This window comes from Eubalaena glacialis, chromosome 1, assembly GCF_028564815.1.
Source record: "Eubalaena glacialis isolate mEubGla1 chromosome 1, mEubGla1.1.hap2.+ XY, whole genome shotgun sequence".
In the NCBI taxonomy this organism is placed as follows: Eukaryota; Metazoa; Chordata; class Mammalia; order Artiodactyla; family Balaenidae; genus Eubalaena; species Eubalaena glacialis.
In genome coordinates this window covers 176,852,433-176,989,636 of record NC_083716.1, presented here as the reverse complement: position 1 = coordinate 176,989,636, position 137,204 = coordinate 176,852,433, and the positions used below count along the sequence as shown (strand labels likewise).

The 137,204-nt window shown below is 39.7% G+C and overlaps 2 protein-coding genes and 1 pseudogene across 4 annotated transcripts; 1 reads left to right on the top strand and 2 right to left on the bottom strand.

Annotated features, from left to right (window-relative positions):
- Positions 1-1,125: 1,125 nt before the first annotated feature.
- DHRS9 (dehydrogenase/reductase 9) lies at positions 1,126-19,574 on the bottom strand. Its single transcript, XM_061201448.1, has 5 exons — positions 19,446-19,574; positions 11,070-11,440; positions 9,608-9,866; positions 5,059-5,222; positions 1,126-1,980 (listed from the first exon to the last, which is right to left on the bottom strand). The coding sequence occupies exons 2-5, from the start codon at positions 11,380-11,382 to the stop codon at positions 1,757-1,759; spliced, it is 960 nt and encodes a 319-aa protein (XP_061057431.1). The 5' UTR covers positions 11,383-11,440; positions 19,446-19,574; the 3' UTR covers positions 1,126-1,756.
- A 16,079-nt stretch (positions 19,575-35,653) lies between these two features.
- Positions 35,654-35,987, bottom strand: LOC133091526 (ATP synthase subunit g, mitochondrial-like; annotated as a pseudogene).
- A 16,563-nt stretch (positions 35,988-52,550) lies between these two features.
- Positions 52,551-135,281, top strand: ABCB11 (ATP binding cassette subfamily B member 11). Of its 3 annotated transcripts, none has more exons than XM_061201425.1 (27): positions 52,551-52,626; positions 53,904-53,925; positions 57,146-57,200; positions 57,974-58,212; positions 65,878-65,965; positions 67,093-67,226; positions 75,897-76,068; positions 79,099-79,223; positions 80,455-80,629; positions 87,086-87,199; positions 89,134-89,244; positions 91,449-91,574; positions 92,971-93,174; positions 94,758-94,928; positions 95,436-95,637; positions 96,560-96,629; positions 100,732-100,834; positions 114,645-114,809; positions 119,571-119,675; positions 119,763-119,924; positions 122,153-122,356; positions 123,623-123,864; positions 126,600-126,756; positions 127,909-128,106; positions 132,453-132,659; positions 134,010-134,156; positions 135,006-135,281. In XM_061201425.1, the coding sequence occupies exons 1-27, from the start codon at positions 52,551-52,553 to the stop codon at positions 135,204-135,206; spliced, it is 3,975 nt and encodes a 1,324-aa protein (XP_061057408.1). In that variant the 3' UTR covers positions 135,207-135,281. The 3 variants fall into 3 exon arrangements, with proteins under 3 accessions (XP_061057408.1, XP_061057418.1, XP_061057399.1); XM_061201435.1 differs by having other exon boundaries at positions 132,453-132,663; positions 134,011-134,156; XM_061201416.1 differs by having other exon boundaries at positions 96,554-96,629.
- Positions 135,282-137,204: the final 1,923 nt, after the last annotated feature.

Sequence of the window (137,204 nt, the reverse complement as noted above, 5' to 3'; positions counted from 1 at the left end):
AAAGATGAGTGTATCTTCTCTCAAAATAATGAAATATATGTTCAGGTGGACCTGACACCATTGGAGATTTGATTTTTCAAAGTCATCAGTATGTTGCAAATGTGAAAGGAGGAAACTACCTCATAGGCAGATGTTTCCTGAAAGGTGAGTGTAAATGAATTGAATTACTGATATCTTCTAAGTGACATGGTTTCAAGCAGCAGACATTAAATAGTTTCTTCACAGTCAGTTCAGTGTGTGTGTGGGCGTACACACAAATATGCACACTAGATAATTTTTTCCGCTGTTTCACCCTACATTAATCTGCAACAAATGTTAAATTTTGACAATTCGGGCTTTTCGTGTAAATAGTCAGCCAACCTCCGTGAGTGATACTGGGCTGGGCGCTGGGGTTTGGGCAAGCATCCGTTTAGGTAGCTGTTTGTTTTGGATGGGGGGTGGGTCCAGAGTCAACCCAATTTAGAACCATGATATGAGCCAGGAGCAGACCTGCTCTCACCGTAACTGTAGGTGAAAGAGAGTATTTGAATTTAGCTCTGTATTTTCATGGGGCTTCAGAGACCCCTCAAATATTGGATTTCCAGCCATCTCAGATGTAATTGTATCAGATAGTCTATGTCTTGTTATATTTACAATAAACCAGAATAAACACACATGCTCTACATTTTTTCTTCTTTTGGAATGACTGGTTCCTCTGTTGTTACCATCTTTCCACAGAGAGCTGTATGGGCATCAATGTTCACAGTGGCCTTGAAGAAGCTGTCCGTCCTCTGTAGTTCCCTCTAGGATAGGCAGGCTTGTCTTGGAATCTCCCTACCTCTACTTTTACACTTGTTTCTTTTTTACAGTCCTCCTATTCCTTTTCTCCTTTTCCTTCCCTCCTACTTGTAGTCTTACCTAGTATTTTTCTGCTGCCCTTTAGCTTATACCAGTTCCATAATGCTTCATTACCCTTCCTTTTCTTGCCCCCATCAAAGCTCACAGAACTGAGTTCTAATCCTTATTCTCAATCTTACTCTCAGCAAGATAACACACCTAATCCACTTATGAAAGTATTCTACTTATCTCTCAATGTTTTGGTAAGGGACAAATATTTAACATTCAGGAGTTACTTTTTTTTTATTTTTTTCCCTTTTTTAAAAAATTATTTATTTATTTATTTATTTATTTATTTATGGCTGTGTTGGGTCTTCGTTTCTGTGCGAGGGCTTTCTCTAGTTGGCGGCGAGCGGGGGCCACTCCTCATCGCTATTGCGGCCTCTCTTGTTGCGGAGCACAGGCTCCAGACGCGCAGGCTCAGTAATTGTGGCTCACGGGCCCAGTTGCTCCGCGGCATGTGGGATCTTCCCAGACCAGGGCTCGAACCCGTGTCCCCTGCATTGGCAGGCAGATTCTCAACCACTGCGCCACCAGGGAAGCCCCAGGAGTTACTTTTAAGTGCTGTGGACCAGAAGCATGGGGCAGGCAAGGGGTGGAGATCATTTTGGATGGGAAAGCCTTCCCATTTTCCTTACATCATACCAAGCAGGCAAAGCCTAAATGTTGGGCAGGTGTCATACCTGCCCATCTTTTCAAATAAAGTTTGAGAAGGGACCCTGGGACATCATCAGTGACGGTGGGATCTCTTCTTTTACCAAAAGAAGCATCATCTTAATGAGTCCAGGTTGGATTAGGTAAAGAATGAGATGGAGAAGGAGATGTGTCCTTGGAATCAGCCAATCTCATAGCCTGGGGCAGGCGTTTGTGGTCAGCTGAGTCACGCTGCCTTGGGGTTAGCCAACTCTACTTTCTGTTTCAACAATAAAAAGTCTTGCAAAACTGCTGGCATGTGAGACAGAGGAATCCAGAAAGTTTTGGCATCTTTTCCCGCAGCATAATGGGTTTTAGGGAAGAGACTTGTGAGAGCGTGGTCCATGCATTCCACCACCAGGGAAAGGTCCATGTTCACAAAAGATGTAGTGCCTTTCAGCTTGTCTAGACCTGTAAAAAGAGACAAAAGCACATTTGCTCTGTGGAAGAAGGGGAATAGGGGAGTGTGAGGCTAGGCTGCAAAGGGGAGGATGCAGTGAGGGAATTTATTGTGAATTTGCCATTATAACTGGGTCCCCTTGTGATGGGTTTCTATCTATTCCTCAGAAAAGGATGCAACAGTGATTTCTTTAGACCGCTGGCTCTCACACTTGAGTGAGCAGCAGAATCTCCTAGAGGGCTTGTTAAAAACCAGATCCCACCTCTAGTTTCTGACTCAATGAGTGTGAAGTGGAGCCCAAGAATTTGCACTTCTATCAAGTTTCCAGGTGATGCTGATGGCGCTGGTCCACGGACCAAACTTTGAGAAGCGCTACTTTAAACCAATGTAGGAAAGATACTTCAGAAAGTCTCTGAGGCTCCTGAACCCAGGAAGTTAGTAGTTTGATTCCGAATTTGTTTTAAGGGAGTACTAAGTTTATAGGAAATGTGAGTGTGCACATGTGCTTGTGCCTGTGTGTGCGTACACTCGTATAACATGTGCCTCTATAAGTCAGTGAATAAAGAGAGAATTATCTCCCAAAGCCCTGACTCAGGAAGCTAAAGGTATCCTGGTTCTCAGGTAAATGAAGTGTTTGTGTAATGAGCTAAGGTACTTTTTTTTTCTTTCTTTAATAAATTTATTTATTTATTTATTTTTGGCTGCATTGGGTCTTCGTTGCTGTGCACGGGCTTTCTCTATTTGCGGTGAGCGGGGGCTACTCTTTGTTGTGGTGCACGTGCTCTCATTGCGGTGGCTTCTCTTATTGTGGAGCATGGGCTCTAGGGTCGTGAGCTTCAGTAGTTGCAGCATGCGGGCTCAGTAGCTGTGGCACACGGGCTCAGTAGTTGTGGCTTGCAGCTCTAGAGCACAGCCTCGGTAGTTGTGGCTCACGGGCCTAGTTGCTCCGCGGCATGTGGGATCTTCCCAGGCCAGGGCTCAAGCCCATGTCCCCTGCACTGGCAGGCAGATTCTTAACCACTGCGCCACCAGGGAAGTCCCGAGCTAAGATACCTTTAAAGAGGCAGGTATTTTATCAAGGGAGTGGTGATGGCTTGGAGCATTCCTCCTAAGCTCTTAAAATATACCTTGAGCTGTGTCTTCTCAAGGGAAAATCTATTGTGTTAAATCTTTCTTTCTACTTCAGGGCCAGTAGCCAAAAGTTGTTCAAAGAGTCTAATTGAGGCTAGCTCGTAAGTCTTAGTCAATTTTAAACTCCTACTACTCCACCTTGCGAAATGAAGCAAGGTGAGCTTAAATTTGTGGTCTACTTTGGAACTATGAGTCTGGCTGATCTTGAGGTCCTGGCTCAGAAAACTCTAATGAGCACCCAGGACAAAATAGGGCTCTAAGCCTTTGGGAATTCTGAGAAAGGACACCTGACCCAGGGGCCAAGTCAAAAATAATTTTGAGATGGAAGTTGATGATATATTCACAGGCACTTAGAAAGTATCAACGTCAACATCAAACAGGGAAAGCTCTTTTCAATGAGGGATTTTGTTTCGGAACTTACTTAGAACCTTCAGAGGCGGTACGTGAGTGAGAAACAGAGCATTTAATGGCAGTGGTTGTAACCCTACACATAGTGACATATCAGCACTGGGAGGCTTATCAAACCAGATGTTCTAGTTGACCTATATGTATCTCTGTGTGTGTGTGTGTGTGTGTGTGTGTGTGTGTGTGTGTGTGTGTGTGTGTGTGTAGTGAGGTGGTTGGGGAAGTCAGTCAGTCTAAAAACCTCCCCAGGTGGGTCTGACTGGGCTCTTGGCTCCGCCTTGAAAACTCCTGGCCTTGAACCTTGCCACAGTCGGCTGTCTTACCAAGCCTGCTGATGAGGAGGTAAGATCACAGTTGGGGTTAGAGTGACACAAAATTAGGTGGGGCCCTGTTTGGCTCAAAGCAGGAGCTTAGTAAGTGTTCGAGGAATAGCAAGTAAACAAACAGGGCCAGGAGGTTTGACGTGGAGGTGGGCCCCGGATACAGGAAGTTCCAGCAGTTCCTCAATGCCTCATCCCTGTTGCAGTGCACGGCCCGAGAATAGATGGCGAAGTCAGGCTGTCTGGGTTTAGATCTAGCTCTTCCACTTACTAGCTGTGCCACTTTGGGCAAGTTACATCCCTGTGCCTCTGTTTCTATAAAATTCAGAGGGTTTGTATGGGCATTTTAAATGAAAGAGTTTGTGTAAAGCACTTAAAATGGTGACAAGTACATAGTAAATGTTCACTATGTGTTAGTCATCATTATCTAATCTTTATGATTATTCCTCTATCCCTGACTCAGTCTGACTTATGTTACTTTTCCTTCCGTCTCCATCTCCCATGCATTCCTGCTCCAGAAGACTTCCACCCAAATAATTTCTTCCTGTTTAGGCCTTATTCAAACCTGACCTTTCCTATAAAGGCTTCTTAACCAGCAGTACTTTTTTATCCTGTGCTGAATTTCTTGGCAATTAGAGAGCATACTATCTAGCACCCTTCTGGTCTGTTGGGTTGTGTCTCAGAAGTGAAGGATCAAGTTTCTTGCATGTTGTACAGTCTCATTGTTCAGTCTCATCTGCTTACATTTTGTTGTCAACTAGATTGTAAGCTAGTTAAGGGTCAGAGTCTGAGTCTTTATGTGTTGTAACCTCTATAAATCCTTGAACAATGTTGAATGAGTGGTCGGTGATTACCAAAAAGAGGAGGTTTGGGTAGAGGTGATGACCATGGGCTCCAGTCCAGACACGGCCTGGGGGAATTGTATAAACTTGGGTAGGACATTTCCCCTTTCCAAGCCTCTGCTCACTACTATAGTTCTTTTGAGGAATAAATGATATAATTTATAAGGCACTTAGTATAGAACTTGGCACTTAGTAAATGCTCAGTAAGTGTTTATAAACATTTGGAGGAGCAAGAGATGACACTGGAATTAATAAGGATCCCTGATCCATATTTGAGATCTCTAGTGGTGTATTACCATGAGAACCTTATTTTTTCAATTATGTTTGAGTCTCCTTCAAGCTGTCTAGGACAATGAATACCAGAGGACCCTGGGTCCACCCAGAAACTCACTTTTTTCGATGTAGCCTTCTCCGTATTGTTGTTTGATGTCTGGAGACAGATGCTTCCAAATGGTGAGTTTTCTTTCGATGGTCTTTACTGGATCTGACAAATCTGTTTTGAACAATCCTGGTTCAATGCACGCGACGTGCACATCAAAAGCTTTCATGTCCCGCCTGTGAAAAGAGCCCATAGAAGATGTTTAATCCAGGCTTACTTGGAGAATGTTTGCTTATGAATCTTTTCATGGGATCATGGAATGGGGTGCATGGGAAAGAGCATCTTGTTCTACCCTCTCAGTTTGCAGATGAGGAAACTGAAGTTCAGGGTGGCGAAGTGAGGGCTGGTTTAGTGGCAGAACAGGAAAGGGATCTGGGTAGACCCACCCCCAGTGCAGTGTTCCCCCAAAAGATAGTGTCTCATTAAGTTGACAAGCATTTGGGTTAGGGACAAGGTTCTTCTCAGTACTCAAACTACCTGATGGTGAAATCGACTAATGGCTGGCCTGGATGGTCAAGTTTACCTCTCCTCCAGGAATGTGAGGAGATTACAGCACAAATGAGGGGTGCTGAGGGATACAATATGACAATCCCTGACCTGAATAACCTGCTCCCTGTGCTGCTTGGCAAGCTCTTTCATCATGTTGCCTTGGAAAACCAATAGTTTACTGGTTTACTGGGAGACATGGTTTTAAGGGAATATGGTGCCCCTTTCTTTAAAGCAAACCAAAGTATTACAAATGGTTTATGAATAATCGTTCCCTAAATTTAATTTCTATTTCCACCAGGAATATATAAGGAAGTAGTTATTCATTTCACAGAAGTCTTCACCATAACATTTTTCAAAGAACTCTACCAGTGGACTTAAAATGTGGTTTATCTTAGGTTCTGCTTTCTAGAAACATACCTATTGTCTAGTTTGAAGTATATTTTACTAAAAATGCAAGTTAGCTTGACCTTGAAAGATTTTGAAATGTATATTGCTTGCATTAAATTAAAAAGATTTTTTTCCAACTTAATTGTATTTTTCTCACCTATCTTCTGATCCCCTTTGGATTTTGGAAAGTAGCAGTGCCAAGGGGGTATTTGGGAAGCCTTGTCTCTCCACGTGCTCACGAAAATAACAGATAATCTAGGGACAAATGACTTTAAGCCCACAACTAAGCCTACCAGGTAAGTAAAACCAGTATGAAGCCAGTATGCTTGCTGGGCAAATATAGCTTTAAAGAGCCCCAGACTTCTCCCAATTGGACTGCTGCTCCTAATCCTCTTATAATATAGAAATTCTGTAGCTGCCACTGGAGTGTGGCCTGAATACACAGTAGCATCTCTAATACCAGCTCCAAGCCTTAGAAAGAAATAAACACCCTTATTGGTTAATCTCAAGCATGGTATAGTTACATTGTAATCCTACAAGCCCATCAGTTGAAATCTCTTTTCAAAAGTGAGTAAATCCCTAAGTATACTAAAATTTTATTAGGATACTGTTGCTGAAATCACGGAACTAAAGGGCAACCAAAGAGACTAATGGAGGTTCCCCATGACCTTGCCAATCAAAGTGCGATCCCTGAATCATGGGCAGTACTTGGGTACTTCTTAGAAATGCAGAAACTCAGGACCCACCTGAGACCCACTGAATCAGAATCTGCATTTTGACAAAATCCTCTGGCGATTTACTGTTTGAGAAGTGTTGTTCTAATGCTATTGTGTTTATTTCCTGGGAGAATCAAACCAGGCAACCAGATTAAATGGCAAAATGGAGTTGCTCTGTCTTTATTAGTCTCCATGGAATAATCTGACCTTTTACTGGTAAGCTAAGCCTAGATCCATGGTTTAGATTACAAACTCTAACGTGCTTTCAGCACATGCTGGTTGAATAAATAAATGTATAACTCGAAGAAAAGGCTATATCTAATTTGTCTTCTCTCTTCCCTAAGGCACACTCTGCTGGATACCCTCCTCTAGTCCCCTCCACCCTTCTTCCTGCACTACATTCTGGGATTTTGCCTTCTGTTGGGTACAGTCAGTTGGGAGTACTGGTGGCAGATCAGAGGGAGCGATGAGAAGAGGGTGAGCTAGTTATTCCTCCTGCGGTGTGGACACTGGTTGGTTTCATCCCTCACCTGAAGGTGATAGCCTCTATGTATCCAGGTTCTGGAGACAGCCCTGTCTCCTTGTCCCTTCAGTCCTGTGGACAGATATACTCCTGGTGGCATTAACTCCTAGAAACTACACTACCTTTTGAGATTTCCCTACACGGCTCCCATGTCTGCAAACAGTCCTTTCAGTAAATCTGCTCCATTGACCCGATTTTAACGTGCCTCCATTTCCCGTGAGAACCTTAACTGATATAATCATTTGCAGTTTAGAGGCTTTGAACTGACAGTCACAGGTTCTGGTTTCAGGTAAGATGGATTAAGCACACACACTCCTGTCTCTCCCATTGAAAGCAGCTACAATACCTGGACAGAATGCATGGAGCAGCTATTTAAAAACTCTGAAAAGCAAATGCTAGTAGGCAAAGTAGGGAAGAAGGGTAGATTTTGAAATACCACTGAACCAAACGTGGGTTTCCTGTATTTCCGCTGCTCTAGATCCCTGGTCTGGACTCAAATCAACCTCAAAACTCAGAAGTAGAAGGAAAGAATTCCAGGAGAGACCCAATTCATAAACAGAGAGAACTCCAGGAGAAGCCCATTGTTCTGGCTTGAGGAGTTGGCGTTGGGGATCCTAATGCTCAGAGAGAGTGGGGAATCCTCTTCCTTCCTTCTTTCCTTCTTTCCTCCCTCTCTCTTTCTTCTTCTTTCCCTCCTTCCCTTCCATCCTTCCTCCCTCCCTTGCTCTTTCTTCCTTTCTTTCCTCCTTCTTTCCTTTCATTCCTCTCTTCCTTCCTTCCCTTTCTTTATTTCTCTTTCTTTCTTCCTTCCTTCTTTCCTTTCTTTCTTCCCTCCCTCTTTCTTCTTCTTTCCCTCCTTCCCTTCCACCCTTCCTCTTTCTTTCTTTCTTTCCTTCCTTCCTTCTTTCTTTCTTTCTCTTCATTTCTTTCTTTCCTCCTTCCCTCCCTCTTTCTTCTTCTTTCCCTCCTTCCCTTCCATCCTTCCTCCCTCCCTTGCTCTTTCTTCCTTTCTTTCTTTCCTTCCTTCCCTCCTTCTTCTTTCTTTCTTCCTTCCTTTCTTTTTCTTTCTTTCTCTCTCTCTGCCTCCCTCCCTCCCTTCCTTCCTTCTTTCCCTTCCTCCCTCTTTCTCTCTCTCTCTCTTTCTCTCTCCCTCCCTTCCTTCCTTCCTTCCTTCCTTCCTTCCTTCCTTCCTTCCTTCCTTCCTTCCTTCCTTCCTTTCTTTCTTTCTTTCTTTCTTTCTTTCTTTCTTTCTTTCTTTCTTTCTTTCTTTCTTTCTTTCTTTCTTTCTTTCTCTTCCTTTCTGAAGAAAGGAAGAGGGAGGGAGGGAGAGAGAGAGAGAGAGAAAGAAAGAAAGCTTTCAGAAAAGAAAGAAAAGAAAAAGAAGAACCAAATGAAAATTTTACCCTTGAAAAATACAATAAACAAAATAAAATATTTACTGGCTGGACTCATTAGTAAAATGGAGAAGATGAAGGAAAAGCAATGAATTTGAAGACATTACCTAATCTGAACAGCAAAGAGAAAAATAATTGAAAAAGTGAACAGAAACATAGGGATCTGTGGGACAAAACCAGAAGGTCTAACATTTGTGTTAGAATCCTAGGAGGAGGAATAGTGGATTGTAGGGGAAAAAAAAGTTTGGAGAAACAATGGCTGAAAACTCCCCAAATCTGTCAAAAGGTATAAACCTAGAGAGTCAAGAAGCCCAGTGAACCTCAGACATCATAAACCCAAAGAAATTCATGTCTGCGCACACTGAGTTGGGGGACTTTGTTTGTTAAATTGGTCATCTTATGGTTTTATGCTCTGGGATTCTCTGATAGCACACAGCAAAAAGATGTGGTCAATGCTTTCTGGTGGTAGCAGAATCCTCACCTCTGATTAGCAAGCTCCTAGTCTGAGTTTCGTTTGGAAATGGAAGCATCAGAGGAAAGCTGTCTTTCTTGTCCTTGGGGTGGGGGTGGGGAGGTTACCATCCATTCAGATATAGTGTGTGAAGTTTGAGTCCAGAACTTGCAACAAGAGGAAATAAAATGCTGCATAACTGAGTCATTATTTACCAGATAATTTTCTACCGAGGGTTTAAATAAAATGCTACTGTTGTGTCTGCAGCTGTCAGTAACACCAACAGAGAGACCTGATTTAGCTTTTCTCTGTGATTCCCTGTTAAATAAGCTGATCTGTTGAATATAAATTTGCCACCACGATCCACATCATGCACTAATGCAAAAAGGATTAAAGACTTTGGCAGAATTATGTTCAAATCTCAATTCTACCACTTGACAGCTGGGTGACCTTGGGCAAGTCACTTCATCTCTCTTAGTTACAGTGGTATCATCTATAAATTGGGAATAGCATACAGCACCAAATATAGTGTCTGGTACATAATAAATGTTCAGTGAATGTTAGCACCTATTATTTTCTAATATGCCCAACTTTGCTTTACCTTAAGCTGTCATTGAAGGCTTCTACTGCATATTTGGATGGAGCGTAGCCCCCTCCACTGAATGCAAGCCGACCCCCAATGCTGGAGACGTTGATAACCCTCCCTCGAGCTTTTTTGACCAAGGGAAGCATGTTTAACGTGACACTGATGAGTCCAAACAGGTTCACTTCAATAGGTTCTCTGTAGTCCTCCACTGTCAGCCAGTCGGTGGGCGCCAGCACGCCGAGAACGCCAGCGTTGTTGATCAGACCCCAGAGGCCTAGAACAGAGAGGAAGGGAAGGAGGTGTGGTAGAAGGTGGCATCATATGGGCATCCTTGATGGAAATACAGCCCTTGCTTTACCTGATGGTGCCATTTCCTGCTTCTAGACATACTCCTTCCTGCTTTGAAATACTTTGCAGTCTTGGGAAGTGAGAGCACAGAGGGTGGGAGGCTAAACTGAAATGGCTGAAGTTCTGTGACTGGAAGCCAATCTCACAATTCTTCTGTTTCTGCTTCTGAATGTCAAACACTGATACTGTCTGAGTGAGACTTTTTGCTTTTTAATCTCAGATGTGAGTAAATTGGTCTATTTTTCCTACCGTGCTAGATGGCAAAGCCAGAGAATATTTATAAACAGTTCTTTATAGACAAAGAACAACATTGATCTATTTCACAGATATTTTTGGTAAAAATCCAGTCACTCACTTGGCTTATTTTATGGTGGGGAACATTTAATATTGTTAAAAGTGTTTGGAATTCAAGCATTACAAAATAACTGGAGGCTCATCAAACCATTGTTTTTGAAAGTTTCAGAGTCTCAACTGTATGATGAAGATGTGATAGAGAAAAATCACATACATTTGTTTTTTCCTTTGTGGACTCAAATATCTTCATTCATGAGAATATTTCAAACTTGATCCAAGCCAATAAAAGTATTCTAGTTCAGAATGCTGTCATCTTTGCAGAATCTAAGGCAGAATGAGGTCCAGTGACTCACTACTCTATCATGACTATCTAAGGCACCTTTGCTCAGATCCTCAGACCATTTTCTTCCTTTCCCAGTGAAAATGTGTGAGCTCTGGAACCATTTTGTAGTGAGAAGTGGGTCCCAATCCAGATGACAATTTGGAGATTGCCCCCATGATCTCCTGTAGCTTTTAGCCCCTAGTTCTTTGCTGTGCAGGGGGCTAGAGTAGCACTTCACAGGAAAAGACCAGGAAAAGTCAATACCTCTATCTCAGTTCTAAATTCACCCACTGGGACTTAGGATAACGTGGGCTGTGTCTCTCATGCACATAGAGAGCTTGCAACTTAGAACTACTCAGGGGTTATTCTAAAATTTCTCCAATCTTCTCCAGTACACAGCTGTTATTTAGGAAACATTTTTTTGGAGAAACTATTTAAAATCAGAACACATTTTATTTAGCTTTGGTAACTTCTCAACACCCCCTCCATTCTTTCCATCCCCACATCACTCACCTTTCTTCCCCGTTTGGTTTTTCACCCACTGGGCTGTCCTCTTGACACTTTCTGGGTCAGTTACATCCAGAAGCACAGTATGAAGCCTCTCTGAGGTTTCTTCCTTTAAAGCTGTTGATCCTGATTCAGTCAGACAGGCAGCAATTACACGAAATCCTTTTTTATCAAAAGTTCTGGCTGCCAAGTTTCCAAAGCCAGTGTCACACCCAGTGATGAAAATGTACTTATCAGTGATGTCTGTGATCTTTAGCTGTCCTTTATAATTCCATAGAAAACCACAAAGTATCAGGAGGACTAACACCCAAAAGAGCATTTCCCCCCTGTGTATGACAGAGACACTTCTTTCTTGAACAGTAAAAGAAGATAGCGTCCTGAGTGTTCAAAATTAGAAAGAAAATTCAGATTAGAACCATTAAGGCATTATAACCCAGGAGTGATGAACTTAAGATATCTTAATGCATTTGAGTGGATAAATAGATAGTTAAAAATACAATAACTCTTATTTGGTTGGGAAGATGGTCATTTAAGTGCTAAAACACTCCTCTAAAGTAATGCAAAAACTAACCAAGTAGTAGAAAAAGTAATGGCAAAGTTGACACAGGTCATTGGGTTGATAAGACATTTTCCTGCATATATATACAAATATTTCTTTCCTTAATAAGGAATACAAACATACATACAGATAGAATGGTACACACACACACTCATGTGCACACATACACACAATTTTATTTCTATTGCTTTACAAGGAACAGATTATTTCAGATAAAAAATAGTGTAATATATCTTCACTTATCATGGAAAATTTGGGCTCTGCTTTCATCTTTTTTTCCTACCAAAAGATCTATAGCTAAAGAAAGAAAAAAAGAGTAAAAGAATTATTAACTGATAAACATAAGTCAGAGGTAAATGGTAGGTTTGTGCAAACTAGTTGATTCTTGTGATATAGCTGTGACTATTTCTAAAGCAGTCAGGTTTTTAGACTATCGTGGTGTAAAAATTTGGTATAGTTTCTCCAAATCTTCCCTCTGTAGGAGTTATTCATTTGTTGCAAATCATGTCCATGTAGCAGGATTTCCCTTTCTCAAATATATAAATACATTAAAAATATATAATTTTGAGGGGTGGGGTGGTGTAACCAACTCTTGCAAAATTTCATATTTAGACATTTTAAGGAAATTTCATGTTTATACATTCAATTAGGATAGTGTTTTGTTCAAGTCCTGGTCTTGATAAATAATTGTCAAATAACTAAACGTTGACTATATTCCCTGAATGGATTCTGTAGCCTTTATTGCAATCTGAACTCCCAAGGGAATTATGTGAAAAATGCAAATACTCATGGGGTTTAATATGCCCTAGAGCAGAGAGTGGAAATTTTCTGTGTTGTTGTGTTTGGCCAATGGCAGGCATAAGGTGAGCAATAGTAAAACAATAGCTTACATTTATGAAGCATTATGCACTGCACTTTTACATGTAGGTCTCATTTGATCCTCTTAACAGCCTTCTCGGTTAGAGAGGGCACATTACCTGCCTCATTTTATAGGAGAATTAATATGCCAGTTAATATGTGTAAAAGGAATGATGAAATTAGCAAATCATCATTTGGCAACTGACATAGTGACAATTGTTCCAGGCAATTTTACACTAGTGGGTGAAATTCTGACGAGAAACAATAACCATAGAATCTCAAAGAATCTCTGCATAAGATTTGCACTAATTAAAAAGAGAGCAATAGTAATTTCACAGTGGAGAAATCTGACAGATACCACTTTAACCAAGTGATAAAAATGAACACTACTAGTTATGGGACAAACCAACATCATGTCCCTCCTGGTATAGCCACTGAGAAGGACACAGCAGCACTTCTGTGCATAACTGAAAGCTAATCATGCATAAGGCACATCTTTCAATTCTACACAATGTATGGCTCTTCAAAAATGTCAAAGGCATGAATGAAGGAAAAGAAGGACTGAAGACTGTTCCTGATTAATGGAGACTAAATAGAAGTGACAACCCCATGCAACTTGTGATCCTGCACCAGAAAATCATTTTTTTCTTTTGTCAAAAAGAACATTTTTAGGTTGACAAGTGAAATTTGAGTAAGCTCTGTAGATCTGATAAATAATACTGCATGAATATCAATTTCTCAATTTTGATAATTTACTATGATCATGTAGAAAATGTCCTGCTTTTTAGGAAATACACACAGAAGTATTTAAAGATTAAGTAGCACCATGTCTTCAACTTACTCTCAAACAGTTTAGGAAATAATATGTATATAAACAAATATATTAAGAACACGTATGTTCTCTAAGGAGAGAATAAGAGTGTAAATGTGGTACAATGTCAATATCTGGGGATTCTGGGTTGTACTATTCTTTCAACTTTTCCATAAGTTTGAAATTAATTCAAAACAAAAAAGTTAAAAATTTGGCAAAGGAAAAGAAAACTTTTTTTTTTTTTTCTGAGAAAAGTGTTCAACGGCTTTGAGTTCCATGCACAGAATAGGTAAGAACTATTTCATACCCAGGACTTCAGAATCTAGTGACCTTGGACACTGAGTTTTCTGCGTTCTACTCTTTGGCAAGTTCACCTTCATAACCACTGGAGAAAAACAAAAACTCAAACCAAAGCAGTCAGACTCCCTCTTCTCTCCTCATCTTCTCTACTCCCCGCTCAACCTCCTCCTTCCCTAGCCAAACCAATTCTTCCTTGATAACAAGCAAACAGAGAGGAGGTTTAGTTGTTAGGAATGGGCTCACGTTCAAATGTGTTGTCCTCACTAGTTACCCCTCTGGGCTGAGGGTCATTTCAGATGCTGGTGTCCCAGCCTGCAGCCCGAATCTGAGGACAGCAAACCTTGACCTAGAGTTTTGCAAAGCCTGTCCTTTCCCCAAAGATTATCATCCAAAAGTACTGGTCTTTTTCAGTTCCTAAGGTTCACATTCCTCTAGGTCATTGGACCAAGTCAGCCACAAACCAACACATACCTTTGTCCTCTAATAGTATTTTAGCCAAGATGCCACCTCTGAGTAACAGCCTGGGTTGGTCAGAGTCGTAGGGAACATGACCTGTACACAGAAGCTGATTGATGGCAGATTGGTTCATTGACCACCGAGAAGTAAATGAGTAACAGCAACTAATAGGTCTGCTTTAACCTTAGTCTGCCAGGTGTGGTCACCTCCACATAGTTCTCTGGTGACAGCAATTCAGTGACTCAGGACACTGACTTTAGTTGCTTGGGTTGTTTGCTTATCTGTTGTGTTTTCCAATTTATCTCACACAAACTGCTTGGTAGGGGTACAAATCCCTTGGCAAGAAGCACCTAGGTCTGCAATAGTCCTTCTAGCACCCAGGGGCTATGAGCCTCTTGACTCATCAAGGACAAGAACCAAGTAAGAGAAAGCAGATCTGCAGCCCCTTCAGTGCAGTGCAAAAGGATGGGTGCAATTCTGAATATAAGTCCTCTGAACTGGTCATGGAAATTTTTGTTAAGCCAAGATAAAATTTGGAAAAGCAAGGACCAAGGTCACATACACACACACATGCACACACACACACACACACACACACACACACACACGACAATTAGAGCAGGGCTTAGGAGCCTAGGCCTCGGAATCAGGCCGGTGAAGTTTCAGTCTCAGTTCCTCTACCATCAGAAGGCCTTTGGGTAAATTACTTTTATTATCTTCACCTCCATTTTTCTATCTGTAATATGGAGATAATAACTTCTACCTTGAACAGTACTTGGTGAAATAAAGTGACTAGGCGTGCTACACAGGAAGAACCTTGTCGTATGGCAGGATCAATCACTTTCACTTTGTGAGGGGGCTGCTGTATGCATTGCCCATATCTTGGATTGGGTTCTCAACCTCAGTACTTCTGCAATTTTGGGTCAGATAATTCTTTGTTGTGGGTTTGTCCTGTGTATTACAGGATGTTTAGCAGCAACCCTGGCCTCTATCGTCTAGATGCCAGTAGACGCCCTCCCCAGTTGTGACAACCAAAAGTGTCTCCAGACATTGCCAGATGGCCCCTGGGGATAAAAGCACTCCCATTTGAGAACCACTGGTCTAGCACTGCCTTGTCTTGGGGGCGCAGAACTGTACAGCATCAGAACTACTTTTCTGGAAACTCAGTCGTTGGTTCCTCAGTAATGCCACATTGATAAGAGTTCATATTTTTTTATGGTCTTACCAGAAAAGTTTTGTTATTTATAAATATTATTCATACCCTGCTGCTGTAAGCATCAATTTCTATGTTTTAAAAAAAATAATTGCCTTTTTGTCATCAGGAGGATAGGAGGCAGTGAACGAAGCCAAATTTATGTGTGATACAATTTGTGAATTTAGAAATTACCAAATGAGCACTCACAGCTTTTATGAGGCCTAAATTCTGGCTGAGCCTTTTGAGTTTGGACCTCTCGGGACTCCTCTGGGGCACCTTTCAGATGGGTGGCCTGCTGACTACAGAATTCAGAGGATGCTCCTAGAAAGCCATGGTCCTTGGGATTCCCAGTTGACCAAGTCAGGTAGAAATGATAATAACTCTATGATTTATTGAGTATTACCACATTTTAGGTGCTCTGCTAGGATCTAGAAATATTTTTCTCATTCAAACCTTACAGTAAAATTATCTGTATTTTATAGATGAGGAAACAAATTCAGAAATGCATGTTAATTGGCTCAAGATAGAATTGTGCTGTTCTGGGGATTGCTATGCAGGCCACTCAATCCCAGCACCCATGCTTTAATCCTCTGCTCCACTGCTACCTGGATTCCCACGCAACTCTGGGCTATGTGTACACTTCTCTACACCACCTGTGCGTTGTGTGATAGTTGGTATTAAGTAAGTAAATGTAGAAGGAAAGGAGGAGAGGGAGAGAAGGAAGTTTCCACTTGAACACCAGGGTTCTAGTGATAATTGGATTAGTCTTTGAGCCCTCTAAATCATCAGGGCATCATCAACATCATCATCATTATGATCGTCTTATAGTCACACTTCCAATTTAGATAACTTTAAACATTTTTGAAAAGTGTTCAAATAAAATTTATCTCATTAAATTGTCAAAATAGGGGCTCCCCTGGTGGTGCAGTGGTTGAGAGTCCGCCTGCCAATGCAGGGGACACGGGTTCAAGCCCTGGTCTGGGAAGATCCCACATGCTGCGGAGCAACTGGGCCCGTGAGCCACAACTACTGAGCCTGCGCGTCTGGAGCCTGTGCTCTGCAACAAGAGAGGCCGCGATAGTGAGAGGCCCGCGCACCGTGATGAAGAGTGGCCCCCGCTTGCCGCAACTAGAGAAAGCCCTCGCGCAGAAACGAAGACCCAACACAGCCAAAAATAAAGAAAGAAAGAAAGAAAGAAAGAAAGAAAGAAAGAAAAAGAAAAGATGACTACTATCTTAAAAAAAAAAAAATTGTCAAAATACTTCTGTGAGCTAAGTAGGGTAGATGTCATACATAAGGTCATTTGCCAGAGAGTGGCTAGATCTAAAATTTTGATCTCAATACCTAACCTGTGTAAAAAGAGAAGTAGAAATAGAAAGAGATGAATACATTATCAGTCAATAGGAAAAATGAAAATACATTATCAGAATTCTCCATCATGCCACAAAGACTCAAAAGGAACCAAGAAAGGAGAACTAATTTTCTCTTTCATCTGCATGCGAAGGGCTGAAGAGTAACTGCTTGGCTGCAGCTATAAGAAAATATTGCAACTCGATTGCTGACCTTGCCCACTTCTGCTTCTTTTAATTTTCTCTTTCTGGGTTTCTTTTCCTAGTAAAATATCTAAAATAAGATCCTTTGATTTCACTTCTCTTAGTCATCTTCCTCTGCCCTTTAAAAATAAACGACAGTTTAAAAGAAACAAAACGGAAAATAATGTCCTAACGTTTCAATGTCATTGCAAGGTATACTTTTTATAACAAATGTAGAATTCTTTCCATACAACTTGGTTTTATTTCCACAGAACTTCACAAAAGACCTTGTTTTAGAAAGCAATACTGAGACTAGTCAATCACACTGATTGTTAAGGGATTTGTAGAATCTTTATTTTTTTTCAATTTGTTGCAATCATGGCCTGAGTTGAATCAACAACTAAGTTTTTATCAAAATACATCAAAGCGAGAACATTTAGCAATTGTTTTCTAAAATATTTTCTTTCGGAGGTTCTCTTGCACAAGCTTTCTTAGTGTTGTCAGCAGTCTGACTGGACGTGTATGTCCTTTGTACGTTTAAATATTGTAAACCTGGTTAACTGACACCAAATTCCTTTTTATTTTTACCTTTTCATTGAATCAAGAAATTCTGTCACTATTTAACCTAACTGGCCTTTCTGAGATTTCTGTGGCACTTTTCTTTAAGAAAAATGATACTTGCGCCTAATGACACAAACTAATTCATATGACTAATGAATGATGTTCCTGTGAAAAAAATGTTCAAGTTGGGCAGCCAGAAATCTAAAAAAATTTTTTAAATGAAGGTGAGGGACCTTACCTGAAATAGCCTTACATTAGGCAACTAACGCTCCGTTGAGGGTCTGATTAAAATGATAATGATTATGATGTCCCTGGTAATACGGTTGAGATGGTATTCATCCTTGTAAGTTCCCTCACTCAGTGGGATGAAGAAGCTCCTCCACCAGTTATGTACCCCTTGAATCCTGCTTCCTGCAGGAGGGAGGCGGCCCACAGTACCCAGTGTGCCTTGTGGAGTCGGACATTGAGGTATGGAGAGGGCTGTGCCTCTTCGCAGACTCATTCAGTCTCCTGGCAGAGGTGTGCCAGCCCCCTCTTTTGTAGGGAAGACCAGATGAATTTACGTTTTGCATTCTTTCGTTCTAAGGAAAAAAGTGTCTCTTTCTTTTGCTTTCTCTCAAAACTTTTAAATTATAATTGATAAAAACATTCATAATAATAAATTAATTAATTAATATTTCCAGTTTATTTCCTAGGTTTATTATTTTGCCTGACAGTATGCTTCCTGACAGTACTGGCAGGTTAAGAATTGTTGTTAAAGCCATGGTTACCTTATTTATGTTGCTGAATAAAAGTTGCTAATTGGAAGACATTGTATATTGTATTTTATTATAGCTTAGTTACAAAGCTTCAAGGAAAGCTTAGAATACAGAGAGAATGTTATGTAGAGATGCAGAAAGTGTGTTCAGATCTTCAGTATATTTCTTTTAGTCTCAGTTATCTTTGAGCAGAAGCAGCGCTTTTAAAGACAGTACCTTGAGAAAGTGACATACCTTATAAGGGTTTTAAAACCAATTCCCATTTTCTCCATTTGATATGTATGAGATAATAATTTTTTCCTTGCATTTAAATATTGAGCTTTGTCCTAAAAATTGGACACACTTTTCGAATGTCTAAAGTACAACAAAGATGATACAACATTTAATTTGCATTTTATGCAGTATCTAGCCAAGGATTTTTTTTAGAGCACTTACTAAGCTAAATAAAACATAATCCTTACCCTGGAGCTAATAGTGTAGCAGGACATTTCAGAACTCTTTGTACAATCCTGAATAGAATTTTAATTTAAAAGTGTGTTTTCTTTAAACTTTTTCCCCAGCTGCTAAAAATCAACCCGCTGAGAGAGAGAGAGAGAGAGAGAGAGAGAGAGAGAGAGAGACACCACACTACCGTTTGCATCATAAAGCCTTTAACAAGGGCTGTCCTTGAAGCCACTAAACTTACTTTCTCCCTTTCTCATTGTAGGTTGGGAGTTTCAGGTAAAATCCCAACCTGAATCATAAAATGGAGAGTAAATATACGAAGTAGGTTTATTATTGTCATCCCAGTGTCCAGGAATCAAATGTGCGTTGAGGAATTTCCCTGCTTCCTTCTGGACTGGACAACATCTTTCTCACTCAGCTACTGTGTGTGTGTATATTTGCCTAAATTGACATCTGAAAATATTGGTAAAGCAGGTAGACAAACAGACCTGACCTGCAATTAGTAGCAAATCTGTTGTTCCAATCAGAAACTCAGCTAAGATTCCCACTCTTTTTGGAGCCTCTTCCCACTCCAGTTTGCAATTAATTATAAGATTCACAGGTGGTGTCAAATAGGCACAGAGAGATGAACTAGATGTAAATGTAATTGTAACTCTAGGGTGCTAAAGAACATTCAAAGAGAAACCTGGGGAAGTTCAAGGCAAGGTCTCGAGGGACACTGAGATCATTTCTGTGGTGAGATGGACCCAGTGCCCGTTACAGCCTCCTAACATATCATTTTTTTTTTTTTTTATAGCAAGCGTTGACTGCAGCATGAAAGACAACTTGATTCATTTTGTAAGACAAAACAGTTTGAAGACTGACATGAGAAATGAAGGAATAAATGACAGAACTCCATCATCGGTTACCTTGTTTAAGATGAACGGGGACACAGAAGCTGGTGTGGACTGCTTGTGATCTGCCCGATCTGCCCGCTGTGCTGGGGAAAGAAGGGTTGTGTCACCCTGACGTCGAAGATCCTATTAAGGTGGAGGTGCCTGGGCTCCTGTCAAACTCAAAGTACTTAAATGTGTGAGGAGTCCTCAGGTTCCCTCCTCGCTCTGTGAGTCACCCTCGCTGTGACTCGGGGTGATGACTAAATCTCTCTTCTGCAGTTGAAGGAAGCCAAGAAGTTGTGGGTCATGTGTTTCCAAAGGAATCAGCAGTATTTTTAGTAAATGAAAGGTAGTTACTTTTAGAAGGGACTTACAAATGATCAATAACACCACTTTCACTGTGAGTACTGAAATAATTAACATGGAGACATTCTGTAAATTGCCCAGTGCATTGTTTTAATTATTTAATTTTTGAATTATGATTATTGTTCATGATCTCTAGTTATTTTTTTCCTCCCTGTTAACACGCCTTTGCTAATTTAGTACTCCTTCCCTCCTAAGAGTGTAGGTAGGGGAAATCAGTCTCTGATGATTCGTTTTTACCACTTTTTTTTTTGTTGTTGTTGTTATACATTGGAGAGCAAGGCGATGAAAACATTTTAAGGAAACGAGAGGGTGGACTTATTTATAAGTCTTAATTTGTGTTTTAAGGTATGACAAGGAGATATTATTGAAGTGGTCTCTAGAACTGAGACCACTGGGAAGAGGAAAGGACGCTCCCTCCCTGCCCAGAGTTGGTCTGTTTTAGGGTCATCACAATTGACCTGGCATATCCTGGGATGCAACGGGAAGTACCGAGGCTGCAGGTGCTAATATATACACCAGCCCCACCCCTCCCCAAGCCTGTCACCTTTGCCCTAGGTACTCAAGCTGGTACAAACGCCACTGATTGTTTAGTTTCAGTCTCCTTATATACTGATTTATTGCTATACGTCTCAGATTTCCCAGGCTTCTGTGTCCCTTCTTTGAAAAACACAGTTTCTTATGGTTGAGCTGAGGTGAGTGGATGAATGAACATATCTGTCTAGGTAGAGTCTAGACAACTGCCATCACTCTTTAAATTACACAGGGATCTTTTTTTCTCCAAAAGAACAAAACACCAAAACTGAAATTTACTCAGGTAAAGATATAGTGTGTCCAAAATGTCCAAATATAGTTTTTCCCCTTTGACATTTCACATGTCAGAGTAAGGCTTAAATAGAAATCTTCTTTGAGAGATAATACATTGACTTACATCCTCATGAAGACAGGTATAAATGTTTACTGTCTGACCCTTCCCGCAAGCAAATTACTGTCACTGAGAGGTGGAGAGAGCCACAGACACCTGGGTGGTCATGGGGTAGAGATGGGAAAAGGGCCAAGAAAAGGCTGTAACGTCAGTAGGTTTTGCTGACTCAGCAATCGTGTTTGGTGCCGTTTTAAAATTTTCCCAAATAGACTTTTAAAAAAATCAGATGTTTTGACTGATCTGCATGTTGAGAACCAGAATTCTTGCCATGTGTCTGGATCCCTCAATTCCAGTGGACCCAGTTTAGGAGTTCAGCTTCAGTAGCCCTGACACCAGGGTTGGAACACTTGCTTCCTTTGCCAAATGATCCCATCTAGGTGTTCAGTTAATGAAATCATTTGTCAGCAGCGCCTTATCTGGACTGTTAACATATCTGCATTCAAATTCACTTCTTAAGTGCTAAACTTTCTTTCATTCCCATTCCTTAATAAGGCAACATATGAAAGTGTTTCTTTGTTCAGAACTCTCCCTACATTAGACTTCTGGTCATCAAAGGTGATGTAAAAAATCCAGAATGAAATTGCCATTCCGTTTTCTTTCTAGTTCCCTTTTAAAACAGAGATTGTATTGTGAATTTCATTCAAATGTAAATTTCGATGTTGATACTTGGGCTGTAATTATATAGGGGTAAGTCTAGATACTGCCATAGAAAAAACACTAAACATATGACTCTCCTTTTTCTTCTAAGTGTGTATGTCCGCCATATTTTCCTCTGATTTCTGCCCAAGGATGCCTTCTCCACTCTTTTCCAGACACCAAAACACAAGGAGAATATCCAGATCCAACACTGTCTCAGAGGACATACATCAGGTTCCTCGTCATGGCATTGTGCTGGGGTGGTCCAAGCCACAGGTATTCCTAAAATGGGAGTCAAATGGAAAAAAGCACGTACCCCAGCACTGCAGGCTGTAGGGGATCCAATTCCTGGAGTATGGCTGGTGTCACTCTTGTAAGGGTTGCCAGAGAGAAAAGACTGTTTATGGAGTTTGCGCGTTGACTTCCTCCTTCCTGGCATAATAATATAGTCCTCTCTCCAAGGTCGCTCTCAGTGGAGCGCGTTTCTCTGAATAACCATGAATTGGATTTATGGCTTCCTAGTAAAAACAGTACAGGTTGTAATTTCTACCTCCTTCCTTTGTCAACAGGCAGCTCTCTTACTTCCACTATAAAGGTTCCCCTGACTACACCAACAATGCCTCTGACATGCGAGGAGCTGCATTGCAAATGCTGTTCATAAATGCATAGCTAGGCTTGGTCAAAACCAGGAGCTTTGTTATTCATTTGGCATTTCCTGACTGTCCCAACTGTAAGATGAAGCTGGGCTAATGTTTTGTTCCCCTACACTGTAAGATCTTTAGGTATAATAATAAGGGACTGAGTCATGGGAGCATTTGGTAGATTATTTGAGGAAAGATTCTTCTTATTTGCAGAACACACATCGTTTTAACTTACTCAAACAAGAGGTCTTGGTTTGAAAGGTGGGGTATTGTATCGGTGAACATTGTCCCGTCAAGGCACATGGAGCAAGAGAAGATGGGTGAGAATGGAGGGAAAAGATCAGAAACACTGCGGATTCTCAGCAACAGGGAGACTTGCGAGAAATAAGGGTGGAGGTTTAGTGAGAAAAATGTGACTCTCGCACAGGGAAGGAGGTGGTTACTCCTTCTGGTGTCACCAACACACGTAGAGCATTAAACGTTTTTTTTATCCCCTGGCTTAAGAATGATCCTCTTGCTAAGTTTACTGGTTTCTTCCTTTCCAAGACAACTTCCTTTTCCCAGAATCTTAACTGAGATGATAAACAATCAAAGGAAATTATGAGCAGATGCTTGATGATATACAAGTGCCATTGCATGATATACAAGTGCCATCCAGTAGGAAATAACTCACTGGGATCCAGGAAATGGAGAGGAGTTAAAAAACAACATTTGGCAGTTAGCGATAACTGTCTTCAGACCCTGTTTTAAGGTCTTCTGAACTGTTTGTTCTGTGCCAGCCTGTGTTAAACTCATGAGATGCAAGGATAAATAAGTAGGGCCTTTCCTATTGAGGAATCACTCACCATTGGCTCATTAATTGTTGATGAAGGAAGCCCATAGAGCTTTTTTTCCTCTCCTTGAATGACCCCCGCCCCTTGCTGGCTCCCAACATGTGACTCTCATCTGTGACTATTTTTTGCTCCTTGAGACTGTTTTATATTGTCAGAGAAAGGGTGATCTCATCCCTGGCTGGTGGATATGTGAACCGCTACAGCCTTTTTTGAAAGCTATCTGGAAACATCTATTAAAATAAAAAATACATATTACTTTTTGACCCAGCAGTCCCACTGCTGGGAATCCATTTTATAAAAACAAAGCCAGTGTACATGTACATATGAACAAGAGGTGGCAACAAGATCCAGGAGCAAAGTGATTGCCACCAAAAGTGGGATGGCTGAGTAAATCATGGTAGATGTGTACATGGAATATTATTTTGAAGCCATTGAATAGAACAAATTACAGCTCTACCACCTGGCTTGGAAGGCTTTCCATGACCTCACTTTTGTAAAGTAGACAGGGAATCTCTATGTGCACGTGTGTAAAGATATTTAAGTGAACAGGGAGAACGTATGGAGGGATATGCCCTGGGTTGTTAATATGGGTCACTTGTAGATGGGTGGCATAGGTGAAACAAAGAGAGGATGAAACAAGAGAAAAAGGAAAAGATACATATATATGTGTATATATATATGTGTGTGTGTGTATATATATATATATATATATATATATATATATATATATATATTTGGCTGTGCTGTGCGGCTTGCAGGAGTTCCCTGACCAGGGAATGAACCCAGGCCCTCAAAAGCACAGAGTACAAACCAGTTGACTGCCAGGGAATTCCTGGAAAAGATATTTTTAAAAGACTGCACTGGGGACTTCCCTGGTGGCAAAGTGGTTAAGAATCCCTGCCAGTGCAGGGAACACAGGTTCGAGCCCTGGTCCAGGAAGATCAACTGTGCAACTAAGCCCGTGCACCACAACTACTGAGCCTGCGCTCTAGAGCCCGCGAGCCACAACTACTGAGCCCACGTGCCACAACTACTGAAGCCTGCATGCCTACAGCCCACGCTCCGCAACAAAAGAAACCACTGCAACAAGAAGCCCGTGCACCGCAACGAAGAGTAGCCCCTGCTCGCCGCAACTGGAGAAAGCCCGCACGCAGCAACAAAGACCCAACGCAGCCAAAAATAAATAAATTAAAAAAAAAAAAAAAAAGACTGCACTGAAAATGATATGATCCAACACAATGCCAGCTAGGAAAAAGTCCTGCCATATCCCCAACCACCCAAAAAACCAAACACCACCCCCCCACCAAAAAACCCCTTGACTCTCATAGAGCCTTTACAACCAAGTACCAATTTATAGGAAATATAGAGAATAGGGGAAACAAGTCAAACTATATCCTGGGGCGGGGGGGTATAATCAAGAAACCAATGAGGGAATCTTAAGGACAAACAACTTGATTTATTCAGTAAAAATGAATCACACACAAAATAATAGAGAGGGAATCTACTGATTAAAAGAGACTTAAAAGATATAACCAATTGCAGTATGCAGACCTTATCTGGATCCTGAGGGAACATACTTTAAAACAACAATAAATCTATTTATGGCAATTTTTATGGGACAACTGGAATTTAAATTAACTGGGATAGTTGATTACATTAAGTAATTTTTGTTAATTTTTCAGATATTATGATGGTATTAGAGTTATCAGTAAAGGAGCCCTTAACATTTAGGTTAATTACTGAAATATTAGTGGATGAAATAATATGATGTCTGGGAATTGTTTCAAAATACTATGGAAGTGGGAAGAATGAATGAGGGTGTGGCTGGGCTGGTGATGTGTATGTGGGACTTCAGGATACTAATTTGTCTACTTTTATGTATGTTTGAAATATTCCATTATAAAAAGTTTAAAATATGATATAACCACACTTTGTTATTTATATAAAATTTTTTGCAAAATTTTTAAAGAAATTACATAAATTAAAAAGAAAGACTGACTTTGAGACATTTAACATATCTTTTTTATCAATGTTCTCCTGAATTAAAGTTCAAAACTGAATTAAAGCATTGCAGAAGAGGGGGCCATACTAGATTAGCTTCCAGTCTCATAACCTGTGCCTGAGATGAATATCTTGTTAAGAACAGACTGCTTACCTAATGGAAGGTATAGTTTTGCTGTAGGTTTTTTACACTCTAAATATGCTTTCAATTTGTCTCTGTTCTTTTGCCATAATGATGTCTAAAAAGTAAGATGCCTCATTGTTATTTTATAAAATGCATCAAATGCTTTCCCTATGGTTATGGAGTTGAGCTTGTATTTGCAAGACAACAGCACCCAATGTCAATTCACGTGTTTTGGATATTAGTCAGGGAAACCAATCTGGCCCATGTATTTCTTTTTATTTTTTTAATTTCTAAAAATTTTTATTTATTTATTTATTTATTGGCTGTGTTGGGTCTTTGTTGCTGAGCGTGGGCTTTCTCTAGTTGTAGAGTGCGGGCTACTCTTCGTTGCGGTGCGCAGGCTTCTCATTGTGGTGGCTTCGCTTGTTGTGGAGCACGGGCTCTAGAGTGCAGGCTCAGTAGTTGTGGCTCACGGGCTTAGTTGCTCCGCGGCATGTGGGATCTTCCCAGACCAGGGCTTGAACCCGTGTCCCCTGCATTGGCAGGCGGATTCTTAACCACTGCACCACCAGGGAAGCCCTGGCCCATGTATTTCTTGTGCAAAATACTTTGCCAGGTGTTATGGGAAATATAAATAATATGGAACACAAACTTGGCCATCAACAAAGTTGCAGTGTCTGGAACAATCGTTGCTTTTAAACATAAATACCTTTATCAACTACATGCACTGGATTAATTTAGTTTGCAAGATTCATTGACACTATTATATTGACTGAAATTTGTGAAATGTTGTTAGCCTTTCTGCTTTTCTGAATATAGGGTTCTTGTCCTGCTCAAATACAAAGAAGTAAACTTGGCATTTTGATGGTTGCTTATTTTAAAATGTGAATTATTAGTTGGAAAGCAAACTGCTGATAAACTAGTTTGAGTTCCAAACATCCCATGCTGGGAATGGCAAGGTTGTTAATGAAACCTGCCAGAAATAAAGGACATATTGTCATTATAACACCCTGTTGAAGTTGGTTGGCTGTTGGCACAAAAACTGGTCCATAGTGAAGTAGATCTTGCCTAATAAAAGTTAACTTCCCAGCTATCAGTGGCCCTCCGATGCGATGTCAAACATTTGCTAAGTAAATGTCCCACCTGAACTTTGTGCCTTATGTTTAGAATGTATAAGGAATGTCTAGCATGTCCTGACTGGCAGCTTCTCAATGCAGGGGGCCTGATTTCTCCAGGGCCTCTCTGAATGGGGAGCCTTTCCTTTGCTGAACTGGGGCTGTAGAACTTGGGTTTTGGCTCCTTTCCATCTGTATGAAGTCTTGTTTAACATTTAAACAAAATCCCAATGAGTCCAAGAAAAGCTATTTTTACTATTCTTTTTAGTTAGTTTTGTTATTAAGTAAAAGTAATTCAGTCTCATCAGAGGAAAATGAGGAAAAAAAAACAGAAAAATTATTTCGTATTTAGCAAATCACAGTAATACAAACAAACGTTGGTTGGCCAAACACTACACTACAAGCATTATCATATTTAATCCTCACAACAACCCTATCAGTTGTTAAACTATAAACTAATTTAAAGTTGAGGAAAACGGAGACTCAGAGAGATTAAATAATTGATCAGATTAACTTACCTAGTTGCTCAGACCCAGATCTGTCATTTCAGAGTCCATATCATTATACTCTCAATCACTATTAAAATTTAGAGTACATTCATTTAGTCTTTTTTTCTATGATATCTGTTTCTATGTCTCCATATGGTATTTATTTACTTTTTTTTTTTTTTTTTACAAAAACAGTGTTACATGTATTGTAGGCTGCTTTCTTAAAAATTTACCATAAACTTATTTGGAATACTTTCTGATATCAATAAATATTCTTTTGTCAGTAATTTAAAAAAATAGTTGTATTGCATCATATAGGTTTACTTGGCTAATCTTTTATAATTGGGCATTTAGATTGCTTCTAATTTTTCATTATCATGAATAATGCTTTGAAAGACATCTTTAAATGAATTTTTTTTCATATCTGATTGTTTGCTTAGAGTAAATTCCTAAAATTTGTACCATTTCAGCACGTTTATATGGTTGATTTTGTGATGGATTGTTTCGGTAGAGGATAGCCTCCCTCCTTCCAGGCCCTTGTGTGTAGTCCCTGCACATATTGACTCTGGGTTTGCCACGTGACTTGTTTTGGACAATGGGGCATTTGCAGAAGAGTTGCAAGGACAGGCTTAAAGAAGAGCACACTGGAGCCTGCCCTCTTGTAGTCCTGCCATCATACAAAGTTTGGGCTGGGTTGCTGGAGTCCTGTGGCACAGCCCTCTGCCAGCACCAAACCACCAAACGTGAGTGAAGCCATCTCAGACCATCAGTCCGACAGTCGCCAGATGACTGCAGTCATGGGCATGACCCTCAACAAGACCCCCAGCTGAGCCCACCGCAATTCTTAACCCCTAGAATTGTCAGCAAATACAATGGTTGCTGTTTTAAGCCACTAAGTTTTGAGGTGGTGTGTTATACAGCAAAAGCTAACTGATACGAGCTTGTATAGCAGATAGTTACTCTTATGCATGATTATTATAGGGTCATCTGTGATCCAAGATGGAACATGACATTGAGAGGGCTTGATAACTGATGACATCTGCCAGTGGGTCGTTTATTATTCTTTTCTAATTTAATATATAAGTTTTAGGTCAGGTCATTTAATATGGAATTAAAAATATACAAAATATTTCTCAATTTCCTTGGCAGTTAAAACCTCCACTTGTTCTTATGCTTGACTATTAAAAAAGCGAATTACTTGTGATTCCCTGGGAAAGATAATGTTCTACATTTGCAAAGAGTTGAAAAGTTATTTAATTATTGCTATCAAGTCTTCAACTGAACAGCACCAATAATTTTTTTAAATGATTATCAATCATGGAAAGCGATCCCACTCAATGACAGCCTTAAAGGTTAACCCCCTTTTCTTTTTTGGTCTGGAAGTTTTGGGGACTTTTTTCTTTATCCTTGTAATTTGAAAAATTTTGCCAGAAACCAACCAGATACGGTTCTGTTCTTATTGACCTTTGATTTTTATATTTAGAAGTTTTTCAATGCTGGAAGTTAATTTATTTCAATGACTATTGCTTCCGTTTTATTAGCTTTGTTTCTTCCTCAAGAAGCCTTACACTTTTTATGTTGTCTCTATTTTCTATAATTTATAATCTCTATTTCATCATTTATTTATTTATATTGAAGTATAATGGACCTACAACCCTATGTTAGTTCCAGGTGTACAACATAGTGATTCAATATTTCTATACATTACAGAATGATCACCACAGCATTTTCATACTTTTGCCTTCTTCCTCTATAGTCTGGTAGAATTCTCACATTTACATAGTATGTCACTAATTCCCTTTCTTATAGTGTTGGCTTTTTGTTTATTGTTTGGCAATGAAGATTTTAATTCTGGTAATGTATTTTCAGTTTCCTGTTCTCCTTCTTTATCAGGTCTTTTCATGTCATTATTTTCTCTCCTCTTATCTTTTACTCTATATCACTTAGTCTATGTCTTCCTGCTTTCTATTCAGATTGCCAAAGAGTTTTCTAAATTTTTTGTGTGTGGATTCTGTAGTAAGTCACTTTCAGGTCTGTGTACCTGTATTAGTTTGCTAGGGCTGCCATGACAAATACTACAGACTGGGTAAATTAAATAACAGAAATTTATTTTCTCACCATGCTGGTGGCTGAAGTCCAAGATCAAGGTGTTAACAGGTTTGGTTTCTTCTGAGGCCTCTTTCCTTGGCTTGCAGATGGCCACCTTCTCACTGTGTCCTCATATGGCCTTTCCTCTGTGCTTGTTCATCTCTGTTGTCTCTTTGTGTGTCCAAATTTCCTCTTTTTATCAGTCAAATTGGATTAGGACCCACCCTAACAACCTCATTTTAACATAATCACCTCTTTAAAGGCCTTGTCTCCAAATACAGTAACATTCTGAGATACTGGAGATGAGAACTTAAACATATGAATTTGCAGGGACACAATTCAGCCTGTAAGAGTACCTCAGTTGTAAAGATGACGTTCTCTTTTCATAACTGAGCATTGTGCGAGTAAGCATCATGTTTTGTTTGTTTCATTTCTTTCTGCTTTCTGTCATCATTGGATCAGTAGAAGTTGTAAGTCTGGAAATGATGTTTGCCAATTAGTTAAAGCATATAAATTTATCTTGGAAGCACTTTTTGTTCACTTGGATGATGTTTTATTTTTGTTGTTTCTAAACTGTGGTAAAATGCACATAACATGAAATTTATTATTTAAAAATTTAAAGTGTATGATTGAGACAATAAGTACATTCACAATGTTGTGCAACTATTACCACTATCTAGTTCCAGAAAAAATTTTCATCATCTCAAACAGAAAACCTGTACCCATTAAATAGTCACTCCCTACTCCCCTGTCTCCAGTCCCTGGCAACCAATAATCTACTTTCTTTCTCTATGGATTTGCCATTTTGGAGATTTCATATAAATGGAATCATACAATATGTGGCCTTTTGTCTAGCTTCTTTCACTCAGCATAATGGTTCATCCATCTTGTAGCATGTATCAGTACTTCACTCCTTTTTGTAGCCAAATAATGTTCCATTGTATGGTTATAACACATTTTGTTTAACTATTCATCTGTTGATGAACATTTGGGTTGCTTTTGGCTATTATAAATAGAGCTACTATGAACATCCTTGTACAATTTTTTTTGAATGTCTATTGTTTTTTTAAAAATATATATACCTAGGAGTAGAATTGCTGAGTCATATGGTAATTCTATGTTTAACTTTTGAGGAAGCACTGAACTGTTTTCTACAATGGCTGCACCATTTTACATTTCCAGTAGCAATGTATGAGGGTTCTAATTTCTCCACACCCCTGTCAGAACTTTTTATTACCTGTCCTTTTAATTTTAGCCAGCCTGGTGGGTGTAAAGTGGTATCTCATTGTGATTTTGATTTGCATTTCCCTAATGACTAAAGACGTTGAGTATCTTTTCATGTACTACCTGGCCATTTGTGTTTCTTCTTTGGAGAACTGTCTATTCAAGTCCTTGCCTGGTTTTTAATTGGGTTGTTTATCTTTTTGTTGTTGAGTTACAAGTGTTCTTTACATATTCTAGATACTAGATCCATATCAGATATATGATTTGAAAACATTTTCTCCCATTTTGTGGATTGTCATCTCACTCTCTTGATAGTGTCATTTGATGCAAAAAAGTTTTTAATTTTGATGAAGTCTAATTTTTCTGTTTTTTCTTCTGTGGCTTATGCTTTGGGTATCATATTTAAGAAACCACAGCAAAACTGAGGTCGTGAAGATTTGCTTATATATGTTCTTCCAAGTTTTATAATTTTTGCTCTTATATTTAGGTCTTTGATCTATTTTGAGTTAATTTTAGTGTTTGGTGTGAGGTAGGAGTCCAATTTTATTCTTTTGCGTGTGGATGTCCAGTTGTTCCTGTGCCCTTTGTTGAAAGAAAACTATTCTTTCTAAACAGAAAACGCTGAAAATCAAACACTCTTCTTTCTAGAATCTGTTGTTGGTCCTTGCTCTGGGTTGTAGTTGTTTGTTTAGTGACTTTTCTAAGCTGTTTTTGTAAAGAATGTATTCTTTGTTGGATCTCTGAAGTCTCCATTTCTTTAGCTTAGTAGTCAGCTAGTTGTTTGATAGTGACTTCTTTAAATGACTGGAACCAAGGAAAAAAGAAAAGAAAAAAAGAAAAGAAATGAAAAGAAAATTGCCTCCAGGTCTTTGCAGATTGGCTCTGTGTTGGGCCAATCCTCAGTGCTTAGCCAGGCCATTTACAACTCTGAATTAGCCTTCACTTCCTATTTATGATGAGCCTAAAGATCAGCTAAAAGTGGGGAAATCCCTGGCGGTCCAGTGGTTAGGACTCTGTGCTTCCACTGTAGGGGGCACGGGTTTGATCCCTGGTTGGGGAACTAAGATCCCGCATGCTGCGATGAGCCCCTGCCCCCGGCAAAAAAGTGAAAGCTTACAGTCTTTTCTAAGTCTTTTCTGAGCATTCATGATGCCCTGGGCATGTGCATGGCTTTCTAGAGTCCCTGGTATACTCAGGAGTTTTTCAAAGCCTTCATTCCCCAGAATCTCACTCCCCAGCTTTTTCTTCCTTTTGTCATGTCTATTGTTTGCTTCAACTGCTGATTTTTATCCTAGGTGGCAGCAGCTTGTTCATTTGGCTGTCAATATTTTCGAGGAATGTCCTCCACCCTGAGGGCATTCCAAGATAGGTGAAACAAGGCAGGCTCCTTGTGTTGTGCTTCAAGGAACCCATAGACATGTCAAAACAAACGTGATTCCTTGGGAACAAGGTTTTCTCTACTCCCTCCAGTACCAGGTACTCGTACTTGGAACTCAAACTGCCATCTTGAAGACCACCATGTGGGGAGAAGGGCGGGGCAAGGCTAAGTTAAAATGCCACAGAGTTCTCTGACTATATTTTAGTGGCCTTCTTCTGGTTAAATGTTTACTTGGTTGCTGTAAAGCTTTGTCTGTCTTCCAGAGTTCCAATAAGGTTGATCCTTACAGTTTTTGCCAGATAATTTGATGTTTCCGGGGAGGGACAAGCCCCTTGTGGTCGCTATTCTGCCATCTTCATTGGTGTTACCAATCCACTTGGTTGACGCTTGAACCCCTTTTGTATATCTCCAGTTGGAAAACAGACTCAGTGCTCTGTGTCGACCTAGATGGGTGGGATGGGGCAGGGGTTGGGGGGGCGGTGGGAGGGAGGTCCAAGAGGGAGGGGATATAGGTATACATATAGCTGATTCACTTCATTGTACAGCAGAAACTAACACAACATTGTAAAGCAATTCTACTCCAATAAAAATATTAAATTAAAAAAATAAAATAAAATGCTGCAGAGACATAGAAAACAAACTTATGGTTACTGAAGTGGAAAGGTAGGGGGGAGGGATAAATTAGGAGTATGGGATTAATAGATACACACTACTATAAATAACATAGGTAAACAACAAGGATTTACTGTATAGCATATGGAACTATATTCAATATCTTTTTAATAACCTGTAATGAAAAAGAATCTGAGAAAGAATATATATATATGCATAACTGAATCACTTTGCTGTATACTTGAAAACAACACAATATTGCAAATCAACTACACTTTAATTAAAAAAAACACAGCAGAATGAGATATTATTTCTATTACATCTTAAATTTAATTAAAATGTAATTAAAATTAAAGTTTTAATGATAATATTCAGTGTTGCTAGAACTGTGATCAGTGTTTTTTCCTAAGGAAAAAAATGCATTTCTAGAACCTTGAAAATGCTTGAGTCCTGTGCCTCAGTAATTCCCCTTTTAGTAATTATCCTAAGGGTATAATCAAATTTGCAGTCAAACATTTATCAAATATTTACCTACTTGTCATCATTCATACGTCTTAAAAGTACATTCATACTTTTTAAAAAAGTGCGATAATCTATGTTGAGCATGGTGGTTAAACGGATTGTGTTAAATCTATATCAGAGACTATAATGCAGTTTTTATAAACCTTGTTTTTGACGAATATGTAATAACATAGGAAACTGTTACAGTGCTGTGGAAAAGGATGATATAAAATTAAATACGGTGTATATTTATAAAGTCTATTTTTAAATGCATATCAACTTTAAGTGCACAGAAAAAGCCTGGAATAATAAGCAGACAAATGTTAACAGTGAAAAAAGAAACTTTTGCAGTCTAACATACTTTCTTCTTTGATGATTATAGAGGGTAATGGCAGGATTTTTTTTTTTCTGGCTCAATTTCTGATTCTCTGATATGCTGAAAAGATGCTTGATTATCTGAAAAACTTAGTTTACAGAATCCACTACTACAGACCCTTCTGGTTTTTAATCAACATTTCTAGAAGCCAGTTTTTTTTTGTTTTTGTTTTTTTTAGTTAATTAATTTATTTATTTATGTCTCTGTTGGGTCTTCGTTTCTGTGCGAGGGCTTTCTCCAGTTGTGGCAAGCGGGGACCACTCTTCATCGCGGTGCGCGGGCTTCTCACTATTGCGGCCTCTCTTGTTGCGGAGCACAGGCTCCAGACGCGCAGGCTCAGTAATTGTGGCTCACGGGCCCAGTTGCTCCGCGGCATGTGGGATCTTCCCAGACCAGGGCTCGAACCCGTGTGCCCTGCATTGGCAGGCAGATTCTCAACCACTGCGCCACCAGGGAAGCCCTTGAAGTCAGTTTTTAATCTCCTTTGGCCCAACCTTAAATGATGGAGTCCTTCAGGGATGATTTGTAAAAATTTTTTTCATTCTATACTCTCCAAGGGGATTTTATATTCTTCCAAACCCATAAGTACTGCAGGTACTCCAAAGACTCCAAAATTAACATCTCCTGTCCATGGTTACTTGCTGAATTCCAGACCCAACTGCTACTCACAGTTGTCCTTAATATCTCACAATATCTCAAAATAAACATATTAAAAACTGAACACTTAGTTCTTACTCTTGCAATTATTTTTCTCCTCAGTTCTTCCCCATCTTACTAAATGACAGTTCTATCCATCTATTCATTTATTCTAGAAATTTTGGAGTCATCCTTGACTCTCCACTCCTCTTGGCCCCCCAATCCTATTAATTTTGATAATTAATAAGTAATAATTAACCCTATATATATTTCTTGAAAGTGGCCAGTTCTTGACAACTCCACTATTAGCATAAGATAAGCTGCCATATCATATTTTGCCTGTATTACTACATAGCCTTCTACCTGTTTCTCTGCTTCCATGCTTGCCCCCTTCAACTCACCCTGCAATGAGTGAATGTTTAAAAATGAAAATCAGACCCCATTACTCTTCTGCTGAATCGTAACTCGTGAATGTGGCTTTCAAGGTCCTGCGTGATCAGCCTTCCACCCACCTGTCCAGCCACAGGCCATGCCACTCTCTCCCTTTCTCATCACTCTCCAGCCACAGTGGGGTCCTTTTAGTTATCCAAATCTACAGGCTGTCTCCTGACGTAGGGCTTTTGTATGAACTATTTCCCCCTAACTGTTGTCCTCTTCTTTCTACTCTTTTCCTAGCCGATCCCTTCACCCTCTCTTTCTTAGGCCAGCCTCCTCCAAATCCTCAATCTAAGTTAAACCCCTCTTCTCAACTCTCCCATAGCCTCTTGAACATTTCCTTAATAGACTTTATGACCTTTATCATCATTTCTATGCTTGTGTGATTATTTATTATTGGTTCTCCTTTGGATTATAAACTTCATGAGACCACGCCTGTTTTGCTCATCATCTCTCTCCATAACGCCTATCGGGATGCTAAGCTAATAGTCATTGATAAATGAATATTTGTTGAATGAATAAATGAAAGATTGAGTGGATTAGGGATCAGAAGCAGTCCTATTGTGATTTTTCCCAAGGGGTAACAGCGTTAAGTATTTCTTGGGCACTTGTCCACGTTACAGCAATGGGAGTAAACCCCTACTTTCCCTTTCCCCTCATATGTGTCAGGAATATGATGTACTTTGTTCAAAGACTGCTCTGGGTTGGAGGAACTGGATGCCAAGATGAGCCAAGGGCAAGAGAGGAATCTTCTTTACGCTCAAGATTAACTAGGAATTACCATGAAGGAGAGAAGCTAAACCCATTAGATTAAAAAAAAGGTTTTTATTTTTTATTGAGATATTTACAATTGAAGTTGATTTACAATGTTGTGTTAATTTCAGGTATGCAGCAAAGTGATTTATATATATAAAAATATTCTTTTACAGATTCTTTTCCCTTATAGGTTATTACAAAATTTTGACTATAGTTCCCTGTGCTATACAGTAGGTCCTTGTTGGTTATTTATTTTATATATAGTGTGTATATGTTAATCCCAAACTCCTAATTTATCCCTTGTCCCACCTTTCCCCTTTTAAACCCATTAGATTGTTTAAAAAGTTCAAAAAGCCATAGGTTTATAAAGAGGGATTTATCAGAAATGTTATGATGATGTGAGTAAAATAAAAATGCGAGCAAAGGTCATTGGAGTTATGACAAAATCTAACAGCTGTGTCAAAAAACACAGCTGCAGCCCTTGCAAGGGGAAATTGAAAAATGCAAATCCAGCAGGAGTGTAAAGAAAAGAGGAAGTGGTTTCTCAGTGTTGGGAGTTATAAATAGTTCAGGGGCTTACAGATTTGAAGGTGATAATTGAGAAGCAACATTGGAAATTATGAGGAAAGATGTATAAACTTAAGTATTGCTGTGAATTTTAGCCTTATTATAAAAGCTAAATATGAATGTTTTGAAACTTAGGATATCATAGGAGATATTAGACTCGATAAATGAGGTTTCATGCATGAAAAAGGTGTAGGTTTTTTTTTTTTTTTTAATTTATTTATGGCTGTGTTGGGTCTTCGTTTCTGTGCGAGGGCTTTCTCTAGTTGTGGCAAGCGGGGGCCACTCTTCACCGCGGTGCGCGGGCCTCTCTTGTTGCGGAGCACAGGCTCCAGACGCGCAGGCTCAGTAGTTGTGGCTCACGGGCCCAGTTGCTCCGCAGCATGTGGGATCTTCCCAGACCAGGGCTTGAACCCGTGTCCCCTGCATTAGCAGGCAGACTCTCAACCACTGCGCCACCAGGGAAGCCCGGTGTAGGTATTTTTTATCATACATTGTCTTATTTTATTCAGATACCAGTCTGATCACACATGGTCCAAGAACACTCAAATAATAAACCAAATATAATCAGATGTTAAAGACTGGTCCTGAAACATTATACCAGGTTTGCCTATGATCTCACTGATATAAAGCCACAACTATGCCTCACTGGCCACCAAACTCTTCAGCACAGCTTCCTTAACTGTGAGCTCCTTACAGCACCCAGTTTGAGCGCTACTGATTATTTTTTCAGGCTCTAAGTAGTTGCAGAAATCTTAGCACAGGTTGGAGAAACCAGCTCAATCTCAAAGTCATGCCAAGATGTGGCTAATCTAGACTTGAGTAAGTCACAGCAGCATTTATTTGCACTGGGGCCTTCTCAGTGAGGTTACGGACAAATTGTCACCTTGAATGGTTGACTGTATCAGGTATAGGTATTTTACAAGGCTGATAAGAAGAAAGGGATCCAGGAAGTAGAAGTATGGAGAAGAGCAGAGCTTAATGTTTTACCAGTGGATTTGAGCTGGCAGTGACACATCAGGAATCAGGCTGAAGGAAGAGAGGGAAGTCAGTAATCACTTAGGTGGGGGAGTCACTCAGAGAGGCCATGAGAAGTTGTTGGAATGAAGATTTGAGATGAATCATTGCAGAGTCACTTAGTTGGGTTGTCACTTCCTTTTTTTTTTCTTACTTATTTTCTTGTGCCATTTTCTGAATTCTCTATGATGAAATCTTCAGAATGTATAAAATTGTGTACCTGTGTCCCTCCTTGAAAAGTAATAATGCAATTTAATTTCTGGAGCTATCTAGGAATGTAAAGAGTTTCTGTTAGCATGTACCTAGCTGCCTATGAAAGAATATCCTGGTAATGGTGGCTTAAATAATAAGAGCAGTGATTTCACAGTACATGAAATCTGGAGGTATTTGGTTTCAGGGTTCGTTCAGTGGTTCAATTATATCATCAGGACCCAGACTCTATCTCTCCACCCTGCTGTCCTCAGCATGTGGCTCTTCATTTTTTAGTATGTCAGTCACCTCATGATCACCAGACATAATTTCTTTTTGTTGTTGTTGTTTAAATGAGGTTTTATTTACTTATTTATTTATTTAGGCTGCGTTGGGTCTTCATTGCTGCGCACAGGCTTTCTCTAGTTGCGGTGAGTGGAGGCTACTCTTCGTTGCGGTGCGCGGGCTTCTCATTGCGGTAGCTTCTCTTGTTGTGGAGCACGGGCTCTAGGCGCAGGCTTCAGTAGTTGTGGCACGCAGGCTCAGTAGTTGTGGCTCGCAGGCTCTAGAGCTCAGGCTCACTAGTTGTGGCACACGGACTTAGCTGCTCCGTGGCATGTGAGATCTTCCTGGACCAGGGCTCAAACCTGTGTCCCCTGCACTGGCAGACGGATTCTTAACCACTGTGCCACTAGGGAATTCCTCCAGACATAATTTCTTAAATTCTGACTTAGAGGGAAATACCATAACTTAGAATATGATACATTGTGAGTTTTGTTTCTGCTTGGCATGCATGTGCACACACACACATACACACACTAAACACACACATTCATTTATATTAAAAATAAAGACATATACAACAGTCCAGAGGAAGAACAAGAACTAATGACTGTCCTTAGAATATGCCCATAAGGGGACCTCCTTGGTGGCACAGTGGTTAAGAATCCTTCTGCCAGTGCAGGGGACACGGGTTCGAGCCCTGGTCCGGGAAGATCCTACATGCCACAGAGCAACTAAGCCCGTGCGCCACAACTACTGAGCCTGCACTCTAGAGTCCACGCGCCACAACTACTGAAGCCTGCGCGCCTAGAGCCCGTGCTCATCAACAAAGAGAAGCCATCGCAATGAGGAGCCTGCACACCGCAATGAAGAGTAGCCCCCCTTGCTGCAACTAGAGAAAGTCCACATGCAGCAACGAAGACCCAACACAGCCAAAATAAGTACATAAATTTAAAAAAAAGAAAGAAAGAATATGCCCATAAGGACCATGTGAGATACTGAAATGAATTCCTGAGAATGCAGGCAACCACCCTTCCATACCCGATAAAGAAGTGAGAATGTGGCAAACCAGCTAGTGTGGGATGGGCTGTGGTCTAAAGGGAAGGATGCCTGACTGCATCCCGCGAGAGAGGAGCGTGGACTCTGACACGAGGTGTGCTGAAACCCCTGGGCTGAATGGGAAGAGAGTCTCTAGCATTAGGACAGCTGCCTCTACTTCTCCGTCAGAGTTGCATGCAAGTTGAACTTGGCTGCAAGTTCTCTATTTTGCTGTATGTCAGTTTCAGGTTTGATGCTCATGACCAGGGGCCCCTAGTTAATCACTCTTAATCATTGCTATTTAAAATTGTGACATTCTCAAACATGCGCCTGGACAAGTGTCAGCGAGAAGCCATGAATGAGTGAATCAGGTCTAGATAGACTGCTTTACAGGACTGTTTCACAAACAAAAATAGAAATTCTGACCAAGTACTGAGTGCTGAAGAAGATAAATAGCTGTGGAGTTCAACATATTTCATTCAGATAATTGTAAGCTACAACTTGCTAAGAGTGTGATTAAACAGTCTTATTTGGTATTGTTAATTCTAAAGGGGGAGTATAAAGTATCTAAAAATATGTTGAGGTTACTCAACTCACTACTTTTAACTTTGGTTCCCACGATCATCTTAAAGGAAGCATGATTTGAAGCCCATCATGAAGGGTTGTATGTGTCACGTGTTTTACTCTAAGCGGTCAAACAGGTAGGGCCTGGAGGAGTTCCAGGAGCCGAGGCCAGTCATGACACGGGGTTGGGACACACTGTCCACGGGGCCAAAGGGGATCCCAAGGGCTGTTCAGATTAGAACCAGCTTGTGGGAGAAGTGGGGTCAGGGGCAGAGGTCTGGAGGGAGTTGGGGCTACCTCCAGGTTCGGGACCATTGGGCCGTGCCACTGAGTAGGAGCTTCAGACACCACCACACTGGCTGGTCTACGTTAGGATAAACCAACATTGCAATGCAGACAAAGACCTAGAATTCACAGAAACCTTGCCTGTGATGTCCAGATGAAGGCCCCATCTTTTCTGCAGAGGGTAAAGTCTTTAGGGCAGCAAAGCAAAGACTGAACTGCAGCTAGTATTTGGAGAGTGCCCAGAGTCTCTAGATATATTTTAAAAAATCCTTATTAGTATAAATTTTATGAAGCATCCTTTTAGGGATTACCGTTTGTCATGAACTTTATTCTTTTTATGTAATAACCTGCATATTACAGAAAGAGATAGTTTTCTCTTATTGTATCCAATTTAGCAGACACAGAAAAGCACAAGAATAAAACTCACTCATGTTCACATTTTTATAACCTACAGATAATCACTTTTATATTTTCATGTATTTTCTTCTAGTCTTTTTTACACGTCTATAAAACAAAATTAGGAATATACTAATTTAGATAGATAGAAATTTCACCTCCCTTCCTGCCTGGGGGTGAGTCACAGGATAAAAGAAAGTGGAAGAGGAAAAATCCATGGATTACTGGTTCACAGTGTTATCCTACCACACTGATCTCCAATAATCCCCACACAGCCATAGATCTCATTGACTTCTTGGGGAGGACTTCTACTCCACGACTATTGATACCTCATCATGGGCACCCTTGATTAGACAAAATGGGATCAAGAAACTTCATTAAAAATTTTTTTTAAACGTATATTTTTCATGGCAGAGCCAGCTGTAGGATGTGATTAAGGAGGGTGCCTAATCGGTGGCTTGGGGGATGTTAGTGTGTACATCCATGTGCCATCCAGATAGACTAAAATCTTAGACTCTAAATGAAAATTTCCTAATCTTAGGGCATTGTCTCTAGGAGTCAAACCAACTTGGTGGTACCCATGCCGGAGGAGAAACTACTCTGCCTCCAGATCCAAAACACTTTCTTTCCCACGTGCAGCAAATTTGCTCAGGATCTATGGCACAGGGAAGTTCAGACAGGCTTCATCACCCTATACATCACTCCCATTTTACAGATGAAGAAACTGAGGCCAATGGAGATTAAATAACCTGCCCAAAGTCACTTGGCTAGTGTGTGAACTCAAATCATTGTGATTCCAAAGCCCATCTCTTGAGATTGGCTAGCTTTTAACCAAATCTCCTGTGCTCACAGCTAGACGTCATCTCCCAGTCTCTCTGGCAGGTAGGTGTGACCATGTGACAGAGTCCTGGCCAATGGAATGCAGTGGAAGTGATGGATGTCATTTTCAGGTTTGGCTGTGGAAACTGTCCACACATAATGTTCCATATTTTCTCTTCCCTTGTGTGATGGCTAGATGCCAATGTACAAGGAGACCTTGAAAGCCACATGTTGAGGATATAGGCACCTCTGTCAGCCTGGGCCCCTGAGTGACTTATGCAGCAGAGCACCTTCCTCTGCCACCAATTTTCCTTCACTCAAGACCCATTGGACTTCATAGGAGTCCAAGTATCATTAACAAGTCTCATTACCTTAACTAAATCACATCGCAAATAAGTGGCAGAACCAGGATACCAACCCAGTTCTTGTGGTTCCATAAACCTGTGCTTTTTTCACAGTACCATTCTGCCTCCCTCTGTAATGAACTAAACTACAGAAATTGTACCCTTCCGGGGAATTACCTGGTGGTCCAGAGGTCAGGTCTCCGCACTTCCACTGCACGGGGCACAGGTTCGATGCCTGGTCGGGGAACCAAGGTCCTGCAAGCTGCATGGCACAGCCAAAAAAAAAAAAAGGAAAAACCAAAAATTGTACACTTCCACACAGCTGGCTTTAAAAACACAGAGCTACCCAAAGGTGCTCTAATCTAGCCATTTTTCTCTCTGCTAATCTCCATGCCACAAAAACACAGCCAGTTATGTGTTAACTGATTCAAGTTGGCTTTTTGCAGTATATATTGATTTTCGAAGTGGTAATAACCAAACAAAAGAGCCCATCATTGTTGTACATGTGCAAGTTTCCCTGCACTGAAGTTCCAGTCTTAGACTGGCTGCAATGCATCCTGCTGGAATCAAAAATCCTTCTTTGCCAGTCTTTCCCTATTTAAACAAACTAGATGCCACTGTTGCCAACAAACAAAACACCGTTTTCTAGTCTCTCCTCTCAGTAGACATCTGGTCCTTCTCAATGCTGCCTGCATGTATTCTGTGACCTTGCTCACGCTTTATTTCTGACCTGGTCCTTCTCCTACTTTGAGACAAAACTCAAATTTCCCCTCTTCTGACACTCTTTCTTTGATGATTCCTGTCCCCACTGATGTGTCACATTTTAAATACTTGAGACGCATTGAACATTTTGACATTTGATGTTGTTTCGTCTTTTTTTTTTTCCTTAATTGCTTTTTATGTGGAGCCTTACCTTCCCTTTAAGATTTGAACATTCTCAGGGACACTAACTTAATGTTTACAAGTTGGAAATCAGCATAACACCTGACATGGTGTCTTGCAAATAGCTGTTCAATAATTTGTTCTTGAATGGTTCAAGGAATGAACATAATGGCAACTTCTTTTGTTTCTTCCATAGTGAGTGCCCACAATGATCCTCAATATAATTTTTTAAACAACTGTTGGTTGAATTCTGTCTTCATGGTTTGGGACCTTCCCTGAGGCATTTTGGTGTATGATTTTGAAACATGGTCCAAACTGGTCTACAGTGACCTCCAAGGCTCTACAATAGAGGTTCTCAAGCTTCAGCATGCTGGGGGCCATCTGCCGAGTTTCTGATTCAGTAGGTCTGGGTAGGGCCCAGGTTTTCCGGTTCCAACAGGTGATGCTGCCGCCGCTGGTCTAGTGGCCACAGCCTGAGAACCACGGCCCTCCTTCCACCATACTGATACCGCCTGCTACTGCTCCGCCCACGTATTCTACTCCAGCTACACGGACTTCTTGTGGTTCCTTAAACTTACGAGGTGTGCCCCCGCTTCAGGGATTTTGCATTTGCTGTTTTCCCAGATCCTCATGTACTTTCTTCCTTATCCCAGGTCACTCCTTACATGTCATCTTCTCCAACCACCTGATTGAAAATGGCAACACTCTCCGTCCCCTCCCCCGTCCGCCACACGCACACATACACACATTCACACATACGCACGCTCCCTATCACATCCCTTTCCTGCAATGTTTTCCTCCGTAGCATTTATCACCATCTGACATATATGTTTTATTTTTTTACTGTCTAGCTCCTCCCCCAACCAGAGTATAAGGTTCCTGAGGACAGGGATTCTCATCTGTTTTGCTCATTCCTGTATCTCAGAGGATAGAACAGTGTTTGGCACATAGTAAGCACTCAAACAGTAGTTGATGTTTTAACTGGAGGACAGCAGGGACCACGACCTTACCTGTTTTCAGACCATAAACCATAAAGAAAACACACCTACTGCTGAAACAAAATAGGAATGATTAACACGGTATTCACTCTGCCTGGGCCAACGCTGTCAAGGGGCCAGAGTTGAAGGAGCAAAGGAAGATGCCATTAACCCTCCCAGGCCCTCTGGAGGGGTCACTGCTCTGTCCTCACTTCTCATCTATAAGATGAGGGGTGGATGAAATATCTGCAATGTTGTTTCCTGCTCTAAAACTCCAGGCTCTATCTTCCTCCTGGTCTATATGCCCCACAAAGGGAGGTCTTAGGACAGTAGGACCAGTGAGAAGCTCTGCTCAGTTTTACTCCTGAGCATTTTCACCCTTTGGCTATTGTCAACAGTTTCACCACAACAAAGTTAGCAAAATTCTATTGAGAATCTTCCCCCAATCAAAGGTACAATCCCACAGCTGTGCTGCCTTTTTGGTTTTTGTGTCGATTTTTTTTACTGGGTCCTAATTGGTGCCAAACCCAATATTATTATATTTGCATTGTCTCAGAAGTCAACCTACCCCAGGGATTCTCAAACAGTTTAGATAGGGGAACATCAAGAAATCTTTCTTGCCTTTGCTGACCTTGATATATTGAGATTTTAACATCTAAATATAGTAACACAAAAAATTTGGGGCTAAATCACAAACTATCAAAATCTTGTATATAGATTCCAGTAGAGACAAACAGTAGTGGAAGCTGAATTTCAAAGAGAAACTTATGGCCGAAAAATTTTAAATTGAGAAAAATTGATTTATCCTTTAATTTGATCTTGCTTTCTGCAAACTGGGAAGCATTGGTCCATCCATGGCATTTCAGAGCGTGGGGTGGAAGAGGGTTAGCTTAGAGTGGTCAGGAGCATAGGTTCTCGACCCACTAGTCGTAAGACCTTGGGTGGATTATCACCTCTCTGAGCTTCAGTTTCCTCTACTATAAAATGGGAATAACAATGATAGCACCTAACTCCTACAGTTACTGAGAAGTCCAAATAAGGTGGTACAAGTTAAACTCTTCAACTGAGTCAAGTACCCAATAAAGTGATGACCAATGTTGGGTACTTACTATTCATTGCTGAAGGCCATAGTGAGGAGTGTTTAGGAAAGGGTTCACTCAGGTAGGGGGAGAAAGAAGAAATAAGAGCATTTGAGAAGATGGAAGGACCAACAAGAAGAGAGAGGAACGGATATGGGTGGCAGCATAAAGCTGTTGGAGAAGCTATATGTGTTGATTTGACTTGGTTTTCTGTTCTTTTGAACCTTTAAAAAAATCATTAATCTTTACTTACACAGGGCTTCATCTGGTGGGTAGAGCCTAAGGTTATTGACTGTTCAGACCAGGGTGCAAGGGTCATCTGAGCACTCAGAGTTTTGAGCAAAAGGCTGTTTCAGGTGTTCTTTGAGGTTATCTGTCTCCACGAAACTCTGGGGCTGGGGCAGGAATATCAGCGCCTGCAACCTAAAGATTTTCCAAGAGTGATCTTTTAAATTGAGGAGGAAAAGCTTTAAGGTATTTTTTTCTGCCTTGTTATGTTTTCAAGCAACTCTTCAAAAATAATGGCCTATAAACAGAAGAGTTGGACATGGCCAGAATCACAGTGCTCTTGCTGGGCACCGCCTGCTGGCGTCTCACCTCTCCTTCGAAGCTGAATCAACACTTTCCAAAGCCTGTTGACACCCTCAGAGGGATTCCCAAGTGCACTCTGTGTTTGGGGTTATTATTTTGAGTGTGTTCAACCTTTCCTCAGATGTCACTGAACTCTGCTTAGGCTGGCCTTCAGGGCACTGACCCTTAAGCAAATAGATAGTGTTCTCGAAAAAGCTTGAATTCTGTTCAGTGCTTTACAATGATGAAAACTGAAGTTGGAACGGGTTAGAAAACTTTGTGACTCTCCACAGTGGAGTCCATTGTTTCTTCTGGCTTCTTCAATTTCACGTTCACAGGTAAGTGACGTGTATCGTCTAGAGCACGTGAGGACTGTGTTCTGCAAATTCATCTCCTCTAAGTCTTACTTTGTGGCGTGTTGTGTTTCTGATTCATTAAGGGCTGGCCTCTTGTTATGCAATAAACAATGCTACAAGGCTTGGCTAGGAACTTGCAGAATACATTAATGATTTCATAATATTGTGTATAATACAGATGAATCTTTGTTGCTGTCTCATTTATAGTAAGACTTTTTTTTTACGCATCAATTTTCTTGAGAATGTGTGTGCGTGTGTGTGGTATCTGGGTGCGTGTGGTGCAAATGGGCAAATAGACTGAATAATCAGCGCAAAGTAAAAACGTTACTGAACTTTTTAAACTTGGCTTTATGAAAGCACAATTCTGTATGCACTGACCACCACAAATCTTACCCCAGAAAGCTGGTGCTGGTTTAATACAGCTGGTTTAATACCGACTCCATTCTTCTAGTTTTCAATAATTCAGATGCTGGAAAATATGAGCTCTGGATTCATGGCTAGAAGGGGAAAAGGTGGATTCTAGAATCTTGTTTCCATTTTTCAGTTTCCCTAGCCAGTAGAAATCACATGTTGCTGATGATTTGAACACATTGATCAAATATCATTCACATTTAAGACTGGGAATAAAGTATGGTTTTTCTAACGTTTTGAAGGGGGGAATAGCTTTCTAGACATTTTAGAGGCAAATTATAATGATTGTACTTAGAACTCAATATTGGGATCTAATAGTGGTTATTACTAAACTTTTAAGGTATTAACTTATTTACAGGCTATTTCTTTTTTTTTTTTTAATACATTTATTTATTTATTTATTTTTGTCTGCGTTGGGTCTTCGCTGCTGCGTGCAGGCTTTCTCTAGTTGCAGTGAGCGGGGGTTACTCTTCGTTGCGGTGCGCGGGCTTCTCACTGCAGTGGCTTCTCTTGTTGCGGAGCACGGGCTCTAGGCACGCGGGCTCAGTAGTTGTGGTGCACGGGCTTAGTTGCTCTGCAGTATGTGGGATCTTCCCAGACCAGGGCTCGAACCTGTGTCCCCTGTATTGGCAGGCGGATTGTTTTTTTTTTTTTTTTTAACATGTTTATAGGAGTATAATTGCTTTACAATGGTGTGTTAGTTTCTGCTTTATAACAAAGTGAATCAGTTATACATATACATATATCCCCATATCACTTCCCTCTTGCGTCTCCCTCCCTCCCTCCCTCCCTCCCTCCCTCCCTGCCTATCCCACCCCTCTAGGTGGTCACAAAGCACCGAGCTGATCTCCCTGTGCTATGCGGCTGGCAGGCGGATTCCTAACCACTGCACCACCAGGGAAGCCCCTACTGGCTATTTCTTTTTTCTTTTTTTTTTTTTTTAATATTTATTTATTTTTGGCTGTGTTGGGTCTTCTGTGCGAGTTGGGTTTCTGTGCGAGGGCTTTCTCTAGTTGCGGCGAGTGGGGGCCACTCTTCATCACGGTGCGTGGGCCTCTCACTGTCGCAGCCTCTCTTGTTGCGGACCACAAGCTCCAGACGCGCAGGCTCAGCAGCTGTGGCTCACGGGCCTAGTTGCTCCGCGGCATGTGGGATCTTCCCAGACCAGGGCTCGAACCCGTGTCCCCCGCATTGGCAGGCAGATTCTCAACCACTGTGCCACCAGGGAAGCCCCCTGGCTATTTCTTAATAGAGGTTCTTTCTGTGAGCAGCCAACCCTCACCTTATGCCCCCCTCCCCCAGACTTAGTTACCCTCCTACTCTGCCTGTACCACTCTTGTCATTATCTGTTTGAAGCCTCCATCTCCCTGCCTAGCGGTTTACATGCCCTTCTCCCCACTAGATAGTAAGCCCTTGAATAATTTGTGTGTCCTACTACTAAGAGTAACGGTGACAAATATTTGCTGATGAATGCTGGAAGTGGATTTGGAAGTAATTTAGGAAAAAAACACTGCTCACTCTGTGGTTTTAAAAGACACTGAAATTGCTAGAAAATGCCGAGTTCCTTAGCAGGAATCAAGTATTAGGTTTACTTTGCTTTATGAAGGTGAAAGAACTACACATGTAGAGACCAAGAAGAAGAGCAGGGAGGAACTTTGGTGTTAAATCCTGTTTTCTCCAAGAGCAGTTCCTTAGTTCTCCGTCTCATTTGCGATTCTGTGAAGCAGGCCTATCCGTCTGCCCCTTGAGGATCACTGTGTATTGCTTTCCCTTCTCAGTCAGCTGTAGCCCCCACGGCTGAAGGGCCTCTGTTTCGTCTTATCCTGGGACAGTGTCTCCACATTGTTGACACACACCTACTTATCTGCAAGGCAGTATTTTTCTATTTTTCTTGCTTCTTGGTATAAATCAATATTTCTTTTCTCCTTTAATGATCCTTTGGAGAAAGAAATCATTTGCTGGGTTTGATCATAATAAGGGTGTCCTTCCTACATACCTAAATGTCAGCAGTGAAAGACTTGTTAAGGGCTTTTTTAAAAAAAATCGGAACTTGTGGCTTCAAAAGGGACTTCCAAATTCACCAGGGGCAGGAGCAGTTCTGCTCTCTCCGAGCAGCTCAGGGAAGGGGACAGTGTGGTGCTGGCGGCCTTGAATGGTTTCACAGAGGGGAAGACTTCACGAGAGAAAAGCTAAAGCCAATGTTCACAGTGTGATGTGAGGTGGGGATGTCCCAGCCCCTCGCTGGCCTCCCAGCTCCTCAGTGGCTGCTAGAGCATTTAGATCCTCCTTACCATCGAGGCCTAAATGTGGACAAATCTCAGCCTCTTCCTCCTGAATTCAGTCTAGGCAAGATCAACGTGTTTCAAAAATAGCATTCGGAAGAAAATGAACCGGAATGCAGAACAGATCTCCCCAGAGAAAATTCAAAGCCCAGAACACTGGTAGAGTTGAGAAGCTGTGTCCTAAAGTGACAAGAGCCTGGGCACCGTTGGCTTGGCTGTCTTGCATCACACAGCCTGTTTCCTTTGGTCACCTCAGGCCTGTCTGCCCAGAAGTGAAGTGAACTGCATATGCCCCTGGCCTTGGTAAACGAGGGGGCACCGCTGCTGGGCCTGGGAGATTTCTGTCCTTCCCAGCCCGATCTCCCTGTCTCTCTGGGTGTGGGCTTATCAGAGTGTTGTGTTTTTTGAAAGTATAAATACGATCCTATCCTTTTCTTGCCTAAAAGCCCTTACTAGTTCCCATTGCCCTGGGGATAAGGGCCTAAATCCTCAGCATTAAGGATTATGGTGCCCTGAGGAATGAAGAAGCCACATCCCCCAGAGCTGCCCCATCCACGTTCCCTCAGACTCACTGGACACCCTTGGGTCCTTGAACCTATGTATTGTCTTTTGAGTCTGGGCCTTTGCATGAGCCTGGAACGGCCTTCTCTCTCCTGCTCCCTTGGCTAACTTTCCCCATGTTCAAGGTCCCATGCTAACTGTGCTGGTTCCACAGCTTTCCCTTACTCTCTAGACAAGGGCTCTGCTTGAGGGCCTAGGGGAAGCCTTTACTTCCCTTCTACTCACAGTCACAGGGCTTACATCTTACGTGTCATCTGCCTTCCCTGTCACAATGTAAGCTCCATGAGGACAGGCAGGTTGGAGGGTTGGTGTGCCGTAAGATTCTTAGGTTGGGTAAATCAGCTCTCCAAAGATTTCTCCCCGGGCTTCGGGCTGTCCTGAACTGACTTCATAATGCAGGGGTCTGCAAACATATCTGTGAAGAGCTAGACAGTGAATGTTGAGGCATTGGCGGGAAGGTGGGAATGGTCTCTGTCACAGCAACTCAACTCTGCCATTATAGCCCCAAAGCAGCCAAGGGCAAAATGAAAACAAATAGGCATGACTGTGTCCCAAGAAAACGTTACGTACAAAACCAGGCAGTGGGCTGAATGTCCTGATTATTATCATATCCTTCAGCCTGGAAGGATTCCAGCTCCTGGGAGAACTGTTTTTACCCCAACCTGTTCCTTCCTTCCCTCCTTCCTTCCCTCCTTCCTTACCTCTCTCCTTCATTCCCTCCTTCTCTCCTTCCTTCCTTCTCTCTTTCCTTCCTTCCTTCCTTCCTTACCTCCCTCCTTCTTTCCCTCCTTCCCTCCTTCCTTCCTTCCTTCCCTCCTTCCTTCCTTCTCTCTTTCCTTCCCCCTTCCTTCCTTCTTTCCTTCCTTCCTTCCTTCCTTCCTCTCTCTCCTCCCCGGCACTTGTCTTCCAGAATGCTGTTGCTAATGTTCTAAGGTAGAAAAATCCTTGCTATTACTACCAATAAAGGTCAGGAGACTGTTCTCTAATGTGGATTTCTGTGTTGATAAGATCACACATTTTATCAAAGAAAAAGAAACTTTGACCCTGGAGAGTTAAACAGAAGCACAGGTAGTACTCAGGGTATAGACCACGTACCATTTGGCAGAGGGGGAAACTGGTGTTGGCGTGCGCGATTCAGAATTATTGGGGGATTCCATGATTAGGTGGCCAAAATCTGCTGATCAGTGCTTAGAAAGCTTGATTTCCCACTTTTAACTCCTAGATTCTCTTAAGTTTATTGAAAGACAATTTTTCTGGGAGACCTTGAAAATTCTCAATCTGCTCCCAAAGAGATTTTTTAGAGATTAAAATAATTTACTATATAAAAAGGCAGAGTGAAAAGGAAATAGCTTGGTGAGTTATTTTCAAACCTGAGTTCTTTTGTGTGGGTTAAAGTACAATTTTGTTATTGTAAATTGTTAAGAAACCCTAATTAAAGCTTCTTGCAATGCATGATACCCAAGTACCTTTCACACGCTTCAGGAAGCTCCAGAGCAAATTGTTAGCTTAAATGCTATAGATAATAGCTGAGAGAGTAGAATTAGATGACATGACATCTGCTTGCACTCTTAAATCATAAATGTACCAAGTGAGGAAGAGACATGCTCTCACCACCCTGTACAACAAATGTGCTTGTCACTGAAATCTAGATTCCCACTATGTTTCCAGGGTTTCAGAGACTAACAGAGATGTTCTCCAGCATCTGCTCTAAGAATTTCCCAGGATCTTATCTAATAAAAAGGGAATTAACCAGTGGGGAAAACATGGTCTAATGATACATCAGGATACACTTATAATGGTATGAGGCCATTTATCTAACATCTAATTTTGGAAACATCGTTTTTTTCTGGAAAATACCACAAGCAAAGTCTTCGTTTATTCTTTCTAGTAATTTTAATATCTCATTGCACTTCTCCAAATGTAGTGTTATAAAATTGCTACTATCTTTGTGGATGCACACAAGTAATTAACATTTTCAACACAATGGCCTTTAAAAGTCATCACGGAATTGACCAGAGATAAGGCAACTAGCTTCCGTTTCTTTTTTTTTTCTCTTTTTATAATTTATTTATTTATTTATGGCTGTGTTGGGTCTTCGTTGGTGCACGCTGGCTTTCTCTAGTTGTGGCGAGAGGGGGCTACTCTTCATTGCAGTGCATGGGCTTCTTATTGCGGTGGCTTCTCTTGTTGCGGAGCACAGGCTCCAGATGCGCAGGCTCAGTAGTTGTGGCTCACGGGCCTAGTTGCTCCGCGGCATGTGGGATCTTCCCAGCCCAGGGCTCGAACCCGTGTTCCCTGCATTGGCAGGCTGATTCTTAACCACTACGCCACCAGGGAAGTCCCCTAGCTTCCGTTTCTGACTGAACAACCGATGCATGTCCTGTAGCACTGGAGAGAGTGTGTCTTTTAAAATATAGCTCCTTGGAGTGGACTACCGAAGTCCAGAGTGATGCATTGAATGCTGAGAAAGAAAACAAACAGAAGAACAGTCCCAGATATTTGGTTGCTGGCCTGGACTCACAGCTAAGCTGTGTTATTCTCCTATAAGAAATAAACAATCTCGTAGAATACTAACTGAACTAGTCAGGGTTCTGCAAAGAACAGAAAGAATAGGATTATATATAGATACATAGAAAGAGATTTATTATGAGTCATGTGATTATAGAGGCTGAGAAGTCCTACGATCTGCCATCTGTAAACTGGAGACCCAGGGAAGCCAGTGGTGTAGTTCCAGTTGGAATCTGAAGGCCCAAGAACCAGAAGTGCAAATGTCTGAGGGCAGGAAAAGATGATGTCCCAGCTAAAACGAAAGAGCAAATTCACCCTTCCAAAAAATTAATTAGTTAATTTTTTAATTGATATATAGTTGACATGTAACATTGTGTCAGTTTAAGGTATACAACATGTTGATTTGATACATTTATTTATTGTAATATGATTACCACTGTAGCTGTAGCTAGTACCTTTATCACATCACATAATTACTATTTCTTTTTTGTGGTAAGGACTTTTAAGATCTAGTCTCTTAGCAATTTTGAAGTATACAATACAGTATTGTTGACTGTCATCACTGTGCTGTGTATTAGATCTCCAGAACTTACTAATCTTCTAGTTGCAAGTTCGTACCCTTTAACAACATCTCCCCAACTCCCCCCAAGCCCCCGGGCCCTGGTAACCACCATCCTACTCTCTGTTTCTACAAGTTCAGCTTTTTTAGATTCCACATAAAAGTGAGATCATACAATATTTGTCTTTCTTTGTCTGCCTTATCTCACTAAGCATAATGTCCTCAAGTTCCATCCATGTTGTTGCAAACGACAGGATTTCCTTCTTTCTCATGGCTGAGTAGTATTCCATTGACTTAAAAGGCGGAGAAATCGGGGCCTGGAGAAAGGTTAAAAAACATATCCAACAACATAGAGTGAAGCCGTAGGCCGTACTGGGATCTGTGGAACTCCAAAGTTCACAGGCAAGACACTATGCCAATGGCCTCTAAACACTGCCAAATATTTGCACACCAGTGGAAAGAAACCTTTTTAAATGAAGAGCTAAGCCAGGAAAAAAAAACAATTGGAGACTGGAGTTTTAAAAAATGTCTCATTTTAAAATTAGGAAATGCAATATTACAACTATGGTTCAAGTTGTTTTATTATTTTCTCATTAATAAAGAGTTTCTTTCTTTGCTTTTTGAAAAAAAAATTTTGGTCAAAATTTCAAAAATGGTATAACCAGCAAACATTGCAGCCTGAATGTAATATTGCTATATTAAAGAAATTTTGTTGTTGGATAAAAGAATTCTGAATTTGTTTTCTTTAGTATTTTTTTTAACTGACCTCATAAACTACATAGTTAATGTTTCACACTCTGCATTTTTTTTTTTTGGCTGTGCTGGGTCTTCATTGCTGCGTGCGGGCTCTCTCTAGTTGCGGCGAGCGGGGGCTACTCTTTGTTGTGGTGTGCAGGCTTCTCATTGTGGTGGATTCTCTTGCTGTGGAGCATGGGCTCTAGGCCCATGGGCTTCAGTAGTTGTGGTGCATGAGCTCAGTAATTGTGGAACACAGGCTTAGGTGCCCCGCGGCATGTGGCATCTTGCTGCACCAGGGATCGAACCCGTGTCCCCTGCATTGGCAGGTGGATTCTTAACCACTGGACCACCAGGGACGTCCCTCTCACTCTGCTTCTTAATATTGAGTTCATTTTTTAAAATTTATTTTGTATAAATCATGTTGATAGATACCATCATCTTGATAGTACATTTGATATGACGTAATGAGAAGGGTACTTTATCTCTGTGGTCTTCCTCCCCAAAACACACAACTCCTGACTAATCATGAGAAAAACAGCAGATAAATCCCAATTTCAGGAACATTCTATAAAATAACTGCTCAGTACTTCTCAAAACTGTCAAGATCATCAGAAAGAAGAAATTTATGAGAAATTGTCATGGCTAAGAGAAGCTTAAGGAGGTTTGACAACTTAGTGTAATGTCTTTATATCTTCACAACACTTTGCACTATTGGATATTTAATCTTTGCCAGTATTTCAATGAATGGTTTTAGTATTTGTCACTGATCAGTACCCAAATTCATTCATTGGGTTGCAACATAATGATTTTTCTAATTTTATGGGCTTTTAAACATCTGGAATGGATATTAATTTTTACTGAATACTTTTTCTGCATCTATCAGGATGATCCAATTTTTTTACATTAGACAATCATTGCATTTCTGGGATCAACATTGCTCACTATGTTTTTGTCATAAACTGCTAGATTATATTGAACATATTTAGCATTCTAAACTCTATTTTCAAAAATAATTATAATTCTATTTTTTTTCTTATAACATTTTAATTTATTTTGATGTCAAGGTTATACTTGTTTTATAAAATGAATTAGGTAGCAGTTCTCCTGGTCCATGCTGGACTTTCCATATTCTGGATCCAGGGGCTGCATTTACAAAGGAGCACTGAAACCTACCCACCAGTATTTGGGTGTTGTTGGTCAGCTCTACTGACCCAAGAATGTCACCAGTTGGCTGTGCCCTTCTAGTGGTTTTTATTTTTACTCATTTAAAAAAATCAATCAATCAAACAAGCAAGCACAAATAAGCAGAAAGAACAAATAAATAAAAAACAACTATCCATCCAGCAACCAGAGAAAGCCATAATCAATGGTTTGGGTTTATCTTTCCTAATAATTAGACTCTTTCATGGGGTTATTAACCAATTAAAAAAATCTACTTTTGTCTGAGATTGTTAATGAAGATAATTTCTTGAACCAAATTATTCTTTCACTTGACTACTTTGATTAAGGAAGAGAAAATAAATAATAATCGCAATGATTCTTTTATTTTATTTTCTAGCATTGTTGGCTGTGGACTGCAATTACCATGTCTGACTCGGTAATTCTTCTCAGCATGAAGAAATCTGGAGAGGACAATCATGGTTTTGAGTCAGACAGATCATGTAAGTGGCCTTTTTCTCTTACTGTCTCTTGTACAAAGAGAGGTGAGAACAAAAGTGGAACAAGCTAGTGAAGGTTTAAGGAGAAGAGAAAAATCAATGGCAATAAGTAGAACTGTTACTGGATGGTCTTCTAACATACTCTAGGTGTTTCTCCCTAGAATCCATCTAATGGAATGGCTGAGAGTGCTAGGTAAGAATGCACAAATCCTGGGTGAGTGAAAGCATCTCACCTATAAATATCTCTTCCCTGGGTAGAGTAGGGTTGTTCTAGCATTGGCTATTATTATTACCTTTATTCGTATATTGTTATAATTGATTATAGTAGTAAATGTTTAGTGAGTGCTGCTCCCTGAGAGGAACAGTACAAAGACTCTGCTGGCCAGAGTGAGGTAATGTGTGTAGCACTAGTACATGGTGTGTAGTGAGGGCAGATGATTCTAAGCTATTATTATTATTTTTTTAATCCTATGATTTTACATTTTATAGAAGAGGAAACAGAGAGTTGGATACATTTTTGAAAACTTGGCAAAGATCGTGTGACTAATAATTAATGGAGCCGTAATCCTAATCTGGTTCTGATTCCCAAACCTAGGAGGTTAATCTCTATCTACACTGTAATGTTTCTTTACTCTTAATGAAATGAAATGACAAGAAATTTAAATGCCAGGGGAACCAGGATGTGCTGTCCTATGACAATGGTTGGCATTAGCACCTCGGGTTCCTTTCCTTGTGGTTTTCCTACACTCAGGACCCTGAGCTCCCACTTTCACCTCCTCCCCTCTCTCTGCTCTGACCTATGCTGGGGAAAATAGTACGTGACTCAATCCTATGGCTTCTACTGGCATGAGGGTGTCAATGATATCTTATCGTTTAGTTGATTTGTGGTCCACATTTTAAGTAGACAAATTCTGATGTTTATAAAGAACCAAACAAGAAATAAATATTCATTTTATTTGGTAGTTCAAAAAATCAGACTTTCTTTAGCTAATTTAGAAATGTTGGTCTTTAGTTGACATCCAGAAGGTAAAAAGATTTCATTTTCTGGAGAAAAGTCAAGAAATGTAGTCAAGGCAGCAGTCCTGAATGTGAAAAAATGTCTTCTATAATATGGAGAGAGAGAGAGAGAGAGAGAAAGATGAAAAAGCAAATAATTATATTGCATTGTTCCATGAATAAAAGTAATTATAGAAATGTTTTTCCAGAGTAAAATTGTTAATGACTATGTTTCATTTTGTCATTATTATTAACTGCTTTATGTATTGTTTTTATCCTGACAGATGACAATGATAAGAAATCAAAGTAAGTGACTACTCAACAATGCATCACATCTTCAAAATAATTTCCTAATATTCCCATAAAAGGCACAAAGCAGAAGCAACATTTTTACACACATTGCACTGCCTACAAAATGGTATATATAATCCATTCTTTTTCTCTTTAAAACATTACTATAATTTGATTTCAAAAACCTTTGGGAATATTCCTTCTGGATTAGGTCCAAATCTCCCCTGTATGTCCAGGAACACCACAGAATTTCTGACCTAAATGAGCAGAGGAAAAATTGGACAAGTATGATTTCATGGGCACAGAGAAGAAAGCCCAATTCTTCCCAAAAGCAAATAGTAGATGCCTAAAATGTAATTATTAGATGTTTCTCTTTAAGAGTTTAAATTCTCTTATAAAACAAATGCCACTTAATCATACTCAGCATGAGGGCAGGATTAAAGGAGTCTAATTTAGAAAACAAGGAGGTACCAGCTAAGTTTCTGAAATAGCAGTTGTGGAAAGGGAGAGGTTGAAGGTATTTAAGACATTTTAAGTAATTCATGGCAGCAGGAGGTGGTAGGTGTGGTAACATTAGCTTTGGACTTGGAATGGTAGGGCCAGCTGGGCGCAGAAGAACCGTTCTTTCTCACTGGGTGGGAAAGAGATGGAAAAGGGCATGGATGCAGATGAATGAGCTGCAATGAGGGTGAGCAGGGAAGCTGAGTGAGTGCTTTGGTTTTTAGAGGATATGAACCTTTCTCCTGATAAGTGTGGTAACATAGGATGAGAAGATAGTGAAAATTTGATAAAGCTGCTGAGGGGAATGGGAACAATCTGTAGAGGGATGAAGTACAGTGCTGTGGGTTGAGCTGAGGCTGGAGACCATACTCATTCATTCATTCCACAAATATTAATTGAGGGCCTACTGGGCTTAGGTGCTGAGGATATAGAAAAGAACAAAGTAGGCAAAAATCTCTGTCCTTGAGGAACTCACATGCCCTTGAAGAGCTCCCTCCCTTAGTGAGGGATACATAATAAACACTATAAATAAATAAAATATATAGCCTGGGAGCTAGTGATAATTTATCACTCCCTTTCTAAGAAGAAACAAGTAAACATGGAAATGGAGATTTGAAATGATGTAGGGGAGAGTTGAAATTTTAAAGACTTTGGCCATGGAAGGCTCCATTGAGAAGGTGACTTTGGAGAGAAGGTATGAAAGAGGTGAGGGAGTTGACCATGCAGATATCTGAAGAAAGAGCATTTTGGTGAGAGGAAGTAGCAAGTGCAAACACCCAGAGGTGGGAACAAATTTGGCATGGACAAAAGTCAGCAAAGAGGCCTGGTGGCTCGGGTGGTGAAAATTGGAGTGAAGTAGGAGAAAACAAGGTCAGAGAGTTAACTGCCCAGACCACGGAGGGCTGTGGATGTGTCAGCAAGGATCTGTGATTCTACTCTGAGCTGGAAGGGAAGCTTAGGGCAGCCAAGTGCTAAGCACAGCATGTGCAGCACCTTTCAGATGGTGGAGAGGTTGTCTCTAGCAGGCCCAGCAGCCTGGCTTCAGGAGGAGAAGGGGGAACAGCTGGCTGACTGCAGAGATGGTGTTTCCAAGGATGGATTTGGGGAAAAGGATTGAGGATGATGGTGAAAGTGTGGTCCAAATGGCCAGCAGTGGGACCTAGGATGCCTGAGTAAGGAAGGAGCATCTTGATGGGGTTTAGTGATTGTAAGTAAATAGAGAGTTTAAAGGACTGCGGGTCTCAACTGAGATGACAAATAGGTATGGAAGGAGGAAGGAAGTGAGAAAACAAGATGCATGCTCAGTCCCAAAGAGCCGATAGAGTAGACTAGTTCCTGGTGAAAACAAGACCTGGGGTATATTCATGAATGGATGACTCAGGTGAAGTGGAGATCCCTGGAATGAGCAATAAAATGAATAAGAAATAATAAGTCGGGACTTCCCTGGTGGCACAGTGGTTAAGAATCCACCTGCCAATGCAAGGGTCATGGGTTCAAGCCCTGGTCTGGGAAGATCCCAAATGCCGCGGAGCAACTAAGCCCATGTGCCACAACTACTGAACCTGCGCTCCAGAGCCCGCGAGCCACAACTACTGAGCCCGCATGCTTAGAGCCCGTGCTCCGCAACAAGAGAAGCCATCACAAGGAGAAGCCTGCACACTGCAAGGAAGAGTAGCCCCCGCTCGATGCAACTAGAGGAAGCCCGCGCACCACAACAAAGACCCAATACAGCCAAAAATAAATAAATAAAATAAATTAAAAAAAAAAAAGTAAATATGATTTTATGGGAAGTATGGGAGTTTTTTTGAATTTTTTATCATATCAACACTATTTAATGTAGTTGTAAAAATTTTAAGTGCGAGAAGGAAGCTATAAATCAGATAATCCAACCACCTCAACTTATAAGGAAATGTAGGTAGAAAGAGGCCGAGGTTCAAAGCTGAGGTCCAATAGTTATTTGCTACTGTAACTGGGAGTACAGAGTACTTCTTATTTTCTCTCAGCACCTCTCAGAAAGACCTCAGTGAATCTCTACTGAACAAGAGATACAGCTATACTGAAATCTCTAGAAGAGGTAAATCTGAAAGTAATAGCCAGTTTAAAAAATTTTTTTTATTTTATATTGGAGTATAGTTGATTAACAATGCTGTGCTAGTTTCACAGCAAAGTGATTCAGCTATACATATACATGTATCTATTCCTTTTCAAATTCTTTTCCCATTTAGGCCATTACAGAATATTGAGCAGAGTCTCCTGTGCTATACAGTAGGTCCTTGTTGGTTAGTTTTTGTTTTAGTTTTTTTAAAATAAATTTACTTATTTATTTTTGGCTGCGTTGGGTCTTCGTTGTGATGTGCAGGCTTCTCACTGAGGTGGCTTCTCTTGTGGCAGAGCACGGGCTCTCGGCTCACGGGCTTCAGTAGTTGTGGCTCGAAGGCTCTAGAGCGCAGGCTCAGTAGTTGTGGCGCACGGGCTTAGTTGTTCCGCGGCATGTGGGATCTTCCCGGACCAGTACTCGAACCCGTGTCTCCTGCATTGGCAGGTGGATTCTTAACCACTGCGCCACCAGGGAAGCCCCCTGGTTAGTTTTTAAGATACCAGTTTTGGAAAGAATTTTGCAGCCAGTGGGGGCTTTCTTTCTTACTAAAGAATGACTCATAAAATCACCATCTAGGGAGAATTTCTCATTGTTTTGGAAAGGACGGTCTGTAAACCCCTGTGTTTTTCTCCTCAGGTTAGAAGATAAGAAGAAGAAAGGTGGCAGCAGTCAAGTTGGCTTCTTTCAATTGGTAATAAAACTGTGCTGATTTATGGCACAGGTTTTGCCACTGTGAATTGTTCAGGTGGCGGAGGAAATGTTATAGTCACAATGGCAAGTTTTTTAACTACGATGATCACTTTTTCAGTCATAAACTGTCTACGTGATAACATGTTAAATAGCAGTTAGAAATTTATTGCTGATTAAACACACAAATTCTATCTGGTAGATCATAAAAGTGTTCTAGAAGATAATCACTAAGCCCCTAATTATCATCTTAGTAAGGAAAATTATCATGGTAATCATGTCATGTATACTTATTCTTATGACGTCTTTAGAAATTCCATAGTGTAGGTATTTTTCTCAAATTTTCAGAGTGGAGGCATTTCTGGGCACAAATAGGCACTCTTCATTGTCAATATCAGTTCTGGGAACCAATTTATACAATTGCTGAATAACCCACACAGAATATCTACATGGCAATAGGATCTGTGCCAGTGATTGTTTCCCCCTTAAGCTGGGAATGAATATCTAAGAAATAAAGTCAGCTCCTGAGATAAAGAGAATGAATTAAGAGACTAGGAAAGAGATAACATGAACTAACAATGTAAGAGTCTAATGATTTAGATAATCGATGTACCATTTATTTCAATATTAGTGAGAACTCTGCCTTTCAATTAAGATGATTCCCTTAGACTTGGTGTTGAATACTATTTATCAGAATCTAGTAACTAAAATTAAATAGTCCTCCTACCTCTCCTGCTTTTCACCCATAGATGATCTCTGAATCCTTTGTTTTTCAAGTTTCGATTTTCTTCAAAGACTGACATTTGGCTGATGTTTGTGGGAAGTTTATGTGCATTTCTCCATGGAGTAGCCTATCCAGGCGTGCTACTGATTTTTGGCACAATGACAGATGTTTCTATTGAGTATGACATGGAATTACAAGAACTCAAGATCCCTGGAAAAGCATGTGTGAATAACACGATAGTATGGACCAACGGCTCCCTCTACCAGAACGTGACAAATGGAACGCGCTGTGGGTAGGCTGCTATTTTTTACTTTTCACTTTTTTGGGTTGTATCTTAGATTGTAATTCAAAATGTGTGAAGAGAACCTTATGGACTGAGCTGGAGTGGTGTCTAACACAGAGCAAAAAGAAACGTAAATTTACCCGTATTTCTATAAATTACTCTGCCCTGAAGTTCTTCCTGTCCTACCGGGTTTTTAAAGCTTAACAACAACAACAGCAAAACCCAGAACTGGAAATTGCTCATTAAATACATCACCCAAATTTCACCACTTTGTAGACCTCAGGCTTGAGGATGACACTACCAATACTTGATGCAGTTGGAGGATGACCCATGAATTTTACTTGAGTCCTTGTCATGTCTCATATCCAAGACTTCCTTTTCCCTCTTTCCTGTTTCCTCCTTCCTCCCTCCCTCCTGTTCCTCATCTGCTGTGGCCATGGCTGATGACCCACTTGATCCCCAGCCTTCTCTCTACAATGGGAATTTCATCATTCCTGTGCTCTAGGACTTGGAATAGGGGCCGCTGGTTTCAGTTAACAGTTGAGTTTCTGTGGAAGAATGATGTGGTGCTATGAATAGAAGACAGCCATGCGGAATTAACCAGAGCTCACCATGCTCCTGTTCTGTCTGTGATAAGCCCGACAGGCTGCCTTGTAATCAGTGAGTCTGTAGTGTACACAGAATTGACTCACTGTCATAGCATGGACTTTGCAGCCTGCCTCATGCTGCCTCAGGGCCAGAACAAGCTCATTTGCAAGTATGAACCCACTCAGGTTCAAGAACCAAAGGCAGGGCACATCCTAGCTAGAAAGACACTTGGGATGGCACCCCCAAGTGAATTTATATTTTTCTCCTTCATTTAAAAAATTTTCTACAGACTTGATTCCAGATTATGACAAATCCTTCTAAATCACTGATGTTCTTCCATAATATTATTTGTTGTTAGCATCTTTCCTTCATCTACTAATTTAACCAAAATTTTTGGAACACCAATTATGTACCAGGAAAATGTGTAAGCATCATGGATACAGTGGTACCTTATGAATCATGGTCCTTGTCTTTGTGGAGCTTGGGTCTAGTTGGTGAGACCATAATGAAATCAACGACCATGCAAATAAGTATGTAGTTATAACCTGGTTAGCACTTGACAGGAAAGTACAGAATAACATACAATGTGCAGAATTAGCCTTAACAAATAATAAGCTTACTCATAAGATATAAATTTCCAATGTCTAAATATGTATATTTCTCTTCTAAATTTGGAAGTAACACTCAGAACAATTTGCATAAAAGAGAGACTGTCTTCAATGACAGTATTTTTTTTTTTGGTTGTACCACGTGGCTTGCAGGATCTTAGTTCCCCAACCAGGGATTGAACCTGAGCCCTCAGCAGTGAAAGCACAGAGTTCTAACCAATGGACAGCCAGGGAATTCCCAATGACAGTCTTTTAAGTCTTTCATTTATGTTGGAGAACAGAATTGAACTGATTTTTACAGAGTGGTATGACTACAAAATGTAAGCTAATCCGTTTTCCCCCTTTGAAAAAAATCCATTCAGACTTATGTATGATGTAAATTGACCCCAATCATTAATAATGCATGAAGATAAATTCTTCAAGGGAAAATTCCTGAAAGTATATCCTGTTATGTCTTAAAAATTGGAAATAAATGTCAGAGGGACCAAAATTTGAGACATATTTTGTCTCAAATGCTCATAAATATTTATTAGATGAACTAAAGAATGAATCTGCCTTTAACATCTGCATCACTGGCATCCATTAGAAAGGAATTCACCATGGCTACCCATTACTTTATTCATTTTTACTGGGTCCTATACTAGAGGGTGAGCAAATAATTCAGAGCAAATAGGGGCTTTCAGAAATTCCTTGGCTTTGGCTGAATTCACATGATACCAAACATGTAAATAGATATTTGATTGTGTATACCACACCTTTCTCAGGCCTTTCCTTTACCAGGAACTCCATTGATAAGTTAAATATTTTAATCGTGAGTTATTATGGTCATTGACATGAATACTGTTTGTTGCATTTCTGAATAAATGTTTAGCTTTCGTGTGGTAAGATCACTGTGAAAATGGACTTGGGTGGGACAGAAGAGAGGGAGGGGACATTTTCTTACCTGTAAGTAGTAAACATGCCTCCAAAATTACCCAACCCTTTCACAACTTTCTTTCTTGGAAAAAGTATATCATTAAAAGTACAATGTCTCCACCTGTTATAATTGGTGTGTTAGTCTCGCACTATACAAGGCAACTCAATGATTTTATCAACATAAACATGCATGTATAATGTAGGAGCTGGATTTTCTCTTTCATTGTATTGGTTTCCACATATCAATTGTAATCCATTGGATGGAATTTTAGGCTGGAGCCTTCCAAATGGCTCTCGGTGAATAAGGCTAAAAAGGATTACAGAACGTTAGGCCTCCTGATTAGCTTCTCAGAATTTATTTGCTCAGAATAGTCAAATAATAAGTTAACAGAATGAAAGAAGAAGAAAGAAGGAAATATCACAATGCAGTTTACTTTTCTTTCTTTTTTTAATTTTATTTTTAATTTTTGGCTGCGTTGGGTCTTTGTTGCTGCACGTGGGCTTTCTCTAGTTGCAGCGAGCGGGGGCTACTCTTTGTTGTGGTGCGCGGGCTTCTCATTGCAGTGGCTTCTCTTGTTGCAGAGCACGGGCTCTACGCACGTGGGCTTCAGTAGTTGTGGCACATGGGCTCAGTAGTTGTGGCACACGAGCTCTAGAGCACAGGCTCAGTAGTTGTGGTGCATGGGCTTAGTTGCTCCATGGCATGTGGGATCTTCCTGGGCCAGGGCTCGAACCCGTGTGCCCTCCATTGGCAGGCAGATTCTTAACTACTGCGCCACCAGGGAAACCCCATACTTTTCTTTTCTTTTATCCAATTAAAGTGTAGAAACTCAAATGGAGGCTACAAAGTCTTGTAACTTAATTGTGGAAGTGACATACTATCATTTCTGCCATTTTCTGTTGGTCACACAGACCAGCCCTGGTATAATTTTGGTGAGGATTACACAAGAGTGTGAATACCAGGAGACAAAAACAATCAAGGGCTCCTTGGAGGCTCACTACCACAGCCATTGGGAAGTTTGTGTCCTTACCTGCCCCACATATGGATGCATCGATGCAAAAATCTAAGTCTGTACTTTCTCTTGGATTTCAGTCTATTTTCTTAGCAATGTACATTTAGCTTGTGCACTCAAGTACTATTTTGAAGTTAGACACTGTAAGACAATGTACTTTGAAAAACAGCTTTATTGAGATACAATTCACGTACCATAAAATTCACCCACTTAAAGTATAAAACTCAATAGTTTTTAGTATATTCATAGAGCTGTGCATTCATCACCACAATCAATTTTAGAACATTTTTATTAGCACACAACCCCCCTACTCCATATCCCTTAAATTTCACTCCCCAATTCTCCATCCCCCCTCAGCCCTAGACAACCACTAATCTATTTTCTGTCTCTGTAGATTTGCCTATTTTGGACATTTCATGTAAATGGAATCATATAATATGTGGTCCTTTGTGACTAACTTCTTTAACTTAGCCTAATGTTTTCAAGGTTCATCCACGTTGTAGCATGAATCATACTTCATTTTTTTTTATTGATGAATAATATTTCATTGTATGGATATAATACATTTATAGCGTGGATATAATGAGTGGATTTATCCATTCATCAGTTGATGGACATTTGAGTTGCTTCCTCTTTTTGGTTATTACAAATGATGCAGCTATGAACATTTATGTACAAGGTTTCCTGTGGACACATGTTTTCAATTATCTTGAGTATATACCTAGGAGTGGAATTTCTGGGTCATATGATAAATAAATGTTTAACCATTTGCAGAACTTCCAGACTGTTTTTCAAAGTGGCTGTACCATTTTACATTCCCACTAACATGTGTGAGACTTCCAATTTCTTCACATTCTTACCAACACTTGTTAGTATCTATATATTTTTTAATTAATTAATTAATTAATTTTTGATTGCGTTGGCTCTTCATTACTGCGTGCGGGCTTTCTCTAGTTGTGTTGAGCAGGGGGCTACTCTTCGTTGCGGTGCGCAGGCTTCTCATTGAGGTGGCTTCTCTTGTTGCGGAGCACGGGCTCTAGGCACGTGGGCTCAGTAGTTGTGGCTCACAGGCTCTAGAGCGCAGGCTCAGTAGTTGTGGCTCATGGGCTTAGTTGCTCCACGGCATGTGAGATCTTCCCGGACCAGAGCTCAAACCCATGTACCCTGCACTGGCAGGCGGATTCTTAACCACTGTGCCACCAGGGAAGCCCCAGTATCTATATTTTGACTGTAGCTCCGGTAGGCTGAATAATGGCCCCCACAGATATGTAGGATATCCCTGGAATCTGCAAATGTTACCTTGTATGGAAAAAAGAGTCTATGCAGATGTGATTAACTTAAAGATCTTGGGTTGCGGGAGATTATACTGGATTACCCAGGTGGGGCCTAAATGCAATCACTAGTATTTCTTAAAGGGACAGTTACTAAAAAGAGGCAGAGGGAGATTTGACTATAGAGAGAAAAAGAGAGGCAAGGTGACTATCAAGGAGGAGATTGAAGTGATGTCTCAAGCTCAGGAATGCCAGTAGCTACCAGAAGCTGGAAGAGGGAAGAAACAAATTCTTCCCTAGAGCCTTTGGAGAAAGTACAACCCCGTCAGCACCTGAATTTCAACCCAGTGAAGCTGATTTCAGGCTTCTGGCCTCCAGAAATGTGAGAAAGATGGAAGTATGTGTATATATCAAAGAGCAACAAGAGGAATTTTTGAATGATGAGAATATTCTGCTCTTCATTGTATTGATGTCAACATCTTGGTTGTGATATTGTCCTATAGTTTTGCAAGATGTTACCATTGGGGGAAAACTAGATAAAGGGCATATATAATCTCTCTGTAATATTTCTCACAATTGCGTTAGCCATTCTGGCAATATGCTACCCTAGTGTGTGGGTATTCGATAAAGCAACTTTACCCAGTGATAAACCATTTGTCCATAGGTCAATGTCCCATGCATTAATGAACATGCACCTTTCAACATTTTGGAAGTAGGATATGGACACATTTCTGCCAGTTTGGGTTGACACTAATATTCACTCTAAGGTGTCAATGCTACTGGGTCTACAGGGCATCAGAACCATTGAAAGGAGCGCTCCTGGTGAGGCAATGCACCTTGTCATAAAGACCTCATATCGCTGTAAAATATCTTTTACCTTTTCCCTCTAATTGTTATTTCTCTCCCCTCTTCTCTCTTCAACAAATGCGTCAGGGGAATCTTAATTTATCCAAGTAGGCATGTATCAATTTTGTTTTGTTTTTCTTTTTGTTGAAAAGAAAGACAGTCTGTGGTCCAAATCACCTGTAAACTTTACAGAATCCTTTCTAGGATTTTATAATCACAGGAGCTTTCCACCATGCAGATGATGAAGTCTGATGTGCAGTCAAAGGAACCAAGTTGACGTCCCCTTTTCCTTCCTATCAGTTTTTCTGATAGGTTTGCTCTGTTGTCCCAGAAATATTCCCAAGTAGTCTTTAGAACTCTAATGATTCTAATGACTTCTTCCCAGAATCAAATAGAAGTGAGTTAACCATTCATCTCTGGGGTGCCTCAGGAGTGAAAACAATCACAAACTAGACATGTCCTATCCACACCCCCTGACAGTGATGTAATGCTCCTGAACTTTGCTCCAGTAAATACCACAGCTGAGTCAGTGCTCAGAGCTCTTAGTTGAGTACATTCATTCATGACTGGCAGCTGAGTTTTTCATGACAGGCACTCTCACCTCTGCTTACAGTGTCTGTAGAATAAATGCACCACAGGGAATCTAAGTAAAACTTTTTGACAAATGCTCATAGTTATCTGTTTTTGGACACCCAAAGTTTATTTCACAAACAGAAAACCAAGAGTATGCACTCATTTATTTATTTAAAAAAATTTTTATTGGAGTATAGTTGCTTTACAATGTTGTGTCAGTTTCTACTGTACAGCAAAGTGAATCAGATATACGTATACGTATATCCCCTCTTTTTAGGATTTCCTTCCCATTTAGGTCACCACAAAGCATTGAGTGGAGTTCCCTGTGCTATACAGTAGGTTCTCATTAGTTATCTATTTTATACATAGTATCAATAGCATATATGTTATGCATTCACTTATACATTAGAAGTCTTTACTCATAAATACTGCATTATACGCTCTATACAAAGATACTTAGCTTTTGTAAGGGCCTCTGATCATGGATACTTGTATACAAGTTTATGACTTTCAGATCTTTTTCATTCTCCGGGTTCCCTTAAATCATCATGAAAGACTCGGAATGTGGTGAACACAGACATATTAGCTGGTTTGGAGATTGTCAGAGGGGTTGACCAAGGCAGTTGTTACCCTTCCTCATTAGTATTTTGCAAGTGAAAGAAAAGTCAAGAAACATTCACTGAGTACCTACTTAATGTGTAAGGTATTGTACCAGGCTTCGGGAGTGAGAGCAAGCAGCTTACCTAGTCTTTGCTGTCAAGTAGCTTGCAATTTACTAGCAAGAGAAACATGAATATACTCGATATAAATATATTCAATGAAAATATTGAATAATAGTGCAAGATGGCAATAAAATCTGCCATGGAATAATAGTTTGTTCTGAATTAAATAAGTTATACTTAAATACTTGGTCTGAGTTCAGTAGAGGGAGAGAACAATTCAAGCTTGGGTCACAAAAGGAAGGCCTGATAGAAAGCAGAAAGCTGGTAGACTGAGAGCATCTAGGCTAAAGATGCTATTTTCTGATTCTCTAAAGAAATGGACATCATCTAGCTTATCCCTGAGGATCGGGTATATCAACAACCAATATGTTAATTTTTTAATGATAAAATTTCTTATTTCCCGAAAGGGATTTCAGAATCATTTTTTCTCCCCTCCCTGCCCCTGCCAGTTCCAAACCCTGTGTTGCAGTGTGATACTTGTAATGGGAAAATACTGTGCAGTTTTCTTGCTTTCCCACAAGATCTTTGACTTCAGCCTTAGAAATTGTCCTGGGGAGCGAGGATTCCTGGGCTGTGGTCAGCACAAAGACTGGGTTAATAAAGTGTTTTTCTCTCTCTATGGGAAGATGACACACACATTTCTCCTAGTGTTACTCTGAGAGGAAGGAGTTGAAAAACTGGCTTAAGATTGCTGGACAGGTAACAGTAAGCCTCCTGATTTACAGCACACATCTCTCTACCTGTGCCTTTTCAGACACTTGTCTGGCTTTTTAGAACATTTCTCTAGCTGTGATTGCGCTATCACTAATGATAAGCATGAGTGAAAGGGGCCTCAGTGGACAGAGCTCTGGGCTGCCATCTAGGGTCCCCTGTCTTCCAACAAATGCCCATTAATTATTTCACAACCCTCACATCTGTGCCTGTAAAAATGAAGGCGATAGGCATCTTTGCTATGATGGATACCGTGAGGTCTGTTTGGGGATTTGGATTGATTGTAATTCTACACAGGTAAAACGCCTTACCCATATTTAATAGAAACATACAGTATGTATATCTTAAATTCCTCTGTACTCACAAATGCAATCTTTGTTAGCTAGATGCTACCTGTGAGTCTTACCATTTTTTCCCTCTTTTGAAGGTTTCTGGACATTGAAAGTGAAATGGTCAAGTTTGCCAGTTACTATGCTGGCATTGCTGTCGCGGTACTTGTCACAGGATATATTCAAGTTAGTGATGCCTCCATTTTATTTATAGATCAGCAGCTGGGTTCAAAGACGTGACAATGAAATGCAAAGTGTGTTCTTTAAAGCTATTCAGAAGTCCCAAGGACCACAGCTTTATTTCAGGCAGACAACAGACGGTGGGGAAGGATTCTTCCTCTCAGTTGGGGAGGAGCGCTTGTCCAGAGAAATGGAGAATAGACTTTTAGCTTCAGTGTCTTGTTCTCCCCTGCCCTCCCTGCTTCATCCTCTCATCTAAACTCAGAAATAGACAGTTGTGGGTGTGTTCGTACAGGGAGAGCGAGTACGAACCTTCTTCGTACCTGGAAAAAGCTGGGAGTGGGGAGTTGGAAGAAAGCAAACTTGACTTTCTTTTTCTCTGTTTTTGCTAAAGTCACACCAAACTGCAGTCCAACCCAAGTTCTGTAAACTGAATCCATATTCTAGATTTCAGTTATGGGAGGGCTTGGAGTTAACTCTTATTAAGGAAGAAAAGTATTTCATCTTTTTCCTACTAATGTAGGAAAAATAATAAATCCCCCCTACTCTCCATTCATTTAAGAATTCCAGGAAGTTAGTGTTAGTTGTAAAGAGAAATGAGTCAATTTTCACCGTTCTGGCACTGGAGTTTTAATGACAGTCTTATTTTTCTTGCATGGGGGAAACTATCAGCAAGATTCCCCGCTTATGTCATAATGTTTGTCTTACTTTCTCTGAAAATCATTGTCCAACAGCTGGAAAACAATGCATGAATGCTTATTGGCAGCCTTCTCAGGGGAAAAATTCATCAGAAGTGGCATGCAAAAGTAGTGATTTAAGAGCAATAATTTATTTTTGGTGTGATAAGCCTTCTTTTACACATGAGGGAAGTGAAGCTTAATAAGGTTAACTCTGCAAGTGGCCGAGCTGGATTCAAACCCAAGCCTCTGGCTTCCCTGTTTACAGTGGCTCGGCTCAGCCCCACTTTCGGCAGCAGATGTCAGAGCTCACACCTTAATTCCCAACAAGAGGCATGTTGTGAATTACTTTTGTCCTTTTCTCAACTGTCATAGTGAAAATATTTTCTTCTGAAAAGAGAAGGAAATAATGACTATTTTTATCACAATGCTAAACATTTCTTGCTCCATTTACAGATATGCTTTTGGGTAATTGCGGCAGCTCGTCAGATACAGAAAATGAGAAAACTGTACTTTAGGAGAATAATGAGAATGGAAATAGGATGGTTCGACTGCAATTCAGTGGGAGAGCTGAATACAAGATTTTCTGAGTAAGTGGCTGGTAGGACGTTTTAATGAATGTGTGATTTTTCGCTAATGAAACACTTGTTTCCAAATTAAATAACAATTGGAAACACACTTTCAGTTCTTTTTGATGCATTTTGTCTCTTAAGTTGGGCTTTTATAGGGAGCATGGCTTTTTTCATAGGTTTCACGGTTTCATCAAAATGACTATTTTTTTTTTAACATCTTTATTGGAGTATAATTGCTTTACAATGGTGTGTTAGTTTCTGCTTTATAACAAAGTGAATCAGTTATACATATACATATGTCCCCATATCTCTTCCCTCTTGCGTCTCCCTCCCTCCCACCCTCCCTATCCCACCCCTCTAGGTGGTCACAAAGCACCGAGCTGATCTCCCTGTGCTATGCGGCTGCTACCCACTAGCTAGCTATTTTACGTTTGGTAGTGTATATATGTCCATGCCACTCTCTCACTTTGTCCCAGCTTACACTTCCCCCTCCCCGTATCCTCAAGTCCATTCTCTAGTAGGTCTGCGTCTTTATTCCCATCTTGCCCCTAGGTTCTTCATAACAATTTTTTTTTTTTTTTAGATTCCATATATATGTGTTAGCATACAGTATTTGTTTTTCTCTTTCTGACTTACTTCACTCTGTATGACAGACTCTAGGTCCATCCACCTCAGTACGAATAACTCAATTTCGTTTCTTTTTATGGCTGAGTAGTATTCTATTGTATATATGTGCCACATCTTCTTTATCCATTCATCTGTTGATGGACACTTAGGTAGCTTCCATGTCCTGGCTATTGTAAATAGAGCTGCAATGAACATTTTGGTACATGACTCTTTTTGAATTATGGTTTTCTCAGGGTATATGCCCAGTAGTGGGATTGCTGGGTCATATGGTAGTTCTATTTTTAGTTTTTAAAGGACCCTCCATACTGTTCTCCATAGTGGCTGTATCAATTTACATTCCCACCAACAGTGCAAGAGGGTTCCCTTTTCTCCACACCCTCTCTAGCATTTATTGTTTGTAGGTATTTTCATGATGGCCATTCTGATTGGTGTGAGATGATATCTCATTGTAGTTTTGATTTGCATTTCTCTAATGATTAATGATGTTGAGCATTCTTTCATGTGTTTGTTGGCAATCTGTATATCTTCTTTGGAGAAATGTCTATTTATATCTTCTGCCCATTTTTGGATTGGGTTGTTTGTTTTTTGATATTGAGCTGCATGAGCTGCTTGTAAATTTTGGAGATTAATCCTTTGTAAGTTGCTTCATTTGCAAATATTTTCTCCCATTCTGAGGGTTGTCTTTTCGTCTTGTTTATGGTTTTCTTTGCTGTGCAAAAGCTTTTAAGTTTCATTAGGTCCCATTTGTTTATTTTTGTTTTTCTTTCCATTACTCTAGGAGGTGGGTCAAAAAGGATCTTGCTGTGATTTATGTCATAGAGTGTTCTACCTATGTTTTCCTCTAAGAGTTTTATAGTGTCTGGCCTTACATTTAGGTCTTTAATCCATTTTGAGTTTATTTTTGTGTATGGTGTTAGGGAGTGTTCTAATTGAATTCTTTCACATGTAGCTGTCCAGTTTTCCCAGCACCACTTATCGAAGAGGCTGTCTTTTCTCCACTGTATATTCTTGCCTCCTTTATCAAAGATAAGGTGACCATATGTGCGTGTGTTTATCTCTGGGCTTTCTATCCTGTTCCATTGATCTATATTTCTGTTTTTGTGCCAGTACCATACTGTCTTGATTACTGTAGCTTTGTAGTATAGTCTGAAGTCAGGGAGCCTGATTCCTCCAACTCTGTTTTTCTTTCTCAAGATTGCTTTGGCTATTCGGGGTCTTTTGTGTTTCCATACAAATTGTGAAATTTTTTATTCTAGTTCTGTGAAAAATACCAGTGGTAGTTTGATAGGGATTGCATTGAATCTGTAGATTGCTTTGGGTAGTATAGTCATTTTCACAATATTGATTCTTCCAATCCAAGAACATGGTATATCTCTCCATCTATTTGTATCATCTTTAATTTCTTTCATCAGTATCTTATAATTTTCTGCATACAGGTCTTCTGTCTCCTTAGGTAGGTTTATTCCTAGATATTTTATTCTCTTTGTGGCAATGGTAAATGGGAGTGTTTTCTTAATTTCAGTGTCAGATTTTTCATCATTAGTGTATAGGAAGGCAAGAGATTTCTGTGCATTAATTTTGTATCCTGCTACTTTACCAAATTCATTGATTAGCTCTAGTAGTTTTCTGGTAGCATGTTTAGGATTCTCTATATATAGTATCATTTCATCTGCAAACAGTGACAGCTTTACTTCTTCTTTTCCAATTTGGATTCCTTTTATTTCTTTTTCTTCTCTGATTGCTGTGGCTAAAACTTCCAAAACTATGTTGAATAATAGTGGTGAGAGTGGGCAACCTTGTCTTGTTCCTGATCTTAGTGGAAATGGTTTCAGGTTTACACCATTGAGGGTGATGTTGGCTGTGGGTTTGTCATGTATGGCCTTTATTATTTTGAGGTAAGAAGTTCCCTCTATGCCTACTTTCTGGAGAGTTTTTATCATAAATGGGTGTTGAATTTTGTCGAAAGCTTTCTTGCATCTGTTGAGATGATCATATAGTTTTTCTCCTTCAACTTGTTAGTATGGTGTATCACATTGATTGATTTGCATATATTGAAGGATCCTTGCATTCCTGGGATAAACCCCACTTGATCATGGTGTATGATCTTTTAATGTGCTGTTGGATTCTGTTTCCTAGTATTTTGTTGAGAATTTTTGCATCTATTTTCATCAGTGATATTGGCCTGTAGTTTTCTTTTTTTGTGACATCTTTGTCTGGTTTTGGTATCAGGGTGATGGTGGCCTCGTAGAATGAGTTTGGGAGTGTTCCTCCCTCTGCTATATTTTGGAAGAGTTTGAGAAGGATAGGTGTTAGCTCTTCTCTAAATGTTTGATAGAATTCGCCTGTGAAGCCATCTGGTCCTGGGCTTTTGTTTGTTGAAAGATTTTTAATCACAGTTTCAATTTCAGTGCTTGTGATTGGTCTGTTCATATTTTCTATTTCTTCCTGGTTCAGTCTCAGAAGGTTGTGCATTTCTAAGAATTCGTCCATTTCTTCCAGGTTGTCCATTTTATTGGCATATAGTTGCTTGTAGTAATCTCTCATGACCCTTTGTATTTCTGCAGTGTCAGTTGTTACTTCTCCTTTTTCATTTCTAATTCTATTGATTTGAGTCTTCTCCCTTTTTTTCTTGATGAGTCTGGCTAACGGTTTATCAATTTTGTTTATCTTCTCAAAGAACCAGCTTTTAGTTTTATTGATCTTTGCTATCATTTCCTTCATTTCTTTTTCATTTATTTCTGATCTGATCTTTATGATTTCTTTCCTTCTGCTAACTTTGGGGTTTTTTTGCTCTTCTTTCTCTAATTGCTTTAGTTGTAAGGTTAGGTTGTTTATTTGAGATGTTTCTTGTTTCTTAACATAGGATTGTATTGCTATAAACTTCCCTCATAGAGCTGCTTTTGCTGCATCCCATAGGTTTTGGGTCGTCGTGTTTTCATTGTCACTTGTTTCTAGGTATTTTTTGATTTCCTCTTTGATTTCTTCAGTGATCTGCTGGTTATTAAGTAGTGTATTGTTTAGTCTCCATGTGTTTGTATTTTTTACAGATTTTTTCCTGTAATTGATATCTAGTCTCATAGCGTTGTGGTTGGAAAAGATACTTGATACGATTTCAATTTTCTTAAATTTACCAAGGCTTGATTTGTGACCCAAGATATGATCTATCCTGGAGAATGTTCCATGAGCACTTGAGCAGAATGTGTATTCTGTTGTTTTTGGATGGAATGTCCCATAAATATCAATTAAGTCCATCTTGTTTAATGTATCGTTTAAAGCTTGTGTTTCCTTATTTATTTTCATTTTGGATGATCTGTCCATTGGTGAAAGTGGGGTGTTAAAGTCCCCTACTATGATTGTGTTACTGTCGATTTCCCCTTTTATGGCTGTTAGTATTTGCCTTATGTATTGAGGTGCTCCTATGTTGGGTGCATAAATATTTACAATTGTTATAACTTCTTCTTGGATTGATCCCTTGATCATTATGGAGTGTCCTTCTTTGTCTCTTGTAATAGTCTTTGTTTTAAAGTCTATTTTGTCTGATAAGAGAATTGCTACTCCAGCTTTCTTTTGATTTCCATTTGCATGGAATACCTTTTTCCATCCCCTCACTTTCAGTCTGTATGTGTCCCTAGGTTTGAAGTGGGTCTCTTGTAGACAGCATATATACGGGTCTTGTTTTTGCATCCATTCAGCCAATCTATGTCTTTTGGTTGGAGCATTTAATCCATTTACATTTAAGGTAATTATCGATATGTATGTTCCTATTACCATTTTCCTAATTGTTTTGGGTTTGTTACTGTAGGTCTTTTCCTTCTCTTGTGTTTCCTGCCTAGAGAAGTTCCTTTAGCATTTGTTGTAAAGCTGGTTTGATGGTGCTGAGTTCTCTTAGCTTTTGCTTGTCTGTAAACGTTTTAATTTCTCCATCAAATCTGAATGAGATCCTTGCTGGGTAGAGTAATCTTGGTTGTAGGTTTTTCTCCTTCATCACTTTAAATATGTCCTGCCACTCGCTTCTGGCTTGCAGGCTTTCTGCTGAAAGATCAGCTGTTAACCTTATGGGGATTCCCTTGTGTGTTATTTGTTGTTTTTCCCTTGCTGCTTTTAATACTTTTTCTTTGTATTTAATTTTTGATAGTTTGATTAATATATGTTTCTCCTTGCATTTATCCTGTATGGGACTCTCTGTGCTTCCTGGACTTGATTGACTATTTCCTTTCCCATATTGGGGAAGTTTTCAACTATAATCTCTTCAAATATTTTCTCAGTCCCTTTCTTTTTCTCTTCTTCTTCTGGGACCCCTATAAGTCGAATGTTGGTGCATTTAATATTGTCCCAGAGGTCTCTGAGACTGTTCTCAATTGTTTTCATTCTTTTTTTTTATTCTGCTCTGAGGTAGTTATTTCCACTATTTTATCTTCCAGGTCACTTATCCGTTCTTCTGCCTCAGTTATTCTGCTATTGATCCCTTCTAGAGAATTTTTAATTTCATTTATTGTGTTGTTCATCACTGTTTGTTTGCTCTTTAGTTCTTCTAGGTCCTTGTTAAACGTTTCTTGTATTTTCTCCATTCTATTTCCAAGATTTTGGATCATCTTTACTATCATTATTCTGAATCCTTTTTCAGGTAGACTGCCTATTTCCTCTTCATTTGTTAGGTCTGGTGTGTTTTTGCCTTACTCCTTCATCTGCTGTGTGTTTCTCTGTCTTCTCATTTTGCTTAACTTACTGTGTTTGGGGTCTCCTTTTTGCAGGCTGCAGGTTTGTAGTTCCCCTTGTTTTTGGTGTCTGTCCCCAGTGGCTAAGGTTGGTTCAGTGGGTTGTGTAGGCTTCCTGGTGGAGGGGACTAGTGCCTGTGTTCTGGTGGATGAGGCTGGATCTTGTCTTTCTGGTGGGCAGGTCCACGTCTGGTGGTGTGTTTTGGGGTGTCTGTGGCCTTAGTATGATTTTAGGCAGCCTCTGTGCTAATGGATGGTGTTGTGTTCCTGTCTTGGTAGTTGTTTGGCATAGGGTGTCCAGCACTGTAGCTTGCTCGTCGTTGAGTGGAGCTGGGTTTTGGCGTTGAGATGGAGATATCTGGGAGATTTTCGCCGTTTGATATTACGTGGATTTGGAAGGTCTCTTGTGGACCACCATCCTGAACTTGGCTCTCCCACCTCAGAGGCACAGCCCTGACGCCTGGCTGGAGCACCAAGAGCCTGTCATCCACACGGAAAAAGAGAAAAAGGGAAAAAATAAATATATCATTGCTCCCCAAGTCCACCTCCTGAATTTGGGATGAATCCTTTTCTATTCAGGTATTCCACAGATGCAGGTACATCAAGTTGATTGTGGAGATTTAATCCGCTGCTCCTGAGGCTGCTGGGAGAAATTTCCCTTTCTCTTCTTTGTTCACACAGCTCCCGGGGTTCAGCTTTGGATTTGGCCCCGCCTCTGCGTGTAGGTCGCCTGAGGGCATCTGTTCTTCGCTCACACAGGACAGGGTTAAAGGAGCAGCTGCTTCCGGGGCTCTGGCTCACTCAGGCCTGGGGGAGGGAAGGGTACAGATGCGGGGCGAGCCTGCGGCGGCAGAGGCCGGCGTGACGTTGCACCAGCCTGAGGCGCGCTGTGCGTTCTCCCGGGGAAGTTGTCCCTGGATCACAGGACCCTGGCAGTGGCGGGCTGCACAGGCTCCCGGGAGGGGCGGTGTGGATAGTGACCTGTGCTTGCACACAGGCTTCTTGGTGGCAGCAGCAGCAGCCTTAGCGTCTCATGCCCGTCTCTGGGGTCCGTGCTGATAGCTGCGGCTTGCGCCGATTCTGGAGCTCCTTTAAGCGGCGCTCTTAATCCTCTCTCCTCGCGCACCAGGAAACAATGAGGGAAGAAAAAGTCTCTTGCCTCTTCAGCTGCTCCAGACTTTTTCCCGGACACCCTCCCGGCCAGCTGTGGCGCACTAGCCCCTTCAGGCTGTTTTCACGCGGCCAACCCCAGTCTCCTCCCTGGGATTCGACCTCCGAAGCCCGAGCCTCAGCTCCCAGCCCCCGCCCACCCCGGCGGGTGAGCAGACAAGCCTCTCAGGCTGGTGAGTGCTGCTCGGCGCCGAGCCTCTGTGCGGGAATCTCTCCGCTTTGCCCTCCGCACCCCTGTGGCTGCGCTCTCCTCCGTGGCTCCGAAGCTTCCCCCCTCCACCACCCGCAGTTGCCACCCGCGAAGGGGCTTCCTAGTGTGTGGAAACCTTTCCTCCTTCACAGCTCCCTCCCACTGGTGCAGGTCCCGTCCCTATTCTTTTGTCTTTGTTTTTTCTTTTTCCTTTTGCCCTACCCAGGTACGTGGGGAGTTTCTTGCCTTTTGGGAGGTCTGAGGTCTTCTGCCAGCGTTCAGTAGGTGTTCTGTAGGAGTTGTTCCACATGTAGTTGTATTTCTGATGTATTTGTGGGGAGGAAGGTGATCTCCACGTCTTACTCTTCCGCCATCTTGAAGCTCCTCCAAAATGACTATTAAAAATTGAAAGTCGGGATACTATAATTTGGTTTGTAGGTCCTGGACTAAAATACTAAAAATGAAGTATTATAGAAGAGAGTTTAAAGGATATAGGGTTATTTGATCTTGAAAGAAGAAATTGAGGGATGTCACAATCTATGTACCCATAAGGAAGACAATATGATTAGAAAGAATTATCTTGCTTTGTCTGTTGACATAATTTCCACATATAATGACAAAAACAAAAAAAAAAATTCAAAATAGTTTGAGAAAGATTCAAACTGAAAAACTAGATTTAAATCCAGTTTACACCTAAATACTAGTTTGGGTCATTAATAGTGCCCCCCCCACCCCGCCCATAATTTTTGAATGAGCCCTGAGTAATGAGAATCATTGAACCGTGTTGAATTTAAGTTTGAGGTCCCATGAAAGACAGTTAGTGTGTAGTGTAGTGAAGATAAAAGCAGACTGAATGTTGGGGCCCCTGGACTCCAGCACTCATTCTGCCCTTTATTTACTTTGACCTTGAACAGATACTTAACCTTGCTAGAATACAATTGTGTAATCTCTCTGTAACGTCTAAGGTCCTTTTTTGCTATCAAGTCCTGAGCCTTGTTTGCTCCATCTGGACAAGAGATTATGGGAATGTTCACAGGAATATGAATGTAATGTAATTATAGTCAACCAGTACTCTGGAGCACTTACCCTATGCAAGGCATAAAGATATACCACAGAACTCCTGATCTCAAGGAACTTTCAGCCTAGTAGGAGGGATAAAGGGTTCAAGCAAATAATCGGAGCTAACATACATTGATTGCTTACTATATGCTAGGCACTGGTCTACATATTGGGGTGGCCAAAAAGTTCGTTCGGATTTTCCATATGTTACAGAAAAACCCGAACGAACTTTTGGGCCAACCCAATACTTTACGTGTATTAACTAATCCTCACTGCTACCGACTGAGGTAGGTTCTGTTTTTATCTGTATTTTATAGATGAGGAAACTGAGACACAGAAAGGCTAAGTAACTTGCCCAAGAAGAGCTTGTGTTTAAATTTGGAGTCTGACTCCAGAGTCTGTGCTGTTAACCACAATTCTATACTGCCTATAAGCAGAAAGCAATAATTATATACACATGTATACAGATTAATTACATTGCTATGGAAACACAGGAAAGAAGATATTACTTCTCCCTGGGGGATTATATAAATTTTTATGAAATAGGTGGTATGTGAGTAGAACCTTGAGGCTGAAAAGATTTAGTAGGTATAAAGGAAAGAAGGGCTGTTTAGGACAAACCAAGGATATTAGCTTTAAGAAAGAAAGAGACAAATAAGAGGGTTTCCAAAAGTCTTTGCCTATGTTGAATGAACACCAGTCAGGAAAACTGGATTAAGGACACACTCCCTTGGCTCTGAGGGGAGAGGCTTGCTGCCCTCCCAAGCTGCAGCAAAATTTCCAAGATGTGAGAAGCTATTAAGTTTCCCAAGGGCAATGGGGTACAGAAATAGGAGTGTTTAGAAAGGAAAGATTGTACTTTCTCAGCAAGATTGAATTGAATCGACCAAATTCAGTTTTAGTGACCAAAGCCTCTCTTGTTTCTAGTGATATTAACAAAATCAATGATGCCATTGCCGACCAAATGGCCATTTTCATTCAGCGCATGACCACGAGCGTCTGTGGGTTCCTGCTGGGATTTTACCGGGGTTGGAAACTGACCTTGGTTATTATCTCTGTCAGCCCTCTCATTGGGATTGGAGCAGCCATCATTGGTCTGGTAAGAATGTCTTCTCACTTCTCTCCATAGGAAGACTTTTGCACTGAGAAACAGCCAAAAATGTGAAGCTTGATTCCCTTCTCCTGAGTACGTTTAGTCAACATCATTATCACCATTTTGATTTATTTTGTTTGATTATTACTCAGTATCAAATAACATTCCATTATTAGGTTAGGGATTAATAATGTTTTAATAACACAAATATTATTGTATTAATAACAATAATAGCTACATTAATTGAATATTTACTATTTTGCCAGGCACTGTTAGGAGCCTCAAGGACATGATCTCTAATTTTACAACAATCTTATAAAGTATTAATGCCATTTTAGATATAAGAAATGGAGGCTCAGAGAGGTAAAGGGACTTGTCTGGAACTGCACAGCCAGTGAATGACAGAATAGGATTCAAATTCAAGGAAGCCTGATTCTAAATCCCCACTCACTCTGCAGTGTGCCTGTGGCTTCCCGTGGTCTCCCAAGTTCAGATGCTCCCCTCAGAAAGGCCCAACAAATAAAAGAGATTTCTGCAATTACACTGTGTTCTCCATTCCATCTGATCAGTTTCAGAGAGAGGGTTATCTGACCCATTCAGAGAAGTATCCCAGTCACAGTTTCCATTCCCCAGGTATGCAGGCCAAGGAAAAGTAGAGGAGTAGGAATTTGGGGTCATCTCAGTTAAAAAACACTCCCAAGGATTGAGAAATTATTCTATTTTACTTTTAGAGCAGCCACATTAGATAACAGGTCATGGGATCAGGCACACTAATAATTTGCTGTAAATGAGAATAGAATTTAAGTGAAAAGCTGCACACACATTCACATAATTGAGCAACAGGTACCGATCTCCATGACTGTATTTTCTAGCAAAATACTCTCTACACTCCACTGGCTGTATTACTCAAACGTTTCCCAGGTAATACAGAGTGACAATAGCAAAGAGCTCATTCCACTTAACTAGGTCACCACCTGGCTCTACCACCTGGCTCAAGAAAGATATGTTCGGGAGGGTGGGAGGGAGGGAGATGCAAGAGGGAAGAGATATGGGAACATATGTATATGTATAACTGATTCACTTTGTTATAAAGCAGAAACTAACACACCATTGTAAAGCAATTATACTCCAATAAAGATGTTAAAAAAAAAAAAAAGAAAGATATGTTCAACTTGTCAAAATGTCAGTTTCCTCATCTTTAAAATAAGGTTAGTACCTCCCAAAGTCATTGTGATGACTCAAGGCATTATCCATGTTATGCACTTAGCATGGCATCTGGCACAGAATTAATTACTAAAGAGATACTAGCTTTTATTTTTTTCCCAATCCACCAAATCATGCAAGTTTTACAACAGTCTTTCCTACCAAATGCTTTCCAGCTGCACTCCAGGGAAGCCTCAACTTCCACAGAGGGTCACTGGGGAGTCTGTAAACATTTGATTCAGCATTTTTTTCCCTCCAAAAAAATTTAATCTCTTTCTTCAAACCCACAAAAGATTAATATTCACACTCAAATGGATCATATGTCATGTCTTAACATGTTGGAGACCAACAACATAAACTGATTAACTTGATTTCAAATAGGCTCAAAGCACAGTTTCTCTTGTCGTCTCAGTGTCCATATTTCAACTTCTTGTAAATGTGTCACCGATTTGGAATGTTGTAGCTCTGCACTTGTTTCTTCTTGAATTCAGGTGTGTGCATGTTTGTGTAAAATGATGCGAGCAATTTCACTAAGCTCAATTCAAAAGCAGGACAAAAAAAGGTGGAGGGGGCAATATATGACATATTAGAATATGACATATTAGAACTGATTGTGGGTTTTGTATGCCTTTGTATGACTTTTATATACCTACGATGGGAAACATGAACAACTGTTAGATATTTCCCAATATACATCTTTTAAGTTCCTATAACAGTTTAATTGAAGTATCAAGAGATTCTTTAATGTGCCATTACAATAAAAACTGATAACATTCTCAACTACTTAATTTTCTCATTACTATGCTCATTACATATTTCAGAAGTAAATTAGAAGAGGATTGTGGTAAAAACTGCCATACCACCCAAAGTCAAATTTTAATTTTGATTAAAATAGCCTTACTTTCCTTTATTGTTGCCTTCCAATTCACAAGATTTATAAAATGTGGACTTGTGAAATAAATATATTGTAATAAAATACCACTTTTACTTATCTTATATGTTAAAATTCTAAGATTTTGTTTGATAAGGGTTTTGCTGCTAAAAGTTCGGAAAAACTTGGAAGATAAACTCCCTTAGTCTGGATACTATATATATTTTTAGGTTTCTGAGTCAGTTAATCTTTCACAACATTTGCTTTTTCCCCTTGTTGTTTCTTAATCTATGCCAGGGAAGTCTTTGGTGGTTGATTCTAACTAGGACTCAATCCAGGTCCAATTTTAGAAAAACTAACTTTAATATTAAGTGCAATGTCTTTTTCTTTCCTTTTGCAAAAAGCAAAACTAGTTAGTTGAGTCCCTACAGTTGAGTCAAGTGGTGTAATATTTATCTGAAGCTTTCTCCTATGGAATTACCTCTGCTGCATCATGCCTTTGCATGCTCAGAACCTCTCCCTTATTCTATATTCTAATGAATATGACACCTGCATGGGCCTCTGGTCTTTGCATCTGGTATTTGTCTGTAAACTGTGGCATGGCCTTTGGACAATAGCAATGAACTCTGACATGGTTTGACTTGAAAACGTCATTAATATGATGACTGAAACACTGTGGTCACATAGAATGCCCTATTTAGGACATACTCTGTGAGAAGTTTTGTGGAGGCTGACTTTTAATGGAGTCATTTTGATATGTCAACAACCAAACACCCATGGATGAGGCTTAACATGGCTCAAACTTGGACCAAATTCTTTCCTCGGTAAACGCTGTTCCAGTGGGAATCTAGTCTTGTATGAAACTGTGCTACATGTTTGCTCTGCTAGATGATCAGTGAATGGCGGAGTGACTTACCTGATTATCTGGTCTTCACATTTTATTTTTTTCGTTTGGACTTCAGAGTGTGTCCAAGTTTACAGACCATGAATTGAGGGCCTATGCCAAAGCAGGGGCAGTGGCTGATGAAGTCATCTCATCTATTCCAACAGTGGCTGCTTATGGTGGTGAGAAAAAAGAGGTTGAAAGGTTAGTTAATTGAAATGTCTGCCACTTTCCTGAATTTTGTTGATCTGCATACTATCCTGAATCTTCCCCATTTTGTATAAAGTGGCAGATTCACCTTGCTATGGTACCCTGAGGGAGCTTTTGTTCAAGAGGTAGCTAAGCTAAGCAATTAGATTGGTCAAAGCACCTACAAAAGACTCCCAAGACTTTAGCTCTGTGTTCTTGAAGATGTTGCAGTTGGTGGCTTTTAGAAAGCCATCTTAAGTTGGATATTTGTTTCATTCTCTGATGGTGTGTGTGTACACACACCATACTTCATGCCCGTCTAAAACACTGTCTTCTGACATTAAGGAAAAGCCTACCTGATCTAAAATGCAATTTTGCACATTTTTATTGAGCACTTTTTTATTCAATGTGTTTTATTCAGCTACTGTACTATGTGCTCTTTTTAAGTCTAAGATTTCCATTTAATCAAGTAAAATTTAGCATTGATATATTATAGACCATCATTCTAGGAGATTAACTGTTAATGAAAATCAAAACCAAATGACCAAAACAACACAGTTGTCAAAACTTTGATTTTATTTATTCTTCCATTTATCTAGTTTTTGTTGAGTGCTTATCAGGTGCCAGGTACTGATTTTATAAACCAGCCACCAACTTAACTAAACTTTTATTTCATATGTTGTAGATCTAGTATGATCACATTCTCAGTTGCTACCAAATTCACCAAATGAAAAAGAGAATAGAATTTACAACCTCTGATTATCCTCTTTTCATTTTTTTTCTTTTGCTTCCTTTGTTTGTGAAGTGGTTACCTTACTTCTCATAAAAAATTGCATTAGCATATTTCCTCCACTATGGAAGATATTATCTTTCATGTCATGTGACTTAATGAGAGAATTCAAACACAAATAATACTAGACCCCTCGTGGTCAAACATTTGTGTTGAAAATTCTTTTCTCTTGGGGCAAAGCTTACCCCACTGTACTCATCCAAGAAGTAATCAACTATGAGGCTTTGTTAGGCATCATCCTTTCAACACATTGTCATTGCCAGGTTGAAGCAAATTTTAAGGAACTACACAGGCATTATTGTTGTTTTCTTTCCCTAAAGCTGCCCTGTGTTTGGAATGATTTTATAATCATTGATTAAAACCACTGCATTGTGGCCTGTTTTAAACATTTTAACTTGAACTGCTGCTGCTGCTATTGCTGTTGCTGAAATAGACTCAAATGTTTTCTCTTCACAGGTATGAGAAAAATCTTGTGTTTGCCCAGCGTTGGGGAATTAGAAAAGGGATAGTGATGGGATTCTTTACTGGATTCATGTGGTGTCTCATCTTCTTGTGTTACGCTCTGGCCTTCTGGTACGGCTCCAGACTTGTCCTGGATGATGGAGAATATACAGCAGGAACCCTTGTCCAGGTACTTCCATCTTGATGACCTAGATAGAACATTTCCTGCCAGTATCTCAGAAAAGTCCACAGTGAAGGCATTCTGTTTATCCCATTAGTGTTTGAAGGAGGAAAGCCTCAACGATTTGATGGAGTCCATCTGTTGAAACAGCAATACTTATGCCTTTTATAGTAAAGGGATGCTGAGCATTTGAGTTCATGAGACTCGTGATTTCATGCTTTCCAATCAACAGAAGATTTTATAGCTGTAAAACAATGATTTTTCTGACTGAGTCCAAAAGACGAAAATGGAAAGTCAGGGATCTCCTAGCTAAAAATTAACAGCTTATGTGGTTGAGCTTAATAATGGCATAAGATATGTGCTAATGGACATAGTTGTTAAATACACTCACTCATAGTTACTAAAATACAAAGCCAATAATATCCTCAACTGAATAGGTAAGACAAGTATATTTTATTTCTCACTTGCACTGTAGCCATGCTATAGCTAATGCCTTGGCTACTTTAATTTCCAGTATCTTTTCAGTTGTCCTTTCAAGAATTAATTATAGAGCATCTACTATATGCCAGACTCATGCAAAGTGTAGAGAATTCAATAGTGAGCAAAAGAAATGCGATATTTGCCTTGATGGAATTTACAGTTTAGTAGGGAAGCGAAACAATAAATAATCACATAATGCGTAATGACGGTGGTATTATATGCTACAGAGGACAGGGACCTCGACAGTGAATAGCAGGTGTGGATGGAGTCAGGGAAAGCTCTTCCTCCCGCTCACCTTTCCTCCTTAGCTTAGCGCCTCTCCTTACAGTTAGACTGTTGTCATTGTTCAGATTCCCAACTGGATGGCACTTCTCCAGTCAGGTCTTCCATGCTTATCCAATCTTTTATTATTTATTTATTTATTTTAAATTAATTAATTAATTTGTGGCTGCGTTGGGTCTTCGTTGCTGTGTGCAGGCTTTCTCTAGTTGCGGCGAGCGGGGGCTACTCTTCGTTTCGGTGAGTGGGCTTTTCACTGCGGTGGCTTCTCTGGTTGCGGAGCAGGGGCTTTAGACGCGCCGGCTTCAGTAGTTGTGGCACGTGAGCTCAGTAGTTGTGGCTCGCGGGCTCTAGAGCGCAGGCTCAGTAGTTGTGGCACACGGGCTTAGTTGCTCCACGGCATGTGGGATCTTCCCAGACCAGGGATCGAACCCGTGTCCCCTGCATTGGCAGGCGGATTCTTAACCACTGCGCCACCAGGGAAGTCCCCCAATCTTTTATTCTCCTGCATGGTTTGCTGAACTTTTCCTTCAGAGTCCTTGAGTGAATCTGAACACTTGCATTTATTTACATTTGTTCCTGTCCCTTCCCACCCTCATACAGTAAGCTCCATGAGGTCAGGGAGGTAAAACATGAAATATATGTTCCATTTGGTCTGTTAATTATTCAATAAATTATATTAATTTAAAAAGCATGGAAGTGGTTTCATATAAGATTCTTAAATATATATATTTTGGCTCCAGATTCTAGGTAGGACAGGCATCAATTAAATAATGCAAAATACCAAAATTTTGTGCACCAGAAATTTGCTAGCTAGAAACCTGCAATTTGAGACCTACTGCTTTTATATAAATACATCTCTAGGGAAAGTTGAATAGAAATTTCACTTGCAAATAGAAATGGTTATTAGAGGTCAGACCATAATCATTCTGAGGCGCTGACTTTATTTCATTAAGAGCATGGTAATACACTAAGAATGACTTTTTAAAATTCAGTTTTTCTTTGAAAGATAAACAGCTGGCATCACTTGAAGTTTGTTTAAAAAAGTTAAATATGATAAATCATGTTAAAATGTTTTGTAAACCTTAAAGGGATAGCATAGATGGAAAGTGTTACTATTACCGTAATTTAACCACTTTTTTTTTTCCACACTTCTTTTTTTAACCACTTTCTTAATAACTTTTAATATAGCTTTGCACATTTGAAAAGCCAGTGAAAGTACTGCAGGTCTAAAATCTGACTATAAAGTCCTTTGTCTTTATTGACCTAATGATTCTTAAGAACTTTCAAGTTGACCAAACTAGAAATACCAGTAGTTGACTTTAGTCTCAGCAGCTTGTATCTGTTCGCTCTGCAGAAAGATATGCACTGAGAAAAGACATCCTTCTTTTGACTCCTTGCCTGCAAGGAGGGGACAGAAGTGTGCACAAATAACAGTTCAGAGGGAAAAATGAAAAAATGGTCAATTGAAAATACACAATTCCAGTTGGAACCACTGAATTACCACTGAGTTACCCTTGGTAACTCTCTCCAGTGAAGATCCAATTTTATGGTTCTGTTAAAAGATAAACTGAGGCATATTAAAATTTTTAAAAGTTTGTTTGAGAAAAAATAACTCCTATTGGGCACACCAAACCAGAAGTGGTTAGAGGGGGTCTATTAATAAAAGCTAGGGGAAAGACTTTTATAGAGAAGAGGAGGAAGCAAAGCAAAGAAATTATTTGATCGACTGTAGCTTAAGTAGTTGCCTTATTGGGGAAAGCCTAATTGGCTGTTCGTGATTGGTTGTCCTTAGGTTTTGATTTCTTAGCCTTGAGGCATGCAGGCTTAGGTTCTGATCGCTTATGTAGGCTGCTACATTAGGTGGCATTAAAGCCACCTCGGTCTAACGGCATCCTTGTTTAACTCATTTAACAAGTTCTCACCTTCAAGTTTCCTGCCTGTTGGATTATAGGCTACTCTATACCTTCTGTAAATAATTCCTTCTCTCAACTGATATTTCTTGAGTACTTACTCTGTGCAGACATGGCATACTATGTGTCTCTAACATTTTAATCATCAATAACTAACCTCACCTCCTTTTCCTAAACTTTTCCTTGCAAGCCTCCACTTACATCTTAAGAAACTTTTCTTTGGGAAGATGAGAGACATTCTTTAACAGTATAATCATTGGTAAGCATTCCCTTTCTGGTTCTCTCTCTCCCTCTCTCTCTCTCTTTCTCTTGAGCGTGCATGCACTTTTTTGGCCAGGCTCTGAGCAACAAACTATAAAGGCTGAGTTTGCATAAGCTGAGTTGAGTGTTTTTAATACATTAAACTAATTAACAATTAGGTTAATCTAACACATTTTGTGATGCACAAAATCATTATTGGCTGCACGGTAATTGGGCATAAGTGGTAAGTATTTCACATAAATGACTGTAATTAGTATCACTTGTACATGGACAAAAAACATACTCTATGATCTATTACGAAAAAAAGATGAAAGGGAACTGAATGGTGCTGATGGCTGCTCTTTCATGCCCCTCTTAAGTTTCAGGACTTGATAATAAAAAAGTAACAGCAGTTATAGAGCGGAACATTATTCAATGTATACAAGGTGTCAAGCACTGAGTGAAGTATTTAATATAATTATCATGTGTAATACTCACAACTTCATTCTGTAATTGATGCCATTCTGAAATTATGCTACCAGTTAAAAATGAAATGGAGCCATGAGGTTGAGAAATATATGCCAGATAGCACAGGGTGGGATTTGAGCTCAGATCTCTGTGACTCTGAGGCTTGACCCATTAACTACTGTTTTCCTGTTTCTGAATCTCTTCCAAGGGGCCACAGATCCCTTTTTATTTAATTTATTTATTTACTTATTTAATTGAACTCTAGTTGATTTACAATGTTGTGATAGTTTCAGGTGTAGAGCAAAGTGATTCAGTTATATATATATATATATATATATATATACTTTTTCAGATTCTTTTCCATTATAGGTTATTACAAGATATTGAAGATAATTCCCTGTGCTATACAGTAGGACCTTGTTGTTTATCTATTTTATATATAGTAATGTGTATCCATTAATCCCAAACTCCTAGTTTATCCCTCCCCCCCTTTCCCATTTGATGACCATAAGTTTATTTTCTATGAACAGATCCCCTTTTCTCCAGCACAGCACACCCACAGATAAATTATTCCCCAGAGGTCTCTTTTGCCCTCCCTCTTCCCACACCACAGTCCACAGGGCTGAAGAGTGAGATATTTGGGGTGAGAAATGATGTGTGCTAGCTACTGCGATGGTATTAGGATGTGTACCTCTGTCTGTCTCACTCCCTCTTTCCCTGAGGACCCCGAGAGAGACGTTCGCTTGAGGTAGTGTTTGCAAAGCCAGGCTGAGCAAGGGTTTGACTCCAAACTTCAGTTCAGGCCACTAGTGAGTTGATCTAGGATCAGCAAACCATGGCCCACAAGTCAAATCCAGACTGTGGCCCGTTTTTGTAAATAAAGTTTTATTGGAACATAGCCACAGTCATTCATTTCCTACCGTCTATGACTGCTTTTGTACTACATAGTCGAGGAATTGAGTTGAATAATTGCTTCAGCCCATATGGCCTAAAAAGCCTAAAATCTTTACTAACTGACCCTTTATGGAAAGTGTTTACTGAACCCTGAACATGTGGAAGGCTTCTTTTGCTCAGTTAGAAAGACCTCTAATGAGGGTGGTCTTAACACAAATTAGACCACAAGTACTGTTCTGTCTGTTCATCTTCTCACTTCCTAAGTGTGGAATCTCACTTCTTTCATCATCATCATCACTATTATTTATGTGGCTGACATTGGATTAATCACCTTTACACACATTATCATTTACTTCTCATAACAATCCCTTGAGGTATAGGCAATCATTATCCCTGTGTTACAGATAATGAACTACTGGGGCTTGAGAGAGTAAGTAATCTGCCAATGGGAGGAAGTACCTGCCATAATTAAGGAAAAGGACAGATTAGGACAGATGAAGGACAGATGAAGAGAGAATGTTTGTCCCCATGCATAGAATAGGGAATTCAGGGAGAAGGCAAGAAGGGGCTGGCCCACAGCATCCGGATATATGGAATAGAGAGGTTACTGAGAGGGAGGAGATGCCTGACTGGCTTTGAGAAGCCCCATCGTCCAGCCATAAGGGAGAAAGAGAATGGGAAGGGACTCAGTTATTTTGCCCTGATGTGCTATAACCCATGGGAAGAATCCAGCTCATGAAACCACCACAGACTAGGTTCATTTGATTACCTGAAAAAGACTACATTCATGCAGGTGCCAATCTTTATTTTACCTCAGAAAATAACTCCAGTCCTCAATAGATGGTGGCCAACGAAACAGCCTCCATGTGAGTCACGTGACTAAAGCTCATTCTTTGGTTGAAAGGGTGAAGTCTTGTGCTTCTCCTAGAGGCCAACGTGAGGAATTGCCTCTTTGCCTCTTTATAAACAGCACTGATTAAAAACAGAGTGCTGACCTACTAGAGAATGGACTTGAGGATATGGGGAGGGGAAAGGGTAAGCTGTGACAAAGTGAGAGAGTGACATTGACATATATACACTACCAAACGTAAAATAGATAGCTACTGGGAAGCAGCTGCATAGCACAGGGAGATCAGCTCGGTGGTTTGTGAATACCTAGAGGGGTGGGATAGGGAGGGTGGGAGGGAGGGAGACGCAAGAGGGAAGAGATATGGGAACATATGTATATGTATAACTGATTCACTTTGTTATAAAGCAGAAACTAACACACCATTGTAAAGCAATTATACTCCAATAAAGATGTTAAAAAACAAACAAACAAACAAACAAAAAACAGAGTGCTGTTGGGTAGGAATATCTGATCATGATCAGGTAGCCTTCCCCTAACTTAATGAGATGGCCAGGTTGGTGAGTCAAAGAAGAGCTTCCCCAGCTCTGCACAGGAACCTGGCCACTCCACTTGTGTGCAGCAGCAGTAGATGAGCCTGGGAGCTGGACAAAAATGTCAATCAAGAGCCTGGATTCAAATAATGCTCTACCCCTTAATACACGTTGAGGCATTGGGTAAGTTAGGCAGCCTCCATACACCTCTGTTTCCTCTTCTATTGTAAGGATTAAATGAAGTAATACGAGTAGAGCACTTAAACACATACCTTACTATTATTGTTATTATTGCTAGTAGTAGTATAGCAGTAGTTATCCTAAAAACTAGTTCACTAGTAGCAGGAATATAGCAGTAGCAGTAGTAGTAGGCATATTTTGCATGTACCAGTCTCTAGGACAATCAAGCTAATCACAGTGTCTTTATCATTTCAACAACCCTTTTAACCAGAAGTCTTTAACATTATAAGGCTGTTTATATAATGAATCAATTATCATATCACTACTCTAACCCACTCAGTGTCTATATGCTGCCTTGCTTAGACCTCTTACTGATCTAAAAACATGTTCTTCTTTGTAGAATAGTGATGTTCAATCAAAAATAATGTAGTCTTTTAAATCAAAACAGTAGAAAAATTGGAGATACTTTGCAGAACAAAAACTGTTCTAGTGTTTCCAAAGAGCTATTTAGCTTTCAAACTCCCACAGAAGAATATTTCTGAGAAATCTTTGAGTTCACATGGGCAGCCCAAATGACAGTGAAGACTATTTGCAAATTGACGGAAACTATGTTTATCTCTTTTTATTACAGATTTTCCTCAGTGTCATAGTAGGAGCTTTAAATCTTGGCAATGCCTCTTCCTGTTTGGAAGCCTTTGCAGCTGGCCGTGCAGCAGCCACGAGCATTTTTGAGACAATGGACCGGGTATGTAAAAGCCAAAAGTAAAGGCCATTAGCAGGTTGGGGCTGGGGGGAGGAATGAACTCATGAGGAATTTATCCTCAATGTTAAAAAATATGAGAAACTATCACAATGCCCTTAATTCAGCAGTACTTAAATAAGTGCTGTCATGAGCCAGACCCCATTCTGAGCTGGCAGTGCAAGGGTGAAATAGAACAAATAAGGCCCCTGCTCTCATATCATATGGGAAATAGGCAATACCAAAGTAGGCACATTCAAAGATAAGATAATATTAGATGGTGATAAGTACTAGGAAGGAAATAAAATAGATCAGTGTGATAGTGGTTGGGATGGGGGAAGGAGCATTTAAATTTAGTGACAGTGACACCGTTTCTGAGCTGAGCACCCAAGGAGGTGAGTCAGCCATGCAAAAGGGGACTCGCGGGAGGAGAGATGCCTGAGAGGTGAGAGTAGGGAGGTATTCATGGAAGAGATCTCCAGATTGGAAAAGGGCTTGGTGAATGCAAGGAACTAAAAGTCAGTGTGACTGAACAGAGTGAGCAAGAGACAGAGGCTGTAGGGATGGGAAGGGGCCAGATCATGCAGGACTTTAAGACCAAGTTCATAAGATTAGATTAACTTCTAAATGCGACGGAAAGTCTACAAGCTTGTAAAGGACCCTGGCAGCCTGGCTAGGATTTCCCTGGTTAAGTAATTGAAGGACATCAGAGGTCAAGCTAGAGAGGTCAAAATTCAAGAACAGAAGGGGGGGAGGTGGCAATATGTTGTTTTATATTTTGGGGTGTCACTTATTGGGGTATAAAAAGATTGTTGAAAACCACATAGAGCTATCCAAAGTCTACCTCATTTTTAGGGTTGTTGCATGCTCAAGTAAGATGACGAGTCTGAAAGGCCCCTGAAACGATTACAAAAAATTAAGGCATTTAAAAATTATTTTATTATTTTTACTAGAGACCAAAGAAGAAGAAATAGATGACACTGTAGCCACAAATAGAGATATGATTTTTCTCTCACTAGTGAGGGAGAGGGAAGAAGTTGGCCCTGGAGTGTTCTGGTAGACGGAGATGACCCTCACTCTTGTCTGATGACCTAGCATGGTTAAGTTCTGAATTAGGCTCACCACTAACAACAACAGAGGTGGAATTCAGCATATGAGTTGAAAGTTGGTATATTTGAAGACACCACTTGAGGACGTTCAGTTAGTTTTAATCATCATCTACAATAGATACTCAAATGTTGGGTACTACTGGACCTTGGCCTCTTGAGATGCCTCTACTTCCTCAAGTGAACAAATGGGTGTATCAACTGTCTAGTTAGGTTACAGTGATGATTACATGAATGAAAAAAGCGTATTAAAACACCTTGTACATTGTCTTCTGTGGTATCTCAATTTACAATACTCCATAATAATATCAATATATTATATACTAATATATTAATTATAGATCAATACTATATATTTCCATAATATCTTACAGAAAAACCCAAACGAACTTTTTGGCCAACCTATTATATTATTTTATTGTCATTATGTAATAATATATCATAGTATACAATAAATACTAATTAATTAAATTAATGTGATAATATTTTATACCAATTATATGATCATTGACATATTTTATATTAATTATAATTAATTGTACATTAATTATTTATGTAAGTTTGGTTATATATAAATATATGTAATATAGTAATACTATTATATAGTAATAGTAATTACAATAGTAATAATCTCACATTAATTTCTCAGTGAATGGTAGTGAATATTATTACTATCATTAATGCATATTTAATGTGGAAGCAACTTATCTTTGGCATATCACTGCAGTGTTTTACCTGATTGTTGTTCTGTTTTATGAACCAGTTCAAACCGAGATGGACAGTAAATGCATATAATACATGTTGTTGCTATATTCCTTTTATATTCTACTCCAGAAACCCCTCATTGACTGCATGTCAGAAGATGGTTACAAGCTGGATCGAATTAAGGGTGAAATTGAATTCCATAATGTGACCTTCCACTATCCTTCCAGACCAGAGGTGAAGGTAAGTGCCAATTTCTTCTTTGATGATTCATTTCCAGAGCCACAAAATAATTGTTTTTATGAAGCATGACTTATTTTCCAGGAATGAGGCAGGGAGACACGTTTCTCTGGAAGTGTCCTCAGGTGTCTTGTCGTTCCTCAGGCCACAAACCATATTCCTTGTGATAATAATATATGCAAATCTCTCTGGTGGGAACACAGTCTGGTAGCACATTCAGGTTAAGTCAACTGAGTGATGCTCTGTTAAAATGAGTGGCAGATCCTGTCACTGTGAGCACAAGCTAAACAAACTGTGAAACAATCAGAACAATCCAGAAGGATAGCTTATCAACCACCTCCTTAAAGCTTGCAGAAGGCGGGACACTGAGTGGGTAGGGTATGAAGTGGCAAAGGAAAGCTGCTGTCTTGACTTTTTTTATTTCCTATCCCTAAGTTCACAAGGATCTCTAGATCAGTCCTTGAAGGAAAGGTAATCTTGTGATATTATGGTCACATGTCTTATACTAGGTGATTGTCCAGGGCACATGATGAAGAAGATTTACAGTTTTCCCACACCTACTGAGCAAGTATCTTTAAAGCCAACTTACCCCACAGGAAAATTAGGATCTACTCCCCAAATGAACTGGCTTTGGGAGGAGACTTATTCCTCATTTTAAAAAGAGTATCTTTAGCCACCCTTTCTTTTTACTTTTTTTAATTGAAATATAGTTGATGTACAATATTGTGCTGGTTTCACGTATACTACATAGCGATTTGACATTTGCATACTTTATGAAATGATCGCCACGATAAGTCTAGTAACCATCTGTCCCCATACAAAGTTATTACAATATTATTGACCATATTCCTTATGCTGTATATTATATCCACGTGCCTTTGTTTTATAACTGCAGGCTTGTACTTCTTTATCCCCTTCACTTATTTTCCCCTCTGGGAACCACTCCTTTGTTCTTTGTATCTCTGAGTCTATTTTCATTTTGTTTTGCTTGTTTGTTTATTTTGTTTTTTAGATTCCACATGTAAGATCATACAGTATTTGTCTTTCTTTGTCTGACTTATTTCACTTAGCATAAGACCTTCTAGATTTATCCATGTTGTCGCAAATGGCAAGATTTAATTTTTTATAGCTGAGTAATATTCCAGTGTGTGTGTGTGTGTGTGTTTATATGTGTACACCACATTTTCTTCATTCATCTATCGATGGATACTTAGGTTGCTTCCATATCTTGGCTATTGTAAATAATACTGCAATGAACACTGGTATGCATGTATCTTTTCAAATTATTGTTTCTGTTTTCTTCCGGTAAATACACAGAAGTGAAATTGCTGGATCATATGGCAGTTCCATTTTTAATATTTTGAGGAAACTTTGTACTGTTTTCCATAGTTAGCTACCCTTTCTTAATACTATTTCTATTACCCCCACAGAACTCAATCCCATGCAACTTAATTCTAATACTACATACTTATAATGTAGGTAAATATATATATATATATATATATATACACACACACTCACACCTCATACATATCTGTATATAAAACATAGTTACATATATTCTGATAACATTTCTGAAGTATATTTTTGATTACTATAATATAGCACATATATATATATAAACATTAAATGTCAACATATGTAAAAGTGCTTTGTGAAATATAGATCACAAGGTAGTACTTACTCAGTAAAGATTTTTGAACAGATGACTGACAGCTTCATTTATAATATCTGTTCGGAGCTAGCTCATAATAGCTGTTCAACAAATATCAGTTGAATTGAAATACATTTATGTCATTTCTGTTTTATCTTCTATTCCCAATGCCAGTAGTTTGTTTTAATAAAGTCTTCTACTGCTAAGTGGCTTTCTCCCCTAAGCTAATTGGGACAGTCTCCTTGAGGTATCCTGACATGTCAGAAACATTTTAAATTAGATTCTGGAACATACTTTTCAAAGTCGGCCTGGCTTATTTACTTCAACAGTGTTTTATTTGTTGGCTACAGCTATCAGTTTATTACTAAGTAATGTGCTAAATGCTAAAACCACATCCTAGGCATTGTTTACTAATTTTTCTGGGTATTGAGGGAAATCAGTGGATATTGCTGTGAGGGCATAAGTAAACACATACACAGTGCCTTCACAAAGCATTCTAACTTGTAGCCTAATTGACAGCAATCTGAACATTGCTCTTTTCTTGTCTCTGCAGATTTTAAATAACTTAAGCATGGTCATTAAATCAGGGGAAATGACAGCTATGGTAGGATCCAGTGGAGCTGGGAAAAGCACGGCACTGCAGCTCATTCAGCGATTCTATGACCCCAGTGAAGGCATGGTGTGTATTTTCTAGAAACTTCTTAATCCACGGGGATAGGAAATTGCAAATGGTTATACATTGGTCAGACACAAAGGCCTAGCATACACTGAGACCATCCTGACATCTGCATAGTTGACAATGATTTTTGATGGAACCAACTGGACTAATTCCCTCCATGGTGGTTGTGTTCGATAAATAACCAGTCTATCTGCTCAGTGATGTAACTGAACGTGCAGATACATTCAAAATGGTATTGCTACCTCTTCAGTGAGGGAACATTTCCATTTCTTTCTTCTTATTGTAACAAAATTATTATTGTTCCCTAAGGTTCTCCAAACGCTAAGTATAAGAAAGCTTACATGACCAGAATTAACAGAGAACAGCTCTTGATTATTGCTTTGAGAAATTAAGTTAAAAAACTACTGTCTCTTTCTCCTTGTGTTTACCTGACTATAAGCATAGATTGAAACTAAAAAAAAAATATTAATAGTTGCTGTTTATCAATATTATATGTCAAGTGCTTTATGAAAATCATCACTTATTTTCACAGTGACCTCCAAAGATAAATATGCCCGTTTTGCAAATGAGGAAGGAGAGAGATTGAGATCTGAACCCAGATCTGTTGGATGCCAAAGGCTGTGCTCTTTTCACTCTGCCTCAGAATCATTCTTGTCAACATCTCCTTGATGCCTTTAGATAGGATCATTTGACTGTATATTAAATGACTTCCATGCAATGAGCTCTATATAATGCATGTACTGTCAGAGTGACATGGCAAATGTGATAGAGTTTTCTTTTTTCACAGACACTTTGTTCTCTGATTGGGTATTCTTTGCTACATACCACCATAACTATATTCTGAATATATAGAAATCATGTTTTCTTGATGTAAAATTTTTACTTTTTTCTAATAGCAATATTTATTTACTTATCACACTTACAGTTTCAATTGCTTTTGAACAGCCAAGTGTCATTTGATGAATCTGGCCAGAAAGTAAGATTTTGTTCTAAACATATATATACAAGATAGAGATCATTGCTTATTTTCTTTGTGTCTTTTGAAGTTCATTTTGGCCTCAAGTCAAAAGATAGAAATATTCAAAGTATGGTGAATAACGGACTCTACTCTTTATTAAAGAATTAAAAACTTTTCTACTCCTGGGCCAATCATGTTAAACTATATCAAGTGATCTTTATATCAATTGTGTTTCTACAGTGAATTGTCCTACAGCTATACTTGATTTCAATTTATGTTGTCATCCTTATATTAACAACCACATTGTAAGAGGAATTGTTTCTTTTACAATCTCGTTGGTCTCTTTTTTTTCTCCCCATAGGTCAAGTACAACCTAGTAGTATGACTCAGAACTATGAAGGATTCCAAGAGAAGTGACCTTGTATTCTTGTTCTCTAGGTGACCTTGGATGGCCATGACATTCGCTCTCTTAACATTCAGTGGCTTAGAGCTCAGATCGGGATAGTGGAGCAAGAGCCTGTTTTGTTTTCCACCACCATTGCAGAAAATATTCGCTATGGCAGAGAAGATGCAACGATGGAAGATATAGTCCGAGCTGCCAAGGAAGCCAATGCCTATAGCTTCATCATGGACCTGCCACAGGTATCCCTAGCCTCTCATTCCAGAGGGAAACCCAGAAGTCATAGAAGGCAAAATATTTACACAGTAATGTGCATTTCTTTTCATTTGATTCCTAAATTATTAAATTCTTAATGTCATGTTTTAATTTTATGCCCAGAAATGTATCTTGAGTTTCTCCCCTTTATCTGAAAATATGTTGTTGTTAATATATTAAAAACCTACCAAACTGGGGTAGCTTTCTTTTAAAAGCTCCTTTGACCCAGATACAATTTCCTTATTCTGTCTATTAAGCATTTGTCTAAGTGGATGATAAATTTGTCATGTGGCAGTAACTTTCACAATGCCCTTTTGATGTCTATCATTGTCACTGCTCTTTAATTTTCTTGTGCTTGGGCAGCTAATACTGTGTCTTCAGTACTGTATCTCACATATTCAAAATTTCCTCATTTATCTTCATTTTATACAACACGACAACCAAAACCAACTCCCTAATAATATACTTGTACGGATTTCGCGGCCAATGGTCTGCTAAATGGAAGAGTTATTATTACTAGTTTACATATAGTTAGTGCTTACTACATATCAGGCACTGTTCTAAGCACTTTACATCTATTAATTCATTTAACTCTCACAATCATCCTGTCAGGCAGCTACTATTATTATCCGCATCTATCGATGGAGAATTGAGGTTCCAAGAGGTCAAATCACTTGCTCAAGGCAGGAGAGACAAGGACCTCATCCAGGTGGTCTGGCTCCAGAGTCCGTGCTCTAGAATACTTCCTACTCAGCCTTCTAAAATGTTTGTATGAATAGGATTTCAGCTGTGAGTATTATATAGTCTAGTGGTTAAAAAGTATAAAGCTTTAGAATCAGCCTGCCTCCATACAAATCCCAGCTTCTCTACTTGCAAGCCTTATGAACTTGGGCAAGTTACTTTTCCCCCTCAGGCCCCAGTATTTCCTTATGCATCAATTGAGCAGAATAGTAGTACCTAACTCACGTGGCATCTGTGAGGACTAAATATGACGATATGTGTAGAGAGCTCAGATTCATGCTTTCTACATGGTAGGTGTTCAACTCATGTTGGCTGATAATAAGCAAGATAAGAGTCTGACCACAATGCCCCATTGTGAGATTCCAATATAACGCTAGACATGCAAGATACTCAGTAACTGTTTGCTATTCATGATAATGATTTTAAAGCTACTTTGATCTTTCATTCATAATATGTAGACAGTTTTAGCGTTGTGTTTTTCTGTGTTGTCTAGCTAGAGAAAAGAGACAATGCTTTGATACATGCTCTAATCCTCTAAGATGGATTTTCAGGACACTGATCCACTTTTATTGTGGTGGAAACATTTTATTTGAAGTTGAGCTAAAGAGAAACATTTTTACATCCCAGAATGAAAGGATAAATCAATATCTTTATTTTATACACAAATATTGATTAGATAATACCCTGTTTCAGGAAAGAGTCTTTTTAAGTGAAAGGCGGACCTGTGAAAATTCACGCTTGAGGAGGAAGCTAGAAAGGACCTTTGTAAAGAATCGGTCAGGATCCTTCAAATTCTTCCTCTTCATTACTGATGTCACCTTCTTCCTAGCAATTTGACACTCTTGTTGGAGAAGGAGGAGGTCAGATGAGTGGCGGCCAGAAACAAAGACTAGCCATCGCTAGAGCCCTTGTCCGAAACCCGAAGATCCTACTTTTGGACATGGCCACCTCGGCACTGGACAATGAGAGTGAAGCCATGGTGCAAGAGGCACTGAGTAAGGTTTGTTGAAAGTCTGAGTTCCTTTCATAAGTCTGTGTGGAAATTCTTGTGTTGCTGTAGGAAAGGCAGCTGTGGAGAGAGGAGAGACAGAAAGAGGGACAGAGAAGGACTACATGGGTCAATGTATCCATCTGGAAAATATTGGCTCACCACTATGTTCCTCACAGTTGAATGGAAGACATTATGATTTGCTTCTAAAAGCTGCACATGTAAAATTTTAAATCTTAAGTCTAATGTAAAATATGTGATTTAAAAAATTTCCATTTTGGTTTTCAGCTGTTGATTAATAGCAGCAACAGGACCAATTGCTGATTGGTGTGATGTGATGTGATGGCATTTATTAGCCACAAGAAAGCACGCTGGCATTTTCTAATGTCTGTACAGCCTATTTAAGGATCTTCCCAGGAACTGAGGCTCTGCCTTACTTGTGGATTCAGAGACTGCCCAAATGTCAATGTCAGCTCTGTCTTACAGTCTGGCTTAACTGTGCACTGTACACTCTTACAGGTTCAGCATGGGCACACAATCATTTCCGTCGCTCATCGCCTATCCACGGTTAGAGCTGCAGACGTCATTATTGGTTTTGAACGTGGTACAGCAGTGGAAAGAGGCACCCATGAAGAACTGTTGGAAAGGAAAGGAGTTTACTTCACTCTAATGACTTTGCAAAGTCAAGGAGATCAAGCCTTTAATGAAAAAGACATAAAGGGCAAGTGCCTTTTCCATTATGCTTGTACATTATATTAAATAATTAGCTATATATAATGTTTTTTGGATTTCTATGCATTTTAATATACAGTATCTTATTTGTTCTCCTCAGAGCCCTGGGAGACATTATATAGATGATAAAGGAAAGAACAATGCTCAGGAGGTTTAGTTATTGATCAAGTCATAGAGCTAAAACACAGGTCTTTTGTGGAAGAACTTTCAATTCCATCCCTTTTTCCCCTCACAGTTTGCAAATAGGAGAGTCTTCCTAGAGTGTCCTGCACTCAGTAGGAGCTCTCCTCTAGTTGGCTGAGTGAATTAACCAATGACTAAAAAGGTTTACGCTTATTTTCACTAGTGTAGATAGATACTTCAGGCCCTAGTGTACCTTTTCTTTTTCAATCTGAATTTTCAGGTTTGGTGGTTTACCTCAACCTACGTTAACCGAACATTCCAAACTTTCTCTACCATATCACAACTGGATTTGTGAACACCATTGGGTAAAATGACTGTATACATTTAACACATGTGATTTATTCTGAAAAGTTTTGGTTTTTTTTTTTAACTTGGTGCGTCTATCATTTTTTTTTTGCCACCTCTAGTGGGCTTCTCATAAGTTTTTTTGTGGTTCATACCGGCTATATCTATAGGTTATCTATTTCTGTGGTGATAACACATAGGCTATCATATAGTTCAAAAGATTCAATCTTGCTCAGTATTTTGATTTTTTTGTTGTTGTTTTTGTTAGAGTGTGCTGGACAAGTGCTAACTTTCATTTATTGCAATAAAGTTAATAGACTGTTTTAGCATCAGACACAGTAATGATATACTAGGGAAATATAGTAAATAATAATTTTATTTTGATATGGTTCTGCTTATTGTATACACTAAGGGATCACTTGTGTTGTGTTGAATAGGAAAAGATGAAACTGAAGATACCTTACCTGAGAGAAAACAGACCTTTAGCAGAGGGAGCTACCAAGCTAGCTTAAGGTAAGCTCAAGTCACGGGGCAGATTTTTAAGTTTTCAAATGTTCTTACAAGCCCTCTGCAGCTAAGATCCTCTGGCAATACCTCAGGTACAACCTGGAGAGCCCTTACTTAAGCACAGCCCCAGGTCTTGTGTAATAATGAACATGCAGATGAATACTTGGTTGCTATATTGACATTTCTGTCTCTAATTCATAGAGATTTTTTGTTTAAATTTGGCTTCTCATTTTATTGAGGGTAGGGGTCATGATAAAGATGCTCTGTAGTTAAAATGTTGTTTATTAAGCTTAGAAAGGGGATTTTTAAAAAATCTGTTTAGACTTGTCTCCCAAAGCTAACTGTGGTATTAAGCACTGTCTTAAATGGAGGTCAAATTCATACCTTTAGCTTCATTCTTTAACCTACTGAGCTGTAATTGAATTACAAATATTTCTGCTCCCAGAATTACCCGTCCAAAGTCAAATCATTCTTTAACTAGATGAAATAAGAGATTCATTGTCTGACGTTTAAAGAGAATTTTCCTAAACATGAATTTTTTTTTCCCTAGGTCAACACATGGGCATTGACTTCCAAAGCATATTTTTGGAGCATGCTATATAGCAAGACTATAAATTTAGCTTTTCATTCTGGTTTAAAAGTTTCAAAAACAAAATAGTTACTTTAATGTTAAAAGTCTATGTATTAAGAATAATTCTGCCCAGGAGTATTTGTCTATATTTGTGAAAATGTTATTCCAAATCTTTTTTTCTTAAGGTAGGAAACTATTTGTAGGCAACAGACTGACAGTATATTTCTCCACCATGGAGTTTACCATTTCTAGGACATTTAATTCAAGGCTGTGCTCTGAACAAAGACTCAGTTTAGGACTTGCTCATTCAAGGTAGCTAATTGTTTATTGGAAAATGGTTAAAGAAGCTTAAAATATAATATTCAGGTAACAACTCCAAGTAGTTCAAACACAGATTTACTTATTTTTAATATTCACTGATTTTTATTTTTCCTTTTAAGAACAAGTCTATTCAGAAAAATTCTAAGAAATGCTAGTTTTATTGAATTTTTTGAATTTGGAAAGTAATAAAACAATAGCTTCATGTTTCTCTATAAAATAAAAGCTATAAAAATTGCCAAAAATGTTAGGCAATTTTTATAGACATCTGGTATTATGATTAACCAGCTTTTTTTCTGATTGGAAGAAAGAAAATTATAAAGGTCATTAGAATCACAATCTGAAGATACCAACTAACTTCTTAAACACAGAAAATGACTAGGCAACTCTTTTGATCACTAAGTTAAAGGTTGCAAAGAGGAGATGTATCTCATGGTCATGTCAACAAGAAAAGTAATATTTTCTTAATTTTTCAGATGAACAAAATTTTTCCCATTCTACGTAGTTTACTTACAGTTTACTATTAGGAACAGAACCATTTTTAATATAAATATTTCTTATTTGGCTATTAGTTCTCACAAATTCTCCATTTTGGTGACTAGGAAGAGAAACACAGAAATACCACCTATACACAGAAAGTAGCTATTAACCTCCTGCAGAGAAAGATTTATAAGTTTGAGTAAGAAGGTCTGTTAAAAATATCTTATTGTGTATGCTGACAGATCTTTTTTTTAAGATGACTCATTGAAATGTTCATTTGTATCTTATTTCCTTGGCTTCAGTCCTTCTGATGCCTAAGTCTCTCTTTAGTAATATATTTTAGGTTCAAGAACAATTTCATGGATGACAGTAATTTCCTAAATAATAATGTTGAGAGAGAGAACATATATTCCCAAATTAGCTGTTTTTATTTGTGGTGAGAAGTGGTACTCGGCTTCTGAGGAAGGGAGGGGCAGATGTTGTAAGTTTCTGAAAAGGGGTGTGATAGAATTCTAATGTTGGTGTTTATGGCAGACCAGAGGGGGCAGGTCAGGCCCCTGTCTTGCACCCTTACTGCCCATGGTCTCACTGGGACAGCTTATGCTAGACAGGTGGAATGGTGGGCAACAGGGAATGAGAGAAAGAGAGATTTAAGAAATATAAGATGAAGTAGTAGAAATTTGAGGGGACGAGGATCAAGGTCTTCCATGCTCAGAACTGGGCTGTAGGCAACTATATTTTGATGCCCTCTTATTCTGCGCATACTCCTACCTTGGCTTCTACTGCTCTGAGTTTCTTTTTAGGCCCATAACTTTAAGTCTCAGCCCTGTCATGCACTCTGCTTTCTCTAGCTGACACATACTTATTTCTCACACCTTCAGGAGATGACCTCTCAACCTTAGTTAACCTAACTTAAAGAGATGACTCTATTGCCACAGAGTTTCAGACCAAGTGGGAGGGGATTGGGGTGTCCCGGAGGCCAGTTTGGTAGCAGGGAATCGGGGTGGTGTGGTTTCATGCCTGATCACAATGAGACTTGGCAATAGTTTCAGCAAGAGCAAGGAAGATGAAGGACTTGACATAAATGCACCTGTTGAACCTGGTGACTAAGGGGATGGTGATGCCATCAACAGAACGTGGGAACAAATTAGAGTCATGCAGTTGATGCGTTGCTGCCTTCTCAAGAAGGCTGGATGAGCATCAATAATAGGCAGGCACCACCTTGGTATTTGTTTTAGTCTAACTTCACCAGGATACAGATGATAGAGAGAGACTTATGAATAGCTCCATCTAGATTGCACTACCACAGCCGATGCAGGTCTCCTCATCTCTAAATCATTCTCTTTACGCCGTACTTCTTCAGATTAAGTGCTTTGATAGTGTAACTTCTATCCTCTCAAGTCTTCAGGATTGCCTCTATCACTTAAGACTCTATTTGCAAATGGCTAAAAACCTAAGCCAACCTGGTTTAACCTTTAAAGGGAAAGAATAAGTTAACATAACTCAATAAATAGTCCAAGGAGGCTTTGGTATCAAGCAAGGCTGGGGCTTCGATGATTTGTCCAAGATACATACAGTTTCTTTCTCTTCCCTTCTCTGCTCTACTTATTTTTCAGTATTCATTTTTCAGGAAGCTTCTTTCCTTGACATAATTGCCAACAGCTTCCAGTGTCACATACTTTCAAGTTTAATCTAGAGGAGAGTAGGAGTCTCCTTCCCAGAAATCTCAGGGAAAAAACAAAACAATTTGAATCAATCACTTCATGTATCTGCTCTATACTAAGTATATATAACTAGTAACTCTGTCTCCACGCTTCTCTTTATACGGTTCTGTCAATCAGCAATGCTCTTCCCTCCAGCCTACAGATACCCAGATCCTACATTAACCACCTCCTCTGTGAAACTTTTTATGGTAACACCTGACATACATTCCTTTTTCCTTTAAATTTCCATACTGCTTATTTAAATCTGCCTTATAGCACTTACCACATTCTCCCTTACATCAGGGTTGGATGCATGCATTGCTCTTCCATAAAGCTTTAAGCTCCTTAGGGAGAAGTCTGTAACTGACCAGTCTTTGTATCCCCCAAAGCACCTGGCACTGGTTTGCATGTTGTAGGTGCACGGTAAGCTTCTGTCGAGTGAATGAATGAACACACCAAGTTAAATTATATTTCAATAAGAGATTTGTTAACTAAATCCATCCCTATGGGCAGTATATAGCCTGGAGAAAACCTCACTAGGGGCCCTCTTTCCTCCTACCGGTCCATTTGTATCCAGGTGGCATTATGCTAAAGCAAACATCAGGGTGAAAGAGAAAGAGAGAGAGGGAGAGAAGGAGAGATATCAAAACTACAACCTACAAACAGAGGGGAGGTAACAGTGATGGACCATTGCCATTATAGCAATTAGTAGAACCATGTGGGTTTGGAATGGATTTGAGTCTTGGACCTTTTTTTGGTGGACTAGTGGAACAACTTTGCCCCCCTTCTCTTTCTCCCTCCTTGGTTATACTCTGAATCAGGGTCTAGCCTGCTGTCCACAGCAACCAAACTGATTAGCTTTGCCTTAAGAATAGCTCTATCAAACTTGATCAGGAAGCTCCCTTATCTGCTTACCATGTAACCTAGCAAACATTTCTATTCATTTGACACAAGTGATGTAAACTCGGAACCAGCTGAGTCCTGTTCCAACCTGCCCATAATTTACAGGCTAATTCATCTTTCTGTTTACTTACAGAGCTTCCATCCGGCAACGGTCCAAGTCTCAGCTTTCTTACCTGGGACCTGAACCTCCATTAGCACTTGTAGATCATAAGTCTACTTATGAAGAGGACAGAAAGGTCAGGTACCGATCGCTCATGGGGGGATGGAAGAAGTCTCTCCTGGAGACTACTGTATGCCCTTTAAGCGAAGATGAGTTTTCAAGGCCTTTATCTAGTATTATTTCACTAAGTCAAACTAAATGGGAGACTCCATTAAGACCTGATGGGAACTCTAAAATTTACATAATGTTTTACATGGTATTTTAAAAGAAACACAAATTAATTAAATACTTTTAAGAATACATGGTAACTAAAACTGAGCTATTAAGGGTTAATTGATAGTTCTTAGATGAACCATTCTAATAAACACAAGCAAATTACAGGTACTTAGCAGATTATTTGATTATGTAGGTATCCTTTAAAAATTTTTAAGAATATCTGAAAACTGTTTTTGTAAAATTTTAAATCTCCTTCTTAAATTATAATAACCTTGGCAAAAGTGTTTGACAACAGAAATATTTGATATACAAGTTATCACAAATTTTAAATTAATGAGGACTGATTAGGTTTTACGGGCATTTGTTCAGTTCATACAATTTTATAATAATTGTTTAAGGGTGCATTTAAAATTAACACTATTAATTTTAGCATCATTCAAAACAACATAAAAATGAAAGAGGTAGGAGAAGAATCAACACATATAACAATATTAAACTTTCTTCATCAGGATGTCTATTGCTGTGGTGGGTACAGTCTAACTTTCACATAAGGTGAACATCCCTCCTCCTCAAATCCTTGCTTAATCACTGAACTTCATTCTTCAGCCCTGATACTCCCATTTTCGATCCTCCATTACTCTTCATTTGAATCTTTTCATGGCAGTTTTCTTATTGAGGCTTATTTCAGGTCATGTTGTCTTATCCTGTTACTAAATTATAAGCTTTTTAAAGTTAGTGACTATATATTATTTATGTTTGTATCAACTTGGGCACCTTGCTTTGCCCTGAGAATAGCTCTGTCAAACCTAACCAGAAGGTCCTTTATTTGGTAACCATGTGACCTAGCAAACATTTCTGTTTATTTGACACATGTAAACCTAGAATCTGTTGAGTCCCGTTCCAACCTGCCCATGATCTACAGACTCTTTCATCTTTCTGTTTAGTTACAGAGCTGCACGTAGTAGGACATCAAGGGATTTTAAAACTAGGATGAAAAATTAAATTTTTATAGTAAAATAAGGCCCAAACCACAAGATATACCAAAGAAAATGAGTCAGAGAATATTTTAATTACAAGCACATCCGTTGTACATGATGTAATTTCAAATTGTCTTTAAAGAATTTCAGTATGAGAATCCATTTTGGGAGTAATTATAAACACTGATTCACAACGCCAAATTTGGAATAAAGTACTACTTAAGATCTTATGACTATGATGGAAGGATTATTAAGGCTCTCTTTTGGTTTTAATATATTGATAATAAATAGATAGAGGTCTCAATATCTAATAGAGTTGGTTTAAATAAATTTCATAGAAGAACACCTTGTCTCAGAAGCAGCAGAATGAATCCAGTGAGAGAAAAAGTTTAGCAAGCATGGTTGCTTACTTCTTCTTGCAATTAAGGACTCAGCACCTCTTCTAGTTCTAGAAACAGGTTCTTCATTTATGTCCATGGTGCTGCCACTCATAACTACAAGATGCATTATGTAAGGAGTTTAATAAGCTTCAAGGGAGAAAGAACTAAACACTGCGCTGACGTTTCAAACATAACAGCACCAATCATATTCAGTTTTTAAAAAATAAATTTATTTATTTTATTTATTTATTTTTGGCTGCATTTGGTCTTTTTTTTAAAAACATCTTTATTAGAGTATCATTGCTTTAAAATGGTGTGTTAGTTTCTGCTTTATAACAAAGTGAATCACTTATACATATAAATATGTCCCCATATCTCTTCCCTCTTGCATCTCCCTCCCTCCCACCCTCCCTATCCCACCCCTCTAGGTGGTCACAAAGCACCAAGCTGATCTCCCTCTGCTATGCGGCTGCTTCCCACTAGCTATCTATTTTATGTTTGGTAGTGTATATATGTCCATGCCACTCTCTCACTTTGTCCCAGCTTAACCTTCCCCCTCCCCGTATCCTCAAGTCCATTCTCTAGTAAGTCTGCATCTTTATTCCCATCTTGCCCCTAGGTTCTTCTGACCATTTTTTTTTCTTTTTTCTTTTAGATTCCATATATATGTGTTAGCATACGGTATTTGTTTTCCTCTTTCTGACTTACTTGACTCTATGACAGTCTCTAGGTCCATCCACCTCACTACAAATAACTCAATTTTGTTCCTTTTTATGGCTGAGTAGTATTCCATTGTATATATGTGCCACACCTTCTTTATCCATTCATCTGTTGATGGACACTTAGGTTGCTTCCATGTCCTGGCTATTGTAAATAGAGCTGCAATTAACATTCTGGTACATGACTCTTTTTGAATTATGGTTTTCTCAGGGTATATGCCCAGTAGTGGGATTGCGGGGTCATATGGTAGTTCTATTTTTAGTTTTTTAAGGAACCTCTATACTGTTCTCCATAGTGGCTGTATCAATTTACATTCCCACCAACAGTGCAAGAGGGTTCCCTTTCTCCACACCCTCTCTAGCATTTATTGTTTGTAGATATTTTGATGATGGCCATTCTGACCAGTGTGAGATGATATCTTATTGTAGTTTTGATTTGCATTTCTCTAATAATTAATGATGTTGAACATTCTTTCGTGTGTTTGTTGGCAATCTGTATATCTTCTTTGGAGAAATGTCTATTTAGATCTTCTGCCCATTTTTGGATTGGGTTGTTTGTCTTTTTGATATTGGGCTGCATGAGCTGCTTGTAAATTTTGGAGATGAATCCTTTTTCAGTTGCTTCGTTTGCAAATATTTTCTCCCATTCTGAGCGTTGTCTTTTCATCTTGTTTATGGTTTCCTTTACTGTGCAAAAGTTTTTAAGTTTCATTAGGTCCCATTTGTTTATTTTTGTTTTTATTTCCATTTCTCTAGGAGGTGGGTCAAAAAGTGTCATAGAGTGTTCTGCCTATGTTTTCCTCTAAGAGTTTGATAGTGTCTGACCTTACATTTAGGACTTTAATCCGTTTTGAGTTTATTTTTGTGTATGGTGTTAGGGAGTGTTCTAATTTCATTCTTTTACATGTAGCTGTCCAGTTTTCCCAGCACCACTTATTGAAGAGGCTGTCTTTTCTCCACTGTATATTCTTGCCTCCTTTATCAAAGATAAGGTGACCATATGTGCGTGGGTTTATCTCTGGGCTTTCTATCCTGTTCCATTGATCTATATTTCTGTTTTTGTGCCAGTACCATACTGTCTTGATTACTGTAGCTTTGTAGTATAGTCTGAAGCCAGGGAGCCTGATTCCTCCAGCTCCATTTTTCTTTCTCAAGATTGCTTTGTCTATTCGGGGTCTTTTGTGTTTCCATACAAATTGTGAAATTTTTTGTTCTAGTTCTGTGAAAAATGCCAGTGGTAGTTTGATAGGGATTGCATTGAATCTGTAGATTGCTTTGGGTAGTATAGTCATTTTCACAGTGTTGATTCTTCCAATCCAAGAACATGGTATATCTCTCCATCTATTTGTATCATCTTTAGTTTCTTTCATCAGTGTCTTATAGTTTTCTGCATACAGTTCTTTTTTCTTCTTAGGTAGGTTTATTCCTAGGTATTTTATTCTTTTTATTGCTGTGGTAAATGGGAGTGTTTCCTTAATTTCACTTTCAGATTTTTCATCATTAGTGTATAGGAATGCAAGAGATTTCTGTGCATTAATTTTGTATCCTGCTACTTTACCAAACTCATTGATTAGCTCTAGTAGTTTTCTAGTAGCATCTTTAGGATTCTCTATGTATAGTATCATGTCATCTGCAAACAGTGACAGCTTTACTTCTTCTTTTCTGATTTGGATTCCTTTTATTTCTTTTTCTTCTCTAATTGCTGTGGCTGAAACTTCCAAAACTATGTTGAATAATAGTGGTGAGAGTGTGCAACCTTGTCTTGTTCCTGATTTTAGTGGAAATGGTTTCAGTTTTTCACCATTGAGGATGATGTTGGCCGTGGGTTTGTCATATATGGCCTTTATTATGTTGAGGTAAGTTCCCTCTATGCCTACTTTCTGGAGGGTTTTTATCATAAATCGGTGTTGAATTTTGTCAAAAGCTTTCTCTGCATCTATTGAGGTGATCATATGGTTTTTCTCCTTCAATTGTTAATATGGTGTATCACGTTGATTGATTTGCATATATTGAAGAATCCTTGCATTCCTGGGGTAAACCCCACTTGATCATGGTGTATGATCTTTTAATGTGCTGTTGGATTCTGTTTCCTAGTATTTTGTTGAGGATTTTTTTTTCTTTTAATTTATTTATTTTATTTATTTATTTTTGGCTGTGTTGGATCTTCGGTGCTGGGCGCGGGCTTTCTCTAGTTGCGGTGAGCGGGGGCTACTCTCCATTGCGGTGCATGGGCTTCTCGTTGCGGTGGCTTCTCTTGTTGCGGAGCACGGGCTCTAGGCACACGGGCTTCAGTAGTTGTGGCACACGGGCTTAGTTGCTCTGCGGCATGTGGGATCTTCCTGGACCAGGGCTCGAACCCGTGTCCCCTGCATTGGCAGGCGGATTCTTAACCACTGCGCCACCAAGGAAGCCCTGTTGAGGATTTTTGCATCTATGTTCATCAGTGATATTGGCCTGTAGTTTTCTTTCTTTGGTACCTCTTTGTCTGGTTTTGGTATCAGGGTGATGGTGGCCTCGTAGAATGAGTTTGGGAGTGTTCCTCCCTCTGCTATACTTTGGAAGAGTTTGAGAAGGATAGGTGTTAGCTCTTCTCTAAATGTTTGATAGAATTCGCCTGTGAAGCCATCTGGTCCTGGGCTTTTGTTTGTTGAAAGATTTTTAATCACAGTTTCAATTTCAGTGCTTGTGATTGGTCTGTTCATATTTTCTATTTCTTCCTGGTTCAGTCTCAGAAGGTTGTGCATTTCTAAGAATTTGTCCATTTCTTCCAGGTTGTCCATTTTATTGGCATATAGTTGCTTGTAGTAATCTCTCATGACCCTTTGTATTTCTGTAGTGTCAGTTGTTGTTTCTCCTTTTTCATTTCTAATTCTATTGATTTGAGTCTTCTCCCTTTTTTTCTTGATGAGTCTGGCTAATGGTTTATCAATTTTGTTTATCTTCTCAAAGAACCAGCTTTTAGTTTTATTGATCTTTGCTATCGTTTCCTTCATTTCTTTTTCATTTATTTCTGATCTGATCTTTATGATTTCTTTCCTTCTGCTACCTTTGGGGTTTTTTTGTTCTTTCTCTAATTGCTTTAAGTGTAAGGTTAGGTTGTTTATTTGAGATGTTTCTTGTTTCTTAAGGTAGGATTGTATTGCTATAAACTTCCCTCTTAGAACTGCTTTTGCTGCATCCCATAGGTTTTGGGTCACCGTGTTTTCATTGTCATTTGTTTCTAGGTATTTTTTGATTTCTTCTTTGATTTCTTCAGTGATCTCTTGGTTATTAAGTAGTGTGTTGTTTAGCCTCCATGTGTTTGTATTTCTTACAGATTTTTTCCTGTAATTGATATCTAGTCTCATAGCGTTGTGGTTGGAAAAGATACTTGATACGATTTCAATTTTCTTAAATTTACCAAGGCTTGATTTGTGATGCAAGATATGATCTATCCTGGAGAATGTTCCATGAGCACTTGAGAAGAATGTGTATTCTGTTGTTTTTGAATGGATGTCCTAGATATATCAATTAAGTCCATCTTGTTTAATGTATCATTTAAAGCTTGTGTTTCCTTATTTATTTTCATCTTGGATGATCTTTCCATTGGTGAAAGTGGGGTGTTAAAGTCCCCTACTATGATTGTGTTACTGTCGATTTCCCCTTTTATGGCTGTTAGTATTTGCCTTATGTATTGAGGTGCTCCTATGTTGGGTGCATAAATATTTAAATTGTTATATCTCCTTCTTGGATTGATCCCTTGATCATTATGTAGTGTCCTTCTTTGTCTCTTGTAATAGTCTTTATTTTAAAGTCTATTTTGTCTGATATGAGAATTGCTACTCCAGCTTTCTCTTGATTTCCATTTGCATGGAATATCTTTTTCCATCACCACACTTTCAGTCTGTATGTGTCCCTTGGTCTGAAGTGGGTCTCTTGTAGACAACATATATACGGGTCTTGTTTCTGTATCCATTCAGCCAGTCTATATCTTTTGGTTGGAGCATTTAATCCATTTACATTTAAGGTAATTATCAATATCTATGTTCCAATTACCATTTTCTTAACTGTTTTGGGTTTATTATTGTAGATCTTTTCCTTCTCTTGTGTTTTCTGCCTAGAGAAGTTCCTTTAGCATTTGTTGTAAAGCTGGTTTGATGGTGCTGAATTCTCTTAGTTTTTGCTTATCTGTAAAGGTTTTAATTTCTCCATCAAATCTGAATGAGATCCTTGCTGGGTAGAGTAATCTTGGTTGTAGGTTTTTCTCCTTCATCACATTAAATATGTCCTGCCACTCCCTTCTGGCTTGCAGGGTTTCTGCTGAAAGATCAGCTGTTCATCTTATGGGGATTCCCTTGTGTGTTATTTGTTGTTTTTCCCTTGCTGCTTTTAATATTTGTTCTTTGTATTTAATTTTTGATAGTTTGATTAATATGTGTCTTGGTGTGTTTCTCCTTGCATTTATCCTGTATGGGACTCTCTGTGCTTCCTGGACTTGATTAACTATTTCTTTCCCATATTGGGGAAGTTTTCAACTATAATCTCTTCAAATATTCTCTCGGTCCCTTTCTTTTTCTCTTCTTCTGGGACCCCTATAATTCGAATGTTGGTGAGTTTAATGTTGTCCCAGAGGTGTCTGAGACTGTGCTCAATTCTTTTCATTCTTTTTTCTTTATTCTGGTCTGAGGTAGTTATTTCCACTATTTTATCTTCCAGGTCACTTATCCGTTCTTCTGCCTCAGTTATTCTGCTATTGATCCCTTCTAGAGAATTTTTTATTTCATGTATTGTGTTGTTCATCACTGTTTGTTTGCTCTTTAGTTCTTTTAGGTCCTTGTTAAACGTTTCTTGTATTTTCTCCATTCTATTTCCAAGATTTTGGATCATCTTTACTATCATTATTCTGAATCCTTTTTCAGGTAGACTGCCTATTTCCTCTTCATTTGTTAGGTCTGGTGAGTTTTTGCCTTGCTCCTTCATCTGCTGTGTGTTTCTCTGTCTTCTCATTTTGCTTAACTTACTGTGTTTGGGGTCTCCTTTTTGCAGGCTGCAGGTTTGTAGTTCCCGTTGTGTTTGGTGTCTGTCCCCAGTGGCTAAGGTTGGTTCAGTGGGTTGTGTAGGCTTCCTGGTGGAGGGGACAAGTGCCTGTGTTCTGGTGGATGAGGCTGGATCTTGTCTTTCTGGTGGGCAGGTCCACGTCTGGTGGTGTGTTTTGGGGTGTCTGTGGCCTTATTATGATTTTAGGCAGCCTCTGTGCTAATGGATGGTGTTGTGTTCCTGTCTTGCTAGTTGTTTGGTATAGGGTGTCCAGCTTGCTGGACATTGAGTGGAGCTGGGTCTTGGTGTTGAGATGGAGATCTCTGGGAGATTTTCACTGTTTGATATTACGTGGAGCTGGGAGGTCTCTTGTGGACCAGTGTCCTGAACTTGGCTCTCCCACCTCAGTGGCACAGCCCTGACGCCTGGCTGGAGCACCAAAAACCTGTCCTCCACATGGCTCAGAATAAAAAGGAGAAAAAAAAGAAAGGAAGAAAGAAGAAAATAAACTAAAATAAAGTTATTAAAATAAAAAATAATTATTAAAAAACATTTTTTTAAGTGATTAAAAAAAAAAGAAAAAAACGGACAGACAGAACCCTACGACAAATGGTAAAAGCAAAGCTATACAGACAAAATCACACACAGAAGCATACACATACACACTCACAAAAAGAGAAAAAGGGAAAACAATATATATATCCTTGCTGCCAAAGTCCACCTCGTCAATTTGGGATGATTCGTTGTCTATTCAGGTATTCCACAGTTGCAGGGTACATCAGGTTGATTGTGGAGAGTTAATCCTCTGGTCCTGAGGCTGCTGGGAGAGATTTCCCTTTCTCTTCTTTGTTCACACAGCTCCCGGGGTTCAGCTTTGGATTTGGACCCGCCTCTGCGTGTAGGTCGCCTGAGGGCGTCTGATCTTCGCTCAGACAGGACGGGGTTAAAGGAGCAGCTGATTTGGGGGCTCTGGCTCACTCAGGCCAGGGGGAGGGAAGGGTACGGATGTGGGGCGAGCCTGCAGCGGCAGAGGCAGGCGAGACGTTGCAGCAGCCTGAGGCGCACCGTGCGTTCTCCCGGGGAAGTTGTCCCGGGATCACGGGACCCTGGCAGTGGCGGGCTGCACAGGCTCCCGGGAGGGGCGGTGTGGATAGTGACCTGTGCTCGCACACAGGCTTCTTGGTGGCGGCAGCAGCAGCCTTAGCATCTCATGCCCATCTCTGGAGCTCCTTTAAGCAGCGCTCTTAAACCCCTCTCCCCGCGCACCAGGAAACACAGAGGGAAGAAAAAGTCTCTTGCCTCTTCGGCAGGTCCAGACCTTTTCCCAGACTCCCTCCCGGCCAGCTGTGGTGCGCTAACCCCTTCAGGCTGTGTTCACGCCGCCAACCCCAGTCCTCTCCCTGCGATCCGACCGAAGCCCGAGCCTCAGCTCCCAGCCCCCGCCCGCCCCGGCGGCTGAGCAGACAAGCCTCTCGGGCTGGTGAGTGCTGGTCGGCGCCGAGCCTCTGTGCGGGAATCTCTCCGCTTTGCCCTCCGCACCCCTGTGGCTGCGCTCTCCTCCGCGGCTCCGAAGCTTCCCCCCTCTGCCACCCGCAGTCTCTGCCCGCGAAGGGGCTTCCTAGTGTGTGGAAACCTTTCCTCCTTCACAGCTCCCTCCCACTGGTGCAGGTCCCGTCCCTATTCTTTTGTCTCTGTTTTTTCTTTTTCCTTTTGCCCTACCCAGGTACGTGGGGAGTTTCTTGCCTTTTGGGAGGTCTGAGGTCTTCTGCCAGCGTTCAGTAGGTGTTCTGTAGGAGTTGTTCCACATGTAGTTGTATTTCTGATGTATCTGTTGGGAGGAAGGTGATCTCCGCGTCTTAATCTTCCGCCATCTTGAAGCTTCTTCATTTGGTCTTTGTTGCTGTGCATGTTCTCTAGCTGCGGCAAGCAGGGGCTACTCTTCATTGTGGTGCTCGGGCTTCTCATTGCGGTGGCTTCTCTTTTTGTGGAGCCTGGGCTCTAGGCACGCGGGCTTCAGTAGTTGTGGCACGTGGACTCAGTAGTTGTGGCATGTGGGCTCTAGAGCGCAGGCTCACTAGTTGTGGCACACAGGCTTAGTTGCTCCGCAACATGTGGGATCTTCCTGCACCAGAGCTCGAACCCGTGTCCCCTGCATTAGCAGGCAGATTCTTAACCACTGTGCCACCAGGGAAGCCCCAATCATATTCAATTTTTGCATTTTAATTTTTTCCCCCTAGTTTCTGGGTAAATATTCTACAATAAAAGCAAGAGCGTTAGGAAGGAAGGAAAAGAAAATCCAATTTTGTTGTTTTTGTTGAAGCTAGTAGATGGCTCAGCATTGTTGCAGAGAACAATCAGATTTCCTGGAGGTCTGAAGATCAGGTTCCCAGAGTTCTCATGAGGCAGGGAAAACTCAGAAGGGAGTTCTTTAAATAAATGGAAACCTAAATCAAATATAGAGATTAGTTTTAGAGAAACAAAAATGGTCCATAACCCAGTGTAATTTTATAAAGTTGACACTCTGATTTCTCTCTCTAGTTAAGGAAGGAAAAGGAAGAAAGGAAGAAAGTGACAGGGACACCAATGAGATTTTGCTAAAGCTTGAAGCGAATAAAGGTCTTATGCTTATGTTAATACTGCTCATTTGTATGATAATTATATTAGAATCTTTTTGATTTAAAAATTAAGTATTTTATAAAAGGAAACAACAGAATCAGGGTCAATAAAATTTAATCCTGTTTGGTTAAAGTATGGACTTTCTCATCCAAGTACATTTTAAAGTTTTTTAATAGTTAACTAAATTCTGTAAGATCAAGCACTGGCAAAATTCTTTTTTTTTTTTTCTTTCTTATTTTGATGAAGAAGCTCTAACCTGACCTTCTGTTAATTGGGAGATGTTCTACCTTCTGTGGCAGTGCAAAAGTTTTACTTATATAAAGGAGTTATCTCCACCTTGTGGTCTCTTAGAGTTTTGACTCCAAAAACTTCAGGAAATGGTTTCAAAAGTCTGTCCTTCCAAACTCTAAGTGGGGTGTCTGACCCAACATCTCATAGTTAGCTGGTGACAGAGCCATGACTACAGCCTGTTTTCTCTTCCTCTCCAAGCTATACTCTTGGCTCTCATAAATGGAGTCAGATCTTAGTTACAATGCTGACAAAATTAAGATTAGGATTAGGGGAAACCTGCAGGCTAGAGGTTCCAGTCTCTGATATCTAGGCATCTCTTTTAGGGAAACTAAAAAGGTAGAATATATAGGAGATTGAGTCAAGGTCAAATATTAGAAATCCATAGCTTCATCACAGCTAATTTGGAGACAGGGTTTTGGCAATTGTTGAGAGATAGGACAGAGGATCTATAAAAATGACTATCAGTTTTTGATTATTTGGAGAGTCCCTGCTTCTTGGTCATAGTTACCATTTCCTATCATCATATCTTAAAGTCGTTATCGAGGCAGGAGACCCCTATGGATTGGCATGACAAAGTCAATGTAACAAAGTATAGAAATCGGGACATAAGATTTAAGTAGGAAGTTATATTTTCACCTGACCTACACAAGGAGATGGAAAGAAGGAAGCTGGGAAAAGCTCATTGTCTAGCATTGTACCATCTACATTGTGAGTGATCAGTGTTTTTTAAATAAATGTTTTGTTGCGTGTATGCACCACGGGCATAAAAGCTTCATTCATTCTTTCATCCAATAAACACTGATTGCACACCTATCACGTGCCAGGTATTGTGTTAGGGATGCAAAGATGAGCAAGAGCCACTGTCTTTCTCCCTGCATTGGAGCTGCTAGCAGGATACTTCTTGACATACGATAAATAAATGAGCACTGTGCAACTTGACATTGACACAATAGAGGCAGGAACCCTGCAGTGAGGAAGCATATATAAACTTTTATAATTGTATCTCTCTGTGAGTTACTGGTTTGCTATATATATATATATATAAAATCTTTAGCTTTTTAGCTTTTTTTAGATGAGTAAATTCATCTTTAGCTTTGCAAAATCCCAGAGGTAAAAACCCTTCTGTACATAGTGACTTTAATTTTCTTTTATTCTTCTACTATCTTTTAGCAATATCAAATAAAAGTCAATCAAAAGTCAATTACTCAGGGACAGATTTCCTAGTTTTTGCATCATTCAGTCTTAATAGCCTCATCTTTTGGGGGGTTGGGGCATAGTTTCCTTTAAAGTCAAATTTTTAATGAAAGGGGAAAAAAGAAAATTATTCAAATTAATTAAATTTTGCTTCCTATTAGCCTATCTTGGAATATTAACTACTGGACAAAAGGTACTTCATACTACTTTTAGATGTCTTTGGTTTTGTTGTTAAGGTTTAGGGATGCCTTCAGATATCAGAAGACCAGGGAAATTTCTATCATGTCAGACTGAGGGTGGATCATCCTGTGGGACAGTGGTTCCAGGAAATGTTGGAGTTTAATGTCCCTAGATGGTATAGCACAGCTGACACTTTCAAAACCTTCAAACATGGCACCCCAAACATTTAGTTCTGGAAGGAGTTTTGGAGATTGTATACCGCTGAGGACCTCAAAAAATGGGCTTTGTCATCAGAATTACCTGAGGAGTATTTTTTAAAACACAAATTCACACTTAGGCTTACTAAATTAGAATTTCTGTTGATGGGACCCAAGTGTCTGTAATTTTAATCTTCGACCCACATGAGTCTGGTAAGCATCCAGAACTGGACACCAACCACTGTTTAGAACTGTAGAGGGTCTGATATTTTGCTCTATTGCAAGCTATAGCCTGACCCAATTTCATGGGTGCCGGCAGAATACACAAGAGCTCTGCGTCAGAGACAAACGACGTTTTACTCAAAGCACAAGCAGGAGCCAGAGTATAGCATTTGCACTAGTTCCCCAGCCCAACCCCACTTCCTGTCAAGTTGATGCAAAGAGAGCCAGATGATACCAGCAAATGAACGGGGAGAGGAATCCTGGGCTTGAGGAACCTGATGTTTTTATAATGGGCAATAAGCACATCTGTCCTTTTCTTGGGATGGAGACACTACCTCTGTCCTCCAAGGCTATTTGCTGTACAAATATCCTTGAAAAATTAGCCTGAACAAAGGTAGTCAATGCTTCTTTTCACAAGATGTGCAGAAACATGAGAGACCCATAGAAAATTGTCTCCCCCACGCAACTTTCCTTTTGAGGAGGAGGTAACTGAGCCTCAGAGTGCTGAAGAGCTTGGTGATATATTCCATTAGTGGCCATATGAGGCTCATCCAAGAACCCCATTCTTTCTACACCTGTTTCCCTCATGCTTTCCCAGCCACCTGTCTTCCTCTCTGCATTGATTGCCTAGAGTTTAGTAAGATGTCAGAGATGAAATCATTGAAGGATTTGCTGCATGAGTGAATAGTAAGGACAAGTGCAACTGTTGACAGCAGGCCAAGAGAGAACTTGAAACGGAGGCATTGACAAATCTATCACCAGCTGAGCTGCCTTCGCCCATCCTATTTGGCTTGCAACTAAAATGAGAGGGACACCAGGCTTTTATTTCAATTGACTTGGCAATGTAGACTTTGACTTTGGAAGCAAAAGGATAGTATTTGAAGTTCCTTGCTGTCTTCTGTTCCTGACATTCAGCTCCCTAAGGGGTAAATTACTGCGTGTTAATGAAAGAGAGCACTAATAGTTTTGTAGTCAATTTGCTGTAGACATTTTTAGTATATTTTAATAGAAAAAGTAAAAAATAAATCAATACAGATCTATATACATCACCTAAAACCCTTTCTCAAACAAAGTGGGCAATAAATTTAACAAATTATTGAATAATGGGCCTAAAGACCAAGCACTGAACAATATCTATAACACGGAAAAATGATGATAAAAACGATGATATTCTGAATATATTTGCCTTTAAGAGGATAAAAATTTGCTAGCTCTGACACTTTACTGGCAACTAAAGAAATTGGGATAGGGAAATTTTGAAATAATTTTGACTCCTTGTGAAGAAAGTGAAGAATTTAGAAATCCAAATTGATTACTATTTACTTCTGGGCACTAATTAAGGAAAACCTTAGAGAAAACATGCAATTGGTAACCGTCGACACCACTTAATACATTTTAAAAATTATTTTGCCTTGTTTAGATACACTGGCTTGCCTTAGAGCTTTAGCCAGTTACAAGATTTTAGAGCTTTGACATTTATGAAGGACATAATCTTGAAAATTTCACAAGTCCTCAAATATGTAAATATCACTATAGCACAAAAACTTTTTAAAATTGGGGGGTTATTTTTCTTACAGATCCAACATATTTATTACTCCCCAAGAGTTAATACCTATGCAATTGTGAAATGAGAACTACGAGCTCACCTTCAGATGAGCAGACACTCTAAGATCGATCCCATCCAAGTCACAGCATGGTGGCAAGCAATTCAGAACGATTTTTCACAAAATAACAAATCACTTCGTCTCATAGATCTTTAAGGTCACTCATAACCAATCAAACCATGACTCAAATCTGTGAATGCCAAAGGGTCTGCTGTATAAGAAAAGAGTATATGCAGAAATTTAGATGATTAATGTAACTCCCTCTTCCCTCAAGGACAAGAACATTCCTGTGGAAGAAGAAATTGAACCCGCCCCAGTTAGGAGGATTCTGAAAGTTAATGCTCCAGAATGGCCCTACATGCTGGTAGGGGCTGTGGGCGCAGCTGTCAATGGGACAGTCACACCCTTCTATGCCTTCTTCTTCAGCCAGATTCTTGGGGTAAGCAAACAGCTGGACCAGCTTTATTCTCCTCCTACCTTTGGTTTGTCTATCAGGGATATTGTCATTTTTGATAGGTTGGCTCTTTGTTGTAATGTATTTAGCTCTTTTCTTTTTTTTAAGCTCTTTTTTAGCTCTTTTTTCTCATCTCTAAAGGATTAAAAATGTCTCGAGTCTCCATCACACAGGAGGTAAGAAGGTGAAGTGGTCTGTCATTTGGGCTGGCAGCACCCTCTAACAGGCATCATGTCTGTAAAAAAACAGCACTATGGCTGCAAATTTAGTGTCAAAAAAGGGCAGTTTGCCTATATGCAAACCAAATCAGAATGCAAAGCAGGTTGGTTGAATAATACAAAAGGATTGGGGGGCCATTTTGATCTTGCTGAACAGCTGAGGTACAAAGTTTGACTTGTAATAGCAGGTGTTCATGCCTGTTGTATAATGCTCGTCTCTTCTGCTGGTTGCACCATTGAAATGGGGAAGTGGGGAGAAAACAGGAAAAGGAAGAGAGAAGTAAAATAAGGCATGGATAAAGAATAAGCTTATTTCAGTTTTCACCTCCTAGGAATTTTGATATTCTCCATCTGACTTCATTGTTATAATAAAATAATAATAATAATAATAATGACTACAAACATTAATTAAGCACTATCTAAGAACTTTGTATACAATAGTTCACTAAACTTTTCTAATAACCACCTGTGGTAGGTATTATTGTTCCCATTTGACAAACGAGCAAACCAAGGCATAAAGAACTTAGGGGAGCGAGTGGTGGATCTGGGATTTAAATCCAGGCAGTGTGACTACAGAGCCAAGTTCCAATAAAAACTTATCATTGCAAAATTAGTTCTCAAAATGCTATCACATTTTCTTAGTTGAAATTTACACACACACAAATCCTGTGAGGTCAACAAGGAGGCAAACCTAGAATCTAGAGAACTGTAACAACTTGTTCAAGGTGACACAGGGTCACATTAGGTGATGGGATAAGGACTAGCACCAGCTTTTTTGAAGGATTTGTGAGAGTCCTAAGTTTTAGTTTCCCCCTCTACTGTTCTTTCTCTCTTGCGGTCTCTCTGGCAGAGTTCCTGACCAGAAGTTAAGTCCCCTCAGGCATGAGTTGTATAGAAAGACTTGTACAGTCCACAAGCAAAATCAAATCAATCCTATAGGGAGGGCCTCAGCCACCGCTTCAATTTTCACACTGCCCCCTTGTGTTAAGTGAGGAAATCATCAGAAAGGTAGGAAATTGGAAACACAGGGGCCAACTCTGGTAAACTGAATTTCTGGTTATGCTGAAAATATTTTAATAATTAATTTATATTCATTAATATCTAGTAAATACCATACCCTAAACATAATAGAAATGTTCTTTTATTCACTCAACCGGTATTTGTTGATTATCTCCCCTAGACTAGGGACTTGGGAACACAGTGTCAGTCAGGGCGCCTTCCCTAATGCAGTTTCCAGTCTATGAGGAAGATAGACATTAAACCAAAAAATCCACTCATCATTCACCAAATATTTATTGATCACTTACTCTTTTCCAGACACTGTTGCTGGTATTAGGAATACAGTGAGGAGCAAGAAAACCAGAGCCCTCCCTGCTCTCATAAAACTGACCTTCTACTAGGGAGAGGCTCTGGAAATGCATTCCACTGAGCAGTGATGCAGATGTAGAGGGTGTAGGGGGTGGCATTGAATCTGTGAAGACCCAAGACTATGCCCTAGATGTACACTTTTAAAATAATTCCAGGATGTCAACTTCTTTGCTGATCATCTCCTTCTCTCTTATAAATGCAGAGTATGGAATGCATTCACTCAACTTTACCCAAACCCTGTGTATGAACTGCTTTGGGAATAGTCCTGGGTTCCCTGACAGGAGACTTTTTTTCTGCCTTGGGGTCACATCATGCCACTTCTCTGGGTCTCAGTTTCCTTAACTATAAAAGGAAGGATTGACAAAGATGATCTGTAAGATAACTTCCAGCTCTAGTGGTCTATGAAATGGCCAAGTCAAAAAAAATTTGATGATCCAGTTATAACCCCTGCCCTTGGTTATTGGTGGTGAGAATATTCTCTGTGATTCTTCTGGTCACAACCAGAAAATCCTAGCCTGAGCAATTCAGCTTTTCACTTAAGGACCGAAGGATCAGAGTAGCAGGATCTAGTTGGTGAAATCCAAAATCTGCTCATCGTTAAGGCTCTCACGGGGTTATATTTGCTAAGAGGATAAAGCTTTACTATTTTTCTTCTTTGATAAAGAAAGTTGTTTTTGTGTGCCTCTTAGCATAATTATCACATATTCATCAGTGGGTTCATGATGCTTTCATCTCATAGGGTATAATCATGAGTCAGATAATAGTCTGGTTTTAATTGCACTGTTTTCATTCTGACATATCTAAAGGGCACAATATTCACAGTTGGTACTGAGACCACAGCTTGGAACGAGGACCCAGCAAATGATTGGGTATTAGGGGCCTGGTTGCTAATCTAGGGAAGCCTCAATGTGCACGTAAAGCAGAATTTCTCTGGTTCACTTTCCCTGGGTTTATTTGACTTGGAAAAGGTGCCAAGTGTTCCAAGCACTGCAGTTTGGACATAGCGTGCTGGGGAAAAGCATGAACGCTGGAGTCAGCCAGCCCTGGACTTGCCGCAGGTCTCTGCTCTGTGCTGTCTGCATGCATCTGGGCAAGTGGTTTCCCCTTGATGAGTCTTAGATTCCTTATCTATAATATGGGGAGAGAAAATCTACCTCACTGGGTTGTTTTAAGAATCCTAATTTAAGGAAATCCTCATTTAAGTTAAAGTAGGTTAAGTAACACATTTGCATCTGGTAAATAGCAAGAGTCTAGAGAATGTTCATTTTCTCCTTAAACAGACTTACCTTTACAAAATGATGTAGATGTGTGCTTGAACTACAGCTAGTCTAAAAACAGAAGAACTGGGGGATGGGCAGTCCTTTGGGTTGCATTTCAGTAAGAATGTACAAAGAACTCATGTAGTAGAGTTTGGGGTGGGGGGAAAGATTACAGACAGTTGATGCCCAATCTTGAACTTAATATTAGCCAAACATTGTTTTTTAACACTGAGAAGACGGGTAATATAAAGAGCCAAGAGAGCGTGCCCAGAAGAAAACCACTGCACTGGAATCTGGAAACCAGGCATTTCCTTATCTAATAATAACCACCAGCTAAATGAACTTGGACAAAGGACTCGATCTTGTGGGCTTTAGTTTCCCATCTATAAAATAAGAGTTAAACTGGCTAATATGCAGTATCATAGTCCATGATTATAATAGGTGACCTTAGAGAGGAATGAGAATTATGGCATCACCGTTTGGGGTTTGTGGGGATTTGTATAGCGATTTTTAAAACCAAACTGAAATATGTCTTTAAGTCCTAGTATTTGTAAACTGTAAAGTAAACGTACATGAGTTATTCCATGGTGGGGTGAATGACTGCGGCATCTTTTGAACCCACTTCGTTCATTAAGAATGAATGTATTCTTTATTGCTAAGAACCATAACGGGCCCAAAAGCTCTGTCCTAGAAACAGTACATCTCATTAATTTAGAACCCCTCCCCCTACTTTGGAATTTGTGATAATTTCAACAGGTTACTTCTGCTTTACAAAAAAGGATTTGTTAATGGAGTAGTATACATTGTTTACAGGAGATTTATTTGGCATATAGCAGGCATTCGATAAATATTTGTTGAATAAATGGTTTCCTTTGAGCAACTGCTTTCTGGCATTGTTCTAGTTACTCAAATTAATGCAGAGCAATAAGTAAGGATTTATTGTGCAGCTCTCTAATAAATAGCTTTTCTGAACTCTCACAGTTCCCTCACTTAGTCTGAATTAGGAGGGTTTTGATGTACCTAAAATCTATTTCACTGTAGGGCGATGTCATTAGAATATGCAGCTATTCTTCCCATTTTCTTATTGCAACAGCTTGGGTCCCAATCAGTTACTTGAGCGTGTGCCTGTAAGTTCAGAATATACTTATGAGTATAGTTTACCACTTATTATAGACTGAAAAAAAACCCCACTCATAATTTCCATAGTTTTTTGAGGGGAATGTTTTCAGCTTCTGGTGATTTAGAAGCAACAATTTCAGCCTCTGATGGATGGAAGCTTTTCTGTCCTAAGACGATTCCAGTCAATGCCTTGGTAGCTAGTTGCTTTTTTGTGTGTGTGTGCCAGTTGCTTTTATAATAATGCTATTATTTGTATATATATAAGTAATCTATAAAACTAATAATAGGCGAGGTACCTGAGTGGGAAAGCCATCTTTATTATAGGGGAAATACATAGGTCATATTGCTTTGAGTTTTGTCCCGGAATAATATTCTCAGATTCTCAAGTAACTTCCCCCCTTCTTTCCTTCCTCCTTTCTTTCTTCTTTTCTTCCTTCCTTTCTTTTTTTCCCTTGCCTTATTATGTAAAGAATTTGAGGCATTTCATCATATTTTTCACCTGTATCAAAGAAAAGCCAATACAATTGCCTACATCAGGCAAAGAAACGAGACAAAAATTCTGTCAGTCATAACCACTGGGTTTTATTCACCAGCCTTCCTTCCCCACAGAGAATTAAGTGCACATGTTCATAGTTAACTTTGGTTTAACGCTAGTATGTTTAAAGTGAACTGCTTTTTAACCCAAAGCCTAAGAGAAATTTCTCTTAAACATATTTGAATTGATTTCTTTTGCTATTGTTTGTTAATACTAAAGTTACTTCCTTGCTTACTGTCTTGCAAAGACTTTTTCAATTCCTGATAAAGAAGAACAAAGGTCGCAGATCCATGGTGTGTGCCTGATCTTTGTAGCAATAGGCTGTTTATCTTTTTGCACTCAATTTCTGCAGGTAAGGAATTTTATTTTTCAGTAAGCGATTTAGTTATTTTCCCCCTTTTCCTGTTAAAATATCACTAAAGACTCCTTTATGTTTTAGGGATATGCTTTTGCTAAATCCGGGGAACTCCTCACCAAAAGGCTACGTAAATTGGGTTTCAGAGCAATGTTAGGGCAAGACATTGGCTGGTTTGATGACCTCAGAAATAGCCCTGGAGCACTGACAACAAGGCTTGCTACAGATGCTTCTCAAGTTCAAGGGGTAAGCCGTGGGGGAAACCAGGGATGTAGTAACTGGAGTAGACTTTCTTTCCTTTATGTATTCCAATAATCACGTAATTCCAATAACCACGTACATATTTCCTATGAAACAGGGACTCGTGGGGGGATACCCCAGAGCTACATTTTCACGCATTTCCAAAGCTGACAAACAGCAGCTAAAGTACACTGTCTCCTAGGTAATGCCCAGAATCAGTGTTATGGCATGAATCAAAATCTGTCAGAGTTTTGCATTTCCTCTGAGTCTGGCAATTGAGAAGAACTTTCCCTCCTTTCTCAGATCGTTTTGGTTTTTTTTTAGGCCCAGAGGCTCAGATTCCACGAGACTTAATGGCGCCCCCAGAGGGTGTGTGTGGAAAAAAGCTTCCTTCCACAGGTGCCTGGCTTGTAAGTTAGTCTTAGGAAAAGAAGCAGTTCTAAGCAGCCCAGCCGGGAACCTGAGGGAAAGACGGAGATGATTGCTATCTAGAATCCTGACACATTCCAAGGGCTGTCTTTTCTGACTAAGGGAGAGTAAGCTGTGGTTTCTAAACCCCAGAATCTGTAGCCTTGTTCAGGAGATTTGCACACGTGTACAAGATGAGGCTACACCTTTATAAAACCAGGCATTGGGTTAAAGGGATGAGTGTTCAGTTTGCCTCTCAACACCACTGCTCACTTTCCATGAAAATCAGAAAAAGAGGAAAAAGAAAAGTCATGGTTTGTCTGTGAGGCTCTTGGGAAAAAAAACTCACTGGATTTGGTAGTGCTGTACTGTATATCTCGACTTCTACCAGTTCAACCAACAATATGAACCATGATATGGAGAATTTCAAAGGAACATGGAATCCTCTTTAGAGGAAAATCCCCGTAAATTTTTCATTTTGATCATTCTAGGCTTTTTCTATTGTATAAATAGAAAATGTGTTTCCCACAGTCATTGGGTCACACTGTACATATTATTGTGTAATCTTTCTTTTTTCTACTGAAACAATCTGATGTGAGCCTATTTTGGTCCTTATATATCCTTCTACAATAAATTTTTAAAGAATGCTTAATTCATCATTTTAATATATCATCATTTCTTAAAGAATTCCCCGTTTAGGTCCTCCCTCCCCACATAAGCAATTTATATCATTTTGCATCAAGCTTGTGGCATACCCTTGATTATTTTTTTAGTTCTCAAAATATAATCACTGGATCAAAATGTATAGTCATTTTGAAAGGTTTTAATATGCATTGTCTTACTGCTTAAAGTTTTTACCAGTTTTACTCTCAACATTTGCGTATTCTAGTGTCTAGTTCACCTTATTCTTGACCTTAGATTAAATAAATAAGCCATAATCTCATCTCTTCTATTTTTGCAACCTTCAATCTGCAAGGAGCTTTTATAGTTATTTATTATCACTAGAATTAATCTCACACTAACTGGTCTAGCTCTGATACCCATGAAATGAGATTAGTCAATACATGAGCTCCCAAGAAGGTGTGAATAAGATGTACTTTTATTAATCCAGCCTTCAAGTGCATTGGGAGGTCTCTTTAATTAAAAGACCCTCCCTTTTTAAAACATAGAACTACCATATGATCAGTAATTCCACTCCTAGGTATATATCCAAAAGAATTGAAAGCAGTGACACAAACAGATACTTGTACACCCATATTCATAGCACCATTATTCATTATGGCCAAAAGGTGAAAACAACCCAAGTTTTCATCAACAGATCAATGGATAAACAAAACATGGTATATACACACAATGGAATATTATTCGGCTTTAAAATAAATGAAATCCTGATACCTGCTGTAACATGGATGGATCTTGAAAATATTATGCTTGATAAAATAAGCTAGACACAGAGGGATAAATATTGTATGATTCCACTTATATGTGGTACCTAGAATCGGCAAAGTCATAGAGACAGAAAATAGAATAGAGGTTAACAGGCGCTGGCTGGGGAGAGGGAGGAAGGGATGCTAAATTGAATGGGTATAGTTTTTGTTAGGAATGATGAAAAAGTTTCGGGAATAAATGTGGTGAGAGTTACAGTTGTGAAGGTATTTGATGCCACTGTCTTGTACATTTAGGAATGGCTAAAATGATAAACATTGTTATGTGTATTTTATCAAAATAATTTTTAAAAACCTATCTGTTTGCTACAAAATAGCTTTTTCATGATATTTAGTTAGAGACTGTGTGTCTGAAATTGGCTCATCACTTTTGGTTTGCAGGCTGCCGGCTCTCAGATCGGGATGATGGTCAATGCCTTCACTAACATCACCGTGGCCATGATCATCGCCTTCTTCTTTAGCTGGAAGCTAAGCCTGGTCATAGTGTGCTTCTTCCCCTTCTTGGCTTTATCGGGAGCCATACAGACCAAAATGTTGATGGGATTTGCCACTCATGACAAGCAGGCTATGGAGGTCGCAGGACAGGTAATCTCCCAGACCCACTTTTCAGACTGCTTATGGCTGAGTGGCTGTCAGACTGCTAGGAATGAGGGGTGCAAACAGACTTAAGGAAGCTGTCAGCCTACAAACATTCATGCTTAGAAACTTCCCATTAGCCTTTTTCATATATGCCTCTGATGATATGGGATTGAGCAGGTGTGGAGAAATAGTGGGGAAAACACAGAGGGTTACATGTTCAGTTTCCTGTCAAACAGTTATTTTTTTCTACATCCCAATTTGGTGTAGTATTCTCCTTTGCAAGAGAGGATAGTTCACTTTCCTGTCTGTTTTTTTCAGCTTAATGGTTTCTCCAGGTCATGCCACCCACACAGAGAGGAGTTACTATCTTTTTAATGGCACATGCTTTTAACTTTCACACTTCAGTGTCTGCCTGACTTGTGGCAAATGTCTTTCCCAAAGAGAACCATGAGGTATATACAGTTTAGGTCTCGAATACACTTAGGTTTTAGCTGTGCACTTTTAAGAGTGTGTTCTAATTAAATCTGGTTATCAGAGGTAAATGAAGATATGGTGGCATAGACAGATATCAGGGATAAGGAATCATGCACACACACATAAACACACCCTCACCTTTTAACAAATTTACTATAAACTAGGTTTTTTCTCTTTAAAGAGAGAATGTGAACATTGCCCAAGTAGGCAGAAGCCAAAAGAATTTCGTATGCCAATAGTAGGAAGTAGCCCACTTTTGTACCGTTTTTAGGATAGAACCCTAATTCAGAAACAGTGGTTATTTACCCTAGAGTAGGGATTGAAACAAATACAAATTTGTAGTATAGACTAAAAGATAAACTTCATACTCAGTTTTAATCTATCTTATATAGTATTTGGTCCTAATTTTTTAAGAAATAGAATCTAATATTTTAGGTTTATATTATTAAACAATCTTTTTCTCTCAGACGCATCTAAAGATACCATTTTGAACATTTCAAATGAATTCACAAAGATAGCCTTGTGTACCGTTTTTCCCCCTCTTCTCTCTTCCTCAACAAGTAGAGGCAACAAAGGCATGTTAGGATCAAGCAGAACTTGTGTTGAACTGATAGAACGTCTCAGGGTCCAGTCAAATTGATCTCCAGCAACTTCTCTATGTTCCCAGATGATGCCACCATCTGTGCTGTATACTGCCTTCTGTCGTTTGCACCAGATCTAATCCATGTAACGGTTGAAAATGTCATGAAAGCAGTTATTTCTGCTCTTTTATTTCTAAAACTCTTTTTCATTCTTCAGATTACAAACGAAGCCCTCAGTAATATTCGCACTGTGGCTGGCATTGGAAAGGAGAGGCAGTTTATAGAAGTGTTTGAGACTGAACTGGAGAAGCCATACAAGACAGCCATCCGAAAAGCAAATGTTTACGGATTCTGCTTTGGTTTTTCCCAGTGCATTGTGTTTGTTGCTAATTCTGCTTCCTACAGATATGGAGGTTACTTAATTCCCAATGAGGGGCTCCATTTCAGCTATGTGTTCAGGTGAGGACTACCTGGCCAAAGTCATAAAAGGTCAGCACTCTAGAGAGGAATAGTCTGGTTCTATCTGTTAGCTTCTGCTGCTTAAACCATCCCAAACATGGTGTCTTCAACAGCTCAGATTTATTATTTCTTAAAGATTCTGTGGGCTGTCAGGGTGGTCCTTCTGGACTGGGCTGACTCAGTCAGGCTTCTGAGTGCCCTTCTCTCTCCACATGGCCTCTTAGCAGCTGAGCTTGGTTTCTTCACATTGTGCTCTTGGAGTTCCAAGTGCAACAGAAGATTGCAAACCCCAACATGCAAGCACTAGCCAACTCTGCATGCATCACGTTTTCTAATATCTCTTTGGCCAAAGAAAGTCATATGACCAAGTCCAGATTCAGAGAAAAGGGGAACGGACCCCATCTTTTGATGAGAGGATCCGATAAGTGTTTCTCCTTTACTCTCACACGGCTATCACATGGCACTGACACCTGATGGCTGTCCTACAGTTCAATTTATCCTGACACTATTTACCTGGAGATAGCGTTGGGTCCTCCCACAGGTTAAGGGCTCAGTCCTGCAAGACTGCCCCTCCCCCAACCCTCCACACCAAAGCAAGTCCAGGTCATCACCTGTGCTTCTGACCAACAAGCTATAGACCCAAGGTTCGCATGACCTCGTCCTAAGCTTTGATTAATATGCTAGAGCGGCTCACAGAACTCAGAGGAACATTTACTTACTAGATTACCAGTTTATTACAAAAGAATACAACTCAGGAACAGCCAGATGGAAGAGATGCATAGGGTACGGTGTGTGGGAAGGGCTTGGAGTTTTCATACCCTCCCCAAGAATGCCACTCTCCTAAAATCTCCATGTGTTCACCAGCCCAGAAGCTCTCTGCACTCTGTCTTTTGGGTTTTTATGGAGGCTCCATCACGTAGACCTGACTAATTAAATCATTGACCATTGTCGATTAAACTCAATCTCCAGCCTCTCCCCTCCCCTGAGGTTGGGGAAGGGACTGAAGTTCCACCCCTTTAATCACATGGTTGGCTCTCCAGGCAACCAGGCCCCATCCTTAGGTTATCTAGAGTTTTTACGAAAGTCGCTTCATTAACATAACAAAAGACACCTCTGTCCTCTCAAAACTTGGGCAATTACAAGGGCTTAGGAGTCTGTACCAGGAACTAACAAAAGACCAATATAGTTTTCTTATCATAAGTCACAATATCGCAGAGGAATAAAAAAATCATATTGCAAAGTGGTGTGTCCAGAGTAATAGGACAAATTAAGCATTTTCACAATCTACCACACTGGTTAATGCTGAGAAAATCTAAAGTCCTTGAATAAGATGGTTCCTAGAACTACCTTATTTGAACTCCACTTCTTGTAAAGAAGGCACATGTCTAGCTGACTCTTCCTAGGTAGAGACAGCAAAGACTAGTCAGGGGAATTTTGTTCTTTTGTTTATAGCTGGAGTCTGCTCTTCTAATAAGGTTAGCTTTGAGTCCAGTTTCTCACATTTCCAGACACCTAAGGGTGTCAGGGTACCAAGGGACTGGGTGCACATGCATATGGGTGTGGTGTGATGGGGCAGGGAACCTTGGAAGGATGAGGGGGAGACGGTCTGAGAAAGCCTTGGAGGACATTAGGAAAATCGGCCCTAAAAGACATCTCTTCTCCAGCCACGAGTTCTGTCTGCTCGTCCTCTATCTTCTTCTAGAAATATAGAAGAAATTTTTTTCTCCTGCCCCACTATGCCCACCTCAACCAGGAAAGTCTCCTTTCTAAATTTTTGCATATGTAGAGCTACTAACACCAAGTCAGAAATCACAAACTCTTGACTTGTTCAGTTTATGTAAGACTTTTGAAGAATTCTTTGCCAATGTGTAAAAATTGGGACACTACAGAAAGCTCCCAATTTCTGGCTTCTCTTTAAAAAATGAAAGATGACCTTCCATCATTTCCTATTTTATTCTGGGTGCTTGTCATAGCTTTAAGTTTTGGACTGGGCTCCTAGAGATGTGTGGCTTTGCCAGTCTGGCCTAAAACAATTTCTGCTTATGAACTGAGCAGTAAAACACACAGAGACACCCCACACCACCCCACCCCCACTGAGGCAGGCCCCATGGTACACTGCAGTGCAGGTGGACAACTTCAGGGGGCGCCCCTCGCAGCATGGTCTATAGAGCAAAAGGGCTATCTCTTATCATATTTATCACTCATTTATTTTTTCACTTATTTGCTCGTTAATTATGCACACATTGAGGCTGGGACAAGTAGAAGGATACAGGCAATTGCATCATGCTGTCTGAAGCATTAATTACATGCTTGCTTGGTACAGAATTGATGCTTATATCGCCAATCATTATCTTTTACACATTAATCATAGATTCATAGAATGTTAACATTGTAAAAATGCAACCCAATCCGGTGATCTTTCAACCTCCCTCCTTTTTTTTTTTTTTTCTAAGAAGTCTTTTTTTCTCAAACAAACTTTTTAAAAAAGGCTGTTGTAGTTGAAGCAGGGTTTGGAGATCTGAGCCCCCCTTTTTCAATCCTCCCCTCACCCTTTCTTCTTAGCACACAATTTGAAAAAGGCTAATCTCTCCAATCTCCCATTCCCAGACAAGTCTAAAGAGACCTGCTCAAGGCTGCTCTGTCCTTTCCAGGGCTAGACCCCCAAACTCCTGCCTCTTAGGCCGTCACACCAACCACACCGCGCCCTTTCTACCTGGGTGTCTGTCCAACTACAGGGTGATCTCTTCAGTTGTACTGAGTGCGACAGCTCTTGGGAGAGCCTCCTCTTATACGCCAAGTTATGCCAAAGCTAAAATCTCAGCCGCACGCTTTTTCCAACTGCTGGACCGACAACCCACAATCAATGTGTATAGTAGTGCGGGTGAAAGATGGGTAAGTATAGAGGGGTAAGAGGGCAGTGGGGGAGGCTTGTGCTTCTGTGTGTGTGCAGAGCAGCCATTGGGGCTGGTTATTCAAGACCACTTATCTTCTAAATTCTGCAGTATATGGGTGAACTCATATGCCCTCGGAATGGACAGACAGTAGATTTACAAATGTAAAGGAATGAAGTACCTTAGCATTAAAAATTCTTCATAAAGCTGGAACTTGAATAAGGCAATGATATCCAGTGAATACTTGTTTTATAGTACACAGGTACTATAAAACACACTTAGTTCCGGAATGAATGAAGCTACATGTCTTTTGAGACCTACCCAACCACCAGGATTTCTACTGATATCCTGGTACGGAATGTAGAAAAACAAGTTTCTCCTGTCCAATAATACTGATTTAACTCATGTTTATCTGTGTTCCACATGAGCTCATGTGGACTCCCAGAAAATTAATTTGATCTCAATGAAATATCACTTTTTCTAATTGATAGTCCCTACAGGTGTTTTTAAACCTTCCCTGCCTAATTTTTAATATCCCAGTATGTTCAAGAGAGCCAAAAACCCCTAAACCCCAGTAAAGTCAACTAAATTCAGAAATCTTTTAAAATTGGTCAAATGCCCTATTTCTCCTTCAGCTCAATAAAAAGTAAGTCTCTGTGTGGTTTATTAAATGTCTATCCATTTCTAGAGTTCACACGTCAGAGAGTACAACTCAAGGTATTTCACCTTTGCAATTCAGGGCTCAAGTAACTTTCTGTGTAAGTCATTTCAAGTGTAATGCTATTATTTTAAATCTCTTGGGGAACAGAGCTGTAGGAATTTGCACAATTACTGGCTTCTGTGATGTAATCATATCCTGTATTTTCTTCCATGCAGAATGTCAAAGAATGGGTGACAAGGAAATCCCCTTAGGTTAGAATGGGAATAAGAGATCAAATATCTTTAAATTCAATGCTCAAGCCTCCTTTTATTCTACATCTGCTGGAATAGGGACTAGAATGTCATTTCATTAAGTTGCTGTCTTTATACTTTGCACTTCGGCAGCTCAGTGTTGAAGGTATCTTAAGCAAGGACTTAAAACTCAGGCTTATGTGCATTTTCAATAGTCTAGATTCTAGTAGAGCATATATAATTCTAATCTTCCTGTCCACAGGACAACTTCCAGGGGCAGATTGACTTTGTTGACTGTAAATTTACATATCCTTCCCGACCTGATATACAAGTTCTGAATGGTCTCTCAGTGTCTGTTGGTCCAGGGCAAACCCTGGCATTTGTTGGAAGCAGTGGATGTGGTAAAAGCACTAGTATTCAGCTGTTGGAACGTTTCTATGATCCTGACCAAGGGAAGGTGGTAAGCAATTCAAAATTGTCAATGCATTTGAGAATTTTGCTTTCTGCAGAGTATCTCCAACCCCTAAAAGTCATCTTCAAGGTTGTGTCTTGCCAGACTCATTCCAAAGCGCTTGCCTTGGACAGTATTTTCCAGTTCCAGTCATTTGCTGGTTGACCTGATTCTACCTCACAATTTCTAACATTATATTCTTCTCAGTTCCAGATGGTCTGCTGACCAGTTAGGCAAAAAAACCTGCAAAGCTGGAGATGAGTGTACTTAACAGAAGCATTCACTTACCTGTAAATGGTGCAGAAAGTGCAGACTAATCAGGAAACTAATGACTGGGAATGGAAAAAGTGGGGGTGATAAGAAACACAATGATAAATGAGTAAGAAAGGGAATTTAGTATGAAAAATCTGAGACAATCCTGGTTCAAGAAGCTAAAGTCTAAATAATATAAGGACCTCAAATTGGTAGTCATATGCCATAAATCTTTGGTAAGGATGTTTGAAAAACTGGTGGTTTGCTTTGTTGCTTATTTTCCACAGAATTTCTTCCTCTTTTCTCTTCTTTTCTTTTTCCTTTCTATTTTTTCCAAATAATATATGCAGAGGAGCACAAAGTAGAATAAGAAAGATTTGTTTAAAAAAACAAAACAAAACCAACCCCTTATTCCACCCTTTCCACCCCCCATTCTCCATTTTTCTGCTCAAAGGCAACTATCTTTAACCACTTTATGTTTTTAGATCTCCCAATGATTACCTTAAAGTCCCTAAATAATATGCTTTATGCTGCTGTTTCACGATTTAACGAATTTAGACCCTCTGTTGATTTATTCTCAAGAGATGGAAATTTAGCTTACCCTCACTTCTCCCCCTCCTTTTACCCACCTCCTCCCAATATGGTTACATTACTTTTAAAAGTTCTTTTATTTGTAAATTTAATTAATACACTTCTGTTTCTTTTCCATCACCTATAGATAACATCTCTTGAATTCTCATTTTCTAAGATGAGAATATTAGCAATTCTACCTCTATTTTCACCTCTTCCTCCCTCTTTTCACCTCTCAAGTCCTAATAACTATACTTTTATATTATCATTTTTTTCTTTAATTGGAGTATAATTGCTTTACAATGTTGTGTTAGTTTCTGCTGTACAATGAAGTGAATCAGCTGTATGTATACATACATCCCCTCCCTCTCGGACCTCCCTCCCTCCCCCTCCCCCACCCCCACCCCCCCATCTGGGTCGTCACAGAGCACCAAGCTGAGTTCCCTGTGCTATACAGCAGTTTCCCACTAGCTATCCGTTTTACACATGGTAGTGTATTTATGTCAAACCTAATCTCCCAATTTGTCCCACCCTCCCCTTCCCCCACTGTGTCCACATGTCTGTTCTCTACATCTATGTCTCTATTCCTGCCCTACAAATAGGTTCACTATTTTTCTAGATTCTACATATATGCGTTAATATACGATATTTGTTTTTCTCTTTCTGCCTTACTTCACTCTGTATGACAGACTCTAGGTCCATCCACGTCTCTACAAATGACCCAGTTTCATTCCTTTTTATGGCTGAGTAATATTCCATTGTATATATGTACTACATTTTAAAAAAAAGAATATGAAATGCTTACCTTTTGTTTATAACATTTATTATCTTTCATGCTTTTACTCTAGGTTGATTCTAAAAGTTGAAAATCTATTAACAACTTTTATTATGGCTAAGTAAATATTGTTCATCTCATAGTTAAGTAGTGAGGTACATTAGCATTACATTTTTCTTTCTTGATTGTTTTTCTGAAAGACTTTCTTTTTTCTTGCATTCTCTGCCTTTATAAAATCTTTAGTTTCTTCCAATGTCTCTCTCCTGATACCTATTCTGAGGAACCTGCTTCTTTCCCTTATTTCTGCCACTGCCTGGACTAATTACTTCCTACACCTGCTGAACAACTGTCAGCCTATGAGTTTCCTGCAGTATCTTTTGGATTAGATCCATTATTTCCTAGTTCCCGTATCTTCCTCTTTCTTTGGTTTTCCGTCTCATTTTGTTGGAGTGCATCTTCAAGTAGTTTTCTAAGAAATGATTCAGAGGTGTGGGTCTAATTGATTATTTAATCCTTTTTTTTTGAAAAAGGACTTTCTGATATCCCTGAATAGTATAATCTTCATTGCAATGAGGATAGATAACATGATGAGAAATGCTGAAAGAAACTTGAAAGAGGCAACTAAAGTTTCCCTTGCATAAAGCAAAACAAGAAAACAAGCAAACAGATAGTGGTAAAGTCCAGGAAATTATGAAAATAAGGAGTAAGAGTTGATTATCTGTAGTTTATAATCACTTTTATTAATTTTAGGTATAGAGATTTTAATTTGTTTGTAAGTATTTGGTGATTGATGAATCTAGAAAGTACATTGCCCTGGGGGGGTCTGATCTCTACAAAGGAGAGGATCCAGTTTCCCCAAATGTCAGATCTTTCATGTCTATCACCCAGGTAGACTGTGAACTACATGACATGCAGGGACCTGAATCCTTCATGTTTGACTTCTTCAACATTAACATGTATATTAAGTATATTTCTCTGAATGTACTCAGTGAATGTTCTGGTCGCAGGTAGAAAGCAATGCCCATGAAGAAATCAGTATGATTCCTTGCATTTCATAGATGCAATATATTTTGTTACATCATCGTAAAATGTTTCTACAAACATTTTTCAGTAGGAAAAATACCACCTTTAATGCAATTTTTAAAAATCCTCTTTGCTCCTCAGGAAGCTAACAAACGCAGACATTCAACGTTTTCAACATTTAATTGGGTACCTATGATGTGCCCAGCACTGCATTAGGCCCTGTGGGAAATTCTAAGGAGCATGAAGCATGTCTTATGTCTTCTAGGAGCTTACAATACTAGCATATAGACAACAATTAGCAAACAGCTCCAGTATTTAATTGTTAAATCGTGCTTTGCAGTCTATAAGTACTATGGAAAATGCATAGAGGAAGATGAGCGAGGGCTAATTGTTGAAGAATGCCTTATATTTTTTCTAGTAGTGTTTGTTTTTTACACTGCCAAAAAATTATCTAAAACGTCATATATTTACACCATTTAATATAATCTTTTTCTGAAATCATGGGGCCAAATACTTTACAGTGTTATAGTATGTGAGACATACTGTACCTTTACTATTCTAAGGCTTTTAAGTGAAAGAGCTCAAATGGTAGACATGAGTTCCTGTAATTAACTGCCTAGATAGATCATGAGTTCCTAAAAAACAGAGATTATTTTTTCCTTCTTTCATTATTATTGTTTTAACATCTTTATTGGAGTATAATTGCTTTACAATGGTGTGTTAGTTTCTGCTTTATAACAAAGTGAATCAGCTATACATACACATATATCCCCATATCTCCTCCTTCTTGCATCTCCCTCACACCCTCCCTATCCCACCCCTCTAGGTGGTCACAAAGCACTGAGCTGATCTCCCTGTGCTATGCGGCTGCTTCCCACTAGCTATCTATTTTACATTTGGTAGTATATATAAGTCCCTGCCACTCTCTCACTTCGTCCCAGCTTACCCTTCCCACTCCTCGTGTCCTCAAGTCCATTCTCTATGTCTGTGTCTTTATTCCTGTCCTGCCCCTAGGTTCATGAGAACCATTTTTTTTTTTTTTTTTTTTTTTTAGATTCCATATATATGTGTTAGCATACGGTATTTGTTTTTCTCTTTCTGACTTACTTCACACTTTATGACAGACTCTAGGCCCATCCACCTCACTACAAATTATTTTTTCTTTATATAGCATACAAAGGACTGTCTAGCATGGTGCCTTTGTGGCAGGTAATTCAATATATGTTTGTTGGTTGACTAAGTGAATAAATGTACTCCTTTCTGACTGGGGTCTTTTATCTCAATTATTCAGAGGTTAGTATCAGTGAAATCAAGGAACCAGGTTTGATTCTTACATTGTCCAATAGCTTTACATAGGAAACCCCATTTCATAACCCATGGAGTCTCAAAATTGAGCAATTCTGTGTACTTGGAGAGGATGTGCTGCACCAAAGGATAAGGGGAAGTTTTTTTTTTTAACTAGATACTGTCTGGAGTGCCTTTCCTGTTTGTATAATACTACATGTAGAACTAAAGTTTGGGAAACAAACAACCATGTCTGATCACAACTTTGACACCACTTCTGGCAGACACCACCTCCAGAGGTCAAAGGCAACATAATTTATTTCCAAGAGTCCTTGGATTGTTATCTCTTAAGCAAAGCAAATATCTTGCATAACACTAACTCTAGGATACAAACTTTCCTCACTGCTGGAATTCTAAAACTCAGTGCCCTGGTTGTCACCTCTATTGGCAGATGATAGATGGGCATGACACCAAAAATGTAAATGTCCAGTTTCTCCGCTCGAAGATTGGAATCGTTTCCCAGGAACCAGTGTTGTTTGCCTGTAGCATAGTGGACAATATCAAGTATGGAGACAACACCAAAGAAATCCCCACGGAAAAAGTCATAGAAGCCGCAAAGCAGGCTCAGCTGCATGACTTTGTCATGTCCCTTCCAGAGGTGGGTACCAAGTCAGAGTCATTCCCTATGGCAGACGGGGAGGGAGAGAGGTAGAATGACTAAAAAGTATTATGATTGTGGCTCAAGGAGAAGGTCAAAGGCAACACAACTTATTTCCCAGTGCCCTGAGATCGTCTCAGTCTTTTACGCAAAATATATGTCCTTCATCAACATAATCTTTAGTTTTGGAAAGTAGTGTATTATCCAACGCAAAGGATGCTCTATTACTTGTTGTAAGTAAAGCAGTACCACAGTGAGCATCAGCTTAGCATAACGGAAAAAAATCCTGGGATTTGGAACAGACATTGATCTGAATCCAAGCTTGGCCACTTTCTAGTGTAAAGTTACTTCTGTAACAATTACTTTTCTGAGACTCAGTCATCTGCAAAATGCAAAAAATAACTTAGAATGAGAGAGCACACATAATAGCCTCACAAAGAAAGCTGCTGCTGTTACTATTGTCATCATGATCATTTCATTACTTGGCAGCAACTCCTGTGTGTGGCGGGTAAGTTGCATTTGCCTTGGAGTTCCTCACTTTCCCAGAGCCAAGTTTGAATGTAGTGTGATATTGACTCTGCATTTTTCCATCCACCAAGGGTCTCTCTTGGTGGTTGGTCACTAAGAAAATTAAGACATGGAAACTGAAAAATAGTAATAGGGAGAAAATGATTTCTGTAAACATTAAATGATAAGCTGGCTAGAATAGTTAGTACAATACCTGATGCATAGTAAATACTCTGTGAATGTAACTGTTTTTTTACATAGGCGTCAGGTAGGGATTTTCCTTCATAATTTCATCTAAAATAACAAATATGTTAACTAGTTATTAATATCTGCATTGTTCAGATGAGTTTGCAGCTCACAGAAATTTAAATAATTTGTTCATGATCACAGAGCTGGTATGCAGCAAGAGTGAAGATTGAAAGTTAGGCTTGTGTTCCAGAATGATGCTACCTCAACAAGGGAATGGACCAGGAGATTTCTTGAAGGCCCTTGTATGCCTAGGATCATTCTGTCTTGGAAAGATCTTCCAGACAGGAGCTTGGAAATCAGGGAATCTTAAATCAGGGAAGATCTCATACGCAAGGAGAAAGAGATCAAAAATACAAACCTAAAAGAAATGCAGAGAAAGGGATACAAAGTCTCCGTGTTTCCCAACATGAAAGGTCATAAAACGCCATATTTTTTTTAATATTCCTAAATGGATTTGACATCCTTTATACAAATTATTCCCAATTTCAAAAAAAACAAATTGGTTAAATCCTCAGAGGGGTCATTGACGTGGGCTCCATACAGCACAGGAGCAATGGCTGTTTCTGGTTCTCAAACTTACCATATTTTTTCCAGAAATATGAAACTAATGTTGGCTCCCAGGGGTCTCAACTCTCTCGAGGGGAGAAACAACGCATTGCTATTGCTCGGGCCATCGTACGAGATCCTAAAATCTTGCTACTAGATGAAGCTACTTCTGCCTTAGACACAGAAAGTGAAAAGGTAGGTATTGATTTTCTAAAGTCTTAGATCATTGTAAATGAGTTTTTTGCTGTAATATTTGTCCTTATAAAATGGCAGTATTGTTAATTTTCTGATTCATTAATAGTAGAAATTGCCACTCCTTTGTGGCACCCAAAGACAATAGTCTAGAGAAAGTGATTTAAAATAAGATTGCTTCAAATAAAAAAATTTTTTTCACTTTAAAATAAGAATTGTTTTTAAGATTGTTTAGGCTAGGTGACACTTTTTTCATGGGCAAATAATGAGCTTTCTTAAATAAAATAAAATAATCCAGGCCATCTGATAGGCATTTCATATTTTATAGTTCTAAAGTTCCATGGCAGAGCAGGTGGGAAGCATACAACACAAAGTTAGAGGTGGTATCTGATGTGCAGTTTGCATGAAAGGAAATGTAATTGGGCAAAACACAATTATGAAACTTACCATTTAAAATTAACTCCTTAAAAGTCAGGATTCTGTTTTGGAGAGAGCTAAAATGTCCTCAATGAAGAACAGTATCAGGAGTGACCGTTTAACTGTTACCTTACATTGTTTCCTTGGTTTCATTTTAGCAAACTAAACCCTCAAGTATTGTAAAATTACTTTGTGATCTTGTAGTTTGGTTCATTCTGGCTTCACTGAAATTTTTCAGCTTGTAGACTGCAATTTAAGTCACTGATGCATTGCATTCAGCAAATATTTATTTAATCCTCTCTCTCCTGTCAAGCCTTTGGGTTTAACCCCTGAATATAGAGATGTTAATCAGGTGGTATGAAACAGAACTCTCGCGATGGTGGGCCAGGGAACAAGCATGCGTCTTTGCATCAACTTTCCATCTTCTCTTTGCAGACGGTGCAGGTCGCCTTGGACAAAGCCAGAGAAGGTCGGACCTGCATTGTCATTGCCCATCGTTTGTCCACCATCCGGAACTCGGATACCATTGCTGTCATGTCACAGGGGATAGTGATTGAAAAGGGGACCCATGAAGAACTGATGGCCCAGAAAGGAGCCTACTACAAACTAGTCACCACAGGAGCCCCCATCAGTTGACCTGACCTGAGAACTTCATGCACAGTTGGTGCACCAATTACAGAAGTGCTGTGGGGTTTTGTTTTTGTTTTTTTTTCTTTAAGCAGAAATAATGATATTTTACTTTTACAGACACGGTCATACATTGGCATCCGAGCTAATTTCTAATGACTTTCAATAGTAATTTAGTTTTCAATGTCTGTATATAGAACATGAAAGAAACTAGGGTCAGTGGCAGTGAGAATCCAATGTCAAGCTGCTGCTCAGCCATCACCCAGTGCTTTCCCCATGCAGGAGCCAGTCCCAGTTACTACGTGGGTATTAGCAAGACTTGGAGGAAATGAGACTTTGAATTTCTCAGGGACAGAGAGCCATCCTTTGCATTTGTGAACCCTCAGTGTACACAAAGCCTGGTCGAGAATAGGCACTCGACAAATGTTTACTGAGCTGGGCCAAGATCATATGGAGAAGAACAGAAGGACTGAAGACCAACTGTATTTTTTGACTGAAGTTTGCTTGCATGTGAAAGCAGATTCATTTATGTCTAAGGATGAGGATGGGGAAAGGAGGACTTTGATACTCTGGATGCTCTCAGGCTGAAAGGGGCAGAAAAAGGCAAGTATTAGCAGGAGCTTACCAGTCAGGGATGTTGATTTATAGATTCAAGGTGTAGTATGTGGGTGGTGAAGTCCCCATTTGCCGGACTAGATTCTGCCGGTGTGCCTGGAGCAGGGGCTCTATCCCGAGCCTGTACTCCTCCTCATCCCCCTCCACATTGGTTGCTGTCCTTTGTTTCTCCAAATCCCAGCGTGAAATGAAAATAGTGAATTTTACCTTGTATAAGTGCTTTCTTCCTATGGCCAACCAATGAAATTCTGCCTACAAATTAAGCCTGAGCTATTGTATACTGAGGTATATTATTTATGTTTCTGGTCCAGTGTTTCCTGGTAAATAACCACACAGGTGGTTTAACAGGTTAACTAGTTAGGTCAGGAGAATTGATGGTTGCAAAGTCAGGGAGGGAGAGGGTGGAGGACAGCATTCTAGTTAAGTTATGACAAATGGCAGTGACAAGTAAGTTGCAGGATAAAAATGCCATGAGAAGGAATTAAGCTTTGCAGTAAGCATGTGCTCATCTTGTAATATTGAAGAAAGAAGACCAAAATCTGTTTAAGTTTGCATTTCAAAGAGGAGGAACATAAGCTCTGTGCTGGGAGGCTGCCAGTTTCCTGGAATAGAATGTGTGGGGTGAGAAAAATGGATGATTAAGAGTTATTTTTTAGGGGTTTCCCTGGTGGCGCAGTGGTTAAGAATCTGCCTGCCAATGCAGGGAACATGGGTTCAAGCCCCGATCTTGGAATATCCCACATGCCACGGAGCAGCTAAGCCCATGTGCCGCAACTACTGAGCCTGTGCTCTAGAGCCTGCAAGCCACAACTACTGAGCCCATGTGCCACAACTACTGAAGCCTGCATGCCTAGAGCCTGTGCTCTGCAGCAAGAGAAGCCGTGACAATGAGAAGCCCGCGCACCGCAACGAAGAGTGGCCCCCGCTCGCTGCAACTAGAGAAAGCCCACAGGCAGAAATGAAGACCCAACGCAGCCAAAAATAAATAAATTAAATAAACAAAAATTTTAAAGAAAGAGTTATTTTTTAAATAAGGTCCTTGGAAGTTATTGATAGAGGGAAAATGTTGACTGGAGAAGGCTTGAAATGATTTGGGAAAAACATTGAATTACAACTTCAAAAATATAGAAATAAAGTTGCGAGTTTATTTTGCAACACCAGGAGTGCCAATGTCTTCATTTTTGTTCCGTATCCTGTATCACTCACAAAGATTTGGTTTCTACAGTTTTCTATTATTGTTTCTCAGGTGATGGAGGGACTTGCTTAATCTGTTGTGTCTGACACTTATCTCGTCTTTCTGTAATTTCTAATGCTTTCAGGGTGGGTTCTGCTGTGATCAAACTCTCCTTGTTACCCAGTTAATAAAAGTTTACAGAAGAAAAAAAATAGAAG

Excerpts from the sequence above, each read along its gene's own strand:
- DHRS9 (XM_061201448.1), bottom strand. The coding sequence starts at position 11,382 with ATGCTCTTTTGGGTGTTAGTCCTCCTGATACTTTGTGGTTTTCTATGG. Across the intron at positions 5,223-9,607 it reads GCCTTCAATGACAGCTTAAG|GCGGGACATGAAAGCTTTTG; the intron begins GTAAAGCAAAGT and ends CTCTTTTCACAG. Across the intron at positions 1,981-5,058 it reads AGAAGGCTACATCGAAAAAA|GTCTAGACAAGCTGAAAGGC; the intron begins GTGAGTTTCTGG and ends CTCTTTTTACAG.
- ABCB11 (XM_061201416.1), top strand. The coding sequence starts at position 52,551 with ATGTCTGACTCGGTAATTCTTCTCAGCATGAAGAAATCTGGAGAGGAC. Across the intron at positions 65,966-67,092 it reads TTGTCACAGGATATATTCAA|ATATGCTTTTGGGTAATTGC; the intron begins GTTAGTGATGCC and ends CTCCATTTACAG. Across the intron at positions 122,357-123,622 it reads CTATGGAGGTCGCAGGACAG|ATTACAAACGAAGCCCTCAG; the intron begins GTAATCTCCCAG and ends TTCATTCTTCAG.